Source organism: Parambassis ranga, chromosome 14, assembly GCF_900634625.1.
Source record: "Parambassis ranga chromosome 14, fParRan2.1, whole genome shotgun sequence".
In the NCBI taxonomy this organism is placed as follows: Eukaryota; Metazoa; Chordata; class Actinopteri; family Ambassidae; genus Parambassis; species Parambassis ranga.
Window position 1 is genome coordinate 12,838,977 of NC_041034.1, and position 140,825 is coordinate 12,979,801.

Sequence of the window (140,825 nt, forward strand, 5' to 3'; positions counted from 1 at the left end):
GCTAATGTGATTTTGCACACAGAAATAGAACTGTGTCATGCTGCCCCCTGCTGGTCACGCTTTAAAAAACTCAATGTAAAAAACTTAAGATTTGTGTGGCATAATTATGTTTGAATTTGTATTATATTGACTTTATTTCTGTATTATCTTAACCAGTGGCCAATCGTTGTTAGGCTCTTACCTGTGTACGCAGCTGCTCTTTCTGTCAAAAGAAATGCTTACAGATTTAAGCAACACATTTAATACACTTGTAAGATTTTCATGTTTTTTTTATCAGTTTAACAAGTTTTTCATATCAAATGTTCAAATGATACTCTCAACTGTGTGTCACATAAAGATATAGTAAATCAACAGGGTAATTCAACATCCTTTTTGACATGTAAACAAAACACAAACTGAAGTTATCACTTTAAGGTCTGTTAATATTGTGCAGCCTGTTAGATAACATTAAGTTAAAAAAAGACAACTGTACACCAAGTTTACATTCCTCTAACAGTTCAACATGGCTTCTGTCTTCAGTATGTACAGTCACAGGTAACATAGTTTAACTCTGGGGAAATGATTTGTCTCACTCATCACAACAGGAGATTAACAGAACAAAAATAATGATCCACCTGAATGATCACAAAGAACAACTACTAAAGAAAAGCAGGGCTACTTTTGTAAAAGATAACGAACCTGAACTGACCATATCGGGTCTTTTTAGCAACATTAAGTGTTTTGAATTTTGTGTCTGGTTCAAAACAGATTTGTCTAGTTTTAACAGCGATATTTTATTGAGAAGACACTAAAAAGCCTGATGCATATAGGAAATAACTCATAGCACATTTAGTTGAGAGATTTTAAAATTCAGGCACTCAAAGAGAATCATAGAAAAAAAAGGTGTGCTGAGCCAAGAATGGAAATAAGTGGGTATCACACATGCTAAGCCCATCTAAAACTTTGATTCATCATACATTATCCCTGTTACACGCTCATACTAGACATATCCTTTACTCACTGTTAATATGCAAATGATAATTATATCGTTTGTGAACTATTCAAACTCTTGTACCCAGCAAGAGGTATTTAAAGCCTGAACAATATGAACAAAAATCACTATATAATGTAGAAAACCTTGGAGTGCTGTTCAGGCCCCTTGTCACGAGTGCTATAAGGTATTTATCTCTTTTCCAACAGAACATTTTTAAATAATGACATCCATGTAAATAAAACCTAAACTAATGGTTCTGGACAGTGTCACACTGGCATTTGTCTACAATCAAATCTTTTTCATATACATAAATAATTTGGATGACAACATTAAAAAACAATGGGTTTTTACAAAATGTGGACTTGCTAGCTGCAGAGCTAAAATTATCACCTACAGAACCACTTTGAAGTAGTTTGTATGTTTGCTATTTTAAGTATTATTTTACACTATTAAACAGACACCTTATGTCACACTGAACTCACTATTTTGGTCATAAACAGGATGATCGTTTACACAGTAGAAGGTGTGGTGTGTTTTTTTTTCTTCTTCTTCTTTTAGGTGCTGTTAATGTTACATCAGTCTTTCTTTTGTCCCCCATGTTTGACAGCTTTTTAAATTCTTAACATATAATGAATATTCTCAAAGAGTCATTGTATGTTTGCAGCTTCTTATGCAAAGAGAAGTCCTGGGCTTAAATAGATTCTCTTAATGAGACGGCTCAACAGAAATGGGATCCTCCTGTTTGCTGTCCCAGTTGAAAGAGAAAATCCAGTCAACCAGGCTGTTGATTTTACCACTTCCCCCTCTTGCTCCAGTCCTTCGGAGTGAAGTGAAGGCATTTAGGATCTATGCGCAGGTGCCTCTTCTGCATTGCTCTCTCATGTCCATCCACAATTTCCTCAGACAAAGTCAAGATGTATTGACCCTATATCCAGGAAACATACATTATTTTATGTTCTGTACTGAATACACTAAAGAATGTGAAATATTTACTGATGGATGGTAAGTCAAATAAAAGAACCAACTTTTTTGATGTTTCAGCAGAGGACTGCTGAAGACTCAGCACTGGTCTCTCACCTTATAATAGTTGATTAAATTGAGGTATTGAAGTGTTGAAATTACATCTTCTTTCTTCACACTTGTGATCTCACTAATCTCACTGTGGAAGACAAAGAGGGAAAATAATCTCTCAGACAGTAAAGAAATGATTCTTTGAAGGAAATAGTTGACATGACTAAATTACATACTTTATGGTAATCTGAGGCCTTTCTCCATTGTCAGGTTTAAGGTCCATGAGGATTTCCAGAATGGTTTGGGACCAATACGAGCGATACGATAAAAGGCCGAGGTCAGAAAGTGGCTTCTCAGGAGTGCCAGTCTTCCCCTCTACCTTGGACAGCTCATAACCTGACAGATACAGCGAACTCAATATTAGCACAGCTGGAATCAACACAATAAGCTGAAAAAACAACTATAGACAAACCACAGATTGATTGTTTTTGAAACCACACTTACTGAACTCAATCAGAAGTTTGCCATAACCTCTCCGCTGGTAGGGAGGCAAGGTCAGAATGCAGGCGACGTTATAATCTTCAGTTGACTCCTTTTCCTGCGCAGGGGAAATAAGAGCAAAGCTTGTTGATGAAGATTCTCAGTCATCCAGGTCATGATACGTAGAGAAGATTGAAGCAAGTCATCTGGACTTGTAGAGTTTTCCTGAAGACGTTTCGCTGCTCATCCAAGCAGCTTCACCATTTCCAACTGTTTGGTGGGGAAACATGGTCTGCCACCACATATAAACCATGTTTCCCCACCAAACAGTTGGAAATGGTGAAGCTGCTTGGATGAGCAGCGAAACGTCTTCAGGAAAACTCTACAAGGCAAGAGTAAAGCTTAGCTTTGGGACTGTATATTGACACATGTGGTGTGATTTAAACCTCACTGCACAATATGTATACCTTAGAGAAGTAGCCCACTATGTGGAAGCCTTTGGAGTCATACTCTGTCATCACGTAGAAAAGGAAAGGATCTGTGTCATAGTACAACGTTTTGTGGTCCAGGAAACACTTGGCAAGTAAACACAGGTTCTGGGAATAATTCTGGAAAAATATAAACAGAAATGTATAAATAAAAGCAAAAAAAACAAAAAAAAATGCTGCAAAAAATGAATGAGAGAAAACTAAATCTTTCACTTACTTTGTTTTTTCTGCCGTCGATCTCAAAGAAGGAAATGGTGCCTTTGCGGTAAATCTCGTTTCCTGGAGGATGTCTTAAATTGCATTTGGTCTGTCAGAGATGATGGACAAAAGATGATGAGAGCAATGTAAGACAATCTAAGCCACCAGAGATTTAGGGTTTCAGGCTGATGACATGCTTAGGATGTTTCAGAGAGATCCTTACCAAATGCCTCTGGAGACACTTGAGGCTTTTGAGGTACTTGAGACAGAATTCACAGAGGTAGAGAATGGGCAATGTGGTGAGTTCCTGTGGGTACGGTGAAAAGTACCAGGGCTTCAGTCTGTGCCGCCCCAGCTCTATGCACTCGATGTTTTTCATCCGTGTGATAATGTCATCATGACTGCGATCAGACACCAAGCTCCCCGTCATGCGGGGTGCAGTTGGGATGCCATCAGAACTGTCCTGAGAATCCTGGTAATACACAATGTGGATATTACACACACCAGACTTCTCATCCTCAAGTAGTCACAATTGTGTGAAACAAAGCTGCTTGATCATACACATTCTATGATTTTTTTAACACATTTAGATTTCTTCATTTAATTTGGGTCTGAGGTAAGCAACACCTCTGTTTTATTGGACCCACTAAGGCACAGCTGAATTTGGACAGCAACACACATTCAAAGGGCAATAATAGCAAATAAAACAGACCTCTGGTGGTGGTGGTAGAAAGACACTGGCACTTTGTGGCTTGTTATACTGCAAAACCTTTATCATCTAGCAGAAAAAGAAACAAAACACAGGCTTTTGGAAACTAAAGGCGGTAATATTTACACTGAAAGCAATATTAATCTGCAGCATAACATCTGTAGTTTCACTGCGTTCTAGCGAAGGTTTATCAGTAATCACACAGGTTTACTGGTCATCATAGGCAGAAATGTTAGACAGGGCAACGCAAATGTTCATTTAATGTGGGTCTGACATTTTTGTTTTGTTTATATAGACCTAACTGGACACTGTTCAAAGACTATGTGAGAAAGTCAAGGTCGGAAGAGTAGCATTCAGTGGAGGTCTGACTGGCCATGTTTGGCCATTTTTTTCTGCCTTTTTACTGACATGAAATCTTTAGTATTATACAACTTGAGAAAACAAACAGTATATTTAAGATTGCTTTCTGAGAAAAAAAATATAAAAATCAGAAATCTACACATTTGTGAACACTATACAGTTAATGAAATGTACAAAGCAACAAAACAGAACCTCTGTTGGAAAAATCTAAAAATTACAATTCAATCAAACAACATTAAAAGCAGTAGAAGCTCTTAACAGAATTGATTTTAGAATCAAAGACCATCATCCATCCAACTAAATAAGCAGGAGTTTCAACATATGATGTCATCCTTAACAGTGTTTTCCACAGAACCAGAGTCCATCTCCATTAGGTTGTTGTTTCCTGAATCATGCAGCATAAGCTGCTACAGCAGAGCTGAATGTTTAGAAATATTTTATCAATATTCATCTGGTTCGACAGACTAAACATTCTACGTTGGAGTGAAATTATTCACTTGAAGGAGAAGTCTATATTTACTTTGCTTCATGAAATAATGACCTCAACAACCCAGCTATCCTTACTGGCTTAACTCCTAACATGCTAATTATCTAAATGCATTGTAGTTTACAGTGTTCAACACAAAAAGCCACTGAAATCATGCTTTAACAAAGCCTTCAACATGCAGAGGTTAATGTTTCAAACTAAGGAAAAAGGTAGAGCACAGAGATCAAAGATCATAGTCACATACCTCATCCGCTCCCCCACAATTAGCTTTTCTCTTCCTCCCAGGCGGCGCAGGGATGAGTCGTCGGGCAGTGCCGTTCTGTTGCTACAAAGACATTAAAATTAGTAGCGAGTATAGAAAGACTTAAAGTTAAATGTGAATCAAAGAGGATTTTCTCTACCGTTGTGAGTGAAGAGATTGGTTCATGTTCTTCACGGGCCTTAAAAGTGGTGTTGGTCTCCCTCACAGCAGGAAAAACAGATGCCTGAGAGGCTTCAGCTGAACTTGGCAGGGAGGGCACAGGGGTGGCTGGAGATACCTGAGGCGCCAAGGGGGCGGGGGGCTCTACTTTTCTCTTCTGCAGCAAACAAATCTTGTCAGACATTCAGCACACACAAACCAGACACTGCACTGAACAGATTTTTAGATTGCAGCCTGACCAGAATCATTTTTTTAAATACACAAATGTGTCATGATTGAAGGCTGTGTACTCAAGTTTGACTTCACAAAAGAGTGTCGTTTTAATGTCATGGAGCATCACCAGAATTGACAGAAATAAACCCTGTAGGATTAGAAGCCACAGCAAATCAAATTGAACAGATTTTTCCAATTGCTGGTTACATTGGTCCTATATAAATTACACCCCATTTAAACCTGGTATTAAGATGTGATGGGCTGCAGCACTGGAGTGTATTAAAGGAGCACAGTCATCGTGTGTAGTCTGTTAGTGTGTGAAGCAGCAACCCCACCTCGGTCGCAGTTAATCAAACATATTTGAATTTCTTGGGCCGAGTCTGGGTACTGTGAACTGTTCACCGACCCGACTGCAGACACGTGCTGCCAACAGCCAATGAAAAGAGAGGATGGGACACAGGAAATAGCATCAGAAGATAACGGGAAGTGGCAGGAATATCAAAACAATGAATGACTCCTCCACTAGTTGATCCAAACCCATTTTTTCTTCCTGAGGTTTTTCCCAGCAGATAGCTGGACAGACAGTTGTTGTCAGTGTTTGTTTACTTATTCTTCTTCTTCCTTGAGTTTGTTGGCAATCTACTAAAATCTACTGAAGCCAGTCTGTTAGTGTGTCCTTCTAGTCTTTTCAAAATCTGTTGAGACAGGAAAAGTTGTGTAGTGTGTCCCCAGCCTAAGTATTAAACCACTTCTACATGTTATCTATGACTATACAATTGTGTTCTGCAATCATGCAGCTCACCATGAGCTGCTATCTGTATCATCACACAGAGCACATGTTAACACCAGGTTCAAAACAAGGTCTCAGTCAGATCCAGAATGGGTAAATTCAACTTGTACCGGTGTGGGAAGGGTTTTGCCTCTGGAAGGAGCTGTGGCAGGTGGTATGTTGAGATCTAGACTCTTCCTCTGAATTGAACAGAAAGGAAGAGAAGGAAGGGGGTTAACTGATGTTCATGTTAACCCTTAGGTCAATATGCAGGTATTCACTGTTACAGAACATAACTACCGACAACAAATGATTAAAAGAACTGTCACAGATACTGTAAACAAAGTGCCTGTGACTGGCATTTTAATCAAAATCGAGATGCCATAAGTATGAACACACATAGTTATGAATCAAAATATGTATATAAAAAAAGTTCTTTAAAGAGTTCTTTAAAAAAAAGCATCAAAAGTGTTGGTAGATATTAAAGCACTGGTCAAGGAGGATGTAGTAAAATAAAGTTTGTATCCCATGCTTTCTGTCAAGCATCCCACAGATAAAAGACTTCTTCTTTAAACATGAATTGTTCTGTATAAAGAGAAGTGCTTGCAGTGTTGACCATTCTTGGTACAATCTAACCACACACATAGTAATAATTATTATTACATTACATTCATTATCTTATAAATGTAAGAGAAATGACTTGGAGAAATTCACAAGCTAACTGTCCTAATTATCTCTCACCTAATCACCCAATTCATCAACTATGTCCTCATACTTGCCACCAACATTTGAATTAATCCCTTTGGGATGTGAATCGCATCTTTAAACTACCGCTCAGTGATGACAAAATTATTCTATGAATGGTCTGAGACACTCACCACCACTTCTCTCTCAGGAGAACTGGGACGGGAACCTGGAAGCCCATTCTTGGTTGGAGTTTTTGCTTCTTTCTTAGGGAACTGAAGCTTCTTCAAGTCCAGCCTGTCCACTGTGACCCATTCATCCAGACGCTTGTTGACTTTTAACAGAAGGGATTTTTCACACAAAAAAAAGAATAAAAATGTTGTGATGTTTCTGTGTAATGACATTTAGTGGCAATAACTACAGAAAAATTGTTTTTCATTTAACAAGTTCATAACAACACACAAGAAATCACTATACATTGTGTAATATATATATGAGTGAAGTTTGGTTTCAATGAAAGATGATCAAGTTTGACTCAATTTGAACTGAAAACTTTAACTAGGGCAAAAACCATACTCACAGTCAATGTAGTGCACATAAAAGAGCTTTCTCCCAGAAACCTCCTTCACACTTAGAATTTCAGCCAAGGCTGTAGGAAGAGCAGAAAAATCACATTTGAACTGAACCTTGTTTGAATGAACCAATTAGGTATAATGCATGACAAGAATGTCATATTTGGGGGACAAAATAAGAGTCTTACTCTCTCTAGAACTGATTATGGACACCTAATAGTCTGCTGAAAATTCCTTAAACACACATTAAATTAAACAACATAGATAACTACATAATATTTTAAATATATATTTTTAACATATGTCTTTAATAAAATAAGAGAATTCGTTAATCACTCTTTGCTTGTCTTAAGCTTTCAAAATGTGTAACATCAGACAGGTGTCTTTTTAATTTCAGACTCATAAAATTGGTAAAATAAAAAACTTCATAATAAAACATGTCATGTGGCATGACAAACATCAAATCGCTAAACTGTTTTAAAACTAATAATATTCGGTGAGGTACGGCGTTTCAACCCTGTCTTTATTGTGTTTTTTATTTTGAAACCTGTCAAAACAAATTAGACCGCTTTGTCCGGATACAGTGCAGTAGTATTCACGATTTGTAAATATCAGTTTAAAATCACATGCATTTCAGCTCGTTTTCCCTATAAATATGTTCTATTAACATGTCACTGAGCGATAACTAATTATCTTCTGAATTAATAAATGTGTCCTAGCATGGTTTTAAATTGAACTCTCTCATGCTGTGTAACTGCATGTGTCTGTCTGGTGTTTACAGCGCTTTAACTGGAGGCCGTTCCTTTGCTAACAACAGCTGAGGGTTCGACAGTTAGCATTAGCTTAGCACGGGGAACACAAACGGACAATACTTACGCCATTCGTCCTCATGTTCTTGGTTTTTACGAAGAACGGGAAGGCGGCAGCCCTCCACAATGTCGACCTGCATAAAACAGTGTATTCATTTTTATCCTAAAATCGACTATTGTCTCTAAAATAATGTTATATCTTTCGAAAACCTACCGCTGAGAAGTTGTCCGCCATTTTCGTCATCTGTTCGGGCAAGAGCAGGGTGTTGTGGGAAAATGCCGGTCCCCAACAAAGAGCACATAAACAGCAAGATGATTGTCCGTCAGCGATCACACAAAGCGGAAGTCGTCAAACCAACCAGGAAGAACGTTGTGGTGAAGTTCCTCGAGTGAATGTGTACTATGTTGAAGAGATTAAAACACTTAAACATTTGAGACTGAAAGTGTGTACACGTGAAAATCAAAGTGGAGGTGAAACTCTGTAAAAAGTGTTGCATGTTAAAAAAATACAACATAATGTTTAAAGCAGATTCTATGTTTATTTTGGGAAATGTTCAAAGTAGCTATTATCAGATGTGCAAAACTTTTTTTTCCAGATATTACACTTTTAAACGTTTCAAACGCCCTTTACCAGTTTCAAATTATGACAGGATTCTTATAACTGAAAATATTGTAAAATAGGACTGTACAAAGAAAGGAAGAGATTTGGTCATATTTGTGCTTCGGTACAAGTAAAATGGCTTCTACTAAAGAGCTAGGGACTTGTGAGTTGTGGTATCAGACCCATGTTAAAACCATTCCTTTAACTGGCTGAATTTTGTAGCACTGAAGAGACAGAAGACAGGTTAAAGCAAAGTTACCAACCTGATCTTTGAGAAGGGCCAAAAGAGCTGAGAGAAGAGCAACAAGAGGGTAAAACTTCCTGTCGTCTGCCATAACAATTCTTTATACATGATCAAAAAAACACACCATATTAACACATGCATGGCTAAATTTAAACTGCATGCATTAGTTTATCCTGTGATGTCTCAACAATTACTAAATGATTGTTATAAAATTTGGTTTTCTGACAAATTAATAGCTTACTGCTCTGCAGTAAACCACACATTTAATCTAGACTCGGCATTACTTATTACAATTTATTAAAAGAGTGCCTGTTTCTTGTCTGGTGTCTGAGTCACTATATTTAGATTCATCACTGATGCACTCACTGCCAAATCCAGCAGCAGTCCTGTGAAGTTCGGTCACCCTACTGAGACATGCATCCTCATGGCAAGATTTTCAGTGCTCAGTTTCACCCCTCGGTGTCACTACAACAGCACAGTGCCAGTAGCGGTGTCTTGGCTCTTCAGCTGTCGTTGGTGGCATCTGTGCTTATTTATTGCAGTGATGAGGTAGCTACACACGAGAAGGCCTTACATTATATTCTGAGAAATAAAAAACAGCCGACCCATCCATTGCCTGCATGTATATCTATAAATATGATCGCTGGCTCATTAAATACAACATGAATGGGATTACAGTTCATCTCAGAATAACACAGCCCCCTTATCACCTTTATAGTTCCAGCACAAGATTTTGCATTTTATGTATTTCAGACTAGGAGAACAACACACCCCTGATAGCATTCACCTTTTTAACCAGATTTATACCAGTTACAAGAAATAACTTGAGCACACAATGTGCTAAAAGCATGTGTTGACGCTCTTGCCGGATGAGGTGAGCCAAGATGCAGGCATTCAGCACCTTCATGCGCTGAACTGCTGGCAGTTAGTGCATTGATCTGCAGTGCTCTTAGGGCTTCAACTTCCATTTGACTGTGATGCAGTAGTCTACTCATAAACTAGAGCTTGGCCAATAATATTGGTTGGCTGACATTATTATTAGTAAACATATAAAAACATCACCCAGATTCCTTTAATACCTAGGCATTGGCCCCAAAACAAAAGTAGAAGTCTAATTCCTTGATTTAAAAAAAAAAAAAAAACAGAGCAGTGAGCGCAATAGGAGGGTAAATGTTAACTGCACTGTGACCTCAAAGTACAGGTACTTAAATTTAGGGCCATTGTGGAAATGAAAATGTAGATTCCTACTGTCAAAACAATCTGTGTTTGAGTAGACCTTTTCAAAAAACAAGGGCAAAGGTTATAAATTATCTTTATTATAATCATTTGAACAGCATTTAGTATACAGAACTTGCATTTTTTGTGTTGAGAAATGATAAACTGTAAATGATAAATTATATGTGACAAAAGAAAAAAGAATAATCTTTATAAAACATCCTTCCAGTTCCATCACTGATTTTCAATTATGAAATCAAAGCTTTGTGTAGGAATAGCCTGTATGTTGTTAATCACCATGCATGAAACAGTGCACTTGATAACTTGGTTATTTATTATGAGAAACTGATGAAATAAATAATGTAACCCTTTTTAATTGGAACCTGCACTCATCAGCTTTATCCTGCACTGTCAATTTGAAAGATTCTTCATGATGCTATAGCAATGGAGCCAAATCATGTCCACCACTGCAAGTACACTTGTAAACAAGCTTTAGGAAATCAGTGGATTTCAATGACCAAACTTTGTGGACAGGTGTTCAGAGAACATTCTTCCGTCTGTAAATTAATAAGAACATTGGACAACTATCTCACGGAGGAGTGCAGCGCTGTATTCCATATTTTAGGGCAGAGGAGGGATGAGTTGCTTTGTTCTTTGGTACCAGAAGCCTTTAGACCTAAGGCCAAGACTTCCTCAGAGTGCCTAATGACTTCAGCACTGCTAATTATCCCTGCCTTGTTCATGACTTTCTCTTCTGAAGTTTCTTTTTAAGTCATACCCACAGGTCTGATATTAACTCATTGTGTTATACAGAATCTGGGACAGCTTAAACACTTCAAGCTCATTTCTAGCATTGGCAGGAAAGTGGCTTCACGGACTGCTTTTTATTATGCTGATAAATTCCCTGCGACGACTTTTAACAATGAACTCTTGGAGGTCTGACACTGAAACAGCCACATCTGCCCAACTCATATACCATCCACTTCTGTTCCTCAAATTAAATTATTGCGACTACCCAGTGTACTTAATTAGCTTATGTTAGTCTACAGAAGCAACAAAAACATAACTAAAGAGTTTGACTGCAATGTCACATTTTCATGACTTCAACACATTTGGATGGTTATTGCACATGATAAAACAGGAATATGAACCAACTGATGCAACAGCTGTGGGAGGTATAACAATTGAACATCACCACGTCAACTATTGCTAGTAAAGAGAAAATCAAGACTTCCACTGCTGCGGCCCATCTCTTCAGCTACATAATGAAGCATTTGGTCGACTGCTTGTTTATTCTTGCCTCATTCTGGCACATCACACAGACTTGTTACCTTCTCACTCCTCATTCTACACCAGCGATTCTCACTCCTTTCTACAAATGTTCAGTAGAAAGCAAAGGATCTGCCTCTCCTCTAACATGGAAGGATACTTAGATACATTTGGATGAGGACATAAAAGTCATTATGCTATACACTGAAATTTAATATTTCAGAAATTTCATTCCTTAAGTGAACATGCAACATTCAGTTGCTGTTTTCCCGTTATACTTTCAAGCAGCACTCGTCTCATAGATATATAAAAATAAAATTAAATACAAATAAATAAAAAATAAGAATAAACATACACTGAAAAGTGCAATTGTACATTTGTTTACAGCATGACATATTCACTGTACAATCATTGATTATATGCTCACATCATTTTATGCATTATAATAAGGATTACTAAGTAGCATAGTTTGAGTAAGAAATATCTCATAGCAAGTCTATTGGAAAATATTTGTATTGTCCTGTGACAGAGGCTCTTCTACACATTGCCAAGGTGAGTGTGTGTGTCTGTGTGTGTGTATGTGTATGTATGTATGTAGACATTAGGTGTATGTGCAAATAATAACGCAGAAGAAACATAACTCATTCTAGTTCAGAGGCACAAAAACTGCCCAGCCAGCATTTCAAGTATCTAGCATTGTTTCGGACAACACACACCTGTCAGACATAAGCAAAGCAGGGGGGAGAGAGAGGGGGAGAGAGGAAGAGAGAGAGAGAGAGAGAAAGAGAGGAGTAAAGAACATCCTTTCATAGCTCAGGGAGGATAAAGAGTCATACAACAAGTGGAAACAAGCATTTCAAAGAATTGTGTCAAAAGAGCGACATTGATCAGACAAACATCACTTTTTTAGTATTATGCTATTGCACTTCACTTTAAACACCGTCCTCTACGTCAGACTGGACACAGCGTTCTGTTTTTCACATTTTGTTCCCAGTTCACTAAATTGCTTCCTTGACTATGGCAGAAACAAACATGTAATAAGGAACAAGTAAGGACTCATAGGTCTGATGAACTCGGATCAGTTTTTACATAAGACGCACAAAAGCTTTGTCCGAGTTCTTAATGTTCTCCCGTAGTCAGTGGGGGAGACAGAAGGCCTGCAAAAAAATGATCTACACTGGAGATGGAAAGTCATCCATTGGCAGTCGATTTGTTTAGGTTGTGTCCCACAGAGATGAGTCACTGTGTCCTGATAAGATCATCCTACGGGAGAGCGAGTGATAAGCGCCAGTTATCTGGCACGGAAAAGTTTCCGCTCAGGAGGGAATCCATTGTGAAATCTTGATGACCTTGAAGGATGCTGATAAATTAACAGAATTCTGACTTGGACCTTGGATAACCCTTTTAGGCACTGGACTGAGAAGCTACAAGTTACTGAACCTTCCTGCACCAGAATGGTTAATTGTGGAGTCATGGGGCACTTTCCTGGATCCAAGAATCCAAATCCAAATTTGTAATTTTAATTAAACATGCATTCTGTTACCTTGTTGTGTTCATTTAGGCTGCAGATACTCAATATTTTCTTTTGATATATATTGTAAGATAATAGTGTTCTGAGAAAAAAAAAACATACCCAGCAGAGGATAGAAAAACACTTCACAGTCTGAACTTTGTATTCTCTTCCACTTCATTCTGTGTTATACTGTACAGTTTGACTAATGGTGCAGCACAACTGTCTGATGATTTGTGTATGTCTTTCTGTATGATTGTGAAGTACAGACAGAAGAAGAGGGAGTATGTTTTCTTACTGTCTCACACTGTCAGGATATGCACGATCCACCAGTGGATGCTTGTAGATGTCTTAACGCTCTGACTTGACTTTGTATCGCAGAACGAGGTATGTGGCCAGTCTGAGCACCAGGAAAAAAACTCCCAGCACCATGAAGTCTACATAAAGCTTCGCATCCTCCACGTCCAGCAGCTGCAGAACCTCCTCTGGTTTTTGAAACTTACACACAACATCTGGACACTCCAGTTCAGACCGGTTCATCCCATAAATAGAGAGTATCACACCCTCAAATCCATACCTGAAATAACCAAAACAAGTTGAGATAGGCCTAGATGAATAGACAGACAGACAGAAATGTACATTACTGAGACCGTTGTAAATGTAAATGTAAAATGTAGCTAATAATACCTGACATAGGAGATATAAGAGCTCCACTGCAGATATTTGGGAATGGTGTCAAAATTGACAAAGAAGCCAGAGAAGAGAAGGACCGGTATGGCTGTGACTGGACCAACAAATGTTGCCACCTGTGAAAGAAAAATCAGCAGCATTTAAAAACATTTTAATATCTTAATACAATACTGTATCATAGTGTTGCATTTGCATGAAATAAAGATTGAAGCAAGGCGTCTAGACTTGTAGAGTTTTTTTGAAGACGTTTCGCTGCTCATCCAAGCAGCTTCACCAGTTCTGTTTGGTGGGGAAACATGGTTTATTTAAGTCCAGAAGCCTTGCTTCAGTCTTCTCTACATATTATGACCTGGACGACTGAGAATCTTCATCAACATACTATTGTAATAAATAAAACTGCCCTTTCACATATGGAGACAGTCATCCTCCACACAGTCCACCATGGAAGGGCCAAACTCTGGCATTAGAGAGCGCTTTCATTTCTATTTTTGGAAAGGTGTGGACGATGAAGTAACTGTTAGTGAGGTGTAATTTTTCTCACTAGACCCCACTAAATCCCATTTTGGAATTGCAGCTAAATAAAATAAAATAAAACTGCTGTAGAAAGGTTTAAAATATGATGCAGGTTTTCCTACTTGCAGAGATGTGGATGCTGCCCCTATAAGCAGACCCAGGGATTGGGCTACCAGGGCTGTAGATGTGGACAAGGCCATGAAGAGCAGGTACCGACCTGCCTCTGGAGGCTGTTCAGTCATCCAGTATACTATACTACAGTACATTATTGGACAAATCACCTGTGAAGGACATTTTTTTAGTGTCATTAATTTAATTCGTAAGCATGCCCAAACCTGTGAGTGTTCAATAACTGAGACATTACCTGGAAGGGTATGTCAGCCATGGTTTTAGCCAGGTAATAGGCTTTCAAGCTGTACCAGTAGTTGAGATGTTCCCTCACAAACACAGACATCTCCAGAGGAACTGTGAAACAACAGCAGCGGTGTTAGAAGACGTTCCATTGCAGTAAAAAACAACAAAAGGTGTTTGCAGTCTCTTACAGGTTAGTATAGTGGGCATCAGGGCAGCAAACATGAGGAAAAGCATGGAGAAGAAGAGGAAGCCAGTGTTGTTGAAAACCTTGCTGGCATCATTTCCAATTTTGAGATAAAGCAGACCAATCAGCACTCCAATAGACAGATGGGACATCACCCTGAGGTGGGTCAGTACCTATGAAAAACACACATGATCATAGGTAGAACAGGATAGCTCATAAAATGTGAACAGAAATAGTTTGAAAAATATTTATTTTACCATGTCCCTGCATATTGTGATGAAAGTTCTTTTGAAGAGGATGCAGAACTGCGTAAATGTACTGGTGGCAAAGCTATGCTTCTCGAGAGTTCCTGTGTCCTGTGTAAGCAGAAAGAACAAAGAGTCACTTATGTATCCCTCACATACATTATTAATCTATCAAGAAGAGAATAGCAGCGCCTGGTAATTGTGGTTGAAATGATAAGAATTGTGAGTGAGAAGAGTGAGAAAACTGAGAACAAAACAAAATCAATAAACTGACAATGAGTTATGGAGCTAAAAGACTGAGTGAAGAGTAAAGGACAGGGTGAAACATTTGTTCAGTGAATCATAACATGAATATGTATATAAGAGATAAATGTGGTTTGCATATTTTCTTAGTCTGTAAACACAAGACACAACTAAGTGCTAAAAGGCTGGCTTCACTTACACTGTAACACTGAGAGGGACAGGAGGGGTCACTTTTATCTCTGGAGTTCTTCTTGCCCTCCTCTGAGCACAATCCTCCTTGGACCGCCTCAAACAGCACTGGGTTCAGGTCTCCGTACTCCCCTGATGCCACCTCAATGACTGTAACCAGAGACAAGCTAATAAGAACAAAAACACTGAGAAAAAAGCAAACGCATGCATACACTCGCCCTCAAGGAGTTGGTCAACTTACTGAAATCAGCAGGATTGTGATACGTCGGGCAGTGGAGGCCCAGGTTCTTCAGATAAGGGATGAGGTAAGGGACTGTGCCCTTGTATATGCACTGACCCTGACTGAGGATGTACAGCTGGTGGATAAACAACACAGGTACAGAAGAATCTACTGAGTTTACAACACACTGAATAATACATCAATAACTGACAAAACGACAGGTCTGGGTATTGACTGCTGCCCTACTTCAACTGTATATAATGAATCATATGAGCCTGCAGTGTCCTGGTCTGAGATGCAGCTAATGGAACGTTAGACGTGTTCAGCACAATAAGCACTTAGATTACCTTATCAAACATCTCAAAGAGCTTGGCACTGGGCTGATGAATGGTGCAGATGATTGTCCGTCCTCCCTGAGCCAGAGACTTCATGAGGGAAACAACCTGAAAGCAGGATGCACTGTCCAGACCACTAGGATAGGAAAAAATGCACTATGAATGTCTGGCTCTACCTACACAGATTTACAGTAAATGAGTGAGTTTTTCTTTTACCTGGTGGGCTCATCAAAGAACATGACTGGGGGATTGTTGACCAGCTCCAGTGCAATAGCCAGTCTTTTACACTGGCCTCCAGAGAGAGACATGGTCCGTGTCTGAGCACACTCCTGAAGGCCTAGAGCTGTCAGGATCTCATCCACCTTAGACACAGACATTGAAAGCAGAGGAGGGAAAAGTGGAGAATAGTCTTCTATAATGGCTCATGTGTCCTCTGTATGATGTACAGAGACTGTGGATGTTTAAACTGAACTGAAACCACTGGTGCTGTCCGTGGTGCTGATGAGTAATGTTGCTGTTTAATCCAGGGTTCATGGACAGGGGTGCAATGCCTGACCTCAAGTGTGTGTGAAGTATACAAGGTTATTTACGCAATGACATGATACAGACCATGTATGTATTTGATTATATAAGCTTACACTTAGAGAAAAACACATCTATAACTCTTACAGAGAGTTAGGGAGGAACACTTTGATGCGGTGAAGGCCGAAGCACTAGGAGGCATGGACTAAGATAAATCATCCAACATAGAAGGGACAAAGGGTTTCATAGTCATAAATATGTTAGACCAATTATGATAATTAGTAGGTGGAGATAAAGGGGCAACATGTCCCAATATGGGAATACCTACGAGGGTCTTGAAGAACTGTTTATCTATTATGCAAATGTACCTCAACTTTCAATAAAACAAGCCTGTGTCCAGGGGAAGGGCAGAACACTTATGGAGGGGAGTGAAGCAGACTGAAAGGCCTGTGTTCACTGAGTGTTCTCCCTTTTGCAAAAGGCGAAACTACAAAACCCAGGGTATTTTCTTTCACTCAATGTTCTGAATACAGGAGACGGAATCTGACAATCCGGGGTGACCAGGGAAGGTCACGACATGTGTTTCTCCCATATTTTACAACATAACATTTTACTCTTATTATTATTAGGCATATATACTAACAATATCGAGGTGACTTACACTGCAACTAATATAGTTAAATGTTAGTATATTTATTAAAATGAGATTAAACAAAAATTGTCAAAAGCACACAAATACAAATTATTATTCATCCGTGAAACATTTATGATTGACTGCCTGACTGAAGAAACACATTAAAGAATCAAGCTATTCTACTTCATCTTTCTTTTTTTGTAGATGTAAAAAAATATGTAATTAAAACATAAATGTATGTAGACTCACAAGTTCTTTTTTGACCTGCATGCTCTCGTTCAGTTTCAGATTGGCAGAAACCTGAAAGACAGAAAGAACTTCGCTTAGTCATTACTCATTATTAGGATTCAATGAGGTGTTTTCTTATGACCGCACCATCATGGCCTCCCTCGCAGTGAGATGCGGCAGCAGCATGTCATCCTGCATGATGTAGCAGGACATCTTTCTGAAGGTTCTTAGGTCCCTCGGCCGGCCATTCACCAGGATGGTGCCCTTCATGCCTGTCTCTCTGTTTGCAAGCAGGAAAATATAAATATATATAAGTGTATAGACTCAATGACACATATAACTAAAAACACAATCTTATACAAACACATTAGAGGTCTTCGATGTCCAGCTCTCACCTGTACCCTGCCAAAATATTCATTAAGGTGGATTTCCCAGCTCCAGAGGGCCCCATGATGCCAATAAGTTCTCTGCTGTTGAATCTGCCCGACAGACACTTAAGGAGGGCTTTGTAACCTGGTAAAGAGAGGAAAACTTTTCCATATGAATTATTGTCTACAAAATATTATGTTTTATTAAAGATTACATGTACATATAGTAATAATATCATAATAATAATAACCAATATCATTTGTTTGCTAAAAAATAACAGCAAAAAATATACAATACATGGGAAATTTAAAAGATGAGAAACATGTTTTATGTTCATAAGATTATTCGACAGGTGTTTTCCAAACAAACAGATGGCCAGCTATAGATGATAAAGCAAGCTTCCAGAGCACATTATAGTGTAAATATGTTAAAGAAGGATGAAATTATATGTTTAGAGTATTGCATTAGCCTTTAGGAAAAGCTAAAAAGAGACACTGCTGCTTATGGTATTTATAAAGGCATGGCCCATCCACTTGCTCAACCGTAGGGGCTCACTCTTTTATCATATTTATAATGTCCTGACAGTTCAGTCTAGTTCAGTCTGAAATCCTGTTGGAACTAAATGAGCCATGGTTTACTGTGAAAGTCAGTCCACTGATTCTCAAAGTGTTTCAGCAGATGGCTACACTGATAGAGAGGCTAATTCCTCTCCATCAGGGGGAGTCACAAATGTTTCATCCACATTATCCTTATCAGCAGGCTGCAATGACAGCTACTATTTATAAAAACACATCTAGAAATGCTGGAAGGATGCTAGACAAAGATACTGTTATCACAGTCTGAAGAGAAGGAAGATTTCAAGGTGAAGTTTGAATAAAGAATGAAAAAATAAACAGAGTGAGAAGGAGAGCTGGCCATCAGGTGCATGTCAAAGCAGTACTGTGGGGCGAGAGAAACAAAAACAACACATCAGAAGGATGTAAGATCCTGATGCCATTGCTAGCTCCAACAGAAGAACCACAGGCCTCACTTTCCTGCAGCAGTTTTAAAAATGGTTGATGTGGTATGGCCTACAAACAAAGATGCTTGGCTCAGGTTTTTACGATGCTTTGTGGTTCCTGAAACAGCACAGTGAAATAACCACTTTTAGAGCTGACAGAGTTAAAAAAAGGGCTATAAGTATTCTGCCTTGCTGTCACCCATGTCACCCATGTCTCTTTCTCCTTCCCCATCTCTTTAAGTCTACATGGATATCTCTCTGTCTTGAGCTGTGTAATTAGTTTCTCAGCTGAGCTGCCAGCCTTTAAACCATCTCTGAGAAAAGCAGCCTAATGGCAGCGCCCCCTCCTCCCTCGCAGGGTTATTACATCAGGCATCCTCCACTCAGACAGCAGAGCTGCCTGCTGTCAGTAAGGCAGCCATCCTCTGGCATGTGGTGCATACTGATGATCTAACCCGTTGCCATAGGTCGTGCATAATGATGATGTTATCTGTGTGAGTCTGTAGGCTCATCACAGAGTCTCATGAGGGCTACAGTTCACCTCACTGTCCACCCCTGACTCCACAAACATAACAGCATGTGACAGATGTGACTCCATCCTGATCTCACAGGTGATCTCAGATTAATTTCTGGACAAATTATTATGGGGTGTGGTCATTACATCCTGTGTCAATAAAGACAAGTCAGTTCTCAAAGAAGGAATATTTTTAGATGCTTCTTTTCCTCACAGTTGAATATTTACTTCCTCTAATTTCATTCTTATTTTAAAGGAGGTGCCTGCAACTGCAAACACACACATAGCCAAGCAGTGTTTGCATTGATAGATAAAAAAAGCATTTCAGCACATCAGAATAATAACCTATTAATAAATAAAACTTGGCAACCACAATACAACAGTGGTGCTGGCTAATGTAGCTCCAAATAAAAACAAGAAGCTAGCGACAGACATTTCTTTTTGATCCCACATTCGCCTTCACACTATAGACAAAAACTGCTTAAAAAAAACAAATGAATCTATTAAACTGTACACACAGCAAAAAAAGCATTGAAAGATCCAACATGAAGCAATAAAAGCTGTCCTTGACTGTTTGTCAACAGTCTGTCCTCATCCATCAGAACATTTAGTAGACTCCATGTTATCATTATTCATCTGGTAACAACACAGTGCAACACTGTGCATACATACTGTGAATGTGCTGAGCTTTCTTTCATACATGATTGAAGCTAATAACACATTTCTCTAACCGGCATACAATAAAATGGCAACATATAGTGAAGCAGTGGGCATTGCCTCCATTAGTAAAGTCATATATGTGATACAATGCTGTGTACAAATAGAACGGTGCATTTTTTTTATTTTATGCATACAAACAAAATCTCAGCTTGTCAGCAGAGGTGCAGAGAATCACAATAAATCATGTAAACATCTCCTGCTCTCCTTCCCTCCCCCTGTCCTTCCCCCGTCCCTCCCTCTGTCCTTCCCCTTTCAAGGCTAGGCTAGTGTTTCACCAGTTATCTCCCTGTGGAGGAGAACACCCTCAACATGAAAGCAGGTCACAGTGGCTTCATCCTACCGGAGATAAATGGCTGGTCTCACTGAGCGGAGCCTCCAATAACAAATGCAGATAGAGGGCGACTGGTCACCTTCCTGAACCCTTTTACAATAAAAGAAATAACTCTGCTTTTACTGCACTTACGATATTGGCCCCTTGCTGATGTCTTCCTGGTCACAGCAGATATTTTTAAAGATGACTCATGAGTTGTGTGTCAGTGACTATAACATATTAAAACACATTAGTGACATCATGGTCTCAAAGCTCTGATTTGTGTTGCATGCTGTTTCTTTCTGCTGTATTAACAGCAACAAATACAAACATTCTGTCTTTTTAAAGGGTATAAACTCAATCAACTCTCCTGAGTAAAAGGTTGAAACAAAATGTTCTACTGAAAATATTAATCTGCATCATTATATTACCGTATTTACTGGTTTTCATTCTAACTTGACAAAAAAAGTAATCAGAGTGACTGCTGGGTTTAGTCCGTGTCAGGCAGCACTATTGTATGAATGCTATATGCAATAATAATGTGAGCCAATGTTGAATTAATCAAAGAATTTAAAATACTAGACTTAGTAAATATGAAAATGACTTTCCGGGGAGAATCGAGAATCGAGTCATCTGCAGTGAAATACATTTTCAAAACAACCCTATTAGAGGTTCAGTGAGGTTGGAGTAAAATGGCAAAGAAAAAAACTCTTTATGTAACTAATAATTTGTAAAAAGCTGAGTGGGAGATACTTCCTGTTCACACATCATCATCCCGATGAGCTGAGGCAAGCACCCCGCAGAGACAAAACAAACAAAAGCACAAACCATGGGCTGATTTTGATGTAAGAACGACGTGCACCACCAATGCACAAACAAAAGCTGATTTATTGATCTCAGCTCAAGACACCCTCACTGCTGCTGGTCCTCGTCAATAATCTCCATACATTTAGGTTGAGAATGGAACAACAACCACTTCTCAGTCTGGCTTTCAAACTGCACATCAATACTACACAAGACCTAAAACAACACAACCTGACATGCATCACCACACCCTAAGATATTATATGGAGAATGTAGAGAAAGAATTCCTTTGAAGTAGCCCATCCCCACCCTGCTGTGTATACAGAGCTTTATCAGAGCAGCTAAATGTAACCATTTGCACAGGGTGGTTTATTTGACAGGCAGAGACGACGGAGGGCTTGGAGGTTCATCATTAATAATGTCAGTGAGTTTGGACAATGTCCATATTTCATGAGCGGATCAATCATGGGCTGGACTCACTGCCACCGTCTATCGTCACACAACACAGGAAAAGAGAGGCGAGCAGTGTGCCAACCTGTGAGCGTAAATTATTTACTATGTCTAAACTCTGCTGAGCGAAGCAAAGCTTGCAGGCTCACTGGCTGCTACAACATGGTGGAAGTCTGTAAGGGTTTGTATCAACTGGGCTGGGCTACACTTTACAGAAGACAAAGAGACGAACCCGCTTCCCTAATTTCATAACTGTCTCCCTTAACATTTCTGCACTCCAGATATTGATCGGCCTGGGTGGTAGTTAGTGTCCTCATCCATCATTGTTACTATGTGAACTGAGTGTGCAGTACCTCTCCTCCTCCACCAGGGACCCTCTCGGATGGTGTACGAGAGATCATTGAACTCGAGGTCCACGGCAGATCGACGTGGAAGGTGGGAGAAGCGCTGAGCTTCGGTGATGTGGTTCTCCACTTTTTTCAGGTGGGTGAGCAGCGGCGCCTCCTGAGGTCCTCCGCTGGGATGTTTGGTCTCCTCCATGGGGATGCTGACCGAGCTCTGCTCCGTCTTCTCAGCCATTTTGAAAGGCTGCAAGGGGGGACAGACAGGTCAGAACTTGCTTTAGAGGAACAGGATGCAAAGCCTACATTCATTCCAATACTATGTTAAATAATCACCTAACATATTTTTAGGTAGATTTGTGAACAACAATGATGGGATTTGCTGCTGGGGACAAACAATACTGAGATTTAGTTATACATACAAATTTCTTGACAAAGCAATAAATCAGACAAAGTGAAATGAATTCCGGTTGAACTTTGTCCAGTAAACAAGCTTTTTCATTGATTGGTCCTGATTCATTTCAGCTTTTTTTTAGGATACCACTGGCAGACGTGTGGACACAAAGGTGTGTCCCGGGAATGATTTTCACTCTAAGTGCAGACATCATCTTAAAACTAGGTGCTGCACATGATCTGATTACAGTTTATTCTATGGACCGGCTGCTTGAAGCCAATACGATTCTGAGTGTTAGGAGCTGGGATCTGGTTTCAGTCCTGCAGCAGCATGATTATAGTACTGCTGATTCACATGAATTTCCTCCCAGACTAGGCAGCCCGTCTGAAGTGTAAACCCTGTAGTGCCTGGTGATCCAGAAGCTGTCCAGTATTTTGAAACTCAAGTTCCTGCACGATGCTAATATTGTTTAATAAATCAGGTGAAATTGTAAATAAAATTCTCTGGTGCTCAGTTAGATAATTTATGTCCATGAAGTGAGTTTTAAAAATGAGTCAAAGGGTTTTACCTTAAATTAACATCCTATAGCTAACATCCTTAGCTATAACTAAAGTCTGGTCAGAGGATTTTTAGACGACATCCATATGGATGTGTATGTTTGAGATCAATCAAATTGTTATTATAAAGGCAAAAAAAATCAAACATTGTTATTAGAAATATTTGTTTATCAACAGCATCGTCCCAATAAGTTGCAATTCAAACATCCAATGAGTCACAGGTTCATGAACGAGAGAATGAATTTACAAATTAAGCAGTATGTTAATGTTGTCTTGTTGTTGTCTAATGTTGAACAAGGAAAACAACATGATTCAGTCTAAGATAAATAAATCCACATTACTGTCATGCAAAGAACACCTTCAAGATCCTTCAAGTAGGAGTAAGGAGCACATACAACGATACGTATACACAATGTCAGATCATCCATCCAAGTTGTGCTTCATTTAGAAAGGAAAGGATGATTTTGTAAAAGTGCCCATATCAGAGGCTTCTGTAGTATAAACCCTGCCAGGTTCACGTTACGGAACAAAGGAAACTTAAAATAGAGCCTGAAAGTCAGCACCAACTCTCCAAATCAAAACTGAACACATAATCATTACAAACTGCTGCTGTGTGATGGCCTGCACTCTTGTAGTACTCCCCAGCCTACTGCCTACTATCCATGCTGTATATGTGTAATAAAATATCTTCACGTGAAGATGACCAGTGATGAAAATTGACCATGGCCTTTATTGATCACTCTGCCATTAGTGTATTTCCATTACCAGGCTGCATATAAGCCATGTAAAAACACTGACAGACTTTAATGGCCTCTCACTAAGAGGAAGGCCTCCAGATTCTGTCATGCGCAGCCCCAAAGGCAGAACACGTGAGCACACACACACAGACACACACAGCCATAGTAAAAGTCATCTATATTGGGATGAATTATGGTTATTAAATGTACAGCTTTGCAGTAACGTGGTGGTTCTGCGCCCTGCACCGAGTGGTCAGTGATGAGGGACGCTCCCCGCTCTTCAGAAAGTACCTGTTACCAGCAGACTGATGAGGCTGAAAAAACTGGACACTATTTTATATCCTAACAGAGAGAGAAGTGACTTTATAAGTAGATGAGTCATACAAAAGTCTTTGCAGTAAATGTGGCTTCAGCAGTCATTCCTACAGTGTGTTGTAATGCACACGCACACGCACACACGCCAAATATTGCACATACTTATTGTCGTGTTGACCAGGTGAGCAGCTCAGCCCTCGTTTCCCCCCTCTGGGTGAGAGCAACAGTGCTCAGTGAATCCCGTCAGTCAAAAAAGACCAATTCCACCACATCAGAAGGTCTCAAACAGTCCCAGCAAAACACAAAAACAAACACAAGATGCTCACTGTGCGCCACAGTCCAGCAAAATCAGGATTGGTTGTTGGGCATTGAAGGACCGAGCTGTGTTCTCCTTATCAATATCTCTCGGGGTGCGGCGCACATCATTCCGCATCCACTACAGCAACCCCTGAGATTAGAATCATGTCCGGCCTCAAAGTATGACTGCATCCCAGAGAATCATCAGGGGAGCAGGATGCCTGTCATGTTTTCCCCCCTCGCCAATATTATCCCTTTGATGAGATCCGTCCGCGCCGAACTCGCATCAAAACAGCCCCACTCACATACATCCTCGGCGGAAGCGTCGACGGCAGTCTTCAGCTCGCTGACATCTGGAAGGGAAAAGCAGCCAAACAGCGCTGCAGATGCTTCAGCAGCATCAGCTGCAGCTCGATATAGCAGCCGCCGTTATCCTCTTACCGGTTAGTGCGTCTGTGTGGTGCGCACGCCGGTCTGGGCTACAGGGCGTTGCTGGCAAGATGCAAGTGAAGGAAATACAGTTTTGACTGTTCTTATCCTCATCCTGACATATTGTTTTAGGATGAAGAGAAAAAGAAACAAAACGGAAAACAGTTATAAAAACAACATAAATAACCACGTTTCAGGTCATTTGAATGGGTTTATGATGATTTAAAGCAGAGCCACTGATCTAATCGTTAAATTAATTCAGATCAGAATGACCACCTCAGAGTGTTTCATTAAATTAACCTCTGGGATGCTCCGGGTTACTGTATCTGGACTAATAAGAGGAGTGGAATAACCCAATTATTACAATTAAATTAGGATGCTATGCTATGAATATGAGATTGCTTCAAATCTACCACACTGTCATTGCTGATTACAGACGATCAAAGTGTCTCCATCGCTGTTATTTCCCTGCTGTTGACAGTCTGTGTAAACACAGGAAGGTTTTGGTTAAAATTTAGGCCCCCCTGTCCCTTTAAAGGCCGCACCTGCGCAGCTGCCTGGTGCTGATGCTGCAGTGCCTGGGTTATTTTCGGTAAAACGGCCGGGGTTACTCGCGTTCAAGCGGTCCCTACATGCCTTACATCACCCATGAGAGGAAATCAAAACCATTTTTAGCCAGTTGCACCTGCCTTTTAATCAGACTGATATAAAGCCAAGTCTCATGAGCAATTGCACCACAAAAAAAGAAAAAGAAAAAAGAAATCCTCCCTGCATGATTTACCACCTCATTATCAGCCAGGACCACAGTAACACACACACACACAGTAAACATATAAATCTGAATCACACTCATTTCAACACAGGTCAAAGATGAAGACGAGTCATTTTGGCTCCACTTGATGTGTTGCATGCAGGGCTACATTACAGCTGGTGGTTTAAAGGGCAAATCCCAGTTACATAATGTAATATTTGACCTGCACAGTATAGGTGTGCAAACATATATTATCTAAAAATAACAAACCCACCTTACCATGTGAAAGAAACCCGTACCCCACAGGCTGATCATTAATCAACTGAATGATCATTACATCACTTCAGAGGTAATGCCTGCAGGGAGTGGCATAAGAGCACTTGTGTTACAGGCTGTGAAAGACTCAACAAAGATGCAAAGGTACATGATGTGACTGCGGAAAACGTCTAGGTGGTGCTTACAAAGGTGGGCCTGGCCTGCTATAAGTACTGAGGAGATGTGTTGATACAGACACAGATCAGACAAGATGGTGCCAGGAAGAGCTGCGCTCCTCTCTGTGGGCTTCCTTCTGTTGCTGGCACATGGAGCTTTCACAAACAAAGGTAAAATCACAGGAATGTTACTTTAGTTTTGCATGCCATACAATGCATAACAAATGAATATGACTCTGTGTGTGTGTGTGTATGTGCAGGACCGGCATCTCGTCCCATCAGTGTGTCAGTGGAGAATGACCTGTCTAACATGCCTCCTGAGACCTATTCCAGCTCTGTGGTAGAAGGAGGTGTGCTGCTGGGAGCTCTGAGGAGACTGCAGGAGGCACAGCAAGACTTCAAGTACGGTCACCCATGACATTTCCTTTCATATCTCTGCTTATCATCCTTTAATCTTAAAGGGAGGGGCAGTTTCTCCTACATCTTTAAGCTGATGGTGACCCATTTTAGCTTTTTTAAGGAAACTGTGTGTCTTACAGGTTCACAGTGAAAGAAGACCCAAACTTTGGCTTGTTGCTAGAGAGTGTGAATGGAGTAGCTGGGAGTGAGCAAGAGCAGACATACTGGGAGATCCTGTCTAAAAGCTCAGGAGAGTATAGCAGACTGGATGTGGGTGAGTATATGCTCCCCTGAGTTCCAGTACAACATTTCTCAGGGATTCTTAATGAGCTGTAACGAGGCAGGGGAATTGGCTGTTCTTTCACTTATTGCCTCTGGATATTCCTTAATGTGATTATTCTAAAATTGTAAAAGATCTATGTAAAAAGGCAAGACTCCTACACACATGCACAAAGAAAGAAAAAAAGGCAAAATGCTTCCTGTGAGAACACTGTCAAGTGATAGCACAGGATATGAACTCAAATATAAGCGTCACATGATTCTGCCGCTTTTTTGTGAGATAATTGTTCCTGAGGCTGAGAGAGACAATCAAATGAAACAACAATAACTGGCATTACACCTTTGTAGTCAAGTGAAAAACCTTGGCGTAATTTTGATGCACATCTCAGTTTCTCAGTCTCTACACTGGCTACCTATCAGCTTCAGAATGGATATTAAGATCCTTTTACTGGTTTATAAAGCTCTTAATGGTCTCAATAGTCAAGGACTACACCCCTAAGTTGTTTGAGTACTGACATTTTAACTATTCCCAGTCAGAAGAAAAACCCACAGCGAGGAGACATTAAATAGATAGATAGATAGATAGATAGATAGATAGATAGATAGATAGATAGATAGATAGATAGATAGATAGATAGATAGATAGAGATAGACTGATTGATTGATGCGTTTTTTCACAGGAATTGGCTGCTACACTCCTAAAGCAGATGAACACATCGTCCTCAGGTTCAACACCTGGAAGACCAAACAGTGAGAACTGCTAATCAGAAACATGTCGGAACAGATGGGGAAGACAATCATTATTGTTATCTGTCAATCATAAAGTATAGAGTGGAGCTAAATGTTGTGACCTGATATGTGAGAATAAACAAAACAGCAACATCTAGTGGAGTCTAGATGTATTGTCAGGACACCAGGAGTCTGTTTTTCATTCCACTTTCTGCTTCTACTCTATGTCAGAAGGAAGTATTGTTTTACTTCCTTAAAATGCCCAACATGATTGTTTAAAGCACCTAGATGGTATGTGGCAGAATCTTTATGCACCAAAATATATATAGAATCTGGCACAATTATTTGGCTACAAAATATTTCAAAATAAGCTCCACCTTAACTACAAAGTCCACATCTGGTATGTTTTTAGATATTAGATATTTACAGTAGAGTTTAGATTCCTGATACTTATCATTATCAACTTTAGGTACACAGTCATATTTTTGTTTTTTTTATTCATTTTAAATGCATCAGACATTATTTCACTTTTATATACTCAATCTACAATATATAAAAATAATGATTTAACTTTACAAATAAACAATTTGCACCACTTTCCACCAAAGAATACATATACATAGATACAGTAGGGCACCTATAAATCCAATTTGCTGAATAAGTCTACAGCACTCTTCGTGTTAACTCTGACCCCTGACCACAGCTCCGCCCTTTGTAACAAGATTAAGGTTTCAGCTCCCTCGAGGACAGATGGAGTGAGAGGAGGAGCAACAATAATCTCTGTGGTTTCACTTCCTCTCTTCTTATCTTTGCTGCTATTTTTCTCTCTTAGAAACACCAATGTGTTACACAAATGTTATTTGTGACATGAAAAGAGCAAGCACAATCTGGCCTGTAATTCTCGACTCAAAAAAACGCCTTCAACTGACTGAACTCATTCTGATTAATATAACAAATTGTTGGCTTCAGTGTGCAAAAGGATTGAGTTGATTGATTTGTCCACTCAAGTGGATGAAGCAGCACAAACAATACATGGTCTGTGTCTCTTCTTTGTTCCTCTTTGTTGTCTTTTAACCTGCAGTTGCTAAAATGTAAAATAAAAAAAATGTTTGTGCAAAGAATTCCACACAATCTTATTCATGTGTATTTTCTCTGAGAAACATGGTGCTACACAGCAATCGTAATGCTTAACAGGCAGGGAGCCTACTCACCACATGATAAAGCGCAGTCACAAATGCAAGGGACACAATGTGCAAAGAAGCGCTTCCAGCCCGTCTCCTTCTTCTTACAGTTGTCTATCCGAGTGCAGCCTTGTTTGGGTGGGCCAAAGTAACTCTTATATGCACATGTGGAGTTACATGTCCCATTCAGTTCCTGCTCACTGATCTCAACGCGCCCCCGCTGACACATTCCTACAGTGAAAAGCAGGACAGCTAAAAAGCTTCATTAAACTTTTCCTTGGTCATGTGTTTGTTGTTTACTCACTGAGGCAGGTAGGTTTTGGTGTCCAGAGGCCATTAGACTGGCAGGCTCTGGTTTGGTTTCCTACAAGCATGAAGCCTGCACGACAAGTGTACCTCACCACAGAGCCCACCCACCAGTCATTGCCATACACTGCTCCATTATGGTCTACATCTGGCCTCCCACAGTTCACTGACAAAGGAAACACAAGGCATGACATAAAGCAGATAGACTTTGTTTACGCCGCATGTTTGATAATCAGGAGTCTTACCTCTGCACAGGGACTTGTAGCCGAGCCAGCAGCAGCTAGAATCTCCACAACGATCTCTCTTCAGCTCCTGGTGCCGTGCATTACACCTTCCAAAACAAAGTGGTGCTGATCCAGACCAGTATGTATCATCTATGAAGTTTGGCTCAGGATTCCATTCAGACTCACCTACAGCAAATTACTTTTATTAGTTTCTTCTTACACTCAACAAACATCTATTAAAATAATTCTTAGTTTGTTATCATGGAAAGGCCCAGGCTACAAGGACAATATTTAAAAAATATTATTGTTGAGTAATATAGTCATCCATAAGAACAGCAACCGCAATGCAATTGTGTCCTGTGTTAATATGACTGAACAATAACTGCTGATAAAGCAGATCTTACCACTAACTTCCAGCTCTCCTTTCCGCTCGAACAGCTGAGACCCCCCTCTCTGGAAGGACCCCAATAACAACAATAGCAGCAGCAGCACATTTATCCTCATGGTGACTATCTTCTGATGCAATTATTCTCTGAGAAGAAATTGGAGGTGCATCTTGGGACTGACCAGCAACCTTATACTATACATTAAACTACAAGTCAACAGACAGGAAGCCATTAGAAGCAGTCCCTGTAGGGATGAGTTGACTGACTGCAGAGTTAAAGTAACACTTACACCTAAGCTCTGTGTGGTGTCTAATCTTCTACACACAGCTAATGCTGTTTACCGTATATCATGCTGTGACCTGACTTGTGGCTTTGGGAAAAGTGAAAATGATGTAAGTCAACTAGGCAAAGTCTTTTTATACCATCAAAGCATAAAAAGAGGGGTAAGATCACATTAATGATTATAGTCAGTCAGTTTGTAATGTGCAAAAGCTGTGATTTGTGTGTCCTTGTGGGCTTTAACATAGCAGTTACTTCCCACTGGAAAGTACAAATTCAAATCGCATACATAGAAGGTTTAGATTGATAAGGGACATTTTTTTAATCCAACCCCATTGCAGTTTTAAGACCATGCCCATGTGCAGTCACTACATTTATAATAAATAGAAAATCCACTGTAATTACATTTAGTGCAGTGTGAATGTCTTTAGTGTAGAAACGTGTAAGTCACCCTTTCTTTAGCTATCTATGTAAAGGGGGGACATATTTCAGCTAGCGATGGAAAAGTGGTAATGACAGGACAGGCTGCCACTGCATCACAAGGCAAACACAAAATGAGATATCAGTCTCTCTGTCATACATACCTGGCCTTTAGAATTCAGAGCACCCTGAAGAAACATTCCCCAACCAGCTAGCAGGTCTAAATCCCTGCCCTGTAAGCCACATGAAATAAATCTAAACAAAGAACATTACTAAAAACCTTTAACCAAATCATCAGCAGACATCTGAATTAAGCAAACGTTTATTCAAGTTGTAGATTAAACATCAAAAAGTACACACTTTCAAACCCTCTTTACTGGAGCTCATGCATTTTTGTACACACTAATAGTGTCACGCCACCCCTGTGACTCACATCCACAACCTTTATAAAGGTTGATGTATTTCTGAATTTGAGTGAATGAGAACCAATTGGGTAGCATGACATTAGCTTTTAAAAAGCATGACACAATAAAGGAATTGAAAATAATTTAAATTACTCGACAATGAGATGCTCAACACCTAAAAACTGTTTTATCACCTAATATAGGCTTTTGTGGTCAAGATGAATCATCGTTGTATGTATTCCTTCAGTTATACAAGTGCCTCACTTTCTTTATTGGAATGCAAGCTTTACTTTTGAACCAGCTGCCATTCAAGGGCTGAGAAACTTTTCAGGACTCTCACTGCATTTAACATCTATCTGCAAAACAGCATAACTGATCAGACAATGTCCAGCTGTATCCAGCATGTGTCAACTCAAACCATCTGCGTTCTGCTGCTGATCAATATCTAGAGTTGTAGCATAACAGAGTCCTCCCCTGCCTGTGGCAAGGCTCCAGCAAGGACGTACAACATGCCCTGATCCTGACCTCCCTCCTCAGCACTGGTAGTCGGCTCCTCAGTCCTCTGCTCCTCCAAAAGCACCCCCCTTAGTTCCTCCCGCGCCTCTGAAGGAAGCTCCTCCATCTCCTGGTCATCGGTCGGACCGCTGTCATCATCCTCCTCCGCTTGCCTGCTTTGCCGTTCCCTCATCAGCTGTTCTGTCAGTTCCACGCTCTCATAGCGGATCAGCTGCAGTCGCAAGAAACCGTCCTCGTGTTCTTTGTACCTGGCAGATAAGATAAGGGGTCATCATTGCTGCACTACTCCACCCATTCAAATCAAGTATCATCATGCTGCTTACCTAAACCTGGGGTGCCCAGAAGGCCATTTGAATTGGTGCTTTTTGTGCAGATGGACAGTTAAGTTGTTACCCCTGGTGAAACACTGACCACAGACATGGCACTTGTAGCGAGCTACAAAACTCCCCTGGTCAATAAAAAGGCAAACATAAGAAACAGAAACTGTAAGTATATAGCATTGAAGCCTGTAATCTCAATGCAAAACATTTAACAGATCACCTCATGCTCTCTTTGGTGATGAATCTTCATGGTGCCAAGATTACGTGAAGTAAAGACGCAGCCAGGCACATCACAGCGGAAAGCCGGCTCGCTGCTGTGGGTATCCAGATGTTTGCGCAAGTCGACCAGATTTTTACAGCTAGAAAATATAGAGAGTAGGACAACTTCAGTGAGTGTTAATAAGTCTTAATTGACTTTTTTCAGCGCCAGATGATGTGAGACCTGTATTCACAGTAGTCACAGCTGTATGGCCTCTCATTACTGTGGCGGAACTTGATGTGGCTGCGCAGTGAAGAGGGTGATGGGCAAGTCATGTCACACAACGGACATTTGTAGTGGCTCACTGTTCCAAAAGGAAAAATACACAGAAGTGTTGACATTAAAAAATATAAGGCCTATTTTTACTTCTTTTCAAAGTGAAAATGTTTCCAGTGGAAAGCAAAGAGCAATAACACAAGTAAGCCAGAGCTCAGCTGGATCCTGTGGACATACTGTACAGTATATAACACTGAAAGCACAATGAATGAAGGAAGAACTGACCGTGTGTCCTCATGTGGTCTCTAAGTAGTCTTTCTGTGGCAAAACGTTTGAAGCAATGCGAACACTGGAACCTCTGACCTACACAAGTAAATACACAAAGCAACCAGAATTACTTGATGATTTTTTCTCATTAAGCTGCAAACAGTCTCACTTATCTTCCCATCATATTTACCTTCCATGGCGCTCTGACGTATGATGTGGTCAAAGAACTTAGTGTTGTTTGCATACATCCCCCCACAGCCTGGACATGCAACCACCTTCTCCTGTGTGTGGCTGCGCAGGTGTTCTCGCAACTTAGGACGCCCTTTAGCGGTGGCTTCACAATCTGGAGAATGAGAAAATACTGTATTACTGTAATATTGTATGATCATTCACTGTAATCTTAACAACATTTTAATGTTGTACCTTTCCATTTGCAGCGTATTGGGAATTCACAGTCTCCTGCTGGTATGTCTATGGACAGGCTATGCATCTCCACATGGCGATAGAACCACTCTGGGTTTTCATAAGGTGATTGCTTTGACACATGTGCAGAAAGAAAAAAGTTATTGCTTGAAATATTTTGAGCTTAGAAAAATATGTTTTACTCTACAGAAACTATTTAACATCCAGTCCCATCACTGAAGATGAGAGACAGCCAGTACCAGTGTAGCACAGTTTGACAGGTGTCAATCTTACCTCACATTCCTCCCAAAGGCAGATAAAATTGTCTGGGATTTCAGGGATAATGTTGCGGTTGTGGTCGGCAATAGAGCAGCTGCCAATTTCTGGCTGAGCATTAAGGACCTGCTGGCCCAACTGCTTTAGCTTAGTGTGGTAACAATGAAAGAACAGATGTCGTCGCAACTCCTCAGGCTCCTCCACAGAGCAGAAACCACAGTCTCTCCAGAGACAGTTTCTCTCCCCTTGGTTAAAAAAAAGCAGACAATGCATTGGTATCTAAATGCAATGCATTTATCTGTAAGTACCTAATGTTTGGACAACAACGTCACATTCGCACAGCACTGTCTCTAAACGAGTAAACACTGATTATCATATGACACCACATGTAGATAAACGTTATACTATAAAAGTCAAATTCACTTCACCTTCTGTTTCGTCTTCGTCTTCTTCCGCCATGTTCAAAGCACTAAGATGACCCTCCGCGTGCTTGCAAAAGTTTTCCATCCGATTGAATGACTCTTGACAGGAGCCCCATTCACAATCCAACTTAAGCGTTTTCTTCTGTATGCGTTTGTTGGGGGGCATCTCTACGAATCCTAGCTGCACTAATTTTGAAATTCAGACTGAAGCTACAAGCGTTGTTTCCAGCGGCTAGCCACCCACCACCTGTCATCTATCAAGTACTAGCTAACATTAGGAAATGATACTTGTTAAAGTGTCGCTAAAATATTCAGCAGTTTTTGAAGCCTTAGAAACATCACCGACAACGTTTAAAAGACGACAGATAATTACAAGGCACAATACAAAAGCAATTAAATGTTAAAAACAAGGACAGCAACCATGTAAACATCAGACCTGTTTCTAGCAAGCACACTAAAGGGGGTTGTGTACAACATAAAAGTTCCGCATGGAACCAAGAGTAGTTCAATAGTTCCGCCTCCGAATCATGCAAATTTCTAACAATTAAAAGCGTTGAAAAGTAAATTTAAATACATTTCCTCCTAGACGTAGTTGGACGTAATTTTTTAATCAACTCTAAAATTCTACCGCGTTTCAGAAACTGTTATTTATTGTTACGCATTAAAACATTCCACACACATTCAAAAATGGAATGAGATATGATTGCACTGTCATTTTTTGTTTTTAAATAATGTGCATAATCCATATGTATTAATTCAAATAATCAGTTATTTATAAAATTGAAAGTATTTTTTGCAATTTGATTTCTTGTAATTAATTAATTAATTAATATTAATTAATTCATATTTTAATGCCTATTCTCCAGACTAAAGAAAATATTACACAAGCTCAGATTTTCATTTTATTCAAGCGTTTATTAACAATTTGCACTTTTGATCTCAACAACAGCTTCCCGTGTACATTCCTTAACAAAATAGTCCAGTGCCAGTTGACTTCACATTGATGTTTGCTGAACCCTTTGGGGGGAAAGTCAATAAAAAAAAAAATTAAATAAAGCTATGTATCCAATAATACCAGGTAAAGTAGACACAACCTATTCTCACTTTCCAGGACACCCAGACACCCCCTTATCCCCTCTATTTACCTATCTTCACCCATATTCCCAGTGGTAGACTTCAGACTGATTATAGCTTCCGTATATTTCACTACGTTTCTTCACAATCACCATTCTCTGTGCGTATGTTCAGAGGTATAAAAAAAAAAACCTTTCCCACCCATACTGCATGGATTAGCAGTCATGCAAGTAAAGTTTGAGTTCATTTTCCTGTAAAGCAGAGCCCTGTTACTTTTCATAGATGAACACTGTGTGCTCACAATTCAGGAATATTTATATTCCTGAATATTATATATATTATATATAACTAATGGTGTTGGTTGCCTTGACAATTAAAAGTCAAACCCACTTACTGTACTTTCCTTCAGAAAAACATGTATAAAAATAGTCTTTCAGGATGGACACGCAATAGTTCAGACCCAGCTACATTTTCCTACCTGTGATTAGTGAATTCTGAAGAACAGCCAATGTTGCTGTTGATGTCAGGATTTTTATAGTTATGTTTGAAATGCTTTACAAATGTGAAATACAGTACAATACAGCTTTAATCCTTGCACTGGGTCTTTACTGCATGTATGTTGTGATTTTTGTGGTAACAAAATCTACTAAAAAGCAGATGAACCACAAGCTTGTAAAATAGTTCCACATTGTCATATGTCCTCAGTCAGTGTTCCCTCCTCTTTCCCGGAGAGCTGTCTAGACATCATAGAAGAGCCGCACCAGATGATAACGTATCCCAAAAGCGACTGCACTGCCCATCACCTGGGTGAGACACAAAAGTGAGCATTATAAGTCTAAGACTTTTCCAGCATATCTTTCTAGAGAAGGTGCTTTGTTTGTACCTGTATGATGAGCATGATGACTGTGAGATTTCTCTCGTGGATGGGGCCGAGAAATTTTAGCACCAGATTTATTAACGTCATGTTGTTGCACTCAATAAAATCATCATCTCCCTCCAGGCCCCTCCGTACTTCCAGAAGCTTTAATAACTCTGCCACCTGTTGAGGATTGCAAGTTATTATTGTTATGAACCAATAAACACGGCTATAAAAAGCAAATAATGACACTGCATTCTAATATTGTGCACTGACAACATGAAAGAAATAGAGCAGAAACAATCAGATGAGCCCTTTAAAGCAACCAATCAGTAAATGTACAACAGTGTTGTATGTGGTGCTTCTCTCCTTTTCTATCGGGCTGCATGTAACACGACCTAAAGTAAAATGAACCCAGAAGTCACTTTATTTGACAAAAATATGCCTTGCTTGATCTGTAGTTAGCTTAAATTTAACCATCAAATGTTCAAAACTATTAGGTCTTTTAAACCTAAAAGACTTAAAATGTACTCCCTTTATGTGATATAGTGTCTTTATGAACATACCAACATTCCTATTACTATATACAGTATAACCACAAACTGTTACCTTGAGAATAAGGAGTCCTAATTTTGAGAGGTCCTTTATTTTGAATTTAGAATAGCTCATCCCCAGTTTGCCTGTGTCAGGAATCAGCCTTTTAAAGATACAGAGACAAAAAGCAAAACACAAGCAATGAGAAGACAAATTATGAATGAAATGCTATGGGGAACTTCATAATCAACATTCTCCAGTCTACCTGGGGAGTCGGTGCCTGGGACAGGGGATTATGTGAAAAAGCTGAGGCAGAGAGTAGACAAAGTTAACCACTTGAGGAATGAAGAACAGCAGCATTGTTTTGCTAAAGTGTCCCAGGATTCCAACAACTGCAAAGGTCATCCCGGCAAAGTAGCAGAAAGTGTCGCCAACAAACACAGATGAAGGATACCTGTGATAAAACAGATGGTGAAAAATGCATGTATTTTATTGTATAGTGGCTCATGTAATAGGTGTAACTTACCAGTTGTGGTAAAACAGTGCTAATGTGGTGAAAAAGAATGGTATCATGAAGTAGAGGGAAAAAACATGGTCATCACGGTAATCTCCTGATAAATAAGAAAACACAACAATTAACATCACATAAAAAGTGTCCAGCATGCATAATTGAAATATTTCTGCCACAGTAAAAGAATTTCAGTTAATTCATATCCAAACATCGACACTGATTTGCAGTAACAGGAGACATGACTGGAAAAAAAACACCACACACCACTGAGCTCCAGCAGGTTGAAGATGATAATGGAGCCAGAGATAAACAAAGCCTGACCGGACTCAATGCCATTGATTCCTGCTAAGATGTTGATGGCGTTTGTGCAGAATACTGCCAGCATTCCCATGTAGACATAGTAGAGAATACCTGTAGAAGGGAGAGAGTCATTTCTTACATCTGCTGCAGAAATGAAGATGGCATGCAAGGCATCAATGTCCCACAAACAACTCACCCAGGTCCAAGTGTAGCCCAAGCAGGGCTCTGAAGGGCTTTGGAACCACAATGACTGTGTTGCCAAAGTTGGTAAAATAGACCATTAACAATGGTAAGGAAGCCATGGTGGGAAGTAGAAGCTTGTGTCTCCACCGCAGGTTCAGCACATCATCAGCAAAGCCCAGGAAGATCATGCAGCAGATGGCCAGAAGAGCACCGATCAGCTGTACGAACTGGCCAACAAACCACACAGTGATCAGAGCAGAGGGTCAGCTCAATGAGAGACACATGGTTACTACACAGCAATCAACCCACCTCATCATGTGGGAAGCCCATACACTGGTCTCCTACAAAGCAGCTAAGGAAAGGCACTGGGATGAAGCAGAAGAGGATGATGAGGAAGACCGTCCCACTGATGACTCCTTGAGACTCTGGGCTGCAAAGAGGGGGGACCAGGATTAGGACAGGACCGGAGCTCAGCTGATTCACGAATTAAGACACCTAACAGCACATACTTATAAACATAACTGAAACAGATCAAGTCAGAACACAGAAGTGACTCACACTTCCTTTTTGGAGGTCTTGTTTAGGTCCATTCCGTACAATCTGGCTGAGATGAAATGATCTTTGAAAGCGGGGATGAGTTTGAGTGTAGCCATACAGCCGAGTACAGACATGAAGCAGTTGATCACCAGCGGGAGGACAGGTATCGGTGACATATTTCAGGCCTTTTTTGGATCTGACAGAACAAATCTCGATTCTTGCTAATGTGACGTTGCCCCTTCAGACGATCGATGAACGAGCTTTGGCTGCTTCACTGAGGTAAAAACAAGTCATTTTACAACTAAATACTCTCTAATAATCTCTGTAGCTCCGGCGTCATAGAGAAACTAGTCCGTATGTCAGTCTGGTAATCCATCCCATCATTCATTACCAGGTGTTGATGCTATTATCTACACAGTCTGATATGTAAACTCCACGTCTCTCAGTTTCAACCGTAAGTGACAAATATTATGACACTGCATTACTTCCGGTGTCACCCTTCAAAATAAAATGCGAAACTAAAACTGTCTTTTAAGCTGTATATTAAGTTGCGCCCAGTGTCCCTTCTATTTTAATAAACCAACAAAATAAGGATGATAGTAATAATAATGTAATTGATCCGTTTTTTAACTCATTTCTGTACATGTTTATTGCACGTTAAAAACGGGTAAACAGAAATGAAAGAGTCAACCGGGCATCTGATAGAACGACGTGATGTTGACGCGGAAGTAAAATCTTCTTCGTCTGAAATTATTGGCATGATGTAACTCTCTCGCCATCTGCTGGCAAAAAAATGTGTTCTATTTTTCAACCCACTTTTTTAAGTTTTAAGTACCGGTACCCTAAGTAAGAAAAGTGAACATCACTTCAAAAAACAAAAAAATGCATTCTTCAAGAACTTTATTCTGGTTTAAGCACTGACATGTTTGTGTATAATGTTTTGAAGTTTAGGTTTTTTTAGTGCAATTTTTGAAATAAAAAAATGAGTTGTGATCATAACAGTTGTCCATTAACTCACCTGGTCACACTCTGGTCACACTGTGCATGTGTTTCTGTCACACCCATTTACATTCTACTCTTGAACATTGACACCTATAGCCACCACTCAGTCTCATCAACACATGGATCAGAGACCTGGAGTGGAGGTGCTTACGTTTTCTGACATTTGCAGCTTAGTAAGTCCCTTTATGTCCACTGCTGCAGAAGAGGCGACTTCTTTAAGCACAGACTTCTGCTGTATTTTTATTATAGGAGAACTTTTTGAAAAGAGAGTTGGTTGACCAGGACCCAGGATTTGCATGAGCTTAGTGTCAGAGGGCAGGGTTGCATTAAAGGCCATGCAGTGCATCGGTTTTTGCTTGTGTGTGTGGTGATCATGTTATCAGATAAAGTGTTGGGAAAAATATATATGGAGACATTCAGCTTGGACTGCAAACACTGTACAATTTAAATCCCTGAATTATTCATTGCACTCCTGAACTCCTTCACTAGACACTAGACATATTTTTTAGGTTCCTATATTTTAATTTTGTTTTTTCCCTTTCTTGTAAATACTTTATTTCATAAAACATTTTATGTTTACATATCTGCACCACACAGATATGTAAGATTACATATCTTTTCTAGTATCCTTTAATGTTTTTATTTATTGAATAAAATAATTTAATAGGGGCGAACTGAGCCAACCCCTCCACATTGGCCTCCCGGAGGTTGCGGCTTGACTACAAAAAAAAACACCCAACACAGTGGGGATTTTTTATGCTTTTGCTTTTCTTTTAACTTGAAAATCCATCACTTCCGTTTACCCTGAGCCGTTCCACCGCTGCAGCGCCACCTATGGGCCGCTGCTGTTCTTTGTCAAATCATCGCTGTGGCGCTGTTGCGGAGGAAGGAGGGTACACTAGCGGAGATTTTGAACCTGCCGGAGCCCGTGAGGCGCAAACAGCGAGCAGGAGGCTTGTTTTTGAATCGGGATATGACAGCAGACAGACACCGGTGTAAGCACTGCTGAGGACTCGGGGATGGGACGGACACATTTGTTGTTGGAAGCGCTCCATATCGCCATGAAGACAGCTTCACTTGCTTTCGAGCACCTGCAGCCCGCAGCTCGGAGCCTTTAAATTAAACTTCAGGTTGGTGTGAAGCTCCGCTGGATTAGTTTTGTGTGTTAACCTGCGCAGCATCGTACTGTTCTCTGCATGATTCATTTTTATAAACGCAGTTCACTGCACAGGCTTCACGCGCGCGCTCGCGCACGCACGCACGCAAGCACACACACACGTACACACACGGTGTATTGTGATCTGAACTAAGCAAAGTGAAGTAGCTCTAACCTCCATCTGTATTATAACATACTCCACATCTATAACGCTACAACTCAGGATTAATTACAATGACTGACTGCTGTCATTCACAGAATAAAGGCCGCTCTATCTGCTCTCGCTGACAGTCCTGGTTTTCCCTTCTGGACCTGATGATATGAGAGGCTGCAGGAGGCGCTGATGGAGCTCCAGGAGTTGAGCTGGCTGTCTCTGGTGGGTCTTTTCCTGGCCTCCGTGGTCATCGTGCTGGGATGGCTGTTCCAGTACTCTCTGACTGTACTGCGGCTGTGGAGGGTTAGGAAGACAGCCAAGCAGGGCAGGAGAGACACAGCCTGGCGGCAGGAGCAGCTCTCCCACGCACAGCCCAATCGGAGCCTGGCTGGCAGTGTGTGGGGCTTCCTGCTGAAGATCCGCTCAGGCCGTGATGGAGGACCAGCATGTGAGGCTGGGGTTAAAGGCTTGCTGACCTCTTTGTTCTCCTTCAAGTCTTTCAGGGAGCACTGGCAGGGAAGCTGGGTCAAGGCTCTGAACGAGCAAGCCTGCAGGCACGGGGTGAGTTAAGATCATTTAATAAGTTGGTGTATCACACATCACACATCATAATGAAAAAAGATAGCTGATAGCAGAAGAGTATGCATAAGGTTACTCCGCTAAGCAGGGGCATAAATAGTTAAGCAGGAGCTGATACAGTGTATGTGCCCATGTGCGCTGGAAGTGTGCGTAGGCAGCAAGGTGGAGGGGTGTGGGAGTTGAGAGTGTCTCTAATCGGTAAGAGGATGGGGGGGCAGAGCCTTGCATAACAGCTCTAAATCAATGCATAAAAGAGTGGAGAGGCATGACCAGCCAGCATAGCCTCAGCAACACCTACACCTCATAAAAATACACGACTGGGGGGGGGGGGGGGGGGGGGTACATGTGTGATGCATCCCCCATGGATAGATGTGAGATCCATCACACTGGAAGGGACTGAAATCAGTGATGTTGTCCAAATCAAGAGCGGCTGTCTTTTCTTTCCTGTAGCTCACAACCTTAAAGCGAGTTACAACATGAATTTGTGACAGTTTGGCACATGTTAGAGGCCCATGTTAAGTTTCTAAAGGTCTTTCCCCTTTTAAATGACCTCCTTTCATCTGTGTGAATCAAAGTCTGGTTCACAGTCAGATGGTTCCTGTGAGCACTGGAGGAGGAGATGGATCCTAATACCCCCCACTTATGAAGTGTGTGTGTGTGTTGGGTGACAGAGGAGTTTAAAGGGGTCAGATCAATCCATGCACTACAAACAGCATTGGATTTGGATTCTCAGGGGTCAACTCACCTTTGTGGATTGAAAGCCTCCTCTCAGATGTTGAAAGATGTAGAGGTATTCATCCAATCCAGAGACAAACTCCAATACACTGTGAGCCTGTGGAAGGACAAATAATTCAGTTAGCAGGGCAGTTAAAGGATTTAACGCTGTGACCGTCACACAAAATGCGTTTGAAGGAAAATCCCTAAACCCAATATTTGTGTTACCAGCATCTGTTCTCTCAGGGGCCCCAGCACACAGGTTTTTCATGGTACTCCTAAGCACCTCACATGCTTCTGTCTTGTTGTGTAACCCCAGAGTGACCCCATGACTTGGAGGTCAGCGCTCTGTGGGGGCATCTGTTGCGGGACTCCTTGGTCTTCATGACTTCTTGATGTTTGTCATTCAGCAGAATGATTTCCTCCATGATACATGTAGAGCTCAGACCTCAGAACACTGTCTGCATTGTGTGTTCTGTGTGTGTCCATGTTCTAATGCACTGTATGAATTTGCTCTGCATTCCATATATGTTTCGGTGTGCAGCACAAAGCCTGGGGAGCCTGTCTGTTTGCTTCTGTCTTATTTGGTGTTTGTAATGAGAGGTCTCAGTGGTTTTGTGGAAACACTTCTGTTTAATAGTTGAAATTGGGAGAATGCCAGCTTATCTTACAATGGCCTAATTAGTTGAGCCGGTGTGACCTTTGTAGTCAGGCGCTCGAGTGAACCTTGGGTGAGTCTTCGGTGACAGTTTGCCTGCTAAATTGGACTTGCCCTCATGCAAACAATTCAACCAAGGTGTGGTTACTCATACTTACTTACTCATTGGATAAAGTTAGTAATTTAACTCTGTCTGTGGTTCTCTGCCTGTGCATTTGATTTATGACGACTGCACAAACCCTAGGCTCACAGCTTACTTTTAAGAGGTCAGAAGAAGAGCTTTAAAGTAATCATTGTGCAAAAAAGAATTTGAGACAAAGCTTCGGCCGAGCAGTAATAAGGTGTCTGATGTTTATAGCAAGATAATTTACCAGACTGGGTAAGTGCGTCAGTGTTGGAGTAGACAAAGACAAGCTGGCTGAGTCTGTTAGTCCATGTGGTGTTTAGTTTGTAAACAGAGTGTGTGAAGGAAAGCTTCCTGAGTTCACTCATCACAATAAAATATCTGCAAGTCGCGCTGTCTGCATGCAGAGCAATCTGTTATTGTAAATGTGTCTGGGGCGCATGCAAATCAGTGAAACATTGTTAATGAACCTTTGAACATAACAAAGATAACAAATCATAAACATGTCATATTAAATGGATATACCTACTGGGTGTAAGTTAAGAGCCTAAAGTTTCAACATTCTTGTCTTGAAACCTATGCGATGGTCACATGTTTTCCCATAGTGTCCTTCCTTTCCACAGTGCTGATTATTGTGTCTAAACTCTTCTGGCTTTTCACCTTCTCTCTAAAAACCTGCTGTCAGGGTCTGTGGCACTGAGTTTCTCACATACAGTACGTACACATAGACATACAGCATCTGCCACTTAACAGCCTGGTTCCTGTGGCCACTTTGAAAGCAGACACAAGAGCAACCACTCGTACTAAGGTCCCGAAGACTCACGTTCTCCTCTCACTTGCAATTCATGATTATGTTTCTACATCAGGCAAAACATGAGCTTCCCTGGAGGAACACACTGCGATGAAGATACGGCTTCAGTGTCATCATGGGGATTAGTGGACAAATCCTTTATAGCATTAACCTAAGTACTTATCCAGCAATTAAGATGGATGCTGACAGAAGTCTTTAAATAATGATGATAAAATTTGTCCAAATGCAGGCAAGTTGAATGAGCCTGCATGCCAGGCTGTTAGCAAGAGTCCTCTTAAATCGTGGTTAGTCCTGAAGAAGAGTCATTCTTATTGACTGTGCTATTGTCCCCTCTCTGGTGTCAGTTTTCTTCTTGGGCTTTAATACAACATGGAAACATACAGACCGCAAAGACTGGCAGAAAATTAAAATACAAACTTTCATGAATAATGTCATTACAAGTTGAGATGTTGTTAACATTTGGTGGGATCAAGCCATTTTCAGAATTTGATTAATGGATTATGTCTGCTAGCTGAAGGGCAAGAGCTAGCCTGGCCCTATAGTCTCATTTGTTTATTCCATGATCATAAATTGACTAGTGGAGCTTTTACAGCGTGATTATGTGCACTCACTTCCTGGAGACTTATTTTAAGGTTGTCATGTCCTGTAGAGATAATACACCTTATCGAAGTCTTTGTAAGACCGCCATTATATCAGTAAGCACATTCTGTTTAATAATAAATAATTGCCAAATACATACAGATTGTATCATTAGAAATCTATATTGCAATAATTTATGAAAAGTACAGTGCAGTATATTTTGCTATTGGATGCTCAAACTCTGATCTCAGTCGCATTTATCAGTTACCTTACACTGATAAGTAATAAATTTACCTTTGGAGTTAACATCTCACTGTGGCAATTTTATTGTCCTGTTGACACAAGCCATCAAGACAAGGAATGCTTGCAGGTCACTATTTACTCAGACTTATAACATCAATCTTAAAGATTTCTGTACTGCCGGTGAGCCACTGTCTGTGCTCGTCAGTATTCTGCACGCTGCAGCAGATAGTGACGTCGGCAGGAATCCTCACGCTGTCTTACTAATTTTGTGTCCTTGTAGCAAAACAGTCCCGAGGGGTGGACGTGACCCTGACCCAGGAGCTCCAGCATCAAAACAATATGAGACTGAAAAATGATTCAGAGAGCTGAATACTGACACAGGGTTGTTACATAAGCAGCTGCACACACTGTTGAGGTGTGTAGTTCTGTATGTAGTGGGGTTGCCTAATATTGAGGCGAGAAAAGAAAATAGAACAACATATGGTAATATGAGTTTGGCTCATTATGCACAAGCACACTGTCACATTCGATACTGACTGGCTGAGGCAATTGCAAACCCAGGGTGAAAAGCAGAATGCCGACTGGTGGAATTCCTCACTAAGATCAGTCAAATCCAGTGTAATGATAAGTTACATACATACGTTTGCAGCTACTCACTCTCTCTTTACTCTTGCTGTGTACCTAAATGTTCAGAGTGGCCTGAGGCTTAATCACAGCTGGTTATATGCAGCAATGCTAACAGAAGGACGTCCTCTTGCTGCATAGGGACACGCTGTATGCTCTGTGAAATGAGGGTGATTTCCCTGGAGTTAGTTATTATATTTCCAGAACCACTAAATGAAGTCCAAATAGGCACGATAAGGGCTACTCCCTCTTCTAGGTATTCAGGTGCGGTTCATGTACACAAACATGTCTGTATTTTTTAGTTTCTTTCCACACATGAAGTGCGACGTGAAGTTGTTGGTGAGCCTGTGGATATGATCTTGGTATGGAGCTACTCAGATGTCTCTGACTGTGTTAGTCTTCAGAGGAAGCTTGGTTCATGAAGATCATGAAGCATCAGCAGACTGTGTGTGTGAATCTGCAGCTGACAGTAACGACACACTGGGTAGTGGAGAGGGATGAAACAAGTGTGCATCTGCAGGGAAGGAAGCTCCCTGTCCATTCACAATCTGCAATTATAAGGAGTCTGCTGAATAGCTCAAGGACACAGTTCACTTCTTTTCTTTCTGACTGTGAGCTGCTGGTAGATGATTAATGCCCTGTGATTATGTTCAAGTAGATTCCTTCTTAACGGCAGGGGACATTAAGCACTCAGTGCTCATTTGATGTGATAGTGCAGGAAACTAACCTTTTTATCCCTCAGTCACAGCTGCTGATGAGATTCATCTTTACCAGCCAGTTTTACTTTTGCAGCCTAAATGTACTATAATGCCAAAATATTTCTGTAGCACATATTAGTCTATAAAGTGGCTGCTTTGACTTAGCATTCAAATGAGATATGTTATGCATTATTATAACTGTAGTTACTTACATTGGGATGTGAGGCTAAATTCTAAAAGCTTATTAAAGTACCATCTTTGCAGTGTTGTCCATCTTGTTACAGTAGAGTATTGGCGCTAGTTTCATGTTGCTAGGAGAGCTAAACACTACAAACAAAACATTGTAATGAAATGTGTAGCCAGTTGAAATGTGAGTAAAAGAATTGTTTTATCATTAACAGCTGAAGGAAGGATGGTTAAGGTCAGCCACTGTAGCTACGGTATACATTCAGAAACAGTTCAGAAAGCAGACGACTATTAAATTAAAAATACATTTTCTGTATCTGTATCACATCGGTCAGCACTGATTCACTGAATGGCCAGTCTTGAGGTTATCGATTCCATCCCTGAGGAGAAATAAGACCTGTCTATCAGCAGCGAACTCTCACTAGACCTGGCAAAAAAGCTAAATTAACACATTTTTATATTGTCATATATGATTGCTGTGTGAAAAATCTTAACATTTGCAAAAAAGAAATCCATGGAACAAGCACTTTGGCAAGCCAAGCTCTCATGCCAGCGTGCTAACATGCTCACCAACTAATGTTTACCATACATAATTTTATAGGTGACAAAATAAATGTATTTTGTTGTTCTCAAAGAAATAAGTTTTTTTTCTACCTTGCTGTGTAGTCTGATCCTCAGATATTCACTACAAATTGAAACGATAGGAAAAAAATGAGGGTCATCAAAAGCCACAGGGGGGGAGTGTGTATTTCTGGTTGACCCACATGCTGTAGAGGCTTTCAGCCAGCTGGACCCAAAGGGTGCGATGCTGACAAACCTGAAGTGACACTATGGATGTCCTCAGGAACTGTCTCTTTCCAGAAATACTCCTCACAAACACACTCTGCTGAGCAGGGGTGGTTTACAAGGACAAATCAGTGGCTATGCTGCTAGCTAGCCTTTACATGACAAAATGAGCTCTGCCAGGAGGATACACAACACCACGGTGCACCAGATGGCTACTTCTCTGACAGAAGACAGACTGTAAACCTATGCTTAAATATTGAATGATTTTCCAATCATATAACTTTCAGGATCATGGTGGATCTGGTAAAACCTCTAAACATACAGCTCTAGTTCAGACAGTCATCATCCCATGGCAGGAGCGACAGAGAACAAAAATCTGGTCACCCAACCTCAGGCATAGAAGCTTGTGACTGACATATCTTGGCAATCCTGTGCAGCTGTGTCTTCAAAGTATTTTGCCAAAACAGAAAATTGTCAGATTGTTTTTGTCATGGATCAGCGTGTTTGAAAAAAAAAAAAAAACAGTCTGACTTGAGGGTGTTTTCTGGTAGTTCAAGACACATGCATGACGTCCACTTGTCTCCATGCATTTTGTCTAAAACTACAGTGTTATTATAACAACACAAGCCTTCAGTGATACACAACAACCCTGTGATTATTTCTCAAACCTCACATCTGAAATATATCCCATCATATTTGCTCTGCACTTTAAATGTAGTGAACGGTGGGTGACTGAGCAGTTTCAGAGGCTCCAGCCAACCGAAGTAAACACAGCCGGTTGTACGCTGTAGTCATGTGACTACAGTGTTAGTCCAGGGAACCTACGTAAGCTTGCAGCATTGCACTTGGCTTTTTGCCCTCCTGGCTGGAACACTAACACACACACACAGACCCACTGTAAACTTTGTTATATCATCCTCCCACCTCTGCCCCGCCTCCACCGTTGCATTTGATACAGATTGGACTTGGACCTAGTGGAACATATGCCCTGACAATAGGGGATTTGTTATCTCTCACTTGCATTTCCTGAGCCAGTTAAAGCTGTCCAGTAAAACAGATTCTCTGGCACACACACATTTATAGTAGGCCACTGGTGAATCTTTCCTTACAGCTGAGATGCAAATTCCTCTTGTTAGGGGTATCCTCCGAGTCTGATACAGGAAAAGCTGCTTGGCTGTTGGAATGACTAAGCATTGACTGATGCAGTTTTTATAATGGATGCAGCTGTCAGATCCGAGGCACAGGGACTGAGCAGCCTAACAAATAGCAATCTACAACATCCACAGAATTACACATACATGTAAATTCCCTTTGGTAAAACAAATGTTGTCTGCCATGAATGTGTTTTTCAATCTTTATAGCTGTGTTTTTTGACATGTGACTTGACACTTTTGCTTTGTAATGGTGAACCTGACATAAAATGATCAAAGGTTAACAATAGTGATTCTTTCCATAGCCTGTATGTTGTTACAAAGTGTACATATTCTCAGCATATGATGCACTCAGTGCCATATCTGAGTGAAGGCTGAATATGATGCAGCAGCCATATCCACAAGGATTATGCTAACTGGCTGTGACTGTATCACTGCAGTGAAAAATCTTATATGTCAGCCCCAAAGTGTTTCCCTTATGTAATATTTGGGGCATTTTTCTCTTCTCTTTCTCTACCAGAGCTCTCTCCAGATAACTTTTGACAAGAGTCTTCAGCTAACAGCTGCCTCTGCAATACATAGTGTGACCTGCACTGAACAGTCGGCAAACCGCATGGTAAATAATCTTTGGAGTCCGGCTGTTATCTTCAATTACACAAATAAACCTAGATAACACAATGAGTGTAGTGAATGATATGAGTGTTGTGCTTCTCTTTGTTTTGCAGGTTTTAGACTGCAAATGTTGGATAGACACAGTGACATTTCCTGTGACGGTCACCCAGCAGTCGCCTGCTGCTGTTTCCATGGACACTCATCAAATCACTATAGCACCTATGGTGGCAAAGGTACAAAAGCACAGCACCTGGATTTTTGCAATTTGTAAATTGGAGCCTGAGCATTCAAAACAAATGGCAAAACATCATTTGCATTGTTATTCAAATGTTTAATTCTTTGGAAAAAATGGTTCATTCCACTGTCATAGCACATGCTTTATAGTGTAAAAGCTCACATGAGCTACCTGTCTTCTAGTAGGATAAATTATCAAAATGATATTATTTATTGATGCCTGTCTGCCTCCATCAGGTGGTGGTGTGTCTGGAGGAGGTGGAAGACGAGGGTCTGCTGATATCTTGGTCTCTGTCCAAGCAGCCATCCTTTTCTCTGACCGTGTCTCGGTACAAGCTGCAGAGACCGGTGAGAACATTTGATACGGACACCACTAAATTTGATACGCCTGCAGGCAGTGAAGTATCACGCCTGAACGAAACTTTTTAGTGTTTACAGACCAAACACTTGCATGCATTAAACAAAAGGACAACACGCATTATGGATATTTTTTTCTGCTTTCTGTTCTTTTCATAAATCTCAGTCATCATGCAGCGTTTTGCATGTGAGTCACTCTCTGCCTCATTTCACTCATGGTGAGTCATAAAGGAAACACTGCCCCTAAATATCATTGAATAAATGTGCATGCCATGTAGAGCATTTTATCTGAGGCAGCAACAGAGTAAACAGACTAAAGAAGGAAACAAATATTCGGCACGCTAACTTGTCTTCAGTGCTGAGGGCAGAGCTGCAGTTATACCCTCATAGTGGTTTGTTCACTCTCCCAAGGGTATTTTCCTGTTTGTTCCTTGTGGAGCACATGTCAGTAGTTAGTGTAGTTGGAACTAATTGTCTGATAACTCAACCTCGAGGGGCAACAGGCAGTGTTTCAGGGCTTCCAGTGAAGCCAGCTGCTATCTGGATAACAGATAGCACATATCCGGGTGAAGACATCTGAAGGCAACTTGAGACGAGAGAGAGGAGCTGAGACTTGAAGGACAGTTTACACTGAGTTTACAGTTTAAAACACTAGCAGCTTCCTTTAACTTGCTTGTCAATACGGTGTGATAGGGCCTCTATTTCTTTCCGCATACTATTTTACCTCGTTACAACCAAAGCCTGCTATAATGTAATTAATTCAAAACCAGAGAGCTTGTAGTACTAAAATATTCTGCATTTTCATTTGATATTCTGTTTATAGATATGAGAACATGTACTGGTTTATCATCAGAGAGTGAGCCATCCCTTTTTTCTTTTCAGGGCACTGAGGGCGAGGCAGATCTGGACATGGTTAAAAGTCTGATAGAGGATACTCTGTTTAGCACTCAGCCTGCCATGGTCCTCAACCTCAAGACTTGTGCGTCCAGCCATCTGGTGAGAAACATGTATTTTTCATGAACCCTGCAGCCAGTAAGACAAGCTAATTAGAAGGTGTTTACAGATATCGCCTAGGCTGGATGCTAAATGATAGATACAGAGCTTTTATTCTGCACACACACACAGGCCCCCATGGATCATCTCTCGGTGGGATTGAACTCTGTATGCCTGAGTGTCTTGGTGAGACGCCTACACCTCCGGCAGCTCAGGGCAACCTTAAGTAAAGGTCAGATATTTTCCCTCAGCGTCAAAACATTTCCTCCCAGCTTCCTGCTGATTGCACTGCATCATTGCATTTCTGCAGGTCAGTGGTGCAGGTCAGGGGAGCTGTGCTGTGTCCTGAGCCTGGACCAACCCTTTACAGAGAGAACCACAGGCTTCCTGTCTGTTCCCAGTGACCCCAGCACTGCACTCAAATGGAGCGAAGAAATTACTATGTAAGGTGCCACGTGCAATGACAAGCTCATGCTTATAAGTACATTTATGTCAAATTGTTTGGTTTTTGGTGTTTAGTGCACTAGTTAAGAATCAGAATTTGGATCAAATTTGTTCAAACCACACCCACACAGTCCTGGCGATGTAGATTAACAAAGTATTTTCTTTCTTTGGCTGTTGCCTATGTAGTTATAATATTCTTTTACAAGATTTGAAACTAATCTGGGGAAGTATGCAGGATTATTCCAGTTAATATGGTAATTATTAATTAATTCTTGTTTCTGATACGGTTGTTTCCTGTGTGTTGAAGGGAGCTTGGCCCAGAGACCAAAGAGCTCAGAGTAAGGCTTCTGGAGCGGAATGGCAAAAGGGAACGTAAGGCACTGCTCAATACCAATTTACTATTGGCTGCTGTTCAGAAACCTGATCAGCAGGAATGTTTAGACCGCTTAAGCAAAATCAGCAATGCTTAAAATGCACTGCTGGCAGACGTGGTGTAATGATCTCTGTTAGCATTTTGGGCTATATAAATTGCCAGGAGATACTCCTTTTATGGCATCAGAGCTACAGCAGCAGAGCAACTTTGATTCTGTTTGCACTAAAACGTTATTTACTGTGTTGAATCTGGACAGAATTCCTGCCGGGTCACGCCTCCATTGCCTTGGACCTCCAGTGCAATGTTCCTACTGGGCAGCATATATTTTCAATAAGCCCTGGGCATGGCTTGGCACCTAATGCCACTGTCACTGCTGAGGTGAGTAATGAGATGAAAGGTATTTCTATAAAAATATACAAATGCTTTCAAAGCCATTCTTGTGCTTTGAAGCCTACAGTTACATCAGATTTTATTATCTAACCTCAAGCATGCTGGAATTAACAAAGATTCACAACAAAGGGAGGGTTAGTGTTGTATAACATACTGATATGTGCTCCATTGTTATGCTCGTAGTAGTTGTGTCAGACATCTTGTGGTGTTTTTAGTAGCTGACTTGTTTCCTTTTTAATCTGTCTACATATGTATTCAAAAAGAAAATAGATTTTTATCTCTGGCAGGTAACAGTGTTTTAGTTTTCTTAGATAATTTCAAGATAATGTCACCTGCAACCTGTTCTACCTGCTGATTACTTATCTGAAGCTCCCTGCATGAAACACCAGCATTAACACAATGCTCATCTCTATGATAAAATGCAGATGTTTACATCATGCCAGACATTATATTAAATGTGGCTGTTTATTGTTGCAAGGCAGTGACACTAGTTGTCTTCTCTTCTGTAGTTGCTGTATCTGGAAACACAGGAACCTCGCAGTTCTCATAATGCTTTGCCACTCCGCTCCTCTCTCACCCCCACAAAAAAAGTCGACGTGGACAGAACCATCATGCCAGATGGGACCATTGTCACCACTGTCACCACCATCCAGTCTCGACTTAAACTTGACCGCAGCCCAGGTGTGTGTACATAGTAAAGTAGTACATTGCACCAGAGTAGATGGGATTTTAACTGTGACATGAAATAGCTGTTATAATGCCTTTCAGGTGAATCCCCCCTGCGTTCCCCATCTAAAGTGGAGGTGACTGAGAAGAAACCCACTGTCCTATCTGAAGGCAAAGGCGGCAGCAGCCCCAACTCAAGCAGTGAGTTGACCAACAGGCATTGTTTTACATAACAGATGCAAAGCAGGATAAGCAGCAAGCACCAGTGTAACACGAGCTGAAGGAATGTTTGTTTTACAGGTAGTCCTTTTCAGAAACCTTAGCTATACATAGCTACGGTTTGATTTGTTTAAGGGTTGCTTGGCGCAAAGCAACAAAACTCCATTGTGTATTATATGTTTGAAAGGGACAGTACATATGGTAGGTTGCTAGTTAAGTGCCGATTTACATATTTGTGTTCTTGTTGTTCAGAGAGCAGCCGCCTCTCTAATGGCCTGGATCCTGTTGCAGAGACGGCCATTCGGCAGCTGACCGAGTCAGCATCCAAAGCAGCACGGAAGACACCGACAAAACGGAGCACACTGATCATCTCTGGTGTGTCAAAGGTCAGAGAATATGAACTCTGGGAAACAGTACAAAGATGATTGGCTGTCTCTACTTTTAGACTCATATATCACATAATCCAAGTTTTTTCTCTTCAGTATATGAGCAGTAAGCCTTTAACTACTTCTAGGAATAAGAGAAGCTTGTCACAGTAAGTGTGATCTAAATTTAGTCCATGAGTCACAGCCCCCATTGGACCACTTTACAGAAGAATTATTCTTCTGACCTCATTTTTGCCTGGAACACTGTACGAAACTATCCAGGCACTTGACACAGAAGTTAAAGGAATTTTCTGGTCTTGATATGTCAATTGCTACAGAGTTGTACTTAGAATATTGGTAAGTAGTAACACACACATCCCTCTGCTTGGCATAAATACAGGTACCAATCTCAGAAGATAACTGCGCATTATCCAGCGGCTATGCTGCAGCCATGGATGCAGCCATGCATGGTAACCATTATGGGTCAGGGCATCACCAAGACGCAGATGAAACCACACCCTCTGACGTGTCAGAGCGCCCATCTGTGGATGACGTGGAATCAGACACGGGTTCCACCGGTGCCTTGGAAACTCGCAGCCTCAAGGATCATAAAGGTAAAACAGTGCTTACAAAGATGTCAGAGAGGTTTCAGAGGAAGCTTTTTCTTCCTCTAAACACAAAATTCATTCAATGTTTCATTTATTGCTCTTAAAGAAACTTAACAAACAATCTAGATGCTTTTGTTTTATTTTCATTCTGTACCCTGAACATGAATTTAAATACTGGGTTTCATTACATAACAATGAAGCTCCAGTTTAGTATTTCAAATACAGACCATAGAGTGACTCTACTACTGGTGTTGCTGCCCTCTGGTGGCCTTACATCAGCAAATACAAAATCAAACTGTGGGTTTAAATTGTGCTTTAAAAAACATACATTTAAATTGACAAGGGGGTTTTATCATAAAAATCCTCCAATTAATTTGTAAAGCAAGTTAAAAGTTGCATGTGTATTTATTATTTGTACTTGTGAACTATGTGTTATACTATGGTTCCTGCAGTGGGCTTTCTGCAGAGTGGGACAAAACTGCTGTTCCGAAGGAGACATCGAGAGAAGGAGCCCTGCCTCAGCCAGTCCCACGAAGACATCTCCAACATGGGCAACAACTTTGCTGCAGCTACGAGTAGCAACCGTAAAAAATCTGGCAGCTTCTCCCGTCGCCTCATCAAACGCTTCTCCTTTCGCTCATCCGGCAAATCAAAATGCAAGCCTGCTGCTGCCAATGGAGGAGCGAGCTCGCTGGATAACTGATGATCATTGTTGGGGTCATCCTGACTGGCCTCTGTTAATGCTGTCAGAAAAAATAAATAAACCTGTATCCAACACCCCAGGTGGGTTGTTTGTACGTCTGTAAAGGAGGATACCTCTGGAAGGCTCCCTGCTGGAGAGAAGTAATTGCACCTTCAGGACAGAAGTCATGTTTAATCACATTGCTAAGTTTAAAATGTGATTATGAAATCATTTTTTTTATTTTGGGGAGCTGCTGCTTGCTGAGGACATGGGATAAGCTACGAAGGAATGTTCCTTGCCCTGCTTCAACACTCACTACAGTCGGACTGTTTTATTGTGACTGGTGTCAGAAATACTCTGGAACTTTTTAATGATGCCAGTAAAATGCAGTTGGTTGCACTAAGAATTCATTTTTTAACAACACATGTACAATATATTGGTTGTAAAATCTAATTTATTACAGTGGGACAATACAAGTGCTGTTTATTTTGCCTCCTAAATGATAGTTCCATTGTCATGGTAGTTCTATTGCACTGTAAAAACATAAAAACATTGCTGTGTGATTTTCAAAGCAAAAGTAATTTCAAACATAATTTAGGTTTAAGTTAACAAAAACTGTCTTAATCTAGTAGTATAGTTTATATGTTTGATTTTAGAATGTTTAGTGTTGTATCTGGTGCAAAAAGCAGAAAAGATAATGTATTTATTGTACTTTTATTTTATAAAGGTACTTCCTGTGGAATATCATAACTTTAGTTTGCTTTTGAAAATTCAATTAGCCAGCATCTCTAGAAGATGACTAACCTAGGCGATGACAACAAGCTACATAATTCTGCCCTGCTTCTGGCTCTGGTTCTGGGTGACTCCAGTTAAAGGACTTCTGACATGTTCGCACAAGACATACCAACACCATCCTGCATTAGGATTAAGTAATATTTTTAAATACAGTCATGTGTGAAAGACCTGCATTGTTTCTGCAGTTTAAATTAAAAAAGGAGCTTCTAAGATGCTCCACTCAGGCAAAGCAAGCAAGTTTAGGAGATGTACTCAGGGCTAGCAATGAATTAAATAAGACAAAACCTGCTGTATACTTCAGAAGCAAATACAATCAGTTTGTAAAAAAAATGTACATAGGCTTTTAAGTGACTGCATAATTTCACTTTTTCAACTGTTTTTTTTACCCCTTAATTATAGACATTAAAATGGACCACACACGGAGCCACTGCTGTTAATGTTCTTGAAACTATAACAAATTCAACATGCAGATAAAGGAACAAAGCCACTAAACCATGTAAAGGCACATCAAAATCGTACCTAAGAGGCTGTAACTTGAAAAAGAAAGTGGCTGTAACATTTACCATATGTATCACTTCTGTTGTTATATTTCAAATATTTATTGCAAATAAATTATTTTTCAAAGCATCCCTTTGTGTATCAGACTAACTTTGGGTTATTGACTTTGTATTGAATAGAGTATTAACGACGTCCCTTCTTCTCAGTCTCCCACTGCTTCTGCCACAGCGCTGTGGAATATTCTTTTATGACAGACGACCACTCACTCACACCCATACACACTGATAAATTAACCTCCATTCTTAAGGCCATTTTTGCTGCTTTATCTACTGCCTCATTACCACCCACTCCCACATGGGCAGGCACCCCGAGAAACTCCACTGATATTCCAGCTTTCTCAATTCTATGCAACATTACATATAATTAAGATCTGGTCGGGCTCCCAGACAGCCCTTCTCCAAAGCTTTTAACACTGAAGCTGAATCAGAACAGATAATAGCTATTTTTGGCAGGACCTCCTCCACCCATTCAAAAGCCCTGATGATCGCATTCAGCTCTGTTGTATAGACTGAAACCCCTCAGACATTAGGATGAGCTTTACAGTATCATATTGTGGGATGTAAAATGCAAAGCCAGCTCCACCACTATTAGGGTCCTTAGCTCTGTTTTCTTATTATTATTACCCCCGGTCACCACATTCCTGCAGTTTGTAAACGCGCCAAAAGTTAAAGCTGGAGGGAAGGTCTTCAATTGGTGTTTTATTTCCGCCCCTTTACTCATAACCCAATAACAACAACAGGAAAAACAACTAACCAATCGTCATCGTTTTCTCCGTAGACCCCTATGGTGATTGGTTTGAGCCCAGAAAACTTGCACCAATGGAGAATGAACTTTTGTCCCATGTGACCTCTGTAAGCCAATAGAATCAGGCAGTTTTACATTCTAAAGTCATTTGCCGTTTAAGGCGGGACAAGCTGTGAGGTTTATATCCAGGTCGTGCAGCTGTTGTTCTGTGCTACTAGCTTGTAGTTTACTGCTGTGAGGTGTGTTTGAAGATCACTGCAACAACTTACGATGTCTGGAAGAGGCAAAACCGGAGCAAAGGCCCGCGCTAAGGCGAAGACTCGCAGCTCCCGTGCTGGGCTGCAGTTCCCCGTGGGCCGTGTTCACCGTCTTCTCCGCAAAGGTAACTACGCCGAGAGAGTCGGCGCTGGGGCCCCCGTTTACCTGGCCGCTGTCCTGGAGTACCTCACCGCTGAGATCCTCGAGTTGGCCGGCAATGCCGCCAGGGACAACAAGAAGACCCGCATCATCCCTCGCCACCTCCAGCTGGCTGTCCGTAACGACGAGGAGCTGAACAAACTGCTCGGCGGAGTGACCATCGCACAGGGCGGTGTTCTCCCCAACATCCAGGCCGTCTTGCTGCCCAAGAAGACCGGGCAGTCTACACCTAGCTCCGGCAAGGCGGGAAAGAAGGCCTCCTCTCAGTCCCAGGAGTATTAGCTTGCAGGCTAATAACTGTAAACCCAAAGGCCCTTTTAAGGGCCACCCACTCCTCGTTGAAGAGCAACTATTCCTTGACCACTGTCTTGTCGTGTTGTTTTTTTATTTAATAAAGGCATGTTTTATAAAGCGTGTCGTTAATGTTCGTTTAGTTGGTCTATGCAGTAGTAGCAGCAGTGGCTAGTTTATCCATTGCGTTTTAGCTGAGTAGTCGGCTTTGCGGCAGCAGAGCTGCTCTGATTAATAAATGTGTACGTTGTAGTTCCAGGAGGCTAGGACTGCTTCATGTCCTCCATTTGTCTGTTTGACCCATGTTCCTGGGGTAACAGATCTTCTTTAGCAACAGACAGTGGGCCAGAGTAACATTAGTCTATAAATGTGTCTTGCAGCATGACTGTGCAGCTCAAAGGAAATGCAGTCAGTGTGAAGTGGGTATATCTAGCTTGTGTGAATGTAGTGCAAACCAATAGGGACAATTTGGAGAGCTTATGTTGAAAGTTGCTCTTTGATGTGTGTTCATAGTGTAGGCTGTTCTTCAAAAGAAGCACAAACAGTCCCCTAGAATGTGCTTCACAGTCACAACAATAAACAAATAAATATCAAATAAATAAACCTGTGACATAACTTTGAGTTCAGGATGTAGGCCTCCTGCAGGTATGCTGCATTATCTGTTAGAGCAAGCTGAGCATTGTGGGGGTTTTCTTTAAAACTTGTCTGTAGGTGGAAGTGACCTAAACTGATCTTATGCATATAGCTATATGTGTGGTTACAGGCTGTCAACGGTTCTCCCTGCATAAAGCTCCAGGTGTTTCCTTATTTACATGAGACGAAGCAAACGACTGCATCCTGTTTACTATCCAGATCACAAAGGCTTGTAACTGTCATGCTGCACCACTGAGACATTCAGCTGTGTGTACAAGATACAGCATGAGCACTAGAACTGCAGCTCAACAACTTAAAACATCATATAAGTATCCACAGCTTACACACAGCTCATGCTCCAGCTTCCTCCCACATTCTAAAGACATGGTTAATTGGTCACTCTGAATTGCCCGTAGGTGTGAGTGGTTGTCTCTTTCTGTGTTGCCCTGTGATGGACTGGTGACCCATCCAGGGTGTACTCCGCCTCTCACCCAAAGCTAGCTGGGAAAGGCTCCAGCCCCCTGTGACCCTGCACTGCAGGACAAGCGGGTTAATAGAAAATGGATGGATGGACAAAAGCTCTCAAATAGGAATATACCTCACTGAGTTGTGATATCATCCTAAACCAGGCGGCCAAAAGCTGTATTTGAATGATATACAGGAGAAAGTCACAGATTAGTCTAGAGTCGAAATACATCAGTATTTCTATACAACTATGTATTTTCATAGAAAAGATACTGTCACACACAGAAAATCAGAAAATGATAGATGTTGTCCACTATTTTTGCCACCAGGGGTCGCCTGTTTCACGTGTTAATGCAGGTAATGAAGTCTGAATGAAGTAATTCTATTCAGTGTTATGCACCTTGTTTTGGAAAAATCTTTACTCTAGAAATAAAAAAAAGTCAGCCGTAGAACTGTCATGTTAATAGTATAAAACTCGAAAATCTCCTTTTTATCAGATTCACATTAATCATTGAGTGCTATCTATGATAGAAGCTGTTGGTTTGACGTGTGTTATGTCTGTGGTGGTGCGGTGTTTTCCCATCACACCCCAGACAGCTAAAATCAACCATAACCATTCCACAGGAGGGGAGCATGCTGATATTTCTGTCTGTTTTCACTGTTTTATTAGTGTAAAAAAAACAGCATGATGCAATAAATGTGAGCCTAGCCCAGGACAGGCTGAACCAATTACCCAGGCTTTGACAACGTGTCCAACACCAACAGACAGGCTAAAAATTCCAGTCCTAAAGGGAAAAATGTTGGTGTCCACTGGCTGTGATAACTATAATTTTCAGCGTTGCACTGTGGCAGAAGAAATCACTTGGTTAGCAATTTAAGTCAACTCATGGTATTTCTGTGATTTCCTGTAAGATGGAACTGTCATAGAGTGGAGAGACACTGTGTGTATCTCATGTGCTTCTTTTAAATAGCAAACAGATGCCCTTGATTTGTGAAGTTTTATTGATTTATTTCATTTTAACTCCACACCTGGGAGAACCTATAAGAGCAGCTCTGACTGTAGGGACACACACTGGGTGTATGACTCAAGTGTGTATACATGAAGAAGAAATGATAAGTGGGGAGAGAAGGAGGGCTGGACAGAGGAGTGAGTCTGGTAAAAAGCTGTATACTCAACAGCAGTGAAGAACTGGGCGGCCATTCACATGCTTCGTTTTGTGTTTTCAATCTTTGGGCTGAATCTTTCTGCAGACAAAGAAGATGTTCCTGCCAAATCTGGTAATGAGAAACAAAAACATTTGTTTGTGTGGGAGAGAGGAGGAGAGAGAGAATAATGAGCTATTGTGGCATTTTGTGAGTGACAGTTTAGATACTGCATTATTAGGCCTAGTGATAGATTTATTTTTTGTTAGTTTTTGTAAGCTATTTATAGCTTTAATAACACAGAGCATGTGAGCATGTGGAAGTCATCTGGTTTCTAAGAGAGCCGAACACAGCTGGCTTTTTGAATGGACACTTCTTTGTGTGTAACATCAGGCAGCCTTTGGGGCTCATGTGCCTAGTAGTGTACTTTGTTGGAATTACAGGATGATCAAGTATTTAACAGCATGAGCTACACGTGTACCTGAGTGAGTATATGTTTACATGTTGCTATGTCTTCTAATGTACATTGACATTAAGACAATGATGAGCTATGAGCATTAAGTGGGTAGATGTCACAATGGAATCAGTGGGCGACTAAAGGGAAAGGTTTGGGGAATCACAGCAGTTTCCTGTGGTTCACTGTGGTTTGTGTGTAGCTGTGCTTTTTCAAATGATTAGTTTGATTGCAAAGCTTAGATATTCTACATATTTATTTTTTAATTTATTTGTATTTATTATTATTGTTTCTTCCATACACTTTTCGTCTCAGTGTATCTTACATTTACATTTTCTTTGTCTCCCTTTTATTTTGACAGCCTTGACACCACACTGTATAATGGTAACTCTTTGTGGCTCTATAGTGTCTAAAATAGTATCCTTTAACTATGGTAGGCTTTGTGTAGTTTGTATGTAATGGGTTAAAACAGCAAGTTAGCCACCACATGGCAGTATTGAATAGGATGCTGGCTGCAGGTTTGTGGCGCCTCAGTCAGTATGAAGCTACTGCATTATGTAACTGTATACGCCAGGTTTTAATTTGGATTGGGCAGACTAGACATTACATCAGCTCTGTTTTCCTAACATAAAAGCGGTCACAAGGTGTTTTTGGTCACAATAATCTAAACTTCAGCCCTTTATGTGAGTTTTTCTTAGTTCCAGACCATTAAAATGTTGGCGATGCTCTGGAACATGGCCAAAGAACCTTTGTTTGGATGTCATAGTTAGAAGATCAATAGGTATATTAATCCACCAGCCCCAGCTCTAATCACCAGCCCTCACGCTACCTCAGTGGTAAACTTTTATCACCTACATTTAAAATCACAATATAGCAACAATGCACAGAGCTCCTCTGCAGACCTCAGCCCATCTGGTTACTTAGCTGCCTCTGTTTATTTGTTTTGATTTTCCTTAGTGAGTCATCATCTGCTTCATTTCCTCCATCTCCTCTCTGGCCCCCGACCATGGGAAAAGCCTTGCGAGATCAATAGTGGAGTTTTTCTCCCACTCTCTTCCACTCTCTTTCTCTGTTTGTCTGTCAGCCAAATAGTTCCTGTGGGACGTCTGAAAATGATGCTCACATGTTCACCCTGCTTCCTGTGGAACATAGCATTTCTCCATCCCATCATCGCTGCTGCGTCTAACACAGTGGGTGCATTATAAACGAACATGCTTAGTCATATTATATATTGTTCTTCAACAGTTTTCCAGGGTGGAAATAACCCTTTTTCCAGTGTATTTCAGAGCTCAGGAAGTCAGAGGACACAGGGTCTTTTCCATCTCCCACTCCTGCATGTGTTAAGACTGTTAACACCTGCTTTACCAATAAGCCGAGGAAACCTCTCTGATCAACCAGTGTGGCACTTGTAGGAGTGTGGGCTAGGAAGGATGTTATTTCATTTACTCAAAGGGATTATTTGCCAAAACTGGAAAGGGAACCAATAAAATAAGTAAATAAGAGCCTGTTTTGGAGGGCAGTGCTGATGTCTGGTCCCCCTCTGCCGCGTGTGATGGGATGTAATTCTGCACCAGGATGGGAAGGAGGAGGAGGAGGGGTTGGGAGGAGGGAAAGAGCTGAGGAACTCAGTGAGTGAATGAAAAAAGCAAGGAGCAAGACATACACAATAATGAGGACACCTCTCTATGTGTTAATCTTCAAACAAACTCATGGATCTAGCTGTTGTCTGGACTCATTGAGAGAAGAGAGATGGTAAGAGCTGCATGCCTGCCAGTGAAGTAAGTAGTAAGTAAGTAACCTGTTGGTTGTGTTTGCCAGTAATGTTGTGTTTACTGATTTATCACATCCCTTATAAAATAAGCCTCTTATATATTTTATTTATCAGTTTAGATGTGAAAAATCCTGACAGCGTTAACTCTCAGCAGAAGTCATTTCTCTTTAAAATAGCAGCCCAGACTGTGTAGCTGGCGGTGTCTATTTTCAGAAGCTCATGGCAACTCTGAAGGGCATAACTGCCTCCATAATGACAGGTTACAGTGCAAGGCCAGGCATTTGCAAGCATTAAAAACGGTTCTCTGGCCTGGGTGTGTACGTTAAATCGCTGAGGCTTGTGGGAGCATGTGTGTATATGTGTGTATGTGTGTGTGAGTCAGACAAGACAGAGACACATTACCCTGCCCACTCTCCTGTCCTGTGTCTGAGTGCGTGGCTCAAAGAGGGCCAGTGTTGACAGCCAGTGGGCTGACTGCAGAGGCGCGAGGGGTCCAGTGTCAACGTTGAACAGAGGGGACGGTCTGTTCTCCGTGTCACTGGGTCCTCTGAGACTCACACACTGGATGTGATTGTCAGATAAGTGTGCTTTTTGCCTGGTCTGCAGTGACATCAGATGCAGATTAAACACCCTGTTGTCTCCAACGCTATGAACTAAACTTGGAGCATGGCAGCTGTGGATGACTTTTTGGCTTTTCGGCTTGTTTTAATCCAGAATTTGTAATTGATGCGTGATGACAACACAGAGTAACAAAGAGTTCAAGCATTTGGTTTTGATGCAGCATTGATGTGTCTGTATGTGCTGTGATTTCCTCATAATCAGACGGGAGGGAAAAGCCTGATACAGTCTGATAAAATGATATAAATCACATGAAACAGCCACATGAAAGTGCATCCCTTCTTCTGGCATCAGTTTTTACAGTGTCTCTACTCTCTAAATGTAAACCAAAGGTCCCAGTATTCTTTACTCTTCATGCTTAGTAGACAAAACAGGCATAAGACTGCAGGTAGTTGTGTCTATTCCAGTGTGATAGTGAAAGATATGAGTCATCAAGGCTGCTCATGCGTCTGTGTGTGAGTGTTTGTGGCGTGTCAGCTCCTCATGGGTTGTTGCTTGCCTCTTGTCTGATGTGAACGCAATGAGCAGATGGATTTAATCTGCAGCATCTGTCTGCAAGCATGAAGTGTGTGTGTGTGTGTGTTTGTAAGAGCTGCTTGTGAGTCACAGTGAGTCAACACAGTCAGAGGAAGCAGATCTCATCCATGGTGTGTAAGGGACCTGCAGGGCCTGTTCGCACCTTGTGTATACTATATCAAAAGCACACATGCATTTGTTGTGTTCATTCTCTAACAATCATCGAACAAATCAATAATCGTATTTATATTGACACATAAATCAATGGTAGCTTTCTTGATTGACGGTTTTGTCATTGTTCTGGAGAAACAATTACTCCACACAGTGGGTTGGTCACATGGGCTGATAACTGGGGCAGAAGAGTTTCTAAGGAAAGCTCTGTTCACATTGTAGTACAACTGTAGTAGCAGTATTCCCATCACTCCCATTCATGCCCTGCCACCCTCTCTCTCTCCTCTCTCCTCTGCATGTGTATGTTTCAGGACCCTCATGTGTCAGATAGTTCTTCCAGTCTAGCTGACATGGAGCGCATGAGCAGGAATAAAATGGACCATGGGCGACAGCTGCACCAGGTCTTACAGGTGAGTTGAACTCCTGACCATTTTATGACTAATAAAACAGGCATGTTAAATCGAGCGTCGCCAACCTGATTACCAGCATCTGTTACAACTCTCCTTAGTATTATGCAAGCATAACTAAAAGACATTTGGCACATGTAAAGAGTGTTTTGTTCTGTTTCTGGTGACTCTAAAACTTGATTTCCTCTTTACTCTTTACTTTATTTTTTTATATTTTCAGCTGCAGACAAACATTTGTGTTAAATACATGATATTAGCCATAAGTAAATGACAGCTAATGCTGGCACACACCACATGCATCTATAGTACAATGTTCTCCTCTTTATATTTCACAGTATTGTGTGTTTTTGTTCATAGTACAATTTTAATTAAGTTACCTTTACAATGATATATGATGCTATGTTTTTAAGCTGGTTATTCATGCAGCACTTTGAGGATTTAGTGTTTTTACGAAGTTGTCCACCTGATGTATAAGGTATGGGCTCCATAGTCTGTTTGTTTAGATAATGAAATGATGTATACCAGCTGATTTTTGTCTTAACAGAGCACTCCTCTAGACCTGATTGAAACAGGAAAGTCCCTAAAGGTCCAGGCAGAGCGCCCCCACTTGGTTAGTTTGGGGAGTGGACGTCTCAGCACAGCCATTACATTGCTACCTCTGCAGGAAGGTAATGTGTTGGATAATAAACAGTTTGTTAAAAAAAGAAACATACATGTCATTAATAGGAGTGCAAGAGCGAGAGGAGAGGAGTGTGACGGCATCCCCCTGGGATTCTGTATCTCTTCTGTGCTGTCAAATAATGTGTTTGATTTTTGCACTTACGCAGTCTCACAGAATCACTGATAATCACATTACAGCACAGTAAATAGCTGCAGATTTAATTTACACTGACAGGGTGCCTGTCGTCTGCTAGGCTAACCACATCTCTTGAAGCTAACACCTGTTGTTCAACATTCATTCACACGCTGCTTCAGTTTGTGACTCCACCCAGGCAGCCTTGACCTCAGAGACCATGTCGGCTTTAGCTTTGAACCACAAACCTAAGAATACTTCACAAAAGTATTCATATCCACATGGCTCTGCAGTGACTGCTGCTGAGAACATGTTTTCTCTTGTTGCAGGGAGAACGACGCTGGGCAGTGAGGGGACAGACATCCCCCTGCAGGGCCCCGGCATCGCACCTCAGCACTGCTACATTGAAAACCAGGCAGGCAGCATCACCCTGTACCCACGTGGGAACCAGTGCTCTGTGGATGGCCTTCCCATCACCAAACCATATCGCCTTACACAAGGTACACAGTGACAGGCTTGTAGCTATAAGATGGCTGCTGGTGTTTATCTGTGCTCATCAAATAATTGTTTCATAGAACTCATTCACACAGTTTGAAAACAGATTTGATTATCTGTACTCCAAGTGGACAAAGACACTGTCTAACTTCCCAAACAGGCTCCTGTCCTTCCAGTAACATGCATGCATGCCATAAAAAAGGCACAGGCAGTCCCACCCCCCTCAGTCCCCTCTCTATGGGATATAAGCCAGCAGCTACACCAAAATGTCATTTGAAGCCCGTGTGTGTGCAGGGAGCAGCTGCTGAACAAGAATACTTCAGGCTTTGCTTCATTCAAAGGACAATTATGAAACTCTGAACAAGATAACTCTTCGTCCATATCATAAGGAACAATGGTGCTGCCGTAAGGACTTCTGGAAAAGCGTCAGTGTGTAAACCTCAGGAAATATATCAGGCATTCTTCAAAGACAGCAGGAATGCATGGAACTTATACAGAGCTGATTTTACTTACTGGTTAAATTACATGTAAGTTTATTTCTGTTAATCAAACACTGTCATGTTGGATTTTAGTGTCTACACCAGTACTATGAATATCCAATGACAACAAATCTTCTTCAGAGGCCATACATCTGTTAAGATGTATGTTTACGGTAGTAGAGCGGCTTTGGCTATTCTAAAACAACTGATAAAAAGGACACAAAAGACATACACTGTCTTCTCTCTGACAGGCTGCATGCTGTGTTTTGGTCAGTCGGCCTTTTTCCGCTTCAACCATCCCCAAGAGGCGCAGAGGATGAAGAGCATGCTGCCTGGAGGGAGCCACGGACTGAACACCACAACAGCTCTGCCTTCAGGTAGTGACACCCACTTTTCATTTATTTTTCAAGCAGTGAATGTTCAATTCTTGTGATCCAGAAATGGCTTTCTGGTGACAGCTGTGTGTACATATTCTGGCCACACAAACCTTGTCTTGTAAAGCATGTTAAACTCAGTCAGTTACTAAAATAGGGCTTATACAATTTGATATGGTTTATAGAATGACATATGATTTTTAAAATATCCACATTTCAAGGTTTACATCCTGTAAAATGCTTACAGATATAACATGCAGAGAGCAGCACTGTATTTAACATACAGTATTTTGGAGCCATAGTATCATATCATATTGAGTTGTGTTGTGTGGTGTCATGTTGTGACATAGTGTAAACTTTGAACTGCAAGACTCACGTTTGCTTTCAGAAGGGTTTTTCAGCCTGACTGGTCTTGACTGAAAGTTTCGTTGTTATAATCTGTGACAGGATGCAAAAATAGTTTGTTCAGAGCTAATTATCTTTGACCTACATTGTGATCTACTTCAGTCCACATACTCAGTGTGTGACCTCATTGTATTGTCATCTTGCAATGTTTGTTTTTTTTTCTGTTTTTCTGATTTTATTCATGTGACGCCATAGTAAGGGGGCTCACGCCCGCTGTAACTACCGTGAGTGATATTTAGACTCCATTCTCCTCTGACCTTACTGGTTTGGCTGTCTGAGCCTGAACAGTATAGAGCCACCACACCCTGCCCACTGTGTGCAGCCCACTCTTTCCTGACCAAGCCCTGATTTCATCTGCTCTGAATGAGGTACACGGCTGAAGCTTTTATATTTAGCTGCTTCAGATCCCTGTAGGATTACAACATCACTGAGGAGCATCCCGATCACTGGGTTTGGTTTGTAGAGCAGATCAGGGGCTCTGAGACACTTACTGCTATTCAAAGTGGGCCACTGAGACACATTATGTAACTGTGTGTGTGTATTTTTCTTGCTATGGACTCCTGGTGTCCTACAGCTGACCTGAGGCGTGGTCAATGTCAAAAGGACAAACATGTTTGTTTATGTGTGTTTTTGCAACTGTCTTCTGTCTTTATTCAACAGGAATGCTCATGCACAAGTGTTTCTGTTTCCTCTCTGCAGACCCCCACGGTGTCCTGAATGGGAGTCATGAGCCTTCTCCAAAAAAGGATGACTCTAAAATCAACAACATGGCAAAAAACCTGCAGAGCTCCTTGGTGCTGAAAGATTCATCATCAGCAGCAGCAGGGTGTGGAAAGCAGCCTGCATCTCAGCAAGACATGATAAATGGAAGAAATGGGTCCACAGTAGGGAACGCCATATATGAAAATGTCACAGGCCAGAATAACAAAACCCCTCCAGTTCCTGCGCGGTCCACTCATACTATCCACACTCCAGTCCCCCATCCACGGACCTCACTGTCTGTGGCCTCTAGTGGTACCAATAGGAGTCAGAGGGCCCAGGATAGCCCGAAGCCTGTTAAGAACACAAGGGCTGAAGCCACGTCAAGCCCCACACCACATATCAGAAAGTCAGAAACTTCAAATCACAAACCATCCTCCATCAAGTTTTCCCCTGTGACTCCACCCAGCCCTCGATTAAGAGGTTCCTCTCTGCAGAAGAGATCCCAGAGCCCCATGCGAGAGCAGGCTCAGATTCTCTCACATGTAGATGTCCCTCAAAGGGTCAGGACTGCAGACCCGACAGGGTCCACAACCAGCCTGAAAGAGCTTGCTCCTCACAGCCCTTCCATGTCCTGCAGAGGGGCTCCAGGATCACAGGGCTCAGCTTCTCCGCTTGCCTCACAAAGCTCCACTTCTAAACCAGTTCCAGACAGCCCCCAGGGCCATCGCAAGCTCACGGTTCCATCAAAAGCAGAAGCCATGAGGGCACTCTATACCCAGAGCCCATCACCACTCTCTGGGCTGGAGAAGAAGTCAGGGAACAGGCAGTTAAAGCCCGGCCCAGGAACTGCCATCATGTCAGGCTTGGCCTCTATGTCTGATTTGTCTCCTCTTGCTAGCCCTCATAGTCAAAGAAAGACCTCTTGCATGGGTGTGAAGGGATCCTGCAGCAAGGAAACAAATCCTATGAAACCATATACCCGGGAACGCAAAAACAGCATCTCTGAGATCAGTGACAATGAGGACGAGCTGCTGGAATACCATCGCTGGCAGAGAGAGGAGCGGCTGCGTGAGCAGGAAATGGAGAAACTGGTAAGTGATCTTCTCTGCTGTAAGAAAAGATCTGCTGAAAATAATCTGAAAATAATGATATTGAATTTTATCTTTAATGTTTGTTCCAAGATTTAAATCTGTCCAAATGTGTATAAGAACTTCAGTCAGGAAGTCACTGAGAAAACATTTGTGGTTCTTGTTTAGCTTTTTGGCTGTTGTGTTTACTCTTTTCTGGAATTTGTATAGACTATACAAAAAAATCAATTTTCAGCCAAGTAAGAACAAACATCAAAAAAATAAGATACCAAGGCACAGCTGTGTCTGGGTTTACAAACAGACAGAGCAACATTAGCACAGCTAGAGCTGTGATTAAATTGCAAAATAAAGTGTTAAAAGGAACTTTATTTTCTGCAATGTGAAAGTACACTGCAAAGCAACAACACATGGCAACTGATGAGAGGACTACAAGGCGAACAAACACCATGATTTTAAGAAAGAGTTAGGTGGAGAAAGCAGAGACTGCTGGCAGGCAGACTCCCTGTCTGCTTTCTGATATCTTCTCTAAATCCTCTGGCATACAGCCAGTAGCTCATCTCCTTTGAGTATTACTGGCATCGTCAGCCCATGTGGGCCGGATGACACGGGGTGAAAATTCTTCCAGAAGTCTTGGGGTCCAGAGTGGAGGGTGTGTCTGGATATTGCTCAACACTATATTTACCAAAAGGAGGAGCGGCATTTACTTTCAAAGCTGCCTCCGCTCGACTCAAGGCTCTTTCTTATTCATGTCCACACCAGAACAGATCAGAGGCTGCATACTTGTTATCCATCTTCAATCCAGCACCCACCCCCCACTGCTGCTCCTATTCACTCTCCACTTGCTCCACTTGCCCCACTCAACCCCCCCCGCCCCTTTCTTCAGCCCCCCCACCACCGGCCTGCATACTGACAGCTGAGGCCACCACAGAGGCGGGTGGTCAGTGCTGGCCCTCGGACTATTTCAGGAACCAAAAGGTTTCTGGTAACAAATAAGAATACTGTAAGCTCTTCCCACATGTTGAGTCATCTATGAGTAGACAGTGTCAACCTGTTGTGTTGACGTTTGCTCATATTTGAGTTTTTCTGTTACACTGTTTAAATTTCACATGCATTTATGGTGTGATGCTATCATGTGGTACTGGATAGTTGGGACAGCTCAACAGGATTAGCTGCTTGTCAAACCAACCCCCTAATATCTGCAAACATACAGTCATTTATTTATTATGATATTTATTTAAACTGATAATTTGGTTCATCTTTTTGTCCGGTTTTCATTATTCTTTCATTTATTCTTGCTTATAGGACACATCCATACTGAATGTAGATAACCATACAAACTCGAGAGTTGTGTAGAATTTCAACAATTCATTAGGGAAATACACTCTCCTGAAAGGGTCAAATGAGAAGATTCAAACCACTCTGGATATGGTTAGCTCAGCTTCTGGCTCTTGTCAGCAGCTAAAAAACTGCAAACTAGCATCAATTTGTTGTCTAAAATGTTGACAAATCAGGAAGAGAAATGTCCAACAATTCAGCTTTAATCCACTCATGAGTATGACATCTAGTCATATTGTTGTCATATTGTCAGTGAGTTTCACATGTTTAAAAGGTTACACCTAGGTTTCTTACTATTTCTATAATGTGACTGGGTTTAAATCATCATAGCTGATGAGTAGTGAACTGTGGGGTCCTGGACCAGGTTTTTCATTTGGTCTTTGAACATAAAGCACCCACAAACCTGCACAGAGAGACAAAGAGAGGATTTCCTCTCAGTGAAATGAGTTCCCTATATTTGGCACACTGCTCTCTTGGCACAGTTGGCACAGATATGCAGGTCTGTTTTTTTACTGAACCCATTCCACTCACATCGATATTGCTATACTTTTAAAACTACACTGCACTTTATCTCCAAGCGAAATTAAAGGGCAAAGGGAGGATGTGAGAAAGATGTTATTATTTTAAGATCAATTCAACTGTTAAGAAGCCAAACAGTTACTTTGCAACCTAATAATATTCGATTTTTGAGAGAGCTGAAGTAAATGATGACATATTTTTTAAGTGTATGGGAGGGTTTGCACTGTTGCTGTATTATGTACTAAAGATCTGTATTTTACATTTGAACATTGTGTTGAGTCCCATTGTGTGTGTGTTTAGGGTTCATTATGAATGAAGTTCCCCATCATTGCACCTTAATAACTCAAGGTTCACACTTAGCAGCACTCCTCTTTCTTAAACAAAGCAGGAAGGCTCAGGGTGCATAGCAGAGCTGTTGTGGGTATTTTAACAGCCTGCTCCAGACAAAGTGGACTGCAGACACAATTGTTTCTAGTCTTGCCAGTCTCCTTATTATTGTCAGATTGGAATGATGATTACATATGCTGCACTATTTTAGTAGATTAAGGCAAGCATCTCATTGTTTGGCACAGAGACAGCCGAATGGCCACAAGCTAGAACCATATGTGGAATATCACACATATGCAAAGCTGCTGTGAACCAAGAGGCCTTTGGACACTAAATAAAGTTTAACAATGTATTCTTTTACATTTATCACAAACATGTTTTTATAAACAACCCAAGTTCTGACAGGTTTTACTATGAAACCACTCCTGATAGACATGCTACATCAGCTTCAGCCCTCCTGCTCTCAGGTTACAGCTGTCCCATGCCTGTGAGGGACAGCTGCCTAAATGGGACAATGTCACACAAGGACACATGAAGCTAATCTGCAATACGATCTATAATGTGAGACGTCATGCTCACGTCTGATGTCTCTCTTCTATAGGAGCGACAGAGGCTGGAGACCATCCTGAATCTGTGCGCAGAGTTTAATCCAGAGGACAGTGCTGCAGAGCTGGTAAGAAGTGGACTGCTGGGTGTTGCTAGAGGAACCTGCTCAGACACAGCAGGGGGAATGTCTCTTCAGGGAGTAGACAGATCCTGCAGGGTGAGAGAAAATGATGAGGAACTCCACAGAGAGGAGTCCAGCAGCACAGAGAGCACACATCAAGAGGTAAAACACACATTACTGATGTTTGATGCAAAGCGTGTGAGGAAGAAGTGTTAGGTTTTCCTTTTGTTATTTAAAGTGTGAAGAGCTGTTAGCTGGACAGGAGCAGGTCCAGCTGGAGGAGGACAGGAGCAGGATCTTGGCCAGGGTGGATGACTTGAAGCACAGAGTCAGTGAATTGGAGCAGCAGCTGCAAGAGACCAAACAGGAGGTCAGACAACACGTGTACAATTAATGGTTGTTGATTAATCTGCGTGCACTTCCTTCTTGTATGCATAGAGTACTTTTTGCACTCTGACTTCATATTTGTCCGTAGATGGAGATGGAGCAGGCCCTGCTGCAGGCGGAGAGACGAGCAGAGCAGGAGCAGGTGGAGGCTGAAAATGAAATCATCTCTCAGCTGCAGCTCAGACTCAGCCAGCTGGACAAAGCCACCCAGAAAGAGAAGGAGAAGGTGAGCACACACAGCACAAAGCCACATGATGCAAGCACTGTCAGTCTGCCAATAGCCACTGGTCTGCTGCATGTGAATGACATAAAAATGTGTGTGTTTTTTAGAATACATTAAACCTGCTACTTCCTGAACATACAAATGTCTAGATACAGTCTCTCTATAGACTTTTTCTGAACTCTCAACTGACTTGCTGTTTTATAGACTGTCCTGAAACACAAAAAACAACCTGTCCTCTCTCTAAAGTGTCCAAACAGTCAGAATTACATCCTTTCCAATATGCTTTTGGCTGAATGTGACCAATTCAGATGTTGATTTAGATACATACTCTTTTTTTATGTGTCTTCTTTTATCAGTCCCTAACACCTCCTACCTAACCTCTGCTTTTTTTCTAAAATCCTCTTTAACTGCCTGTCCGCTCTACCACTTGACTGCATGGATTTTGAGTCGTCCATGATTTTATTTTTCTTCCTGGCGTGGTATGTGTGTCTGAATGCGGACACAATTGTGTGTATGTGTGTGTTTCTGTGTGTTTTTAGGGGAGGGCTAATGTGTCGGCTGAGCGGAAGGTCCTGGAAAAGCAGAGGAATGAGTACAATGAGCTGAAGAGGCAGTTTGATAAGTGCCCCTTGTCTCAAAGGGAACAGTTACAGGAGCAGCTCAGCAGGGTCAGTGTTCTCACACAGCCCACTGGCTGGCATCAGTGAGTTATGATATCCTGAGTACTGCAGTACTGTTACTGTATGATCTGCACAGAAACATCCACAGATGTAACACAGACTCTGTTTGAAGCACTCAGAGCTACTCATAAATATGCAGGCTGTGCACATTTTCTTCATCACACAAACATGTAAGGTTTATTAGTTCCACATCTTTGGTAAGTTTAGTGCATTTGCTATTTCTGCAGTTTTAATCTGCTTATTGGCTGCTGTTCCCTCATTCTGGATGCAATTGGTAATGATTAATAATGCTATTAACAGCTTTGCTCTAAAAATTTGCATGCTCTTTTTTGCCCACAACCACTCAGCACGCGGTTGCCAGATTTGAAGAGTTTAGATCGTTTAATGATGTCTGGTGTTTCATATTTGAATGAATTCTATGAAAAGACCAAAAAGAAGGCTCTGTGATCTTTCCACCTTTTCTGCCTGAAGGAACCAGATGTAAGTGTTTGAAAATGTGCCATAGTTGCATTTCTGAAAAAGACAATGGTATTTCCTAAAACAGATGTTTTTCAAACTGGAATAAACACTGCATTTCATTGGAACTATTTCCTGCCGTTGATTGATACCTGCTTACAATTTATGACAACCAGACAAGGCATCTGGTAAAATGAAAAAACAGTTCATAACAACAGAACAGATAAGTAGCTATAGAAACACAAACAATACAAATCAATCATTTTTGGTCTTTTCATTGGATTTTGTCCACAGTAAGGGGAATATCTGTCTCATGCTTTAATACATCCCTGTCAAACTATAGCCATGACCCATGTTTTTATGTTGCATGTGCACAGAAAGCTGAAGCTCTGGAGTCTGGGACCAAGCAGTTTGAAGAGCTGGAATTCTGTCAGCTGGAGGAGGAGAGCAGTTTGGAAGAAAAGAAGGAGGCTCAGAGTTCGCAGCTTCTCCAAGAGCGAGCCGAGTATCACTGCAGTGTGGCCAGGAGGAAGGTGGGGTTACATCTGTGGCTGAAAGTATAATCTGAATAGATTATATGCCGCTGTGATATTAAGAAAATGGACATGTTGGTGGGCAGGAGAAGATGGCCACCCTGGAAGCTCAGGTGAAGCAGCTAGGGCTACAGGCTTCTCAAGACTGTGGGAGGATAGCGAAGGACAGGACAGTGGCTCTGCAGCTGTTACACAAGGTTAACCTCTCACTGTCCATTAACATTCATTTCACTGTATTTATGTTGTGCTGGAAGCTGAGAAATGCTTTGCTGGTTCCACCTTTTAGGAGCAGGACAGGCTGTGTGCCCTGGAGAGGAGGTACTACACCTTGACAGGCAGAAACTTTCCAAAGTCCAACAGCAGTGTAAAAGAGGTGAGCAGGTACATGTGATGTCACCGCCCCCTGTAGCATCTAACCTGGAGGAAAATTACTGGACTTTATTTTACTTAGGTAAACTTTTTAAACAGGACTGTCTTCACATCAGCGAACCTGACCTTTATGTGGATGGTCCTCCTCATAGCCCCTGTCCCTCCTCTGCCTCCTTCTCCTCCTCCTCTCACATCCCCTCCCCTGAACTCTGTCCTGTCAGGCTACAAGAGGTAAATCACAATGAAATCCTCTCTGTAATAGAACCTAACAAACCATAAATGCCTTTGCTTGTAATTAAAGCAGGGGATAAAGATACTGACAAACAAGCTTGCGGTGCGTTGGTAGACTTTCTGTCTTTGTTTGAGGCTTCTTCATAATGACCTGTTGATTAAACTAGCATTAACATACGATAGAAGCCTTGGTGTACTCTTATCCCAGTGTTGTGGCTGTCGATGCAGGAGTACCTCAGGCTGTCTGATGTCTATAGGATGTATGGGAATGCTTCTCTGCAGCCTCGCTCCTCCTCCCCTGCCGCTCTCCACTGCCTCTCACTCACTGTTGCTCCAGCTCTGCCATGTGAGGTAGACTCCCCTTTTGCTCTGTGCCTTTTCTTTCTCTGACTTTCAATGATCGAAAATAATCAGCCCACCAAGCATGTTATCACCAAATGTCTTTGCTATCATCTCCTAAACCTTTTTTTCTCACTTTGCTCTCCCTGTCCTGTTTTTCTGTGTCTGTATTGGATGTTTATGTGAAGGAGTACATCACCGTCAGCCAGTTAAGCCAGATCTTTGGGATGCAGAGACTTGATCCCTCCTCTTCCTCCTCTTTGCCATCATTCCAATTTGCCTCCTCTGAATCTCCCTTTTCATACCACTCATCCACATACAGTCCTTCCTCCTTTCTCTCTGCACAGGTACACAAGCACTTTTTACAACGATTGATCCACTGAATTGCCATGATGATCTTTTGCTTGATATTGTCACATGTCTATGTTTGTCTTTCCTACCTGCCTGATGCTTACTGATGCTGTTGCTCTGCTGCTCCTGTTTTTTTCCTTTGGCTGGATGCTTGTCACCACCTCAGAGCCAGCCTGAGCTGAGCAGGAATGCATTGCCTCCTATTAATCTCGAGCGCTGGTACCAGGACATCATGGCGGCTGGAGAGCCTCAGCCATGTCCTCCACCATTACCTGCAAAGTCTTTTTCTGCACGCAGACATGGACAGGTAAATTATCTGAATGTCTTACTAGTAGGTACTTGTTAGTGTCTTGCTAAACGCCAGTGTCCCCATGAAGGGATTTTCTCATCTAACACTCAACAATCCAAAATTTATATGACAAGGAAGCCCTCTAGTGGACAAAAAACAGGTAGTGTGGCCCGTGAAGCTCCACTCTGCCCAAGAAGTCTACATGAGGACAGGACAAAACATTATCTCACACATTCAACTTAAACAGTCTTGCTGTTTGTTGCCGGCCTTGAAGCTTAAATTAAACTCCAATTTTTAATGTTCCTCCTACAGCTGTTAAAGTCTAAATCAGATGGTGAAGTTGGTCAGGGATCATCTAGCTCTCATACCAGCACCACTGTGGTCCTTCCACAGTCCACTGATATTACACATGCATCCACAAAGGTCAGTTCCATTTGTCTGTACTGTGACATGTGTGTCTTTAAAGCAGTTTTGCTGCATGATGCTTTTCATGTGTATTTCAGGGGTTACAGTTGGTGCTATGCGAAATGTCAAACCCGTTAGACATGGACCCCAGGAGGCAGGTGGCTTTGCAGAACAAAGGTACTTCAGTGTTTTAGTCTTTTCACATCTGCACTCCAAATTGGAATGTTTTAGCTGCTATCTACATAACCTTTGTCATCCAGGGGCCTCTTACTCTCTTGTACTTGATTGTGGATGCTCTGAAATTGTAGTAATGACTTGGCACCATCAGTAGAGGGCAATGGAAGCCTGTGATAGCTGACTGCATCCTCTATTCTTGCACAGATCTATCGCCTACAGTCCATCACTCCATCCTGCATCATCAGTCGCCACCGAGTGGCAACCAGGCATATGACACCCTAAGCCTGGAGAGTTCAGACAGCATGGAGACCAGCGTCTCCACTGGCAACTCTGCCTGTACCCCAGAAAGGTGAGAGACTGGAAAATGAGCAGCTGGCTCTGTTTCCATGGGAACATTCAAGTCTGCCTCATCCCAAAGGAGAAGGGTCACTGCGCTTTGTTCCCGTGACAACATGTTTTGTTACATGCCTGCTCACAAGTGCATGCTAGGTACACTGGCTGTTGCCATGCCAACCCTATTCAAGTTTTCACATATTTTGTGAAGTTTACAGCTGTTTATAAAGAACCCCATGTCTCCCCTGCTGCTTTTACTGTTTGGTTTCCTGTTTAAGTTTTTCACGCAAAACCTTGTCATAACCATGTCATCAGATGCTCCTTCCCTGTGTGTGTTGCAGTGCCTGTGGGATGGAGGCCCAGAGGATAGAGGAGATGGAGAAAATGTTAAAGGAAGCACAGCAGGAGAAAGCCAGGCTGATGGAGAACAGAGTGAGTCAATGCTGCACTTGAAGTGAAGTTTGTGTCAAATAAGCTGCAGCATTTACTTAGAGTTAATAAGTCTTCGTCATAAATCCATAGAGCATCATCCTGCACACATTAATTATTTACTTAATTTTTCAAGCAGAAATAAAAGGCATTTATAGGTAATTCAAGTTTTTAACATGTTGATTAGCTCCTGCTCTGTGTCATATTTAATACTAAAGTGATTATTTTGGCATGTTGCTCAAGTAAACTAATCTATATCTACTAATCTTTAACATTTTATTTTTCCTATAATTAAAAAAATCGCAGCTCTTAGTTTGTTTGATGATCTTCACCTCTTCCATAACAAACACTGTACAAGTGGAGTAAATCTCTCTCCACTCATGGTATACGATACCACAATATAGATCACAACATCGCAAACATTGGCCTTCCGATCGAAATATTCAATGTCTCACTGCATTTTATAAAACTAAAAATCTTATGAGTAAAGTCATTGATTTAAGTTACTATCCCTTTTTCGCTCTCACTTCCACTGGGAGTTGACAAACTGTAACTTGAACTAGAAATGTTGTGTTTCAAAGTGATCAGTAATCTTAAGATGTGTTGAAATTGAGTTGTAATTATTTATCTTTGTATTATATCGTCATGTTGAAACAAAGTAAAGCTGTGTGTAAGTGTCTGAAAGCTGCAAAGGATCATTTTACATCAGCAAAGCTCCCCCTTCCACACATAGACTTAAGGGATATATTTTACAAAACCCTGGATAGGGACTTGAATTCTCATGTGCATCTTCTGACAGTCATTTGCTTTGTATTGCAATATTTGCCTACCATTAACATATTCTCTCACCATTATTTTTTCTACTCCACTCCATCTGTTCCTCTTTCTCCTGCCCCACCACTCCCAGGAGAGGGAGGTGCAGGCTCGGCGACAGATGTTGGAAGAGGAGCGGAGGAGACGAGAGGAGGCCGAGAGGAGGCTTCAGGATGAGACGGCCCACAGGCAGAGGCTGGTGGAGGAGGAGGTGAAGATGAGAGAGAAGCACTTCTCTCAGGTCAGTGGAGCAGCAGGAGGAGACGGGGAGGCGGGAAGAAGAGAGAGGAAGGGAGGGGAGGGAAGGAGGGAGGGGCAGGGAGACTTAGGGGAGAGGATGAGAGACAAGACACTAAAGAGAGGCTGGGTGTGTGGAGAGATCAAAGATTGTCAAAGGAAGGGAGAGAATGAAGGGGAGGGAGAGGAGAACGAGAGAAAATTAATGTGGCAGATGGGGGATATAAAACACAATATACACATAATTCAAGCTTTTCTTCTAGATGATTAGTGTAAACAAATACGCTCAATGAAACATGCACCCGGGTCAGAATTTTTAATTGAGCAATGGATCAAATGAGTTGTGTTAAATATGACTGCTTGTAGTGACAAACACAATTACTCCTGGCTCGGCAGCTCTCGTCATCCCAGCGGAGTATTTAGTTTCTTTCAGCTTTTACACGCTGCAGTTTATGGATTAGGTTTCCTGCTCACATTGCATTGTATTTAAATACAAAGCAGAACTGCTAGCTAAATCCAAATGGCAGCAATGGACAAGATTAACACTTTGTAAATGAACATAATAGAGCATTAGGTAGTGAAGAAGATAAAGATTCCTATTAGGAGATTAAAAAGACCAAAACATGGAGAAATTTACAAAATGTAATTGTAGTTTTTATAGATGAGTTCTTTGATTTGAATCAACTCAAGTGGACAACTTCAATAAATATGTATGAAAGAAAAACTCTTCATTGTAAAAATGATGCTTAAAAATCACTGTTTCATTTTATGACCATGAATTCCTAGAAAATTTTCCATCCTCACTTTTTGCTTACAGTCTCTGCTCCCAGAGGACCTAAACCCGCCCTGCTGATTATTCCCACAGCTGTCTCTCTCTCACACAGATTAATAAGCAGCATTAAAGCAACATCAGATGTTCTCTCCGCAGGCCCGTCCAATGACGCGCTATCTGCCAAACCGCAAGGAGGAGTTTGACCTGCGGGCCCATGTGGAGTCATCTGGTCACAGCATAGACACCTGCCCCTACGTCATCCTCACCGAGAAAATGTGCAAGGGCCACCTGGTGAAAATGGGAGGCAAGATCAAATCGTGGAAGAAACGCTGGTTCGTTTTCGATCGTCTCAAGAGGAACTTCTGTTACTACGTGGGTGAGGGCAGGCGACAGCTTTTTCTGTACCTCTATCAGTTTAATTAGTCCTATCATTGGATAAGATTGCCCTCAAAAACCTAGTATAGTTACATTCATCTGGTTCACCCGTACCATATTCACTCACAGTGTCTTTCTGTGTTTTGAATCTAACACATATAAACAGGGAGAAGAAAGGCAAAACGCTACATAAACTACTACAATATATAGTTGTTCCACTTAACTAATGATAAAATACCTCTAGACCTGTTCATGTGAAGGAAAGTTTACTGGTTTAGAGAGAGTACTGTATCATCAGCACAGTACATGTTTGACTTGTAGTTTTCTGGAGCTGATGACTGGACTTTATGGACTCGTCTTTGTTTAGAACAGACACAACATCTTGCCTTTAGGATCTGGTCACTTGTTGAGTCTGTCAATCAAGCTCTGTTTCAAAATCTTCACATTTGCAAAGCAGCACTGAAAGAGCAACTTAATCAAAAAGACTTCCCTCTGCCTTTCCTTTTGCCTTGGAGGCCTGAGCGTTACAGCTTCTGTCGCTCAGTGACCTCTGCACCAGCACCTCTGTATGGAGGAATGATACTTGTTATACACTTCTTCTTCTTTTTTTTGATTCTCTGTAAGGATCCTATTGTGTTCTTCCAGGCTCGTCTTTTCCAATGTAAGCCTGTGGCCTCTTTACAGATGAAAGTGATCAAACAAATGAACTTCCCGCAGAAAGTTTTCTCATTGTGCACAAAGCCAGGACCTGATTTATTCAGTTCAGCCAACAGCAGCGCTGAGGTTCATCTGAAGAATGTTCACTTTGCAGTTCGCACCCGCCTTCTGTCCCTGTTTATTCATCTGGAAGAAGATGCTAATTAAAGCGACCCTAAGTAGAATCCTTCCTCTTCATTTTTTGTCAGTCACGTCTATCAGTCACTGTCCCCCTAAATCTAAAACTGGAACAAATAGTTTTCTGAATAATTCAGCAGTGTTTTGTTTTTTAGCCATTTTTTTTAAAACAATCAAGTTGAAAATGGAATCCAAGTATATTTTCATTACTGACGCCCCTGTTCTTTTTGCTCCTCTCTCTCCTCTCACTTGCCTAGCCTTTTCACCCCCTCACTCCTGACGAAGATGATGGTGATGACGGTGATGAAATAAGATGCAATACTTTCTCTAGATGTGTTTTTCGTGGGGAGGAGGCTAGCTCCTGGCTTGTTCGTGACTAATAAAACGAAACTCACATTTCAAAAACATTTATCTCATTACTAAGCAGATTTGACTTATGGAAAAAAGGGTAAAGCAAGAAAAAAAAGTGTCGGACGCATTTTAAAAGACTGCTGCTAATTGTTGGTGGATGTTTGTTTCTTAGCTGGGCACTCCAGTGTGGAAGGAAGACACTACAGGAAAAGACCGCAGTTCATTTGGATTTTAATCCAGAGACTCAGATTTTAAATGAAGACATCTGAGAAGTTCTCCTTCACACCTAAATGCCTTTAGTTTAGCCCTAAAGTAGAAAAATCCATCAGTCCAGTGCCTGAATTCAACGAGCTTCATCCACAGGTTTCAGCTCTTCAATATGAAGTTATAAAAAAAGGCTTAAAGGTATCTGAATCCAACAAACTGGACAGAACTCTGACCTGCTTGAGGGGAAATGTTCAACAAAAGATCAAATGTGATACTCAAAACAGGCATTCCTTTTAACAAAAATCCTCAACCTTGCCAGCAGGAAAAAAAAAGAGAAGAAAAACACACAGAAAGTACGACTGAGGAAAACAAGTCAAGTTAATAGGATGGTGAAGACTTGAGGCATAGCTTGAAATAGACTTTTAATTAACTTTTACTCTGATACAGCGCTGCTCATACCTATTCATGGACCATGTGTTGCTGGGATAAAAACATCCTGTTCTTCCTGTTTGTGTGTGTCAGGCCTCTCCATCTGCATTTAACTTGTTGTTGCTCTGTTTTACAAAAAGACACATATTTCCTCTTTAGAATAATCCAATTAAGCTACAACAATTAAATCTCATCCCAGTCCAAACACCTCTATCTATTCACTGTACTGAATGGCTCCGACCCTCAAGTAATTTTTCAGTGTTAATAAAAAAAGCTGAAAAAAATGTCCCAAAGCTCAATCAAGAATTAAAGATATTTGTAAGTTTTAACTTGAAGATTGATATCTCAATCTGAGAAATTTCAATAAACATACAGGCACAACACAGCCACCAAGAAAGAAGGTGCATAAAAACAACAGCAAAAGTTCCAAAAAAGAAAGTTAAGAAATTTAGATGAGGGTCCATAAAAATGTCACAATCTCCACATTATACTAAATTACTCAATTTAGTTAAATTATATTTCGTATTTTCAGGTAAAAAGTTAACCAAGTTACCAAACTTCTTTCACTCCATTTAGTCCTGTGACCACATGTTTTAAAACCAGAAATAATAAATTATAAAATATATGTAATAACCTAATTGCTCTTACAATACATAGTAAACACTCCGTCCGTTATTATCATGTATCCCCACTTCACTTGAGGATTTAGCTGTCTGCTGCCTGGGCTGGCAGAGGTCTTGCATCAGTACAAGCTGTAATGTGACTTAATATATTTATTTCCCTTTTTCTTCTCAGACAAGCATGAGACCAAGCTGAAAGGGCTCATTTACTTTCAAGCTATTGAAGAGGTTTATTATGATCACCTGCGCAGCGCCACCAAGGTAAACACTCCTTTTTCAATACTTACTGTTGACCATTTCATATAATTTCTTATAGTGAAGTAAATTCAAAATTAGTCTTTGGTCAAAAAATTATGATCATAAATGAATTAAATATTCTGCTGCTCTTTCTATTATTTAAAAATTGAAAATGTTTTTTTTTTCAGGAAAATATATTAAGAAGCATTTTGGAATAGTTTTGCTTTTTCTCTTAGTAAAATAATCTTAAATAATTTTCCTTTCATAATTTTCTGGTATACATTCTATTGTTCTGAAAAACATTTCTCAGAGGAAAAAGATGCAACAGGTGCATCTCTCAGTTTTCTGTCTCCCCGCTGTCTGTCTCCAGAGCCCCAACCCATCTTTAACCTTCTGTGTGAAAACCCACGACCGGCTTTACTACATGGTGGCCCCGTCCCCAGAGGCCATGAGGATCTGGATGGATGTCATAGTAACAGGCGCGGAGGGCTACACACAGTTCATGAGCTGAGGGACCACAAGGGCAACGATTCTGAAGGACGGCGGAGAGGACTGGGTGAGCACCCAGACACCTGCCGGCCAACCTGAGCTGCTCCCTGCTGGAGCTGGAACTGAGGTGAATGCTGTGATAAACGGATGGACCTCTGAAGAGATTAATAATCTCTCTTTGCCAAGAAAAAAAAACACCTGATACCTTTGAGCGAATGAGGACTTAGTCATGACAGCGGTGCTTTTTAAAGAATTCAGAGTTGTATTTATATTTCAGATATTATGAGAAAAATAACAATTGAGCATCTTGATTTATGTGAAGGGAGCTCTCAGCTATACATCAATCACATTCTGTTACCAAAATGTATTGTTATTAAATACAATGTCAGACTTCAGGAGGAACACTTTGATTTCTTACTTTATATAAGCTCAAACTGTTTACACCTCTGAAGCCGATTTATGCATGCAGTGTCATTTCTCTAACCTTTTTGATACGTTTCTACTTTTGCCCTCAAATCTCTTAAAATTTCAAAATACTACAAGCAACAAAACTTTGTAATAACTGTTTAGAAATATATAAAAAACATGGTATATATATATATAGATATATATAGAGTCTTTGCCAAATACTTGTCAGAATTTCTGTCCAGTTTTTACAGTACAAGTGTTAATATCGAAAGCTTTTCATTAAGGGAAATAACACAACATTTATGTGTCTGCATATAAATATAAATCATAAATTACAGTCCTGTAATAATAAATAAAACTACCGTGAACATCTCATGAATAAACATACAGTATATGATGGATCTGGCTTTGTTTTGTCTCATTGTTTTTCTGACAAATTGGCTAAACTGAATTACAAAACCTTTCTATGCTTCTTTAATTAACATTATTCACAAAGAAGATGTTAATTACATGCTTTCTTTAAATGATCTCAGTGCTCCTAATGAGTTCATATCTCTCGCAAAGGTCTTCCCTTTAAAACACTTGCCTCTTTACGTAAGAACAGTCAGGTGGCTTAATGAGGTAATTGGCTCATTAACTCCGATTGTCTGCAGAAGTTGGTCCAGAAGGACTGAGATCATTGCTCATAAGTGTGTTTCTGGGGCAGTGTAATACATTATATGGATCATCTGCACTAGAAACAAAAGAAAACATGAAATTAGATGCAACTTTACATGTATGATTCAACATCGAGAAATCATGTATAAAAACCATACACGTAAAGTTCCCACAAACAAGAAGAAAAAAAATATATTCATGCTCTCGTGTTCGAATCTTATCAGAGAAAAAGACTACAGGGATCGGTGTAATGTTTAGGCAATCAAGAAAACACACCTTGCTGCTGACAGGTATCAATTAGATTCAGCATGTGAAATGTAAATGTCCTGCTTGAAAGTGAAAAACATGTTTAGTGGCACTAATTAAAATGAACATCCCCCCTCCTCTGGTTCAGAACAGGTGACGCTCCCCGCTCATAACTCAGACAGCAACCAACCGCTTGTCTGACCTTGGGAGAGATTTCCACACATCACCCCTCTTTCAGTACCTTTAAGTCTCTGGTGTGCACGGCTGAATAATAAACAGATCTTTAAGAGGGCAGTGTGAGCTCATTACCGTGGTGATGAGCGTGAGTGACACCCAGCCTTATTGTTGGTGAAATATTAATGAGCCTCACTTTCACACTCGTAGGAACGGCCTTCTCCCCGGGCCTCTCTTATCACACACATAAATAAAGCCGGGCTGTGAATTAGTAAAAAAGTCTCACACGATTTTGTCAGTATTAATGGGAGACATAAACCTTGTCTGAAACCAGCCTCACAAATACTGATGAAATGGAGATATGTCTGAGCTCAGAGGAAAAGTTTACAGCATCACCTGTCAGAGATCCCCTCACCCACTCATCCATCACCACATTTCACAGCAGGCATTTGTAATTTATAAGTTTCCATATCCACATGTGAGTTCAGATTAATTTATGAGATTAAAGAGAAAATAAAACTCACACTCAGCCCCAAACATGCCCCCCCCCCTCCACAGACACACACAGCAGATGAAAGCATCTTTCACTAAACGCATGTGATACAGCAGTGCAAAGTTAAACTGCTAATGTTTACGGCTTTGAACAATTCATCTTCACTTTCTTTGAAGTGAATGTAAAATGACATGTCATTAATTCAAACTATAGTCTACAGTATACAGATCATTAAAGCACAATGTTTTCCAGATTTCATGCCATGCAAAACAACAAGTGAAAAATATCCAGAGGGGAAAGGCGCCAGCGTTGACCTAATGAGGCCAAAACAAAAAAACTGGGAACACCACAACTCTTTCCCACCATAGGATAGTTTAACTTATATGCCACTGACATCGCACTGGTATGTTTAATAACAATAATACTCTACCAGGAAATCTATGAACTTTGACCTCCTACAAGAAATACACCATTCATATTCCAAACAAAGATGCAGCGAGCTCTAAACCCACACTGTGATGGCTTGTCAGATAGCCCGGCTAAGGCGACTTCTCTGCCTCAGTTTGACAGACTTGGAAGCATTCTTTCTTAAAACGCAGTCTTTAACTGACACAGCCCCTGAATTCAAACACAGCTGAAATCACTGATATAAGTTTTTTGAATGTTGTCCCTTCAAACTAACAGACTAACTGCTCTTTAAAGGTGGGTGTAAATAAAAGTGAGGTTGAGCGACAGGTTAAGTGAAGAGTGCAATCTGTGTCATGAAGCTGAATGAATATTGGCAGTGTGACGCTCAGAGGTGAGAGACGCTCAGCCTCTGGGATATGGATGGTTGTAAAGGAGCAGCATCACACAGCCTGAGTGCTGTCAATGACACAGTGGGCCATGTGGGACTTGTTCGACTAAAGAGATAAAATGATGATGAACACAAGCGATGCACGGACAGTTTGCTGGTGTTTTTTGTGTGGCTCCATTAACCTGATGTCTTTTTCTTTTACCGTATATGTCCGGTCTGAATGTGTTGAGCTTTGTGTGCCAAACACACAAACACACACACACACACACACACCTTTACGGGTGCGAGCTAGTTAGGAGACATGTACTTAAAGCTGTAAAATCCCAGAGGAGGACAAGACAGACACAGCTGTAGTCCTTCAAATCAAACACTTCCAATTTACCACAAAGTCTCTGAGGAATAGTAAAATAAACACGATCCCGGTTCAGATTGGTCACGGCTGAACGCAGGACAGGTTAGTCTGAAACTCCATTAATGCAAACTACATTATCCTTGTCACTTTTTTTTAAAAAAACATGATCACTTTGTGCGTGCAAGTGATCAGCAGGCTGAACACACAAACACCCACAAATCCCCTCAGGGAGGTTTCCATTCACAAGTCATAACTGAATTCCATGTTTTCTTCATATGTTCAAAGAGGGGCAAAAGTTGAGGACAATAAATTCTGAGAGAGATGATGATGAAATGATGGTGTAACCCTTACTAACGTGCCATACGTGCACTTGGCATGCAGCATTGACTTTTCTGACTTCTCGGCTCATACACAACATTCAGACAATGAATCAATTGATGGACAGCCTTGTCTGCTGGATAATAAATACCTCCTGCTGGATAATAAATACCTCAGTATACATCTGAAGTCCACTTTGATCCTAAGCTGTTCATGAAGGCTTGTTAAGTTTGGTTGTGTTTGCGAAAACTTTACATGAACTGGTTTTCGCACAGAGAATGTGTCAACTTAAGCTATGTAACTTTTAACACTTCCTGGGTAATGACAAAAGGAAAAGGAAATAGTACTTATAGTAAAGACAACAGGGCAGCACAACTGCGCTGTCATGAGGAGCACCTTGGCTTTCTCTTATGATGCGCAAACAGGAAGCCCTCAGTGGACCAATTAATGCAGATAGAGAGAGCTGTCAGCGATTTCCTGGGAGACCCGCCAACTTCACCAGCTACTACTATCTCAATCTGGTCTCCATTACGACCACATTTATCTGGATTGCATCAGGCTGCCTTTATACAAATGTCTCAGCGCTCAGCTCATATGGTAGTTACCACAATGTGGCCATTTTGCTGAATAGCTCCTCTGTAACCAGGCTGTCCCTTTAAATGATTCAGATTAGCATAGATGACATTAGACTCATTTTCTCATGTTTAATATAGTTTATGTCATCAGCTTATTTAATTTAACATGTTTCACTTTTTGTGGAAACTGCTTCTGGATAATGTGATTATGTGCAATCAAGTTTGATGTTTTCGTTGTCTATATATGCATCCCAGGCTTGACGCCTCATCAATATGATAATCCATGGAAATAAAACAATTGGTTTCGGCAAAATGATACTGTCACAGAGATGCAACTCAGCAAATGGGGTGGAGGAATCGGTGGACAGGGAGGGGTGTCTAAAACACAGAGGTGAGGAGGAAAACAGAGGAGAGAGAGAGAGAGAGAGAGAGAGATGCAAATCCCATGGCAACAGCAACCAGAAAACAAGTCTAAAATAGGGGCAGTGTCCGCTATTACTATAGCAACAGGAGAACACTACATTCACTCAGCTTCAGGATTTGCTGAAAGGAGAAAAACAAAGCTTCATTCCTCACATATTTGTTACTGACATCATTACAGTCACTTCATTTTGGTTTAACCAGCTGTGTCTCACTAAATTAAGACACAAAAACATGAATTCTCAAGGTGTATTAATGAACCAGCCTAGGAGAATTATGAATTTTTCATTATTCTTTACCTGCAGTGAAGCTTTATTAATGATTAAAACAAGAAATATAAAACTTGTTATAAATAAAATGTGATAATCGCATAATAATTACCCATCTTTTGTGTCACTGACCTCACTTTTTCCTACTGTATAATAACACGAAATTGCCACAGATTATGAAGTTATGATATTGTGTGAATGAGTTTAATAAAACGCACCGTGGAACTGTAGCACCGCACTCCACACCCGGTTTGTTTACCTGAAACATGTGCACAGTCTGCACTGCAGGGAAAAAAAAGATAACAACACAGAGATGCTCTGCCTTGCCTACCACCAACCAATCATATTTCACATATACCCAAATCCAACCAATGGCAGCACCCGACTCTAAGGTCGCACAGCCAATCACTGTGAGCGTGGACCACTGATGCAACGGAGATGCAACAGACGTCTTAGTCAAAAACAAAGTGTGTTGTGAATCAAATAGTCCCTATACAAAAACAATACTATACCTCATAGTAAAGTACAGCCTCAGAACTGCAGGGCTGTGTGTGTGTGTGTGGGTGTGTGTGTGTTCCAGGTTCTCAGCTGCAGGTTGATTTTAAGGAGCGTCGCTGCCTCGTCTCTATAGCAACAGAGGGCTTTAAGAAAAACAATGATGCAAGTGTCGTGGGTTAGAGTAATGTGATTACTTTTCGGATTTCTATTTTGTTTTTATTTTTTTTTTAACACGTGACGGGAACACCAGTTATTTCCCCTCTGCTTTTACACTACTGTGGAATTGTTGACATTCACGTCTTAAATTGCTGCCTAAGTTTGCAAATAAAAATGTTATTTTGACTCATGTCATTGCAACTAAAATATAAATTCTGATGGAGCAGTGACAAAAAAGTAAAACATACTTTTTATAAAGTAATGGAGCTCGACACTGAGAATGTGGGACGTCCTTCGGCTTCCCGCGGAGGGACGGAGGAAGGGGCGGAGGGATCTGCACGGAGCAGCACGGTTTATCCGTCCCGGTGACGCAGTCGGTTGCTAGGTGTGAATGAACTGATGCTTTGGCACAATTAAGCCGCTCCTCAGTTTTCAGGTCGTCAACAACAAAGCAGCATCTCGCCCTTTCTGTTTGTTTGCATTGTCCACGGATATTCAGAGCTCAAATGGCTCTTTAACTTCGCTTTTAGCTGTTGGACCTGAAAAGAAGTCGTGCTTTGCTTTAGCAACGCACCCCCAAGTGCTCTACACATTTTTCTGCAAGAATGGAGTAAGTGAAACTCTCTCTGTTGTTACTGTACACAGTTTGTCATTGTGTTGTTGTAATGGTTGGTTTCAACTAAACTATTTATTCCACTGTCACTTGTTGTTTATTTAATGACACTTTATGGGGAGTCTGTGTTTGTGATGGCAGAACAGTGTCAGACATTTTTTGAAAATGTGTATGACTTGGACACAACACGCCTGTCACTTCCAGTTGTGTCTTTCCGCGTTTTAATTTAAATAGCTCATTCTTGTGACCTAAACTGCTTAAGTGATCAAACAGAGGTGATTAATTTAAAAGGAACATGCGATTGGAAATCAGCTGATCTGCATTAATCCGATTAAACCATCAGGGTGTTGCTCACCTACAAAGAGAGTGTAAGTGTTACTGAGGTGCTTCTTGTCAACAGTTGGGCCCCTGAACGTCTCACTTGGTCCCACGTGTTTTGAAGATGTCAAGTGCGTCTTGTTTTGGTGCAGTTTAAAACCCAAAGGAGATAGCTCTAACTCCTGGATCACCCACTGAGCTAAATCTAGCAGGATTGTTGTTTTTGTGATATTTTAATATTTAATCAGCTTTTTCTGCATGTGCATGAGTATATTGTTTGTACATATGGCTTATATATGGATTGGCAGATGATTTCCCTCTCATCAAAACAGTCATGTGGAGAATTCTGCTGAGTGCAGCACATCATTTCATCAGTAGACTCTCATCTTTTGAATGACATGCATCTCTGATGCTTATTTCTGTCTACCCTCCAGGTTTCATTATGCTCTCCCAGCTCTGCTCTCTGTGGCCCATCTGTCAGACCCTGCTCACTCTCAGCATATGCTTGGACTTGGACTGAATCAAAGCACCAGCAGACAAAATGATGGCAACATCAGCTCCTGTTTGGAAGACTCTTCGTGTCTGCCCGGCAGACCCCCTCGCTCTCTCTCACCCACAGGCTAACCACAGCCAATCACAGGGGTGCAGGGGGGAGGTGTCAGAGGAGAGTCAGCACTTAATTGGTGAGTTGCAGCGAGTACGCTTTTTTATATTTTTCCCCATTTCAGGTGGGCTCGGCACTGCAGCACATTCGTCCTTCTTGAACAGTGAGTAATAAACTAGCTACGACTATTACATAGCAACTTTATTTTTAAAAAATGTTGGCATTTTCCTGTTGTCGATTAGATGATGCTTTTAGAAAAATGCTACGTGATCTGTTGGATGTTTTTATTTGCATGAACTGTATTTTTTGGCTGTAATTTTTTTTCTCTCGTAACGAATGCAGTTTTCCCCCCTCCTCTTCAGGTGATGGTCTCACTGACTGGATGACGGAAGAAGTGGATTTCTCCTCGTACCTCCCAAACCCTCCTTCCCCTCCCTCCTCCACCAATGCGTCCCTTCCCCCTTCACCCCTTCAGAATGATATCCAGGTGCCCTCTGACTTGGAGGTCATGACCTCTCTGCTGCAAGAGGAACTTGCCCAACTAGAGGACTACTTCCTGTCTGAACCACTGCCAGAGAAAGGGCCGAGGCTGGGAAAATGCGACAGGGGTCCACTGCCGGCGGGTCCTCAGCCGTTCACTCAGCTGCCATACGCATCATACTCTACATCCAACCAATCGGAATCCAGCCCATTTCTTGTTACCCTAGCAACCGGAGAACTGGACCTGCTGAGTATCTGTGGTGGGCCCATTGGGCGATCCAAAATTCCAAGACACGCCCCGTACAGCTGCAGTCGCCCCAGTGGGTGTGGTAGGAAACGAGTTCCTGATGGCGTGAGGTTCAGTGAAGGCTATGACAACAGTCTGTTGAGTTCCAAAGGAAGTAACTCAGGTAACTCAGCTGTGACCCTTACAGGTAACTATGGCTGCATAGAAGACAACCAGCTGGTAGGGAAAAGCTACTGCCTGGGTAGTGCAGTCGAGGTCAAAAGATGTGCCGTTTTACCCAAAGAAGAGAAGAATTGCTGTTTCACTCAAGATGCCATAGGTGCTGCAAAGGTTGTGGGTGGTGGATTTGGCTTTGGTGGATCATTGGAGGTCCCAAATAGAAAAGAGGATCTATTGATGTATAGCATGAGGGAGGTCAGTGGAGGCACCGTTAACACCGAGGTGCTCAGTGGTATCAAAGCTAGTGTGGAGGTGACAAAAGCTACCGTGTCTTGGAAAAGTGAAAACAGCGAGGGTTGTTATCTTCCAGCGGCACCACAGTCTGAGGCCTACCATAGCTACCTAGGTAACATCAATGATCAGGTGAAATCAGAGAGCCTACAGATTGCTCAGCATGACTTGCACTGTAACTTCCTTGAGGATCAGGGCCCAGAGTGTCTTTTAATGGCTAGGGACAGTCTGAACCTGGAATCAGGGCACAGACAAGCATGCAGGCTGAAGGAAGACCAGCTCGCTGTGAAATATGAAGTGGACACCATTCCAATGGAAGGCGGAGAGCGCAAACAAAAGAAGAGAGATCAGAACAAAACGGCCGCTCATAGGTCAGTTTAAGTCTCTGCTAGATGAAAGAGAGGCATTGACATGACTTCACAAAGTAAACCATCTTTGCTCTTCTTGGTCTTCTCAATGCAGGTATCGCCAGCGAAAAAGGGCGGAGCTAGATTCTTTGGAAGAACAGCTGCACTGCCTTGAAGGGAGGAACCGGGAGCTTCGGGACAAGGCAGAGTCGGTAGAACGTGAAATCCAGTATGTTAAAGACCTGCTGATTGAAGTTTACAAGGCCCGCAGCCAAAGGCTCAAGCAGGACACAACAGCATAACAACACTGCTGCAAGTACACTCAAAGAGAACGCAACAGGGAAAATGTGGAGTTTGTGCAGAATTGAATGTTTTCTTTTTGTTTCTTTTTTTTGCAAGGGGATTATTGCATGCTTTGCTAATGTGGATTATTTTTTATGTTTTAAATCAACACCAATGCTTCCATTGCTTTCGCACACGAATCACTCGAGCCTGCACTGTGGCATTGCAATGCTTTAAATGACAATCATTGTTACTAGATCTCACAGCTCGTGAATCTAACGATTAAAATAAGGTTATTTCTGAGGAAGTAATGTTATTCATTATGCAGGTTTTTGATATTTTTAATAGCCTTACATTGAAATTGATGTCAGCAATAGAATTTAATAATTGTTTTTTTTTATTATTATTTTAAAACTTTATTTGGAAATAATGTGAGAAAATGTGTTGTTGGTGTCAATATTTCAAGTTCATATCGAATCAGATACTGTTCTAGAATAATTTCTAGCCTTCCTTGAACAGAAAATATTTCAATTAGTATGAATATATTAAAAAAATTAGAACTACTATTGAATATGTATTGACTTTTACAAGCACAGATAATGTAGAAAGAGCCGTGCATATACATAAGAGGAATAAACTCGACGTCATTAACATTTTTATCAGGCATTTTAACAATTTCTCATGTTTAGCACTGCCCTAAATGTTCATGTGTATGTTGTAAGAAACTGTCTTATGTATGTAACTGTTCAATTCTTCATCTGTTTTCTTTTTAAAAGGAGATGAACAATTGCTACTTTTTCAGCATTCAAATTTTACATTTACGACCAAAAAGACCAAATCTACTTTGTGTTTCTGTTTCTGAATGTGTAAACCGACGTTTCATGATGTGGTGGCAGTGAAGTATTCTTCTCTGCATAATTCTACAATCTGTTTTGCAGCTCAGGATAAGAGTTTATCCAGAGATCACAGACTCACAGCACATTTCTTTTACATTCTGAATATTTTAGTTTTTCGCCCTCATGAAGAAAAAAATGCTTTTCCACATGTACAAATATTGTATCTAGTGGCTTTTTAGCAGCCTCCCTCTGCATGCCTTTGCATTAATGTACTCTTTCCCTGGAAAAAATTTAGGGTTTCGGGGATTCTTTCTCTAAACTGCTTGTTAAGGCAATAAGTTTTCTAGGCCTCTGGCTGATCTGCACTAATTTGTAACAACTTTTATATGTTCAGGGAGTGGAGTGTGTTTTCTTTTTAGAAAATTAACTGAAAAAATCTATATATATATATATATATATCAGCAGCTTATTTGTTGAGGCTTAGTTTTTGTGTCAGAAGTCTTTTTCATTTGTTGCTATATTCTAAGCAAATAACAACCAATGTTACTGTTTTACATGTCTATACCAAGGATAGTTTTTTTCTATGCATAATTATTTTAAGACAATCTTGAATATATGCGCTGATCTGTGCTCATTACTTATACCGTCTGTTTGTTTTTTTGGGCTAGAAAGTGTTGTTGTGTGAGAACCTGCGTTGTACTATCAGCTCCGATGGTTAAACCAAAACTGTGTACAGAAGGCACATTATAACGCTTTGGAATCTCAAGCTCATTTATTGTCGCATATTTTCTCTGTGTGACGTCAACTTTTTTTCTCTTTAAAAATAAAATGTGTCATCAACTTTTACTGTCGCGTTTCGTCCCTTTTTTGTCTCTAAATGGAATGACTGCAATCATTTTCAATAATCTCCTGTCAGAGTTTTTTTTTTTTTAAATATATATATATATATATATATGTAATACTTTTTTCTGTACACAGCTCCAAACAACAATCCCTTTTTTGACGAAATGCTCCTAAACTGCAGGGCCTGATGAACGCTGACAAGCGCACTCATTCTATTAGACAGCGGGGAAAAAAACGCAATTACAGAAAGAAATAAGAACAGATTTTTACTGATGACAGGGCTTGTAACAGGAAATGAGTATTTTTCTAAAAAGAAAGAAGTTGATTCTAATCACCGGAACATTCCGTTGTGTTATCAGCGGTGGCCTGGCTTTAGTGCAGAGCGATTTACTTACAGAAGCAGAATAAATCTCAAATCTAGATTTACCTCAAAGCAAAATGAAAATCTACATAAAACACAGCAGCTTCTATTCCAATAACAGTGTCACTAAAAATCAAACCCGCTGCTGCTGTAAAAAATATTTCGAATGCAAAACTAACTTAACGCAACTGTTTAACGGTTCAACCCCCCCCCCCCCCCCCCAAAAAAAAAAAAAAAAAACATCAATAAAAAATATACACACGTAGTTAATTAAATCAGAACTGGCATGATGACACATTAAAATCAAGCAAGCAAGTATTTTTTAAACTATCGATATTTCTGGAAAATGAAGGGGGGGGGGGGGCTACACTTGCTTAAGACAATGCGGTGTAAAGTAAGAAAGATTGTTTTAGTTCTGGCATCATTCCTGCTGAGCTGCAGTCACAGCAGTCCGATGAGCTGATGATAGTCACAGTGTGGAGGCCCCTGCTGTGAAGCCTGCACAAGTTTCTCACTGGCATTGAGGGAATTCAGGACCTTAAAATAAGCACAAAATAAAGTATATTTTAAATAAGCTTGATGGAATGATGGAAAAACTGTAGATATGCACACATATGAACACATATAAATAATAAAGGATAAAAAAGGTTTAGGGCACTTAAGAGGCAAAAACAGTGAATTGTTTTTCTTTATTACAGTGATAATAATAATACTGACTTATTCTGTTACCTGATGTATTTCATCCTGCTTGCTGTACAGGCACAGAGTTGCTATGGCAGCTTCTCTCACTGCATTATGGGAATCTGTGCATGCGGTTGTCAGCAGTAAGCTGGACACATCTCCTTCCAACAACAGCGGCACAGCACCATCAATGTGTGCCAGGTTTCCCAGAGCTGCACAGCAGTGACGCCGCGTGAGCGTGTCCGAGTCAGTGATCAGAGATGCCAGCAAGGCCACCGTCCTCCTGGCTTCCTCTGTCCATTTTCTGCCCTCCTCACCATCAACTCTCTCCTCTATCATTGTTGGCAGATCATCAGTTGCATTAATGCATGAGCTCTCGTTTTTACTTTGGTTCTTCTCTTTGGACATTTTTAACCCTCTCTCTGTGGCAATATATCCTAACCAATTTCCAACAGCCTTACAAGCTATCCGCCGGACAGGCATGTAGGAATCATTAAGACAGTCTATCATGCTTTTGAAAATGTGTATGATGCCTGGTGTAGGAGGCCTGAATGGATCCATATTTCCCAAAAGTCTACATGTGCTGACTCTTATCTGGTCATTAGAATGACTCAGGGCCTGCAGTAGCACTGAGGCTTCAAGACGGAGCTCAAAGCCAGCAGGCCATGGGGTAAAACGGGCTACCAGGGACAACAGAGTCAGGAACTCAGCAGCAGAGTCCCACAGCACATCTAGGTGCAGCAAGTCAGAGAGCAGAGAGCTGGCAGTTCTGCTCACAGGAGTCTGATGTCTGGCGGCAGTGAGCTGGCTCTGCTGTATCGGTGAGAAAAATCCAAGAGCAGCTTTTCTGAGGTGGGAAACGGAGCGCTGGGGATCACACAAGAGCAAACGGCTCAGCAGGGAGAGCGGCAGCTCTAGCAGCAGAGGAGGAAGAGTCTGAATTACCTGCCAAAGCATAAAAAACAAAATCACCTAGACAACTTGTCACACATCAAACAGCCAACAACAAACAACACAGTGCTCTCCCAAACGTACAGAGACATTGAGGCGCACAGTACTAGTGTAAGAGTTATCCTGTGTTGCATCAGAGAATTATGTTCATCAGCAAATGTCTTTATTGGAACAAGGGAGGGCCCTAACCTGCAGGAGGCTTGCAACAATACCACAGGTGTCATACAGCTGTAGAATTGTGGACATGGTGTGTGAAGGCAGGTCCAGGGCAAATGGAAAACATAAAAAATGGCAGCTCAGTGCCGATAAGCTGTCGTGATTCAGATCAAGCTCAGGTCTCCCAGGACTCTCTTTGGCAAACAAATGAAGGCTGCAGGGTATAAAAGGTGCTATTGTTAGCTCCAGGTGATGTATCAGTGTGCCGAAGGACTAAGATTTGCAATAAATGACAAGTTACCAGTCAGTGCCCAGAAGCCAGCCAAGTGTGTACACACATTTAGATCCATCCTCACAAAACAGGGGAATGCATGAGTATGGATCTTTAGTGAGGGCCAGCAGCACAGCAGACAGAAAGGAATAAAGGCCTGAAATGAAAAAATATATATTTTAATACCTCAACTGTTGATTTAATAAAACAGATATGACACTAAAATTACCATCTGTGGAACAGAAGCTCATATCTGGTGTTGCTAGTGAAGAACAAATCTTCTTCCATAGATCCAGAAACAGAGCTGGATTTGTAGAGGATGATACAGAAGCATTTTCATGCTGTTAAAAGAAAAATCGGTTTTTAGGTTCATGTCTTCACGATCCATTAAAAGAAATGTTTTATCATACTTCAAATGCTGTCTGACCTCAGAGAGTGTGTGTAAGAGTAAAGAGAAGAGGCCATCACAAAGTCCCCAGCCAGAGGGGGGTGAGATCTGGGGCTGACAATGAAGAGGAGCAATAAAAAACCCCACTCAGACAAGTAATTGAAAAATAAATCACAATTGTAGATTCAATACCTCACACAAGACCTGATCTTTCAGCAAGCAGGCTAGATAGTCCATATCCACTTTGACATCAATATCATGATGTGTGAAGAGAGACAAAACAGAGGCGGCCAGAGGCTAAAAAAGAGACGCGTAACAGTTCAACCTGCTGAATAGTAAAAAGCTATTGACATAAAATGCACAGTGAAAAGTACTTACTGCCAAAGCCCTGAGATGTGGCCGACTAAGAATTGTGTTGAAGGGCTTGGTGAACTCTTCCAGTCTATAGTATGAAAACAGGTGATGAGTTCCAATAATCCGCTGACTGTGATATACAGTATATCGGGCTATATATATATATATATATATATATATATATATATATATATATATATATATACAGTGCTGTATATATACAGTTTCAGTGATCAAACCTGTGTTCTTCTTCCATCCAGTCAGAGTGCTTCTCCCAGTACAATATGAGCACTGTCATCATTTCTGCCAGAGCTGGCACAAAGCACTGATGCTGAGCAGGAGACAATACACAAAAAGTCAGGTTCACTGTTGCATTATAATGCACTGATGAATACTGTGTCATTACTGAAAAAATTAACCTTGATTAAATCCGAGTTCTCTACAGTATTGTGTATCAGGTCGAAGAGGACATGGGGCAGCCCGAGCTCACGCCTGATATGGTCCCACTTCTCGAGGTCAGGCATCAGTATCAAATTATGCAAGACCTTGAGCGGCTGGAGAATCTGCTGTAAGTCTACATCACCACCTGTTAGCTAAACATTCAAGAGTAAATACAGATGTGTTTTAGAAAGACAGTATGCTGAGCACTTAAAAACAAATTACCTGAGCTTTAAATGCTTGGATCTTGGATTTAAGTTGAGGTATAATGAGGGTGTAGTTTAGCTCTTTCTGCTGCCTGCTTGGTTCAGATTTGTGAGCCAGATTCTCCCAGTACTCCTCACTGTCGAAATCCTGAAAGACATATTTAACAACTTCTTTATCGCTGAGGTAGATTGGCTGCTGCTGCTGCTTTTTTACTGAAAAGAGTGGCAGACAGTGACCTGCTTGAGAAGCGCAGACTGATTATCTTCACTGCGTCTCCGCACAAGTCGTGGCCCGACCTCAACAGAGGGGAATTCCTTTTGATAATCTCTGCTGATTTGACCCCTGTAGATAGAATATGCCTGTAATTGCCTCAATCTGCTTTTGATATAATCTTTACTCTGTGCTTCTATACATACCCCTGTTTTGATCTTTTGGGCGGTTGAATCTTTGGGTCAACAATTTGATTGGTAGCAGACACAGAAGGCTGTCCGGCTGAGGGAGACACTGCTGCTGTCGCAGTGTTAGGTCTGTCATTTCTCACCCCCTCTTTGTTTTCCTGTAAAATGCAAAAACATAGGTTAAAGCTGTGCTATAATATTCATGTAAATTAATACAAAAAAGATGACTCACTTTGGTATAGCCACTGCCTCCTGATTTCCCTTTTCTGTTCCTCTGTTCTCTAGCCTTTCGCAATAACCTGCTCTCTCCAGATGTTGGAAGAGACTTTTCAGCCACCTGCTTAAGTTTCAGTGCTATCATGTCTGGGCTGGGTGGGACTGTCAAAGGGCTGAAGACACCTGTGTCTGACAGCACTGCCAACAAATCAATAAGATAAGGTAAGATATTATATGACAAAAAGCTTTGGTTTGCTATTAAAATGAAGAGTTTAAAGCATCACCGAGTACACCATCAGCAACAAAGGGATGGTGCAGGAGGTCTGGCCATGACAATCGTTTCAGAGGGTTTTTGGTCAGCAAACCTTTCAGGAAACTCTGCAAGGAAAATATCAGAAAAAAGGCCCACAGCTGTCAGCAATGATGCCAAGGACAGACCCCTGGGGTTTTACATTTAAACATTTTTCCTTTACTATCTTAATGACAATAAGCAAGGCTGAAAGTACAACTTGCTGTAAAACTCAAAAAAAGGTTTTCACTGTAGAACACGTGGACTGAAACTGTACTGTACAATGCATGTGTCGCTCATGGTGTCAGGCCATTTGACAGTATCCTTCACGATAAGCTGCACCAGGTGGAAGATGGAGTTAGTGTAGAACGGAGGCGCCCCCGTGTGGAGTTCATAAAGGATGCAGCCCACAGACCAGAGATCAGCAGTGTGGTCATAGGGCTTCTCCTCTACCAGCTCAGGAGACATGTACAGTGGTGTTCCCTTGATGGAAGTTAGCACCAAGGTGGAGACACTCATTGCTCTCGCAAACCTACAGCGAGAAAGCATCATGTTATTTTATGCGTTTACAAATGATTAAAGCACATATACATGTTTTTATTAAAGTACTCATCCTACCCAAAGTCGCACAGTTTAACCACACCGGTTTTGTCCAGCAGGATATTTTGTGGTTTCATGTCACGATGAAGAATGCGATGGGAATGTAAATAGTAGAGAGCTGAGACCAGCTGGCAGGCTATTTCACGGACCTTGGAAGGTGACAAGAATAAAATGTAAAGCAGGTATAACTTTGAGAAGGCTGGCTTATCTGTGAGGTGACAGTGAATACCTGGGTTTCTGGCAAGCTCCCGTCATCCTCAAGAATCTGGAACAACTGCCCCTCTGCATACTCAGTCACAACCACAACCTGTGACAAACACATAAGGTGAACTCTGAGTTGTTGCCATTGTGTGAATCTGTGAATCTGTCAAACACACCTCAGTGTCAGTCTCAAAGCTGTCAAAGAGCTGGACAATATTTGGATGTTGCAGACCCCTCATGATCTCGATTTCCCTCTTGAGGTTTTGTAGCTCTTTTTCAGACCTGCCTAACTTTGGCATGAACTTTAGAGCCACCACCTAAAGGGTCAGAGATTGTCAGACGGTGAAAAGATGAAGTTAAGCAAACAAAAGCAAAACAAAAAAACAAACTATGCTCCTAAAATGCTTACCTGACCAGAGAATTTTTTCCTTCCCTTGTAAACTCTGCCAAACGAGCCCTCTCCCACCAGCTCCAAAACGTGATAGGAATTCATCCTGACGGCGAGCAGCAGCGCTTAGTTTAGTCGTAAGACTTCGCTGTTGTAATCTTTTCCTATCTTGCTGTGGAGTCCTTAAATAAAGATCGGGAGGCAGCTTCTCCAGTCGGAGTTCATTCCTGTGATACGTATTAATGTCTGTTACTATGGCAACAACTAACGCTCCACGCTTCACACCTAATTCACGTCGCGTACGCATGCGCGGCACTATACTACAGCTGTAGCCGGCGTTGTGTCGTCGTTGCGCTTTCTTCGGCTTTCTTCGTACTCCGGCTTATGGTGACAGACGTTGAACCTCTGTTAGGAACATGCTGCTCCGCATCATTTAACTGAATACCACTGCCTTCCGCCATTATTGTTATTGCGGGCTCACATGTTGCTGGTAATGCTGAGAGTACGTCGCACACAAAAATGCGTCATCATGACGAGGCACTAATCGCCGTAATCGATAAATGGCAAATATTAATCGGTGACAGTTTTTCTGAAGATTAATCACACATGATACGATTTTGCACAAGCCCAGATTGTACCTTTGTTTGTATTGTTAGTCCAGAGCGGAAAGGCGTCCTTTACTTTCGGGTTGTAGAAGCAGCAAACAGGCTACGATAAACGCCGGAAAGTTTAGCTACAAATTCAAAACAAAAGACACAATATAACTTGACTTGTCGTAAAAAATGTACTCAGTATGCACTCATTAATTGTGTACGTTTACAACAAATTATTACCTACGTTATATATTTTGAATGCTTTGCCAGAGTTGAGACCGGCTTTTCTACGGACAGCACTTAAGCGCTGGTCCTTAGCCTAGCAACGGCCGTTGCGTGCCTGGCAACGGGAGGAGAACAGAAAACAAAGCAGGAGCCGGCTGGAGGCCGAGGAGCGTGTGTGTGTGTGTGTGTGAAAGAATGACTTAACACAACTATGTCTCCAGTATGTTTGAAAGACTGACTTGACACATGCACTTCTCAGCACTGTATTTGTATCACCGTTTATACAACACATCTGTCAAAAACACTGTAAACTCTGTAAAATGGGACTCTTTTACTGTCCACCAGATGTCGCATGTGATTCATGTGTAAACAGCGGATTTAAACATGACATGAAAGTTGATGGTAAATCCCTGTATGGCCAATTCATCTGAGGAACCTCAGCCCCTAAATGATGTTCCCCTTATGTTAAATTGTATTTAATTATTATTGTATATGTTTAATTCCTGATGTGCACTGATGCTCGATGTAAAATGCAAATATAGCAAGTTATTGCATCCTAAAAACGAGTGTTAGAGAATATATTTTAGTTGCTTTTATTATATTTTAATTTCATGTTCTGTGGGGAAAATGTGTAGTTGATGGTGTACAGATTACGAAGTGTCAGATGGTCTTGTGTGCGAAGTGTGTTAAGACATGACATGGTCTGCTGAATTTCTAGTTGCACCAGTAAAAACGTGCCTCAAATGGGCGCTTCCAAAGACTTCCCCCAAGCCAAAGAGAGAGAGAGAGATTGCGTTTTCATATTTTTACACATGCATAAAGTCAGAAGGCAGCAGTGGACTGAGCACACACAGGTGGAGGATGGGAATGGGTCATGACCAGGAGGAGTTTGCTCTGAGTGGACTTGAACGAGCTGCATTGTTTTAGACTCCTGTGATTTGGATTATGCTCTGCATCCTGATCTGTGGCTCTCAACGCGTCCACTGAGTTTACAAATTAAATCTGGTTTGTTTTTTTTATGTTGGTTATTGCATTCTTTGATGAATGCGAGCATCGTCATGTTTATCAGGACAACTATTCTCCTTTACTGTGTGGTCTCACTTTTAAAGCTTGTTCGATGCATGGAAAGTGAAATCTGCTTCCCTGTTAGGCTGGATAACGATGACAGAAGGGATTTTGACAACGACGTGGAAAACCTGAATGGAAAATATGTCCTGAAAATACGAGCTTTCCAGCAGGAATTGGTAATCGATTTACACCATGACTCTAATTTCATTGCCCCCTCCATTTCTAACCAAGATGCACCGTGGCTCCCCAACACCGATGTCCCCACTGAACTGAGCCAGTGTTTTTACTCCGGATATGTTAACGCTGACCCATATTCTTATGCTGCTTTAAGCCTCTGCAAGGGTTTGCAAGGTGCATTTGGTTTTCAAGGCTGGGAATATTTTATCAGACCGGCACAGAATGACACCAGAAGCGCAGAGAGTGCGCACATCATCCGGCGCAGAACCAGCAACAACCTGAAGCTCAGTTCAACCTCCAGGTGCGCAGTGGACAGTGACATAAGCGTCCAGGTTGCGCAGTCCTTGGAGAAATACAAGCAACTTACTGACTTCAACAATGTGACCGAGACGATGCTGAAGAGGATGGGGAGAACCAAAAGGTTCGCCTCAGTCCCCAGATACGTGGAGACGCTCGTAGTGGCGGATGAGTCAATGGCACAGTTCCACGGAGATGACCTGAAACACTACATGTTGACACTGATGTCAGTGGCAGCGAGGCTGTACAAGCATCCAAGCATCCTTAACTCCATCAGCATCACAGTTGTGAAGATCATGATCATATCCGAGGAGGACAAAGGACCAAAGGTGTCCGGGAACGCAGCTATGACGCTGCGTAACTTTTGCACTTGGCAAAAAAAGATGAACAAAAACACCGACAAGCATCCAGAGTACTGGGACACGGCGATTCTTTTCACTAGACAGGTAACAAAAAATGTTTACGGGAGCTCACCTTACAGGATTAAACACCAGAGGGGTGGGGGGGGGGGGTTATTAAGCAAGCGCAATTACGCAATGAAATGTAGCGCCATTGCGCACAGACGTTATTCATTCTGCTAACATTCTGTCACTTTAATATGTTATGGCGAAAATAAGACAACTCAATATTTATACATAGTGGATGTTTTATATGACCCCACTCAAAAATCTGTGATGTCAGTTAATGGGTTTGTTCTACAAACACACTCTCCACCTGTGGTGAACTCACAGAGCAGGCTGTCAGTCCACACCAGCCTCACAGCTTTGACAGAGAGGAAATTACTTGTGCTGAACAGAGCACTAGCCTTGATTGCACTTCATGGATCCTTGGAGGGTAGTTTTATAGACTTGGAACAAACCTTCTCTTTGCACTCCCAAATATTTGTCAGATGACACAGGGTCAGAGATGAAGTCACTGCTCTGTGCATCCATGGATCATTGTGATAAATGATCATTTAGTTCAAATTTGAAAACCTGAAAGAAAGTTTACAAAACACCCCAGTGAGGTGTAGTTACTGAGAGAGATATTGTTTCAATGTGTTGTCAAAGTGTGCAGTTTTACAACCTCTACAATCTTTAAAAAGTCAGAGGTGTTGAAGTACCTTTAGGCTAGAGTCACTATCAAAACATGATAGGTAATTTTGCCAGACCTCAAAAACCTGCAACTTTACCAAATCTAACACAAGTCAGTGCCCTCAGGGATTCACTAGTCGGAAGTGTCTTGTTTCTCTCAGCAGTTCTCCTCCAGCTGTGGGTTTTCCAGCCCTGCCCACTGCCTTGCCTGCTCCTCGTTAAACAGGCCCCCAAAGGGAGAGATGGAGAGGTGTGGAGTGGGGTAGGGGGTTCCTATGTGCATGTCAGAGTCACATCACTCCACATTTTCGCCCCACCTGCTCTCTCTGAAAGTCTGAAGTCTGAAACAGGGTGCTCCTGAGGGGCAGCTCTGCACAGCTGTATGCAGTCAGCCTGTACAGTCGCATCTTTACAACACATTCTGCAGTCTGTCATACACTTCCTCTATCATTCAAGGGTATCCTGTGCAGCTCAGAGATGGTCAGCATTGATGTATATACAAAGTCTAGATTGTTACCAGATTTTGGTTTTGTCTGCAAAGATGATGTTTTACGGTAAACTGCAGGCAGTTCAGATGACCCAATTCAGCTGGACAGGACCTGATGTGGATGTAATTTGCTATATAAAGCAGAAACTATAAAGACGAGCACTAAGGAATTCCATCACTGTTTCTGTTAACATCTTGCACCAAAAAGTATGACCTAATATCACAGGTTTGACAAACCATAAGACACATGCTGGATTCAAAAGAAGCTGCATTTTACTAACCAGAAGAAGAAGGCCAATCTAAATTCTAATTCTAGTGTGTTAAAAACAAATTCCTACTGAGTGGTTTTCTTGTATACAAATTACAAAGAGTAATTTCCCCTTCCCAGATCTTGCAAGGCTTCTGCATGCATGTTTCCTGAAAACAAAAGTAGAAAAAAACATGACATAAATCAGAAAAAATGAATCAGATGCTGTTATTTATTTTTTGTTTACCATTGCTTTCAGTGGTCATTTTGTGGCACATTCATTCTCTGCTGTTACCGGCCCACAAAGTAATTTAGTAGTTTTAATGAAGACCAACTCAGTGTTGTCCACAGGCAACTGTGGTTACCTTTAAAGTCTTTAGTCAGCATGAATTCTGTCTAAAGAATGCTGCACGTTTACTCAGTTCATTAACTTACAGAGAATGTTTATTGTACGAGAGCAGCCAAAAGATTAAACCTAACTGTAAATCTGTAAATTTATGCTTCCCCTGGGAGGGAGGAGATGATTGTAGCTGAGCACATGGCTTGTTTGCCTTTGCATGATAGATAATGGGTTGGGAAACAGAGGAGTTCACCGAAATATGTCTGGATCTCATAAATTCTGTGATACTGCTGTATCAGATCTAAAAGTAAAGCTTCTTTTTTTCCTAGACTTTTGTGTCCAAAGGTAACAATTCAAACATCAATTTAAAGCTGTGTACACAAAATAAAATGGAAATATTTCTTCACTTAGGTAACCTTGTTTTTTTAATTGCAGACACAAAAATACAAAGATAGATGTCAGATGTGAGAAGTAGGTCACGGCAAAGAACAAACTCATTGACACTGCTGTTTCTGCTCCCCTGTTTGTTCTGCAGTTCTCATATTTTACTCATAAATGGCCAAATGTTCAAATGTTGTCTCCGCACATGAACACATCTGGACTGGATTTTGCACTGGCCAACAATTGCGGTTTTGTGGTTTATTCTAGGAATGATTTGTCATAGCACTCGAGGTCTTCACTTGGCACTGAAGTTTTATGGTTGCATTCAGTGCAGCAAAGGATTGCAGGGAACTGTGTCTGTAACTGCCACAGGGTTTATGGGTATGCAGAGACAGTGCTGTTTAGGGACCAGGCTGATGGGGCGGTTTGTTGCAGCGGTTACTGCTGATGTTCTCCTGTGATTAGGAGGTTCAGCTCCAAATGGATACCGGCTAAGATTGGCTTTTAAAACCCTGTGGCATAGAAATAGGTCATCTGGAAACTCTGCTCCGGCATGGAAATGTTATGGTTGGGGACAGTCACATTACCTCATAAGAAGAAGGTGTGCTCTAAACACTGTTGCCCACTAAAAAGATTTAAAGACTGGGCAGTGGAATGTTACTTAAAATTATTGAATCTTTTTCCAATCTCTGAAATGTGACTGCAGTGACAATAAGGTCCACGTTAAGGATAATTTAATAACCATGCTCTTGTGAGCTGAAACATTGTTTCTGTTTGTATTATAGTCAGACATGTTAATTGCAGAGGTCTGGGAACAAGGTGACATCACTAGAAAAAGCCAGACTGGGAAAGAATCAGGAAAGGTTGCAGACAGATTTCAAACAGACGTCAATGTGGAAAAGAAAACTGAGACAAAGATAAAAAATATAATCCAAACTGGTCACTTTACACATCTCATCTTCTACACAGTACGAGTGTTTCCAACTTTTCTATGCTTTGGACACTTGCCCCAATGCACTCTGTTTGCTAATGCTGCCCAGATAACAGTGCATCATAAAAGTGATGGAGTGAATTAGGGCAACTTCTTTGCATTCCTTGAAAACATACTGCTCCTCCAAGCACCCCAATCAGCACAATGTTATCAAGTAACCCCAACGAGTCCAGGTCCCCTTGCTTTAAGCTCTTGAATGAAAATATCCTGGATGACTGAGAATCTCCAATGACATGATGCTGTGTATTTTGACAAAGTCTAACAATAGCTTATCTATGTGTTTAACCTACAGAGAATAAGCGTCTTTATCTGTGTCTCCCCTCGGCTGTAAAGCAAATTGCAGCTCACCATGCTTTTTACCTTTTTGTATATAACCCACAGAGCAGAAATACATGCATTCAACAAAATTGCCACTGAACTCTTATTACAGGTTTTGGTGCATGTTCAGCTCTGAACAGCTCACATGTACTGATGTAAAATGTTTGATGTCCAGGACTTGTGTGGAGCCTCTACCTGTGATACTCTGGGTATGGCAGATGTTGGCACCATGTGTGACCCCAAGAGGAGCTGCTCTGTCATCGAAGATGACGGCCTACCTTCAGCCTTCACCACTGCTCACGAGCTTGGTACAGCAGTCATCCCTCTTGTTTCCTACAGTGTGGTCACATAATCACAGATAAAAGAGTACATCTGACATCTCTGTTTCCTCTCTTGGCAGGACACGTGTTCAACATGCCTCATGACAACGTAAAGGCCTGCGAGGACGTGTTTGGAAAACTGCAGGACAACCACATGATGTCTCCCACACTTATTCAGATCAACCGCACCAGCCCCTGGTCCCCCTGCAGTGCAGCCATCATCACTGAATTTCTGGACAGTGGGCATGGTGAGTTTCAACGACCACACTGACCCTAGTGTTTGACTGTAAACACCCTCAGAAGCCAAAGTTAAGAAAAACTATTAAAAATCGTAGGGTTGTAGTGGTTCACAAAGATGTAGTTAGTCACATACTGCAATTAGTGTTTTCACAGTTGTGTGTTGTCCATACTTTCATCGTGAAAGAGCAGCCTTCTACCACATTTCTTTAGGTTAACAGTTTTCTTTTTTTATAGCATTGTAGTGTAAGTGAGTGGTTGAACTTCAGCGTTAGACGACATGCTTCAAATGTCACATCTTGCCAAACCTCTGTTTGTACCATGTTCATAGACAAGACTATTAAAAGCCAGAAAGAAATTCATTCATTTGGATGCGGATTGTTTGCCAAACAGGCCAAACCACAGGACTTGGCCTTGGAGCAATGCTAAACTTTTATTTTAAAACTGCCCCCACATCTGTCCTTAATTACAGGGCTTGTTCTTGGGAGAGTCACCGCAGTGGTTTGGACTATGAGGTGTATCTGCCCAGTGTTTCCCATGCAGGTTTACTCCAAATAGAAAAACTTTTTTGCCTCTTTCTGTCAAAGAAGGGTCTGAAAGCAAAAGGCACATAAAAGTTATTTTTCACTATGTTACAATCGTGTGACTTAGTTCCTCCTGGCCATTTGTCATAAATCTAGACTTTAAAAAGCAGTAGGGAGAAAAAAAACATGTTGCCACATGTTTAAGGCAGTACTGCATCCACAATCGTTTGTAACCTGTTCATCACACACACACACCAGCAGCAGCTATTGTTTTCCATGATTGCTCTGTGGAGAAAGAATAGGAAGGAAGAGGTGTAGTTCAGCTTATTCAGTGCAGAGTGACTTGTTTATGCAGCATTGCTCTATCACTGTTAATCAGTGTGTTTCTTCTGCCAAATTTGTGGTGGAATGGGAGGAAACAAATTTGCCAGCAGTTCCAGCTCATTCACTCACTGCCTTGGTGTGAATCCACCGCAATACAAATGGCATAATAAACAGTTCAAAGTTGGGGTACCCAGTTTTTTTTTTACAGTGAACATTGTTTCGTTTGGATGTAAAAATTCCCCATGTGGGTGAGAAGTTGCATGTGCTTCTGATGGATAACAACCTCCTCCTGGAAACCTTTTTCATCCACTGATGTTGATCTTTTATGTTTCCATTGAGCACCTACTCGTCAAAATCTTCCTTATTATGAGCCTGTTCCTGGAAAGGTTTCCGTGAGACCTTTGTTTTAAGTGGAGGCCTTTGACCTTTGCACTGTTTGCTAGCTGCATTTCCAACTCTAAGTCTGAATGTGGGGTTTTATCCATGCAAGTCAAGCAACAAGGGTGGGATGGAAAAGGACAATCTTGTGGGTTTTTAAGGGGGAATTTGGGGATGGCTGGGTGTATGTGTCTGTGTGTGGTATGTAGCATATGCTGCATGCAGAGCATCAAGTTGTACTCTTACATCAAAGAGCCCAAATCACAAGGGCAATGGCTGCTTACTGTGTCCAACCCGCAATCCCACCCACCCACAACACACACGTTTAATGAGAAGGATGCATAAGTATAGATCGCATTGTTTTTCATGTATTTGTATATTTCAGGGAATTATTTAGAAGTTGCATCTTTAATAAAAGGGGGGATATGTGTTTATAGCTGGTAAAAAAAAGTCATAAAACTAGAGGAGGCAGCTGGTATTGCTTTAGTTGCTTACTGAGCCTTCTTCTTCTAGGGGAATGTTTGCTCGACCAGCCTCAGAAACCACTAGTCCTTCCTGATGTGCTGCCAGGAGCATCTTACAACCTCGACCGTCAGTGTGAGCTTGCTTTTGGAGAAAACTCCAAGCCTTGCCCCTTTATGCAGCCACCATGCAGTCGTTTGTGGTGCACAGGAAAGTCCAGCGGCCATTTGGTGTGTATGACCCGACACTTCCCCTGGGCAGATGGCACACAGTGTGGGGACGGACAGGTCTGTGACCGAGGGGTCTGCTCTGACAAAGAGGCCCAGAATATGAAGGTAAAACTCACCCACAGACTTAGGGGTTGCATCCTAAAATTAGGATGTGATTAATAGTTTTTTTTCCTTTTGTATTTCCAGGTGGACGGACGCTGGGGCAAGTGGGGCCTGTTTGGTACCTGCTCACGCACATGTGGAGGTGGAGTCCAGCTGTCTAGAAGGGAGTGTAACAACCCAGTTCCATCAAATGGAGGTAAATACTGCCAAGGGGTTCGGGTCAAATACCGCTCCTGCAACCTGAACCGCTGCCCTGACACAGGTATGAATCGCTCAAAACACAACTATGTCCGAAGACATTTTTTCCCCTGAGCATTTCCACCTCTCACCTCCTGTACCCTCCCACCTCTCTGTGCAGGTAAGACCTTTCGCGAAGAGCAGTGTGAGAGCAGTGGTCACAGTTTCAACACCAACCGTATCACACATTCTGTGGTGTGGGTACCCAAGTACTCTGGAGTATCCCCTGAGGACAGGTGTAAACTCATCTGCAGGGCTAATGGCACTGGCTACTTCTACGTGCTGGCACCTCGGGTAAACAAGAACTACATTCGGTTTGCATGAAAAAATGTGAAAAAAATCTGATAGGGGCTCGAACAAAATATCTTTAGATATATTATATTTAGAGGTCACGATAATAATCAAAAGAGCATTAATATATATGTCAGCAGCTGCCTCTGGTGTTGTTGCAAAGAGCAAAGGAAGGAATGAAGGAGATGAGGTGGACTGTTAATCTTTTTTTTAGATAGCAGGGTGTGGAGTGAGCCTGAGCAGCAGTTAGACAGAGTTCACACTTCACTCCATCATACCGGCTGAGGAGGAGTAGATAACAGCGCTCAGGGGACACGTAGCTCTGAATCATCACAAGGCAGCTGGAGGATTTATCCAAACTCTGAAGCAAATTGAGGACACAGCACTTTGAAAGTGAAGTTTACTTTAAAACATGAGCTGGAGTTTGGTTCTTTTGGTGTCAGCACTCTGAGATATGATTCATCTTCATGAGTGTCTGTTGTGGTGCTTATAACCGCATTCTGATCAGAAATGTGACCTTATCGCCACCAAAAATGCAGTATATTAAATCATGTTAATTTAGTTTTGAAAAATGCAACCTCTTTAGGACAAAAACATAACAGGTGATTTGATGAACTATGTCCATTAACAAAGCATCCATGGACCATTATGTTACAGGGTAATTTAATTTTTGAATGTGTCTGGGATTGAATGATTTGTCATGTCTGTTTTCACTGGCTTCAGTGAAACTAATCTTGAAGTGTGTCTGAACACCTCAGGTTGTTGATGGGACTCCATGCTCGCCAGACTCCACAGGAGTGTGTGTCCAAGGGAAGTGCATCAAGGCTGGCTGTGATGGCAAAATCGGATCTACTAAGAAGTCTGATAAGTGTGGTATTTGCGGAGGTGACAACAAGGGCTGCAAGAAGGTATCGGGACTCTTCACAAAGCCTGCGTGAGTATTACCCCAATCACCATACAGACAATGTCATTGTTCTCCCCATGGTTACGTCAACCTAATAAATATATTTTCTGCTTTATCATACACTCTCACTGACTGTAAACGGTTTGCATGCAGGCATGGCTACAACTTCGTCGTCATGTTGCCGGTGGGCGCAGCAAACATTGACATTCGTCAGCGAGGCTACAAGGGAATGATGAGTGATGACAATTATTTGGCAGTCAAGAACAGTGAAGGCCACTACCTGCTCAATGGGAACTATGTAGTGTCAGCTGGTGAGAGGGACATCCTAGTAAAGGGCAGCCTCCTGCGTTACAGTGGCACAACCGGTCTCTCTGAGACCCTGCAGGCTGTAAAGCCCTTGGAAGAATCCCTCACTGTGGAGGTGCTGTGTGCCGGCAAGATGACACCTCCTCGTATCCGCTATTCCTTTTACCTCGCCCGTCAAAAGGAGGACAAGATTCAGAAGAAGGAGCATGTGAACTCTCACAACAGTGTCCTGGCTGAGGACAGTGTTACGAAGAAAGAAGCAGATCTGAAGAAGTCTTACAGCAAGGACGATTCAACTGTGGGGAAATGGGTATCCACAGGCTGGGAAGAGTGCTCTGTGACCTGCGGCCATGGGCTCCAGCAAAGGTTGGTGCAATGTCTGAGGCCGGATGGGAAACCAGGCTTGGGCTGTGATCCTTTACAAATGCCCTCAACCACCAGGGTTTGTGGTGACCCATGTCCTGAGTGGTATATTGGACAGTGGTCGCCCTGTTCCAGAACCTGTGGGAAGGGCTTTAAGAGACGACCACTGCACTGCAAAGCCGACACTGGGCATCTTCTCCCAAGGGACCACTGCACTGGCCTTCGTAAACCACAGGAGCTGGACTTCTGTAACCTAAAGCCATGCTAGTGACTTAAACCAATAAACTGCACATGTTTTAAATGGACTGAATTGAATCCACCTGCAAGTATCCCACCATGGATGTCAGATGCAGATTTTTCCACCTGCAGGATCGAACTGTTGGAGGATGACGGACACTCTCTTGGAAGAACAAGAAGAATGTTGGAAGGAAAGTCAGTGCTGGAAGATGATTTTCACTGCCATCACTCTGACTTCAGAAGATATTATCCAGGTGTTACTCTGAAGGCAAAATAATATAACAGAGGGTCAAGTTTACCTTTGGAGTCTGGAAGCCATTTTATGTCATAATATTTTAACTGTGCAAGCTTCAAAGTTTTAGTTGGGCCTTACAAATAAAAAAAGTCAGCTTGTAGTCCAAAAAATGACACCACTTAACAAATCAGGACTGACAGGTACAAATTTCTAGGATGAAATCTAATGTCCATGTGCTACACAAGAGAACAACATGCTTTAGTGGCCACATAGTAGGTGGTAAGGTGATTCTGAAACGAAGCAGATCATCATCAGTGAATTACACACTGCCGCTGCAGCGTTGCTCATCTAATCCCCATGTTTTCTGCTGTTAACACCTGCAGTCAATCAAAACTGATAAAACATTGGATAGCGTTTTTAAACATGTTTTATTCCTAAAACCTTCACAGAAATAAACAATAATGGTGCAACCAGCATGAATTGTAGGAAATGAGAAGACTTCCCCTTTGATACTGTCATGGATTGTTAGTTGGAAAAAAGACAATATGGAGTGAATTAATGAGTGAATTCAATAGTATTCCACATAACCCTGCCTACTCTTATTGATGTATCTTCAACAGCCAACAGTCTCTCCTTCCAACCAGTAATGTGCATCTCTCCTCCAGTTTTTAAATTGATGGCTAGTTAAATGGGATTTAACACACAGAGAAGTCATGTGTCACAAGCTGTGGTAAAAACCACAAATACGTTGTACATGACGTGTTTAAACAATCTTCCAAAAACCTTTATCAGAAAATGCTACATACAACAAAAGGCCTAACTTGGAACCTCCAAACATAACATGCCCTTCACATCCCATATCATTCAGAATTTTGTCATATTTCAAATACTAGTGTACTGAGAGGATTCATAACTCATGAGCTTAGCATTGCAATGCTCCTCTGAGATGTACTTTTAGACTGATGTCATACATTCAGACTGGGTTCAGTTCTTGACTCCTCTGTTCAGCATGTTTGATCACCTCCTCCTTTTGACTTCAACAGCAGTTCATAGTGTTCAGCCAGTCATGAAGCCTGTTAAGTCTTGTCTGTCTGGCACAGTTACAACCAACATAATTTATTATCAATGAAACGACGAAGCACAGAGGGAATGTGTTTTTCTGGATCACCTCGTTCATGGCCAAAGAGCCTGAGCCAAGCTGTTCTTTATAGAGATGCGATTAAATCCTGTAATCCATTATGTTTTATTTTAAAAGGGGCAATGATGACCAGTCCAACAGACACCTACAGGATCAACCCTACATCAGTTGGATTATTATTTTTTTATTAACTTTTGCACTTTGTATAGCAAAAGAAACCAGTGACCTACACAAGCTGTACTGTATACTATGTATACATTTATTCAGCTCTGTGCAAAAATATTGTAAATACTTTTTTTTTTTACACAGACATTTGTATCTGTCTTTGACTTCAGTATATTTATTCCAAAATAAAGCCATCAGTTAACAGTTGTAACTGACACTTTGCATTTTTTCGGTGCTGTAAGGATATCAGTGTCTTACATCTTATTGTAGTCTTTCATATGCGTACAGTTGAGTGCACAAGAGAACTGATTGTAGAAACTTTGAGGGATATTGTAAATTCCTGATTCTTGCAATGAGGAAACCTTCAACAGGAAACCTTCCCCACACAGAAAATGACTGTCATTCTAAAAAAGCTGTCACTTTATTTATCTCATACTCTCAAGCCTCATATTATCCTCAGGTGAACTTTAGAGGTCACTTACTTGTTCAGAATGTGATTTGACATTGAACCTTTACAGAGCCAGATGAAGTGAATAAAGGGCAGGTGGACTAGGTGTAATTCACATGGGTTCAAGTGTTGTCCTGAAGAGCACTCAGCTTGGCAGCTTCCCACACTGAATCATCTCATGTGGGTATCTCAACAGTCTTCTTTACTCCACAAAGTGGCGACTTGCAATTTTTACCTGAAAGAGGAGTACACAAAAGTTACGGACCCCAAACTTCCTGCATAATCACTCAAAGAGGTGAACTGCACATGCATATAGTGAGAGCTGTATAACTCATCTCCTCCTACCTAAGGCCACATTCACCTCTTAAAAAGCTCCTCTAGATATTTAAAGCATTCATTATTCTTTGCTTGAAACATTGTATGCCAACAAGAATGTATGAGGCAGACAGGGGAGGGAAGATTACAGAATCCATGCTGAGCAAATTTATAGGTCAGCATTAAAATTAAACAGAAAGAAGAGAAGAAGCAGATGAAGTGTGGACTATAAAAAGTTCTCTGCTTCCTCTCAGTGAAATCTCTGCATTAATTACCAGCACTCACATCTGTAGCTACAGAGAGAGTGAAGGTAAAGCTTTGGGTGGCCAGCGTGCCTTGTAGCACTTGACTATTGCCTATAAACTCCACTTTGCCGTGCATTTGTTTCACGGTCAACATTTCAGACATGCAGTTACGAATTGTTTCCACCGGTTGTGCAGTGATGTGGACTCATTCTCACTGTCTGTGACCAGTCCAAGAATGCAGCTGCTGTGTGCTGAGGTGGAAATTTTGAATTGTGCGATTTTGACATGATGACTTATGCATGTCTGACTGTCTGGCTCAGAGAAAGAGGTCTGAGTCTGTGGGCGGTCTTGTTTCAGACATTTCTTAAACTTATTAAGAAAGAAGCGATATGTCAAACAAAAAAAAAAAAAGCTGAGACGTCTGACCTACATAAGAGCAGATAGAGGAAAAACCTGGAGGAGAGCCAGTGGAAATATTTATTTATTCCCCTTGTTGCCTCTTGCTTGGGATTATAGTCATATCTAGTTGCAGGTTTGATGGCTTTAATTGAGCCAGACTCCTTATCAAAAGAATGTTTGGTTATAAAATCTCTGAAATCAGACAAATATTGTTTGGGTAGCCCATGTTAAACTTAAGGCACCGTCTTTGTGCAGTCTGCACACTTATACTAATAATAGAGTCATACTAATGTTTATAGTCAAGCGGGACGTCCTGCTGCAACCTCATCTGTATTGAAATATATGTGTGTATACAGTTTTTACTGAAGGAATCTATATACCTCCCAGTAAAAAGCTTATCATGTTGGTAACATAGTTATGTTCAAAAAAAGCTAGGTTGCTCCAGACTTATCCATGAGGTTGGGCTCATGGTTGACAGCCATCATTTTTACTCACTGTTCAGGGTTTCACAAAAAGATCACTTTTTAAAAAACACCTGCAATAAGCCTCACCACCATTTTCTCCACTAGAAAATATATATAGACATTTCACATGTCAGGTTACTAAAGAGCTGTTCTGTCTGTGGGACGCTCTGACCGACACTATGTTTGCAGTGTTAGTCTGCCTAAACTCCAAATACAGGCAAAGAAGTGCAGTCCCAGTAACGATGAGGCAGTTATAGAAGCAGGAAGCTTGCCCTAGGAGCTGCGCTCACCTGTCATTACCATGTTCACGCCCATAATTATACTTCATTTTAGATTCTCATACAAATAAAACAACATAGTATATTTGTCACAAAGGGAGGACTTATCAATAGACACCATACTATAAACATTTCTGTTGTTAAGTCTATTTTAACATGAGAGTCTATGGGAATTGGCTCACTTTTGAAGCCAGCACCTGTAGGCTGAGGGGTAACGCTTGCATAGGCTTCATTTGGAGTCGTGAAGGTCACCACTTGGTCTGGTCCCACATTAGGGACACTTTCAGATTGATTTAGGACTTGTGTAAAAGCATGACTACTGCCTTTATTTCAGTTTAATTCCTATAATTCTTTGCTTGAACTACACACAAAAATTACAACACTGGACAGCAGTGCAGAACCACAAATTCATGCAGCAGGGCAACACTTCCTGTTAAAAAAACAACCAATTTCTCTACATCCCTTTTTCATTCTCCCAGTTACCAAGGAAGCATTAGCGAGACTATTATAAACTATTATGAACTGGTGAGGAGCTAAGTGTCAATAATTAGAGGAGGCCAGTGACAAATTTACAGTGTGGCGTCGTCTGTCTCATCAGCAGAATATTTTTTGCTTTTGCAGCTATTGCTGAGTCAGACAGCACACCACAGACACTTTTAAAGGAGTCTCAAAGAAATGCTTTGTACGTAGTCCTCGTGATTCTGAATGGGTTCATGAGCCACATTAATGCGCATCTCTGAGGAGGTCTGCTGACTGCAGCAGAAACAGGATCAGTCTGAAAACAATAGTGATGACAGAGCCACAGCTGACCTCTGCTCGTGCAGCACTAGTCCAATGATTCAGCTTAGTATGGCTGAATTAGAGTGCATGCCATTTGGTGACACGTTCAAGTGGTGAGTGCAGCCTCGTTAACCACAGAACACTGAAAGTGTAACCCTGTTAAACATTAATAAAACATATTTTTTAAAATATAGATGCATAGTTTGGGGGCCTAAAGCAAATGTCCATTTGAGAGCCACCCTGAAATATTGAAATAGTATTTCTGTATTTTCTTCAGGGTGCTCTCAGAATATGATGTGTCTATGTACATCCAAATCGAGAGCTGTCTCCTTATACTCAGCAGCAAGTCAAGCATGTTTCCTGTTGACTCCACCAAGGCTGTGGTTTGCCCCTAATTCTGTTCCTGATCTTCCAGGACAGGATTTCAAGGCAGAGACGAGGACTGGATTGTGTCCAGTTTTGGGACCACAGGATTGCTGCTATTTGCAAATGATGCTGTGGTGGTTGTGACTTCCTGCTCCATGCACCAGAATGGTTTGCAGTGAGTGTGAAGCTTCTCTAAATCAGAGGCCTTGTTGCTCTGATAGACACTTGCAGATGGAGAAAGTCTGGTTCAAAAATGATGGTAGAGGAAGTATGGACTAAGCTTTCTGTTATGGTGAGGAATCCTCTGAGCTGCAAAGCAAAGCTCTCAGTTCAACACTCAAGCTACATTTGTACCTGCTGTCTATGTGTCTGAATTAGGTAGGGATCAGGAAAACAGGGCTACTTGTAATCTGCTGCCTTAACAAGTTAAATCCAAGTGAGCAGCAATGTTGTGTAATCCTAATAATGGTGCAGAAGGGCTCTCTGGTTGACTGATAACCTTCTATGTTCACCTGTTGCTCTACCCTCACTTTTGTCTTTGCTTAAGGGGAAAGATGAAGATAAAAAATGGTAAAGATATGGCTGTGTCAAATCTAAAAAGGCTCAACTATTCCGTTTTCATCTCCATTAAGTTATGTTCTAAGGTGAACATTTTTAGGCCAAATCTGTCTGTGTTTTAATAGCTTTTAGAAAAAAGATAAACTCCAGAAAGCAATTTGCTGCAGGGAGCAGTTTGGAGATGTGAAGACAGATAAACCCCTGAGTGCGGTGTGAGCTTGTTTGTGTGGCATGTTCTTTGTGTGATAGGGTCGCTGAGGACATTCCTCTGGCCAGAGCTTGATTTTTCTTAAATCTCAGAGCATTTAAGAGGAGTAATTAGCACTTTCAGCATTTAGTGTCACAGACTGAATGCAAAGCTTTGATAGCTGCTTAAACAATGTAGACGGTTTAAACTTTATCCATGAGACTCAGCCCTTGCTCATACAATACATCAGACACTTCAGCACATAATAGTCTTTTACCTGTTTGCAATGGGAATGAATGGAGTAGTGTTCTTTGATGTGAAACAATGACGAAAACAAAGAACTGCCAAATGGCATTTCACATAATCCATGTTATATCAGTATCACTCAAACAATGGCAGCAGCCTCCAGTTTCAGCTTCAATGGGCTGTTTTGGGTGAACAGTGAGTACTCATATTTGATCTAAGAGAAAACAAGAAAAAAAGTCTTCATTAAGATCCCTTATTCAGCATTTCTTCTGAATAATGTTGGGTGCGTGGTTTTGACTTGAGAAATGATGGTGGGAAAATGAGGATCAAGGTCAGTCTGCGTCTCCAGTCAGCCTGGAGAACAGTGTAATTAAATGAGAGATGGAGACAATTATTTTTTCTCTCAAAAATAGGCTTTTTGTTTCTTTTTTTAAATCATGTTGGCATGCCTTAGATACATTTCTCAAGAGTCTGAATTTTTTGTGTCTGTTCCTGTTGTTTCATCTCCTGTACACTATTTCACAAGTGTATCAAAGGGGAATCATTTGTGCAATGTATACAGAAGCTTTTATTTTGAAAAAGCAGATAATATCAGTGTCCTGTGCAATAACTGTTAATATGTAAACTGTGTTTTTTGATTGAGTCTATTTTATAATGTATATATCTTTTTATTGGTAGTCTATTTTATAATGTATGTATCTTTTTCTTAATGTATTCCTTGCTGTCTGTATTCCGTTGCAAAAATTTCCCCTTTGTGGGACTAATAAAGGTTTCTTAATCTTAATCTATACACCATTGGTTTCAATAGAAGAAAGTCATGTTATACAGACAGTACAGCTGTATGAGAAATAAATCTAAGCATTAGACCTAAATCTGGGGATTCATATTCTGTTTACTCTAATCAAGAGGTTTTTAATGTCCCAGAAAGAAGATGGAGATTAAGTAGAACCATGTGTGTCTTTATGAGAGGGGCTGTGGTGAGTATGCAAAAGTGGGAGGCTTGTTTTAGAGTTCTGACATTTATTCTTCACACTATAATTTGGATCACAAAGACAAACCCAGGCAAATGAAAAACATGGCTTCAATCAAGAGTCTATACACAAAACTGAGAGAGCAGGACACAAGCTGGCCACTCACAGTCTTACTCATGAATGTTTTTGGGTGGTCTGGCTGCTCCAGGTCTTTTGTTTAGCATATCAGAAGGTGTTTTCCCACTGCAGGAACTCACAGGCTGTTTAGGTGCAGTCTACACCTTTGTGCATGTTCCCAGTGTTGGTCTTGTTGGAGGTTTTTGAGGGCAGTTTTTCTGGGTAGAAAAAGTATAAATGGGCAGCGTGTCAGCTGGTTAAATTCAACACTGCATTGTCCCTTTGGAAAACACAGAGGTATGCACATAGATACAAGCAAGTATCTAGGTGAGGTAAGACAAAGCACATCAGTCCTAAGGGGGAAAGATGGAGAAAAAAGTGAGAAATAGATTGATTATGCATTCTGTAAATGTATTACAATATTTCTGATCAAGCAGTCTTTTCCCTGCCTCGAGTTCTTCCAGAGATTTGTTTATGATGTGGTGCGGCCAGGAAAAATCCAGGGGTAGCTGGCCAGAAGACATATTTTTTTTGCAAATAAATGCAATCTTAAATTCATCTGGAAGGAAAAAGCTTTGCACATCAGGCGAAGGTTTCATTTGTAGCAATGTGGAGCAAACTAAATTTGCAACGTTAAGTTTCTGGCCGGCCGTGCGTTCTGCTGTCAGCAGGGAATGCTAATGATGCTAGCATGCCATATTTGGGGAAAAGTTTTTCCTATAATCTGACAAGTTGCTGCCGAAGACAAATAATCTTCTGAATTTCTAAACATGAAGTTATGCCTTTAACCTTGGCTCAGGGAAGTGAAGTCCTGCTGCCTGTGGTTAGAATGTGTTTGGATTTCGACCACATCACTCTGGCCCAGCCAGTCACTAAAGACTGAGTTCATTTCTTAAGGACTGAAAAGAGAAGCGAGAGGATGAAGTCATTTGGTAACGGTTATAAACCTATAAAACGGAATATTTAGCCATTTTATTCTACTAGACCTGTGCTCAAATCAAAGCTCAGACAACACTTTGAAACAGGCAACGTGGCAATATAACAGTGACTTGCACAAACCTTAACTCTCTAATTCCCAAATGAGCAGCTGAGAGCTCTAATTATAAATCATGATTTATGAACAAGAGCAATTAAGGCCAGGAGCCCACTAATCCAAACCTGCTGTTGGCAAAACACCCTAAAACATGCCTGGAAAATCTGTTCAAAAGACACACAGTAAGGTCATTTGCTGCAGAGCGGATATGTAACTGGGTGCAGATGGAAGGCCGTGTTCTGATTAGTGAGATGATGCAAAGAGAGGGACCGAACTGATGTTTTTGAATAAAGTTTTGTGGACTTCGGATTTGATTCTAGCGATCGTGATAGTGTGTGAGGGGATATTTTATCATGAAACAAAACTAAACAAAAAACAAACAGGATAGAGGCAGTACAATATGTACAAAGCAGCAGCATATGTTATCGTTCCTGCTGACTTCCAAATGTCAGTATGGGGTGAACTGTAATTCATATCAGAAAAGCCATTAATCGTGGTAGGGGACAAATGGCAAATGTCCCTTCAGGTCTGTGTCATGTTTTGCCAGGCGTCTTCATGTTTCCAATTTCACTCACTTAGTTCCTTTATTTTGATCAGCTTCAGCCACATCAGAAATAAGATTAAAAAAAACCTTTAATCCATATTCACAGAATCCACAATATTAAGAGGTGCCAAAGTATTAACTAATAAAAATACATTTGAAAGGGTTTTCCAGTGAAAAAGTGCTTCTTGAAGAGAACAAAACAAACTTGATGAATTATTTTCAGGTGCACCTCTGTTTTGGGGTATTTAGCCCTGACAGTCTGATTTATCAAACCAGCCACAGATCATCATTCTGCAGCTGTGAAACTCAGAGATCAACATGAGTAATCACCGAGATTATGATAATAAATAATGTCTTTTTTCTTTCTAAGGACACTATTGAACTCAAGGGGACAGAAGTTAGTATGATGGCTAAGAGCCAGAACGCTCAGGGGCAGATTGAAAACAACTAGTAAATGTTCATTTTCAAGAGGACAGAGAGGAAGGTGCCGACAAGTTTTACAAGAAGACACTGTATTTTATGTGCTGCATGCCTGGGTGACATATATAAAGAAGGAGAAGAAGCAGATTTTAACTCCTCACATCCTGGAGAATCAAAGTCAGTAAAGTGCGCTTAAAATTTTTAAATCTCTATATATTTGTGGATGTTTTATGAACTAAATGTGACGTATTAGCTAATGCCAATGTTCTAAGTATGTCCTATGTCCTATGTATGTGTCCTATGTTCTACGTACACAATGATCACACTCACTGAGTCTGTTTTGCTCATTCGCACTAGAGAAATATGTTAAAACCCTACAGTTAAAACAATTAAAAGACATTTGAGTAAACAGAAACAAAATCCTAAATGTAGATCACCATACCTGACCAACACAAATCCATCCAACCATTCAGCATTTGGACTGACTCGATTAAATGAGAAAGACTATGTTACTAAAGGTAATGTCTTTTGTGATAGCATCAAATCATTATTCTGACTGGAGAGTAAAACACAGTGGTCATAAATTCAGAATGCTTCAGCCATTACCGCTTTAGAGTTCAAATTATTAAGCAAATGTTTCCACTCTAATTATTGAACTGTTTCAGGAAAAACACTTAAACATAAGGACTGACTCCTCGAAGGCATCATTTATGGTTAATGAAAAACAAAACATGGTAGCCTCTCTTATTTTCCTACTGCATCTACGAATCCAACAGCCACAGCAGCGAAAGCTATTTTGTTTTACATCATTTTTTTAACCAGGGCACAGGGATTGAAGAGGCACCACTGATTTGTGGAATGCAACTAAATATTGATTTTATGTTGTGATATAAAACAACTAGAACACTCGGCAAATACACAAACACAATGGAAATTCAAATAAAATAGAATCTTACGAGCAGAAGAAGGTAAAATGTTAAAAAAGGAGCGATAAACAAAATAAATGCTGGTCTTAAAATGGTCATAAGTTGATAATGTTACGTTATTCTTTTGTCCATTTGTCAGTCACTTCCACATGTTAATGAATAAGGCCAACTGAACATGGGCCCAAACATTATACATTATGAGCCTATTGCTCAAAGGCCTGTCAGGAATGACCTGCCAAACAGCACAATGAGCACAACAGACCAAGACTGTCTCCTCCATGTTTTATAACTGCTGCACACTCAGAAATATAACTGAGGGACCTGAAGGGCTTTTGTGGTTTTTCACATGTAATGAGAAGGTACAAGTAAATCTGCAAGATGATGAATGTTGCTCTGGATATGAGAAAATGAGGGAGTTGGATAAAAGGTCTGCAAGAGATTTATACACAGGGCAGAGTTTGATAAGTGCAGGTCTGAAATAATGACAGGATGGGTTTTTCAGTCATACTGATCAGGGCATAAATAAACAAAACAATAAACAGAACAGTGCAGGAAAACAGGGTTCGAGCTAAACTTCAGTTGCAATATTGAAGGACAATATCCAGAGGCTGAACGGATGTGTGTGAAGTTATAAACGGCAGAACTCTTCCTCTTTCTATAGCCTCTTTCACAGGGACAAAATCTGGCTTTTGTCAGCAATGGGAAAGGATGCTGACAAACTGACATTTACTCTTAGGTCAAATGACTACAGTAATGACACAATTTGTCCTCTCAAGGGAGTGTGAACGAACTTGGGGGTTTTAAACCATGCAGCTAATATTGTATCACTTAAAGGTAGGGCAGGAGATTTTGAAAACTCAGTGAGAGTCAGCCATATTTTGAAAGTAAACACACGCCCCTTTCTCTCGGAGTTCACCCCGAAGCCAGGCCTCCCAACCAGTCTGTGACTTCGGCCATCATGCAGGTACCTCTCTGGTGCATGCAGAGCAGGAAGAGAGCAGCCAACCAGCCAACTATACGCGCAGGGGCGCCTCGTAGGATTGGCTGATGTTTTCAGCATTTTATAGCTTCCACAGATTAATATTCTTCATTTTAATGCGAAAACTGCCGAACTAATCAGTTGCTATCGGATTGTAAAGAGAAGTTACACTTATTTAACAAAAAGCACATAGGAAGAAAATCTCCTACCCTACCTTTAATCTGAACTGGAATTGAAATGCCAAGTTGTCCCCACCCCGTACAAAAAATCCCCAAAGGTGCAGGCAACCTGAAATACAAACATTGTTTTAACCCATTAGAACAAACCTTTTATTTTGGTTAGCAACAAGTAGCAGGTCTTACAATGTTTATTTTCCTGTTTTATATACAATATTCATTGTATTGTATTTTTTTCATCACACAGTGGTTTTGTGTGGTCGTCATTGGCTCCTTCCCTGGGGCTACACACTGAGATGTTTACTGATGAATAAGTCAGTTCTCAGGGAACACACTGGAAAAGAATCCCCCTGGTTGTATGCTCCCACAAATCATCTATGGTGACTCACTTGGGAAAGAGGTCACAGCAGAGAACATTTGTTTAAAAGGGCTGAACAGGGTGAAATGTAAAAATCAACGCGTGTACTTTGGGATATGGTTCAGAGAACGTTTTTACCCAGAGGACAGCATTAAAGGGTGCTCTAATGCAGGGTTGTATGAGGTCCTTCCATAGTCCACAGTTTGAGGAAGCTAAACAGCTGAGGACATATTGTCATCGGACGGGGAGTTGAATTATATCGTGCTCTTGAATGCCAACAGACTCCATCGACAAAAAATAGTTTTACCTGGAAGAATGTGGTTTTCTTCTTTAAACATATAAATTTGGATCCAATCTTGTGTGTTAGTGCACAAAAGTTATAGGTTAATGTATAATATACATAATAACACAAACGAGTTAATCAATATTTATAAAATTACCTTTTTTAAATGGAGTCTGGGGCTTTGAATTTATGGGCTTGGACAGAAGACAAAAGGTTTAGATAACATGAGTGGGAAATGTATGTTTTTTTTTATCATTTGTGACACCAGTATGTATGGGCAGCAGTAGCTCAGTGGTATAGCAGGGTTGTCCAATAACCAGAAGGTCGGTGGTTAGATCCCAACTCCTCCCTAGTCACTGTGTCCTTGGGCAAGGCACTTTACCTGCATAGCCTATGTATGGCGCTCTTTGCTGTGCTGCCTTAAGCTGCCTAATTAAAAAATTAAGAACATTGTCTTGTATCTACCTGGGGTTGAACCAAATTACTGCTTACTTCTATCTGTGAAAACAGTCGGCATGGCTATGTCTAATTTATCTGTTCTATCGCTGGTTGTAACAGTAATGCTCAACATCTGTAACTAATCAAACCCTTATTTTATCCATGTACTGAACCAGATGACATAGAACAGAGCTCCACTGTAGCATATCTATCTATTTTGGGTGGATACATAGGAGATAAAGTTCCTTGAAAAAGTATACAGAGATTGCATGTACAGACTTTCATCCCTCCATCCCAAAGCCAGCTCTGAACTGATACGGTGGACATAAATATCAAACATATGTTCTGTTTAACCTCAAGAAGTCTCCTGACCCAGGTCTTTCACTGTGTGTCTTTCTCAACACCAGGAAGTAAGAAGAGAGCCCAGAATCACCTCAGAGACAGGAATATTTCTGTTAATTAATTTGTATTATTCCAAGGTGGCTAAAAAAGAGAAGATTACACTGATAAAGTTTTAAGTTTATCTGGTCAGTAGTAAAACATCCATCATCCACAGGGGATCACATCTGAAGCCAAATAAGTATTCTAAATATAAAATATGAGCTGAGAAGTAATATTATTATTAAACAAGTAATACTGCATGAGAGTGTTGGTGGGACCTTCCCAGCCACATAAGAGAGGAGAAAACAAAACCTCTGGCCACGTTACGGCTTGGAGCTTTGCCTTAGCTGGCCACTCTCCCTGTGTGTTTTTTACTGCGTTTCTGGCTGATAAATGTCCCAGGAGAGGGAGGTCTAGTGGTCAGAAAACCCACAACTGTCGCCAGAGTTCTTTCAATCCACGCCTCCTTTCTTTCAAAAATAAATTATGATTGATGTTCATGTTTTAGCAGAGAATTTGGGAACGGTCCCTGGAGTTAAGGTCGTGACACAGTGGGCTGGGAAACCGTTTTGGGGAATGAATTTGCTTGAAGACGTTGAATTCCAATAAACAACATTCCAGCTACAGGGTCTGGCTTGCCACAAAAACCAACACACTCTTTGTAAGTGTATCAGTGTAGCGGGGTTTTTTGATCAAAAACCCATTTTACAGTTAGGAAGCTGGCAGCAACCAATTTGTCAGTTTCAAAACTAATTGTTGTCTTTTATTGAAAAACGTTTTGTCAGACTATATTTCAAATTTGTGCATGACTTTAAATGTCAAATTGAATTCCACCTTTAAAAGAGTTTAGGAACAAACTCATATATTCTGATATGCTTTGATGACTCATGGATTTTGTGTCCAGCTGCCTGTCCAAAAGAATCATCAAGTTACATTCCAACCAGATACTATCAACCAGACTGAAACCTATATGTATTTATTCACAGTATCAATATTATTTTTTATTTATTCTGTTATGTCAGGGCACGCTTCACATTTAGTTGTTCCATGTAGCCTGCTGTGTGTTGGTCTTTAAAGCACCATTTAGCCTAATGAATGCAAAATCAACTTTTTGAGAAAAGTTGCAAAAACGATTACTTACAATAACAATACTGTGATAAAATACAGTCATCTGTCTTACTCTTCTCAAACAAACAAACTAAAAATTTTTTATTGTAGCTTTTACACAGAGTCCTATGGATGTGGGGGAAATGACTAAAACTTATAATATTAACATAATGTTTTATCTGATGTAAACTTTGTCCTACAGACAGATTCACCGTGTGCAGAAAAGAAAAATCTGCCAAACATCAAAACAAAAGACAAACAAGATGAAATGAAGCACTGTTATTGTTACGTTTGGACTGTCTGTGAAGGGAGGGGGGGTTTGTGGCTCTGGCTTTCATCAGTGCCTGAGGAACAACTGCTGACGTGGAGTTCTGGCACACCTGCGATCAATGATCAATGTCTTCCTTATCATGAATCTGTGCTGGAATGCTGCTTCATTAATATGTATTCTTTTTCAACTGGCCGTTTTGTTTTATATAGTTACTGCATTGGAAATGAATGCACATAAGTCACATTTGTTGGCATTTAAGGACACAAAACTAGTGCTTGCAAAGAGACCAATCAGCATGTTTGCATCTGAACTTCAAGTGTTGGCTGTGTTGCACAGCCCTGTATAAAAACTATTGGTCAGGTTTAATATCAGGTCTATCAGGTCTATCAGTCTATCAGGTCTAACCTCTGAGTCATCTTGAGATTCCACTGCAACAAAGCTGATCTTGGAGCGAGCACATCAGAGATAAAGATCATCTTGTGTGAAAGTGGCTGGATGTCACTGAGTCAGTGGTCATGTGCATGAATGAAACAGTTTAACCAGAATGAAAACATAAAAAAGTAAATTTCCTTCAGTGTTTCTTTGTTAAATTTGCTTTTCACTGCAAATATGAACATGCTTCCCTGACTAATACAATACTTTCCAGATCATGGAGGAATGACGAATGAAAATCTTACATAAACTGTTTTTCTTTTCTTTTTTTCCACTTGGTTTCATGTAGAGCATTAACTTATCAGTTATAAAAACGATCCTTTAATCATATTAAAACCATAAAAACCCAGATGAATAACTGCACACTATGTAAATTACAGAGCAGGCCAGTTCAGGCATCTTATCGAGCGCACACATGTCTGGCAGGATATTCATCTCCTTTGTGTCCCTCACTCGACACCCCTGCAGTGTCCCAACCCACAAGCTGTGTCTTGCTGCCTGCCAGACACGTCAGTCACAGAGACTCAAATTCATCATAATGCATGCTGTCATCACTGTGACTGTCACTGCAGCTCAGCGCCCTTTCAGCACACCAACATTTTTTTGTCTTGCCTTAGTACAGGTGTGACTTTAATTTTTCATTTTTCATGCAGATCAACAGACCATCCCATGCAGCACATTTCTCCAACTGTAAGATAAAAAGGGACACATCAGTCTATTTTCATCAAGTATCAATCAATACTACAATACATTTATCTTTGGAGTAATCTGAAAAAGGACTAGCAGCCATAGACTGTATGGAGCATTCATAGCATCACCTATAGTTTCTGATGAGCAGATCTGAGTCTAGCTGTTACCATACCAAGGGCAGAGTGTGGGTGGGCAGATAAGAAAACAGGAAGCTCAGCACCTACCAGGCATTTCAACATTGTGACAGAGCCAGGCCTAAAAGGTTGTAGAGTAAACTGCAATATTTAACACTGGGCTTTATATCCGAGCATTGAGGTTGCCACTTGTTAGAAGCACGGTGGAGATATTTTCTACTTAAGTGCTGCAAGAAGGAAAACAGTTTCAATACACAAATGAAGAAGAGAAGGTCAATCCAGGCAACTGTTGCAGTTACAGCAATTAGACAGGGAGTAGTAGCAGAATTTAAGGACAGAGATTAGGACGTCATCGGGCTTCCTCTCAAAGATGACAGGGGGATTTAGGCAGCGGGAGAGCAGAGTAAAGTGGTTAAAAACAAGTCCTTGTGGGTAGAAACAAACTGTTCCTGGTTATTTTACAGAGTTTCTTACCACACTCTAAAAGAAGTGGGTCAATAGAGAAGTGACTCATGGACTGCACTTGCAGTAGGACCTCAAAATGAATTATCCATTCAAACCCTCAATAGCATACAAACTGGATATTGTTCTATCTATTTTTGTTTTGCCAGTTGTCTCTATGCCTACAGCATGTAATTACCATCCCAGAGGATATCCTGCTTTTACCATCTTGATCCTGATAGTTTGAAAAGATGCACAGAGCTCAAACAGCCACCAAAGTGCTATGAGAGCGGTTTGAATTTGATTTGGTTTTTAATACAATAATAAGTCATTTTTCTTAGTCAGCAGTAAGTTTATGGAAGGCAGCTGTTTTGTTGACCTGTTTTAACAGAATGGGTGTCTATACAGCTGGAATGTGCTGCAACAACTGATGCTGTTTAATGAGGTTTAGACTGTTGTTTTAGGGAAATGTTTAAACAGACATTGACCGATTTTATACATTTACCCCCTTCTTGATCCTCGTATGCACCACCATATCTCCCTGTCCATGGAGATCAGAGGAGGCTACTAGCCAGCTGCTTATGATTATGAATATAATGTTACTGATTTGCACACACACATTGCTGTACTGTCTGCTACACACAGAATGCGACACACTCCTGGTTTTCAAAGCTACTGGTCCTTTGTAATCTATGTGTTTCACAGTGTGGTCGCACATGTCGCCACATCAATTATAGTGTCATTTATAAAATTATAGGAATGGTCTGTGGCTTTGAACCTGTTTTAGCCCATCATATTGTAAACAGCTATGAGTTTCATCAGAATAATTTGCAGCAGCAACAACAACAGCTGTTTTCAGGAAAAAATTACATTTCCAGCAAGGAAATTCCCTCCGTGTTAACACTAAACCACCGAGTGACAGAGAGAAGCTGCTTCATGTCCACATCCACACATTAACATAAGAACAGGTTGACTAAATTTATGGGTCACTTTGTTTGTGGGAAACCACCTACATATGTGTGAAATCAGTTCACAGCATGATTTAGCCTGTTACTCAAATACTGTTAGGTGACATGTGCCATTTCTGCTTGATAGATGATCCAAATTGGTAACAGTATGTCAGGTGTCCTAAATGCTATTAGCAATGCCTGTGTTTTCCTGCCATAACAACACCTGGAAACAGCTGGATGTTTTCTTTTCATTAACCTACAGAGCTGTAGTTTTTACTCTACCTTACTGGTTTTTTTATGTGTGTGTGTGTGTGAGTGTTGCTGTGAAACACAAACTAGTCATTCTCTGCTTTAATAGAGTTAATCATTGCATTGTGTGAGCTTGAATGTAACAGATGATTCACTATGTATAAAAGTCCTGAACACATACTTGAAAATGACATTTTCCTCTTTATCAACACGTCTGCATCTGTTGATATAAATGGTAAATTCATACATACACACACACACCATGCGTAGAGAGAGAACTGCCAAAGCTATAATTTATTCTGTGACTTCCTGAACAGTTGTATTACCCATCAAGCATCTGGTCGACCCAATCTTAGCCAGCTGACAGCGAGCCATGGTTGGACATGAGTTTCATTCAAATGAAGTCAAAATTGCAACATGGAAAAAATACTTTCACTGAGCATTTCAACATACTGTTAAAAGGGGCATTTGAATTAAATAAAATGTGTTTTGACAGAGTAAATCATGCAGTGAGTGCAGTGTTAACAGCATATGTTACAGAGCGTTGGAGCTGCACAGCCGTCATGTGACTTGTTTCCACACAGTTTAAACAGGTAATGAGGCCATGCACATTCATCATTGTATTTCTTCTAATGCAGTTTTTATTTAATTTATTCATTTTTCATTTGAATAAATTGGCCAATGCAAAGTTTAAAGTAAGGAAGAGCTGAACATAAAAATGCTTATTTGCTGCACAGGACATTTGTGTGTGGTATTTTATTTATTTATTTTGTATTATATGCATGCATGTGGAGTTTAAAATAACAGCTTGGGTCCAGAAGGTCCTAGTGATCCTCATGGTGCCCCAGCACCCCCAACAAACACACACACACTCTCTCTCAGCTGTGAAGACTGGGCCGACATCCCTCCGCCCTTCATCCCGTGACTCATTCACAGAATATTCTATTTTCCCCTTATTATTTCTTTTTTTTCTTTCTTCTCAAGGCTGAAGCTATCCACTATATTTTCAAACAGCTGTGTAACCTAATTTTTTCCAGCATGAAACATTACAGTAGCAGTTTGATGTGTACATGTGATATGCTTTGTGTTCATTCCTGCAGCAGCATCATGCCTGTTCTAATTAACATTTAACTGGTAAGATTTAACTGCAAAAATTACATTTGCATCACGGACATAAAATTCAGTTCTCATGCACTGAGAGCATTCCCTAACAGGGAGTGTAAAGAAAACATCTGACTATAAAATACATCACCAAACATAAACATTGAGACTAACACGTCTGTGCCCTCAATAACAATGCAGGCAGCAGTTACCTCAGCCAAGCGGCCGAATCAGCCCTCTGTTTCCGACTACAGTGTAGCACGCAACATCTCCAGCCACCTGCAAAACTCATTAGCTCACAGCAAATTGGTTCCACATGTAGAGATGCACTCCCACAAATGGTGTGTCACATAAAACGCTAAGCTTGGCATGAAATTGTGTCAAGGAAAAAAAAACCTGACTAAGACCGTGTGAGAAACATAGATGGGCCGCAGCGCACTGAAAGCAGCAGGTTTGGGTTTCTGTGTAAAGACTTCCCTTAAAGAATTCTGAAAAACAGGTTCGTTTCATTCACAGGATCACACAGGCTGCCTTTGAAAAACAACTTTAGCGTTTCTATTCATCTGCACAAATGACACAGGTGCTGGAGCTGCAGAGAGTTGTATTTAAAACAGTTGTCCTCTAATTTTTCCTATAGGGAAACCTTCAATTACGTCCATAAAGATATTCTATAGCCTCTCCCAAACCTTTCATTTTCTCGCTGTGTGGGAGGTTTAGCCTATTCGAGATGATAGCTTCAACTGCAGTAACACACGTCCAAGCTGCAGGCTGGTTTCAGAGTCTGCATGGGGTTTCAACACCTACTATGTTTATTTGCCATCAGTGCCCTTTTAGTGAGTTATTTGAAGGAAAACAAAGCTAAAAGCTTGAGCTGATGGGCAAAAGCCACTAGTCTCAATCTGAGAGGCCACAGAGGTGGCAATAGTAAACAATAGTGTACATGTAATTGTACAACTGCTGGTTGTTATTGTATTGTGAGAGTCATTGCAGAAAAAAACACCTTAGATTGGACCGACATACCACCAAAAGTTCCTTTTACTAAAACAATGCTGCTAGAAAGAGGCCTTTGTTGCTTATTCATAATGAACATACAGTATGTAGCAATGGGTGACGTAGCACTGGTGGCTAGTGCGACCTATCCCTCTTACACAGATTGACTCAGCACTGTAACCACCCTTTAAAAATGCAACTGCAATATCTGCCAACACCAGAATAAAGGGGAGACTTTGGACAGATTTCCAGTCATCTTTGTGTTGTTAAACATTTCTATCCATCCATCTATCTTCTTAACCTGCTAGGGTTGTGCTAGGGTAAAATGCATGGTAGCAGGTCTTTTGCAGGGCTACCACAGAGAGACAGACAACCTCACACTTCAGAAAACCCATGCAGGTATTTGGACTCACACAGTCTCTCAGAAAAACATTACACCAGCAAATGTGTGTCCAGGTCTCACAAACGTGGACAGAACTTTGTGGACATGGAGTCACAAAAGACTGTTTACATAATGTACAACAGACAGATGAGTAAATTCGTAAAATTACCAAAGCCTCTTAGTCACATTACTTCTCATCTGTGTTTAGTCATATTAAATTATTTACCACCCAATTTCAAAACAGCAAAGAAACTAACACTCTGCAATACTTACTCTTGTTCTAATAAATCTTTGGCACAAAGCGTCCTCCACAGATAATGCTTGTATGATGGACAGTGTCTATGGGAAATGTTCTTAGTCATGATGTGACACACCAGCACAGATAAAGTTCTTAAGGTCAGAAAGAAAATAATATTCCAACAGCTGCATATAATTCTCTGTTCTTAAAAAGTCAATATGTCGATTTAATGGACAAAAGGGATGTTGATGTTGCTAATTTTAGATTGAGAGGGCATTATACAGTGTGCCTGCTGAATAATGTAACCCCGTGTGTGCGGGCAGTAACCTAAAACCATATGGAAACGGCTGTTAACAGCAGGGATGGTTGCACTAAATGCAGTCCAACAGGGCTTTAAAAATGTAAATTACAATGAGTTAGTTTGAAATTTTCCTCACCTGGGACTGTGTAAATGCTGCAGGTTGTGTTGTGTTTTAAAGGCCTGCAGACCCAGGATTCAGCTCTGCCAGCAAATCATTAAAAGAGGGTTTATAACTGTCCGTCATTGTGCATACAGGTTAACCGTTCCTCAGTTTTGGCTTCATACTGTAAAGTGGCATTTTTTTTCTGATATTACGAGTGCACAAATGCTGGAGTAAATGTGCACAGAAAGCTCTAAAGATTGATAATAAAAAAGAGAAAAACACTGGATCCAGTCACATTTCTAAATTTCTAAAGTCTGTAAAACTCCATTAAGAGAAAAGAGCTGACAGATGGTGCTCTTCATCCTTTTAAGGAGACTTCATCATTCCTTCTCACTTTGTGGTCTCGTACGGAGCAGTGCTTGGATGGTAACTGAATTCTTTCCCATTCATCACAACTCCCACATCTGAATACATCTCTGGATGGTGGTGACACTGACCACAGCTGTAATGAGAACAGCTGTACTGAACAGACCTCTTCTCTCAGAGATTCTTCCAGCACGGCAAAACCACATCTAGAGATGATCTGGATATGAGAATCACGGTAATGTCAGATGCAAAGGAAGCCTGAAATCATCACCGTCAGCAGCCATCAGTCAGCACGACAGTGTTCTGCAACAGAAATGTATAGTTTCTACAAAAGCTTTCTCTGAGCAGAGACTGCTGTTCCTTATCAGTTTGTTACACTCTATGCAAACAGCACAATCTGCTGAGCCAGCAGGAAATAATGGCTGGGAGTTCATCCAAGAAATCCAACCCTGACATATCCCAGAGTAATGGTTAAACTAGGTTTTATACTATGAAGGATTGCTGCAAGGCATAATGAAGAGGGGGGGGGGGGGGGTAAATACACTGTAAGTTAGCCCTGAGACCATGAAGTGAGGCAGAAAACATTTCAGTAAGTCCATGTTGGATACCCTGAATAGTAAGAAAATACTGTTGCTGTGATAGCTATGATCTACTACCACTCGAATAGCCTGCAAAAAGTCTGCTGCTGTCCACATCTGTGCAATTTACCAACAAGTGTTTAGATTTTAAGCGAAGCTGTGCTGACTTTGATATAATGCTGACCTACTGTGCTTCTATTGAACGCCTCTCCAAGCTGACCCCAGGTAGCTTAGAACGGTACTTGTATTTCTGTGTTCCCTGTCCAAAGGTAATGCAATCCTCCAACTGAGCAGTGACTTCTTTTCTCAGCAAAGAGTGTCCAAAAGGTGTTAGTTCAAAGTGCACATCCACATAGGATTAAGTACGAGGGAGATACAATTTTCAGGTGGATTGGACAAATCCCCTAGGAGGAGTTTGTAAAAGTACAGGGAGTGAAAAATGCAAAATGGCACAGTTTTTTAAAAATGGCGGACTTCCTGTGAGTTTTAGCACATTTACAAACTCCTCCTAGAGGATTTGTCCAATCCAGCTGAAAATTGGTGTGGTTACTCTTAAGGCATTAGGGACCAAAAGTTATCAAAAACGCAGCACTTCGTCATACAGTCTGGCTGTGGCGCCACCACAAAGTTGACCCTTCGCCAACAAACACAAAATACATGTTTTTGTGGCTGTAACTTTACAGTCATGCTGAACATCTGACTGCATGCATTGAAATGCTGCTATGCTACAGTCACTGTGCCACCTACTGGCCGGATGACTTGTCTTTTGTATATGTGTTTCTTCTCTTCTCCCTTCTTTCTTTTATCCTCCTGTCCTCATGTCATAGTGTTCACTATGACATCACAACCTAGATTGATAGTGGTGTCGTGACATCATACAAACTCTTTGTAGTGGTTGTTTTGGCAACCATCTTGTTTTGAGGTTAACAATAAATCTGTAGCCTATAACAGGAGCTCTCCTGCAACATAACGTCATCGCTTGGATCCGATCAAGACTCTTAGAAGTTTTTGAGGCTTTTTGAAGCACACTAGTATTATTGCTTTACACTATTTATATTTTAGATAAACCAAACATGTCTTGCACAGGAGATCAACCCAGCAAGGCTGGTCCTGGAGATCAACCCAGCAAGGCTGGTCCTGGAGATCAACCCAGCAAGGCTGGTCCTGGAGATCAACCCAGCAAGGCTGGTCCTGGAGATCAACCCAGCAAGGCTGGTCCTGGAGATCAACCCAACAAGGCTGGCCCTGGAGATCAACCCAACAAGGCTGGCCCTGGAGTCAAATCCAACAAGAACACTTCTGAAACGAATGAAGTCAAGTCAGGTTGTGAAGAAGACATAACTTTGACAACAGTTAAATTCAGAAGAGCAACATTAAAGAGGATTAGGAACTTCTTCTCCAGGAATAAAGTACATGGTCCTGGAGATCAACCCAACAAGGCTGGTCCTGGAGATCAACCCAACAAGGCTGGTCCTGGAGATCAACCCAACAAGGCTGGTCCTGGAGATCAACCCAACAAGGCTGGCCCTGGAGATCAACCCAACAAGGCTGGTCCTGGAGATCAACCCAACAAGGCTGGCCCTGGAGATCAACCCAACAAGGCTGGCCCTGGAGATCAACCCAACAAGGCTGGTCCTGGAGATCAACCCAACAAGGCTGGTCCTGGAGATCAACCCAACAAGGCTGGCCCTGGAGATCAACCCAACAAGGCTGGCCCTGGAGATCAACCCAACAAGGCTGGCCCTGGAGTCAAATCCAACAAGACCACTTCTGAAACGAATGAAGTCAAGTCAGGTTGTGGAAAAGACATAACTTTGACAACAGTAGAAGAGCAACATTAAAGAGGATTAAGAAGTCCAGGAGTAAAGTACATCCGGAGTGACCTATCAGGACTCTACCTCTTCCACCAACAATCTTCTTGGTGATCCTTACTTGATTGTTGTACTACAACATATAAAAGCGCAGCAAAATAAACTAAACTCAAATAAAAGAATATATTGTAATGTGTGGTGTTAAAGGAGGACCCAAATGCAGGAAAACGTTTAGAGGAAAGTGAGTCTGAAATTAGACTGTCCCGGTCGAGGAACTGGAGGACGAAAAGACAGGGAGGAGACGACAGGTAACCACAACGCAGGTAAGATGAACTATGATCTGATGAGGACAAAGGGAAGCACAGGATTTAAGAAGAGGAGGGAGACAACACACAGGTGGAAACAATCAGGGAGTAGCAGGTAATCACAGAGGCAGGAAACAGGAGGAAGTAAAGACACTGAGAACACACAGGGAGGAAAAAAATACAAATTAAGACAGGAAGACGAGGGAACACTGAGGCAAGCACAGGGGAGAGCAGACAAGGAGGCATAGAGAGAGAGAGCAGACTACAGAGGAAGGTGAACAAGGGAGAGAGAAGAAGGAACAAGTAGGTAGGAGGGCAAGGAAGGAAAGGTCTAAAGAAAGAGGACAGGAGGATGAAAGAACAGAAGAGACAAGAGAAGAAAGAAACACATATACAAAAGACAGGTCATCCGGCCAGTAGGTGGCACAGCGACTGTAGCATAGCAGCATATCAATGTGTGCAGAGTCAGATGTTCAGCATGACTGTAAAGTTTCATCCACATAGGATGAAGTATGTGGGAGATACAGCCACAAAAACATTTATTTCCTGTGCGTTGGCGAAGGGTCAAATTCGTGGCGGCGTCAAACCAGACCGTGTGAGAGGATGCTTCCAAGAGACTTTTTTTCTCGTCTGGAGGTGATATATACGTGTACCGATTTTTGTGTCTATAGGGCAAACGGACCCAGATCTCATACTACGGGGCTCTGTAGAACCAGTTGGCCACGCCCACATATGATGATAAGGTGATATGAAAAGGTGTACAGGGGCTGATGTCATAATAGGGTAAGAGGCAGGTAGGATGAACACAGCAGCTTTCTCTATGGTAGCAAAGGGTCAACTTCATGGCGTTGCCCCGCCCACACGGTGTAACATTGAGCTGCGTTTTTATAACATCTGCTCAGCTATGTCTTCAGAACCATGTGACAAACTCTCAGGTATATCAGAGTATTTCCCTACAAGGAGTTCGTTCAAATACGAGGTGTGGAACATGGAAATCAGCCTGAACACAATTCATACCGCCAGTAGGTGGTGCTATGCGAGTATCAGCTCATTAGCATATCAATCTGTTCAGAATGACAGGCTCAGCATGCCTGATTTTTTTCATCCACATTGGATGAAGTGTGTGGGAGATACAGGCACAAATACATCAATTTTCTGTGTGTTGGCGAAGGGCCAACTTCGTGGCAGCACCACAGGCAGACCGTATGACGAAGGGCTGCGTTTTTGATAACTTTTGGTCCCCAGCCCCTTAAGGGAAAGGGCACCAATTTCAGCCGTATACAGAAATTCCCCTCGGAGGAGTTCGCAAAAGTGCGGGGTGAGTAAATTGGAACAGGGCGTGGTTTTTCAAAATGGCGGACTTCCTGTACGTCGCGGAATTTTCGACGAAGAGGCTTTTTTTCTTGTCACAAGGTGATACATCAGTGTACCAAGTCTGAAGTCTGTAGCACTTGTGGTAAATATTTTCACACTTTAGGGGGCACTGCAGAGCCATGCGGCCACGCCCGTTGTGCCATGAGCTGGGTTGAAATGAGGCCATATTTTGTTAAATGACCAAAAAATCTATAGATCAGCTCTACAAATTCTTAGCGGTAATAAAGACATAAAAAAGGTATGCCAACAATGTTTTTGTGGCGTTTTAATGTTTCTGTATGAACCACATTCACATCCAGTTCAAGTATCAACAGAACAACACAATGATTGTATTTGTGTGCACATCTGCTAGAGAAGCCAGCTCTTTAATTTGGATTGTTAAAATTATTTAGAAGCTTTTCTGCATCCAAAACATGTTATGATTGTGGATGTAAATGGTTTTATGACCATGTTTATAGGAGAACAGATTTGTAATTAAACTCTAATAATAAATATGGTCATTTGTATGTTTTCTTCAAGACGTGGTTGAGGATTTAGTTTTTGGGTGACTTTGTTTGAAAAACAGTTGTATTGAGGGTAAACATGTACTCAAGACAATAAAGCAAAGATGTTAAAAGCCTGACAATAATGGGTATGGATTGGCAAATGACACAAATAAACCTGTTTAGTGCTTGAACTCTGTGACCTTAGAGGGTGTTTGGTATCTTTTGGCCTCCAATAGTTTACATGGGACAAATCTGAATTGAACGTGTCAGAAAAGCGCATGTGGTCCAAAGCGAGACGAGCTGTCCCCGTCCTAATGAAACCAGTCACAGAGAAGCCTGATGGGACAGAGGCTACTAGCATCATGGAAAACACATCTGAGCCAACAGAGTGCACTAAAGCTGCCTTTGAGCTCTGGAGCTATAAAATGTCTTTAAGCTGTGGAAATAAAATGGTGCTTGGACAAGAAATACTGAAATACCTGAAGTTATTTTCTTTAGCATCAGTGTGGAGTTAAGTCAGATCAAAAGACTGAGGAGAGGATTGCCAAGTCTTCCTGCAAACCTTTATGTCGCCTACAAGGGACTAATCTGTATCCTTCATATCGTGAATCTGTAAAATCGATTTTACACGTGGTGTCCATAAAACTGGCCATAAATAATGACTATTTAACCAACAGTGATGGATTTATCTTGTCTCATTTTTTAAGCTTCCGCACACACTATTTGTTTTCGCTCTTTAAACACAATCAACTGAATTGCATAACTGTTTAGATTTAAATAAACAGTTGCTCTGCATTCTTCTGACACAAGATTATGAATCCTGAGTAATCATCCATAAAACATCCACAAAAAAAGAGCGTGTATTAAAGTCACAAACAAGCTGCTGAAGTGATTGATATATTTTTGGCCTGAGGTAGGAGTTGCTTTTTAACACACCGAGTTCATTTTCATAGAGGTTGGCATATTGAACTGGCAGTGATGGACCAAATCAGGTGAAAAAAGCAGGTGTTGGATGAGTTCAAATCTGCATGCCTGCATAGTAACGGTCATAGTCCTCCTGTCAGCTTTCCAAACTGAATCATTCTGAATGATTTTCTCCCATAGCTGTCTCAGTTTCAGTGTAAAAGGTCAGAGGTCATCACCTTGTCTGCAGACAGTACAGATCTGGCTTTCTTGAGAGCTGGAGACTATGATTGTTTTTTCACAGTTTCAGTTGTCTTCCATCTTTAGTTGGAAACGATGGACCAAATTCTCAACTATAGTTATAAATGAAGGTGCCGAAGCCAGTGTTGCAATTACCTGACCGAGAAATACTACATACTATATAGTAACTTTAAACTTTCTACATTGTCTTCTTAAGAGAGAGAGTAAGAGCGATGTATAATACATGTCCTTCTACCTTTAGGATAACTCATATTTCCACATTAATAAGGACAAGTGAGGCTGGAGAGAAGTGCACACAGCACATTACATCCTTAAATTTAACTGTACTGAGTTAATCTATTTTGAGTATTTTCTTAAAAGAAAAAAAATATCTGAAAGAGGCAGTCTAGCGTGAGGACATAATTTCAAAACATGTAAAAAAGATCATAAATGTTATATGGAGAGCTACGGCTACGTTGTTGCAGAGGTATGATTTGAGGGAGATAAATTCAATTGCTATTACTTTATGTGTGAATGAAAAAGAGATAAGGCATTATAAAACAAAATGAGAAATTACTGCGAAAGTCCTGGGGACCACAGACATTGAACATGCATTATTTCTTAATTAGAAACACCTGATGTATTTGCATAGATAAAAAAAAAACTTGCATCTAAAAGCTTTAGAGGCTTTAGACATAGTGCAAAAGGAGAGATGGGGTGTTTACATTGGAAGAGGAGCTGTAAACAAGCACATGGTTGTTCAGTGAAACCATATGATACAATGTGGCTACACTTACTCACATAGAGTACCTGTCATAGTCCGCATGTCAAAGCAACAAGTTGTTCCATAAACTTTGACTTCAGTACAAAAACAAAATCTTCATCCAGTGCATATAATTCACAGATATGAAGACATTAAAGCCTCAGTGATTTAGTACTATGGACATGGTGTCCGTCTTAAAGGGAGAGTGGCTTTAATTAGAACCAAAAGGCTTGAAAGCTGCCAGTGTTGTAAAGCTCAGGCTTGCCAAACCTTGGCGCCTGTGAGCTCAGCACAGCCTGCAATTTGTGTTTCATCTGTACCATCAGAGCAAAATGAGAAACATCAGTTCAGGCATGTTGCAAGGAGAAAAATATAAAACATAAAAAAATGACGTCCAAAAGGTGGGGTGATGATTCAATCGAATTAGGCACATTAGTGTGTAATAGAGCCTTCTGGTGTATAATCAATGCCATAATGTCACAGTCATACCATTTTAATCACAAACTGACAGTATTGAACATCCTGCCTGAGAATAGTGCCTGAAAATGTATTCCTGTTACATTGCTCAATCTGAGTAACGTATTTAGAATACTTCGATTACTTACACATTGAATTGCATTTTAAGTGATTGAATAAAGCAATCGCTCAATTCAATAAAAAGTTGTTACAGCTGACTAATTACAGAGCGTAATGATGTCAAAACAATATTTTCTGTCCAGTTTGCTGACATGGCCCAAAAATGTGGGGAGCTCTTACTTCAATGACTATTTAATAAACACATGTACATAACCACACAATGAGACAAGCGATCAGGATAAAGTCAGAAATCTGATGTAAACAAGATCTTTGTTACAAAGATGATGATTTTGTGACTCGTTTTATCTGAGTGAATAAACATGTGAAAGTACCATCATGTAATCCACTGATTTAACAATATATATATATTCGGATACATACGGAATACAGTTACTTTTATTTTGTATTCTAACTACGCAATGTTGGTACATGCAAGCCGTTACTCCCCAACACTCGTCAGTGTGGTAGGGAGAATGATGTATGTAAATAAATTACACTGTCAAAAGCCATTTATACAGCAGAAACCAGTGGTCACCAGCAGCATGCCAAAATGCTGTCATTTACAGCAAGATGGACTGTGGATGGAAAACAACAGTCAGAGCACAAGTCTGTCTGTTCTGGCAGACTCTCATTGTTTTTTTTATCACTTGTGAAAAAGGTAATTTAATGACAAATAACAAGGATGGATGCAGACTTTACACTAAAAATGAATTTTCTGTGTCACGGTGCGGGGGGGGGAGGGGGGGGGGGGGTTGACCCTCCTAGCCTGTGTCGTAACATGTAGTCTGAAGTATGTTCAGCAGGACCTGACCCCTGAGCCTGTGCACAGCTTCCTGCTCCATAAAGGGCAGCCCCGCACATGTCCGAGTTTTACTGCTCATGGCAGGAAGGCCCTCAGGCGATGCTCTGTGGGTGACCCTGTGGAAATTTACTGCATTGAGTTGCTGACTCACATATCTGTCGAAGGTGTTAATCCCGCTGTTCAATTTCATATTGTGAAACCTCACTCAGACAACGATGGACATTCTGAGGCAGCGAGGCTGAGAGCACCATTTAGTGAAAAGGAGAGAAGACATGAATATGTAGTCTTATAATTTGCAGTAGTAATGTTAAGGGACATAAAATGCCTGACTAAGGTCATATTCAACAACAATGTGCAGCAGCAGCATCCAAAATCCAAAAACCAGTATGGCTGCCAGTTTATAACCCAAACACAGCCACCACCCTGCATGCTATTTCCTGAACTACCTTGGTAACCGAGTCAAGTGTGTAAAACCTGCTGCCAAACTCTGGCACTAATTGATCTCTTACAGCCAGGAAGAAGTGGAAGCCAGCAAGTCGACTGTGAACGAAGCCCTGCCGCAACATCTAGGCCACTTCATGACACTGCTTTGAATTCCTTTGAACAGCCATTGTGCCGTAACTGAATACAGTTCATGCCTTTTCAGTCGCACTTGATCCACTTACTGATAGAACTTGAGAAATGGAAAATATACATGCCTGCAGTGGTGCTCCCTGACCTACATCCTTTTCCTCCTACACGTCCTGTGAGAAAAGGAGAGCGAGCGGTCAGACTCAGCTGCAGGAGGGAAGTGAACACTCTCACAGGTGTTGACAGAGCTTTGTGAGAGGATTACATGAGACAGAAAAAACATTAAGGGGCTCTAATACCTCAACATGACGGAGGTATCTGCAAACATTTGATAAGAAATATTTGACATATTTCCAAACAGGAAGAGAAAGAACACACACAGTCATGAACTTTATCAGTTTAAACACAGTAAATTCCTCGTAAGTGTAACAGAAACTGTCCGAACGAACCACAAATGCACTGATTTCCAAAGGCCTGAGAATAAAGATGACGAGACAAATTGCACTGAGCAGAGAGTGCAATGTAGACCGTTTATGAGGCATGGTTTCCTTTAGTCCTCTAATGAAACATTGCAGCTGAAGTGAGGTGAGACAAGATTTATAAACCTGTGTTTGTGAGGTTGCAGGAAATCACCATGCACATGATAACTGGACATGCATGGGCCACATGTTTGAACAAACATCATCATTGTTTAATAGCTCAACTGAGTAACTTTAAAGAAGCCCAAGTAGTGACTGTCTGTCTCTCTCCTCTGGAAGAAGGAAACATCCTGTAGAATATAATGAATCTGGAATATTTTATATATTTAACATCATATTCAACCTTTGTGGGATAAGTTCCAAAATCAATTCATCTATATAACCATCTGTGTGCCATTTGCTGACGATGTCCTCTTTCTGGTCACATTTTTAATAGCCTGATGTGCAGTCACAGTGTGAAGTCTGGATCACAATCACAAAATCCACATGTTTCTGTGTAATTATTATTTATGATAAACTGTTGGAGCTCATCACTTCATTAAATCCTTTAACCCTTTTGATGTGTTCACCCAACAGCCGTTCTCTAAAGTGAAGTGTTTTCCTTTGGATTTTCCATCCAATGAAACATTTTGAAAACATAATTCAGAGTCTGTTTATCCTGAATGTTTGTATCAATATGGGTTACATGCATAATGTATCATTTCTTCACTGGTTTACTTTTATTTCTAGGCTACTACAGTAATTATGTTTATGTGATGCACTCTGAAATCTGTTGGACAGACGACCACTTGAAGATGGAACTTATATATTTGTTTTCATTTGTTTATGAGAAGAATAAACCACATATCTAATGCCAGCCTCATAAAGTCACAACATGGGTAGGGTTTCATTATTTTTCCTCTCTCTGCTCAGTGCATGCAGCAACATTTTGTAGACTCACATGCTGTAGTTTGATTTACCCATTAAACATGTATGCCAGGTCTCATAAATTCAGAATACTGCTTAGAAAAAAACATTTTACTTCTGGAAGAAAAGAAGTATTACAATAGCAATCTCTGGACTCACCAGAGCACCATGTAAGGATATTTCAGGCGAGGGAAGCTGATTGAAAGCACCTGGTCGTGCGTGCAGCATACAGGCAGGTTGTCAGACGACTGCTCTCTCAGGGATGGAGAGGCCTCTCTAAAGGTGGGTAAGACCAGTATTTTATTCTGCGACACAGTCAGAGCTCCAACTTGTGTCTCGTTTCTAATATCTCCAGCTAATGAATCTCAGCTGTTTTAGGACACACTACATTGTTAAAGCAGCGTCCAAATTTAAGGAGTGTGTAGCCCACCTACACCCAGTACATTAAGGTAGGGGCCCCTGAGTCCTCTAGTTAGTATGTAAGTGTCCAATCCAAGTTCACGTGAAGAAGGTGGCGAGCTGGTGCAGTTACTTCCACTGGTCCGAGTTTAGTCTCCATGCCACTCCACGTCTGGGAAAAATATAACACAATGGTCAACTTCTAATAGTCTCTTAGCACCCTAATGTGACAAATATTCATCTTCCCAGTCGAAACGATGAGAAAACAATCTTTGTAGCTAGTCGGGTTAGCCATGCTGAGCCACACGAGAACACTCACTTAGCTAGCGAATGCTAATCACGGGAGCTAAAGAATCGAGCTTAACTGGAAAAATACTTTACTGCAAAACTAACTACTAACTACTTTGGCCTAAAAACGTCCGCATGCAAAACAAGCGTCGTTTTACCTACCATTGGTTTAACCATCCAGAAACTTGACTACAACGTTGGAGTGGAAACACCTGTCTTCACTCGCAACACCTCTCGCGGTTAAGCTAGCACTTAGCATACAGTTCACGTCCGGTTTAACGTAAATAAAGCTAATACAAACAATGGGCACAGCACTTCCTGTAGCTCTTCAAAATAAAATGAAATAAAATCCATCCACTACATTTGAAGGTGTCAGGTGTAAAAGACAGAAAGGTCCCTTCATTGAAAAAAAATGTGTACGTGGATGTTATCAGGTCTGTTTTATAAGACTGCAGGATTCCTCTGCAGGAATCTCAGGACTGATGTGGCAGGCCATCCCCAACAATAGGCCAAAAAGATTGACACGTCGAATCCTGCAGCTGCAGCTTTTAAACTGTGTTTCTTGTCATTTTTTTAAGGAAAATCTGTGCCTGTGTGTGTCTTTCCGTGCAATTGTGAGCAGCAAATTCCTGGAAGAGAGCACAGACAGGGTGACCAGAGTCCACTCCTGCACTTCAAAGCACTGGGTGTCTCAGGATGAAGTGTTTTGTCAATGAACTAAGGGAGGACTCATAAAACCACAGCACCCTGCAGAGTTCTATTCAAGCCGCTCTGCTGGTTTTCTTCATGAAGCAGTGCTGTCTGGCTGCATGCGCTGATTAATAATGTGCCACAACAAGTCTGGCAGCCTGTCAAGAGGTCAGGCTGGTTTTTGGTATTTTAAGTACACCCTTAGTATGATCCATATTTCAAATATATGTATCCTCCTTTAAACTAAAGTATAAGTGGCACAATAATACAGACACCCTACCACGCAGCAACCTCAGAGGTGAATTGTAAGTACAACTACAGTTCCCAAAATGGCCACTTGGGGGCCATTTCCATAGACTTCCATGTTAAAATAACACCAAATCTTTAGAGGACAAAATTTGCACTTTCTCCAATAAAAGTTTAGGCCCTGATTGAGACATAAAATAAAAACCTGACATGTGCAGGGTTAAAGAAAAGCTGTAATGACATCCATGTTCCATACTGCTGTTCACTTGTTCCAGTCTGTGTCTTTTCCACTGCTATCTCTCATGGGGAACCACAGGCAAGCTAATCTGTTGAATCAAATGTTGTTGTTACAGATTGATGGACCTTGGTCTTCCCGGAGGTTTACTCAGCACAGCACACTGTCATGGAGTCAGCATCACATCACAGAAAACCCAACACTTCTCACCCCACTGCAACTCATTTCCATGACTTGGCAGACAAACAGCCATCAAAGCAGGAAAACCACACTCGCTCCAGTATCTCTGGAGGTTCCTTTCCAGTCTACAAGTGCTGGAAGCAAGGGAAGAACTGTCAAAGGAAGGAAAAAGGATTAGGTGTGGACCTTAAATCGCTTTATGCTGGTAACATTAATCTGGATATCGGAGTAATAAGAGGTGTAAGGGTTTAACATGTTAGACATTTTGAATAAAATCTTTTTCAAAACCAGTATTTGTGCCACGCTAAGCTAACATATTTAGCTATTTTTCATTAGATGATTCCAGTTTTTTGGTATGATATTTGTGAGGTCACAACACATGAAATACTCAAAGCTCACAACTCCTTTTACTGAGATAAATGCAGTGACTATGACCACACTCACGTCAACACTCTCCAGCATGACTTTGAATGAGCCAAATGATTTATTCACATGTTCCTACATCAAAGGGCACACATACACACATACACACTGTTATGTTTTCAAGACTCATGGTAAGAAAAAGGCCATAACATGAGCAGAGCCTGTCGAAGACTACATTCTATTTAATGTTAGAGGGACCAAAGATCTGTTGACTTCTCCCACCAGCAGTCATCCAGAGGACAGTGTTGTTCAGTGTTAGCAATATTCAGTTTGAAGTTTCACATGATCTTCACATGATCATAACCTTTACACCATGATCACACACAGACACTTTGCCTGAGGCTCTCTATACGTATTCTACATGTAGTTAAAGCATAAATCAGTTTCTTTAATAACAAACTCACATACAGCAACCTCTGGTAATGCTTGAAGCTTGTAGATCCACCTTTGGCAGAAGTAATGGTTTCCTGTATGATTTACAGCCTCTTATCAGCCTCTCACTGGATCGTGGAGGAATTTCAGTCCATTCTTCTTCACATCATTGCTTCAGTTTACTGAGGTTTTGGGGCATTTGCTTATGCACAGCAGCATTTTATTCGGACTTTTGTTAGGCCATTCCAAAACCTTAAAAATCATCACCCCTCCACTGTCCTGCATGGCAGTGGGTATGAAGTGTTTTCTGCTGAAATGATGTGTTTTGTTTTTGCCAGACATGGCAATGAGATTTAAGGCTAAATAAATTCACTTTTGTCTCACTCCACTTTGGTTTAACTCACCTGGATGCTCAAGACCAGCTAACTGTCAAAGCGTCTGCACACCTGCTGATGATCAGGTGATCAGGGACTGATGATCAGCAGCACCTGCTGCAGCTCATTTAATTAAATCCTAATGAAGCAGTGAACTGTCTTTGTTTATGTGAAGTTGTATCTGCTTAACACACACACACACACAGAATCAAAAGAGGGAGTACTAATTTCAAACATGACTGTAAACTCATACATTTTCAAGTCAAATGTGTGGGGGTGTGATTGTCATGTTCATTAGCCTATAGGGTCTCGATGTTGATCAGCAAAGATACAAGATGTGTGATGCAGGTGCACACAAACGGGCTTGGCAGTAACAGAGACCACTTCCCCGTCAATCAACTGTTGGAAATAAGAAATACATCTTTTTATGTGCTCTGCTCGAAAATGCTCTATACATTTTTAGCTCATGTACAATTTTAACTGATTTATTTAATGATATTTAATGAGGTTCAAAGGTCAAAATCAAGGGCATATAAGAGCTTTTCACTGCTGAGAGCTGAAAGGCAGATGACAGCATCAGTATCATCGTCACTTCACTTTCCACTCTACCCAGAGAGCTCTGCACTTCCTCATGTAAACATCAGTCTGAAACATCGTATCCCTGATATCACCTCTCTGAAATCCTTATTTATTTCAATCCACTCATTTTCCTATTCAGACTTAACTGGAGCTGGAACATAGTGTGCACAGTATTTATCACCATGTCCCCAAGTGCAAATTGAGAAAATATGATGTTACACAACTCAAAGCTTTTTTAATTATCTATGAAAATAAACCAAGCACACTTCAGAGCGATTTGTGGGCCCATAACATTGAGTCTCCAGTCTCCATTTTTGCTTCCTTTTCTGGGTATTTTGAGGAGCAGTGTTACAGAGTAAATCAAAAAATAAATCCAGCTCTGTCTGAAGAATGTGGCTCTGCACCAGGTTATATATTGCTACTGAAGGATGATCTGCAT

General features: G+C 41.2%; 10 protein-coding genes and 1 long non-coding RNA gene across 22 annotated transcripts; 5 read left to right on the plus strand and 6 right to left on the minus strand.

The window, feature by feature from the left end:
• Window positions 1–243: 243 nt before the first annotated feature.
• LOC114446468 (histone acetyltransferase KAT5-like) lies at window positions 244–8,484 on the minus strand. Its single transcript, XM_028422112.1, has 15 exons — window positions 8,389–8,484; window positions 8,242–8,308; window positions 7,374–7,442; window positions 6,988–7,127; window positions 6,241–6,309; window positions 5,108–5,284; window positions 4,951–5,031; window positions 3,863–3,928; window positions 3,374–3,622; window positions 3,170–3,259; window positions 2,932–3,072; window positions 2,489–2,582; window positions 2,221–2,380; window positions 2,051–2,132; window positions 244–1,898 (listed from the first exon to the last, which is right to left on the minus strand). Exons 1-15 carry the CDS (start codon window positions 8,416–8,418, stop codon window positions 1,764–1,766), a joined length of 1,650 nt encoding a protein of 549 aa, XP_028277913.1. The 5' UTR covers window positions 8,419–8,484; the 3' UTR covers window positions 244–1,763.
• A 2,034-nt stretch (window positions 8,485–10,518) lies between these two features.
• Window positions 10,519–24,733, minus strand: abcg4a (ATP-binding cassette, sub-family G (WHITE), member 4a). Its single transcript, XM_028422218.1, has 15 exons — window positions 24,044–24,733; window positions 21,891–22,125; window positions 17,766–17,883; window positions 17,518–17,650; window positions 17,392–17,442; window positions 16,203–16,348; window positions 15,999–16,122; window positions 15,673–15,787; window positions 15,442–15,581; window positions 15,012–15,110; window positions 14,759–14,927; window positions 14,581–14,681; window positions 14,339–14,497; window positions 13,701–13,819; window positions 10,519–13,590 (listed from the first exon to the last, which is right to left on the minus strand). The coding sequence occupies exons 2-15, from the start codon at window positions 22,114–22,116 to the stop codon at window positions 13,365–13,367; spliced, it is 1,926 nt and encodes a 641-aa protein (XP_028278019.1). The 5' UTR covers window positions 22,117–22,125; window positions 24,044–24,733; the 3' UTR covers window positions 10,519–13,364.
• A 3,261-nt stretch (window positions 24,734–27,994) lies between these two features.
• LOC114446568 (uncharacterized) lies at window positions 27,995–28,768 on the minus strand. The gene is made up of 3 exons (XR_003671752.1): window positions 28,682–28,768; window positions 28,408–28,608; window positions 27,995–28,280 (listed from the first exon to the last, which is right to left on the minus strand). It is a non-coding gene; the product is annotated as an uncharacterized LOC114446568 (long non-coding RNA).
• A 1,528-nt stretch (window positions 28,769–30,296) lies between these two features.
• hinfp (histone H4 transcription factor) lies at window positions 30,297–33,531 on the minus strand. Its single transcript, XM_028421318.1, has 9 exons — window positions 33,081–33,531; window positions 32,671–32,897; window positions 32,398–32,509; window positions 32,165–32,317; window positions 31,993–32,070; window positions 31,675–31,795; window positions 31,453–31,591; window positions 31,236–31,360; window positions 30,297–31,160 (listed from the first exon to the last, which is right to left on the minus strand). The coding sequence occupies exons 1-9, from the start codon at window positions 33,238–33,240 to the stop codon at window positions 30,842–30,844; spliced, it is 1,434 nt and encodes a 477-aa protein (XP_028277119.1). The 5' UTR covers window positions 33,241–33,531; the 3' UTR covers window positions 30,297–30,841.
• A 437-nt stretch (window positions 33,532–33,968) lies between these two features.
• dpagt1 (dolichyl-phosphate (UDP-N-acetylglucosamine) N-acetylglucosaminephosphotransferase 1 (GlcNAc-1-P transferase)) lies at window positions 33,969–37,530 on the minus strand. The gene is made up of 9 exons (XM_028421337.1): window positions 37,091–37,530; window positions 36,842–36,962; window positions 36,546–36,759; window positions 36,314–36,460; window positions 36,065–36,149; window positions 35,804–35,992; window positions 35,614–35,701; window positions 35,032–35,187; window positions 33,969–34,951 (listed from the first exon to the last, which is right to left on the minus strand). The coding sequence occupies exons 1-9, from the start codon at window positions 37,243–37,245 to the stop codon at window positions 34,886–34,888; spliced, it is 1,221 nt and encodes a 406-aa protein (XP_028277138.1). The 5' UTR covers window positions 37,246–37,530; the 3' UTR covers window positions 33,969–34,885.
• Window positions 37,531–38,931: 1,401 nt separating this feature from the next.
• On the plus strand, window positions 38,932–53,792 carry c2cd2l (c2cd2 like). The gene is made up of 15 exons (XM_028421355.1): window positions 38,932–39,201; window positions 39,486–39,942; window positions 47,055–47,150; window positions 47,260–47,379; window positions 47,618–47,728; window positions 48,620–48,733; window positions 48,863–48,962; window positions 49,041–49,173; window positions 49,482–49,546; window positions 49,804–49,925; window positions 50,447–50,618; window positions 50,706–50,804; window positions 51,075–51,208; window positions 51,588–51,801; window positions 52,248–53,792. The coding sequence occupies exons 2-15, from the start codon at window positions 39,571–39,573 to the stop codon at window positions 52,496–52,498; spliced, it is 2,103 nt and encodes a 700-aa protein (XP_028277156.1). The 5' UTR covers window positions 38,932–39,201; window positions 39,486–39,570; the 3' UTR covers window positions 52,499–53,792.
• A 947-nt stretch (window positions 53,793–54,739) lies between these two features.
• On the plus strand, window positions 54,740–55,402 carry h2ax (H2A.X variant histone). Its single transcript, XM_028421310.1, has one exon. It carries the CDS (start codon window positions 54,845–54,847, stop codon window positions 55,271–55,273), a length of 429 nt encoding a protein of 142 aa, XP_028277111.1. The 5' UTR covers window positions 54,740–54,844; the 3' UTR covers window positions 55,274–55,402.
• A 2,131-nt stretch (window positions 55,403–57,533) lies between these two features.
• Window positions 57,534–80,019, plus strand: phldb1a (pleckstrin homology-like domain, family B, member 1a). Of its 12 annotated transcripts, none has more exons than XM_028421149.1 (25): window positions 57,534–57,658; window positions 61,365–61,463; window positions 62,005–62,128; window positions 62,583–62,753; window positions 63,479–63,604; window positions 64,706–65,799; window positions 68,579–68,806; window positions 68,883–69,014; window positions 69,120–69,257; window positions 69,794–69,922; window positions 70,768–70,923; window positions 71,010–71,120; window positions 71,210–71,296; window positions 71,392–71,523; window positions 71,752–71,874; window positions 72,051–72,209; window positions 72,380–72,520; window positions 72,815–72,925; window positions 73,006–73,084; window positions 73,289–73,433; window positions 73,759–73,849; window positions 74,754–74,900; window positions 75,825–76,044; window positions 78,660–78,745; window positions 79,092–80,019. In XM_028421149.1, the coding sequence occupies exons 1-25, from the start codon at window positions 57,641–57,643 to the stop codon at window positions 79,230–79,232; spliced, it is 4,188 nt and encodes a 1,395-aa protein (XP_028276950.1). In that variant the 5' UTR covers window positions 57,534–57,640; the 3' UTR covers window positions 79,233–80,019. The 12 variants fall into 12 exon arrangements, with proteins under 12 accessions (XP_028276950.1, XP_028276956.1, XP_028276958.1 ...); XM_028421151.1 differs by lacking the exon at window positions 57,534–57,658 and adding an exon at window positions 59,613–59,729; XM_028421150.1 differs by lacking the exon at window positions 57,534–57,658 and adding an exon at window positions 59,622–59,755.
• Window positions 80,020–84,963: 4,944 nt separating this feature from the next.
• On the plus strand, window positions 84,964–88,199 carry atf5a (activating transcription factor 5a). Its single transcript, XM_028421774.1, has 4 exons — window positions 84,964–85,182; window positions 85,938–86,186; window positions 86,470–87,655; window positions 87,747–88,199. Exons 2-4 carry the CDS (start codon window positions 86,045–86,047, stop codon window positions 87,931–87,933), a joined length of 1,515 nt encoding a protein of 504 aa, XP_028277575.1. The 5' UTR covers window positions 84,964–85,182; window positions 85,938–86,044; the 3' UTR covers window positions 87,934–88,199.
• Window positions 88,200–90,343: 2,144 nt separating this feature from the next.
• stk36 (serine/threonine kinase 36 (fused homolog, Drosophila)) lies at window positions 90,344–96,370 on the minus strand. Its single transcript, XM_028421462.1, has 21 exons — window positions 96,329–96,370; window positions 95,513–96,224; window positions 95,280–95,420; window positions 95,132–95,209; window positions 94,921–95,051; window positions 94,585–94,834; window positions 94,298–94,391; window positions 94,030–94,211; window positions 93,816–93,955; window positions 93,636–93,741; window positions 93,418–93,546; window positions 93,174–93,347; window positions 92,994–93,085; window positions 92,779–92,842; window positions 92,593–92,697; window positions 92,440–92,514; window positions 92,242–92,353; window positions 92,043–92,169; window positions 91,775–91,955; window positions 90,683–91,579; window positions 90,344–90,490 (listed from the first exon to the last, which is right to left on the minus strand). Exons 2-21 carry the CDS (start codon window positions 95,594–95,596, stop codon window positions 90,395–90,397), a joined length of 3,258 nt encoding a protein of 1,085 aa, XP_028277263.1. The 5' UTR covers window positions 95,597–96,224; window positions 96,329–96,370; the 3' UTR covers window positions 90,344–90,394.
• Window positions 96,371–97,152: 782 nt separating this feature from the next.
• On the plus strand, window positions 97,153–108,303 carry LOC114446415 (A disintegrin and metalloproteinase with thrombospondin motifs 15-like). Its single transcript, XM_028422052.1, has 8 exons — window positions 97,153–98,297; window positions 101,864–101,996; window positions 102,089–102,256; window positions 103,985–104,268; window positions 104,350–104,527; window positions 104,624–104,796; window positions 105,552–105,727; window positions 105,851–108,303. The coding sequence occupies exons 1-8, from the start codon at window positions 97,350–97,352 to the stop codon at window positions 106,632–106,634; spliced, it is 2,844 nt and encodes a 947-aa protein (XP_028277853.1). The 5' UTR covers window positions 97,153–97,349; the 3' UTR covers window positions 106,635–108,303.
• Window positions 108,304–140,825: the final 32,522 nt, after the last annotated feature.

What these genes read in the sequence shown, in the direction of transcription:
- LOC114446468 (XM_028422112.1), bottom strand. Translation starts at nt 8,418, where the DNA reads ATGACGAAAATGGCGGACAACTTCTCAGCG. An exon ending in TGGCGGACAACTTCTCAGCG is followed by an intron (nt 8,309 to 8,388) that starts GTAGGTTTTCGA and finishes TGTTTTATGCAG; the next exon opens with GTCGACATTGTGGAGGGCTG. An exon ending in CTCCTGAGAGAGAAGTGGTG is followed by an intron (nt 6,310 to 6,987) that starts GTGAGTGTCTCA and finishes TGTTCAATTCAG; the next exon opens with AGGAAGAGTCTAGATCTCAA.
- abcg4a (XM_028422218.1), bottom strand. Translation starts at nt 22,116, where the DNA reads ATGGCTGAGAAGACGGAGCAGAGCTCGGTCAGCATCCCCATGGAGGAG. An exon ending in CTGCGAGGGAGGCCATGATG is followed by an intron (nt 17,443 to 17,517) that starts GTGCGGTCATAA and finishes TCTGTCTTTCAG; the next exon opens with GTTTCTGCCAATCTGAAACT. An exon ending in TTCTTTGATGAGCCCACCAG is followed by an intron (nt 16,123 to 16,202) that starts GTAAAAGAAAAA and finishes TTCCTATCCTAG; the next exon opens with TGGTCTGGACAGTGCATCCT.
- hinfp (XM_028421318.1), bottom strand. Translation starts at nt 33,240, where the DNA reads ATGCCCCCCAACAAACGCATACAGAAGAAAACGCTTAAGTTGGATTGT. An exon ending in AGACGAAGACGAAACAGAAG is followed by an intron (nt 32,898 to 33,080) that starts GTGAAGTGAATT and finishes TTTTTAACCAAG; the next exon opens with GGGAGAGAAACTGTCTCTGG. An exon ending in AGACCACATGAGGACACACG is followed by an intron (nt 31,796 to 31,992) that starts GTCAGTTCTTCC and finishes CTTTTGGAACAG; the next exon opens with TGAGCCACTACAAATGTCCG.
- dpagt1 (XM_028421337.1), bottom strand. Translation starts at nt 37,245, where the DNA reads ATGTCACCGATACCTGTCCTCCCGCTGGTGATCAACTGCTTCATGTCT. An exon ending in TGGGCTACACTTGGACCTGG is followed by an intron (nt 36,461 to 36,545) that starts GTGAGTTGTTTG and finishes TCCCTTCTACAG; the next exon opens with GTATTCTCTACTATGTCTAC. An exon ending in CAACCTGCTGGAGCTCAGTG is followed by an intron (nt 36,150 to 36,313) that starts GTGTGTGGTGTT and finishes CTTATTTATCAG; the next exon opens with GAGATTACCGTGATGACCAT.
- c2cd2l (XM_028421355.1), top strand. Translation starts at nt 39,571, where the DNA reads ATGGAGCTCCAGGAGTTGAGCTGGCTGTCTCTGGTGGGTCTTTTCCTG. An exon ending in AACAGTCGGCAAACCGCATG is followed by an intron (nt 47,151 to 47,259) that starts GTAAATAATCTT and finishes TTTGTTTTGCAG; the next exon opens with GTTTTAGACTGCAAATGTTG. An exon ending in CAGCCTCAAGGATCATAAAG is followed by an intron (nt 51,802 to 52,247) that starts GTAAAACAGTGC and finishes TGGTTCCTGCAG; the next exon opens with TGGGCTTTCTGCAGAGTGGG.
- h2ax (XM_028421310.1), top strand. Translation starts at nt 54,845, where the DNA reads ATGTCTGGAAGAGGCAAAACCGGAGCAAAGGCCCGCGCTAAGGCGAAG.
- phldb1a (XM_028421149.1), top strand. An exon ending in TCTGCCTGTACCCCAGAAAG is followed by an intron (nt 73,434 to 73,758) that starts GTGAGAGACTGG and finishes TGTGTGTTGCAG; the next exon opens with TGCCTGTGGGATGGAGGCCC. An exon ending in ACCTGCGCAGCGCCACCAAG is followed by an intron (nt 78,746 to 79,091) that starts GTAAACACTCCT and finishes GTCTGTCTCCAG; the next exon opens with AGCCCCAACCCATCTTTAAC.
- atf5a (XM_028421774.1), top strand. Translation starts at nt 86,045, where the DNA reads ATGATGGCAACATCAGCTCCTGTTTGGAAGACTCTTCGTGTCTGCCCG. An exon ending in GGAGAGTCAGCACTTAATTG is followed by an intron (nt 86,187 to 86,469) that starts GTGAGTTGCAGC and finishes CCTCCTCTTCAG; the next exon opens with GTGATGGTCTCACTGACTGG. An exon ending in AACAAAACGGCCGCTCATAG is followed by an intron (nt 87,656 to 87,746) that starts GTCAGTTTAAGT and finishes TTCTCAATGCAG; the next exon opens with GTATCGCCAGCGAAAAAGGG.
- stk36 (XM_028421462.1), bottom strand. Translation starts at nt 95,596, where the DNA reads ATGAATTCCTATCACGTTTTGGAGCTGGTGGGAGAGGGCTCGTTTGGC. An exon ending in TGGATGGAAGAAGAACACAG is followed by an intron (nt 92,843 to 92,993) that starts GTTTGATCACTG and finishes TTCATACTATAG; the next exon opens with ACTGGAAGAGTTCACCAAGC. An exon ending in TTGTTGCAAGCCTCCTGCAG is followed by an intron (nt 91,580 to 91,774) that starts GTTAGGGCCCTC and finishes ATGCTTTGGCAG; the next exon opens with GTAATTCAGACTCTTCCTCC.
- LOC114446415 (XM_028422052.1), top strand. Translation starts at nt 97,350, where the DNA reads ATGAATGCGAGCATCGTCATGTTTATCAGGACAACTATTCTCCTTTAC. An exon ending in ATTTCTGGACAGTGGGCATG is followed by an intron (nt 102,257 to 103,984) that starts GTGAGTTTCAAC and finishes TTCTTCTTCTAG; the next exon opens with GGGAATGTTTGCTCGACCAG. An exon ending in GAACCGCTGCCCTGACACAG is followed by an intron (nt 104,528 to 104,623) that starts GTATGAATCGCT and finishes CTCTCTGTGCAG; the next exon opens with GTAAGACCTTTCGCGAAGAG.